At 55.9% G+C, this 135,899-nt stretch overlaps 5 protein-coding genes, 3 long non-coding RNA genes and 2 pseudogenes across 23 annotated transcripts; 5 read left to right on the top strand and 5 right to left on the bottom strand.

The window, feature by feature from the left end:
• Positions 1-694: 694 nt before the first annotated feature.
• Positions 695-9,914, top strand: FKBP8 (FKBP prolyl isomerase 8). Of its 2 annotated transcripts, none has more exons than XM_027038414.2 (9): positions 695-817; positions 2,191-2,516; positions 4,659-4,828; positions 5,016-5,104; positions 5,384-5,601; positions 6,262-6,434; positions 8,249-8,326; positions 8,834-8,965; positions 9,383-9,914. In XM_027038414.2, exons 2-9 carry the CDS (start codon positions 2,216-2,218, stop codon positions 9,467-9,469), a joined length of 1,248 nt encoding a protein of 415 aa, XP_026894215.1. In that variant the 5' UTR covers positions 695-817; positions 2,191-2,215; the 3' UTR covers positions 9,470-9,914. The 2 variants fall into 2 exon arrangements, with proteins under 2 accessions (XP_026894215.1, XP_026894214.1); XM_027038413.2 differs by having other exon boundaries at positions 696-817; positions 5,381-5,601.
• Positions 8,182-10,933, bottom strand: LOC128314915 (uncharacterized). Its single transcript, XR_008297197.1, has 3 exons — positions 9,909-10,933; positions 8,562-8,646; positions 8,182-8,431 (listed from the first exon to the last, which is right to left on the bottom strand). It is a non-coding gene; the product is annotated as an uncharacterized LOC128314915 (long non-coding RNA).
• An 8,741-nt stretch (positions 10,934-19,674) lies between these two features.
• Positions 19,675-96,675, top strand: ELL (elongation factor for RNA polymerase II). The gene is made up of 12 exons (XM_027038399.2): positions 19,675-19,838; positions 66,410-66,457; positions 73,362-73,483; positions 73,900-74,063; positions 76,168-76,442; positions 79,770-79,894; positions 87,130-87,226; positions 88,375-88,849; positions 91,862-91,928; positions 92,176-92,347; positions 93,650-93,694; positions 94,381-96,675. The coding sequence occupies exons 1-12, from the start codon at positions 19,704-19,706 to the stop codon at positions 94,495-94,497; spliced, it is 1,842 nt and encodes a 613-aa protein (XP_026894200.1). The 5' UTR covers positions 19,675-19,703; the 3' UTR covers positions 94,498-96,675.
• Positions 96,676-96,950: 275 nt separating this feature from the next.
• ISYNA1 (inositol-3-phosphate synthase 1) lies at positions 96,951-103,008 on the top strand. Of its 2 annotated transcripts, XM_027038396.2 has the most exons (11): positions 96,951-97,236; positions 100,004-100,132; positions 100,276-100,437; positions 100,716-100,848; positions 100,960-101,153; positions 101,347-101,496; positions 101,582-101,797; positions 101,908-102,072; positions 102,168-102,281; positions 102,363-102,580; positions 102,706-103,008. In XM_027038396.2, the coding sequence occupies exons 1-11, from the start codon at positions 97,060-97,062 to the stop codon at positions 102,905-102,907; spliced, it is 1,860 nt and encodes a 619-aa protein (XP_026894197.1). In that variant the 5' UTR covers positions 96,951-97,059; the 3' UTR covers positions 102,908-103,008. The 2 variants fall into 2 exon arrangements, with proteins under 2 accessions (XP_026894197.1, XP_026894198.1); XM_027038397.2 differs by lacking the exon at positions 100,276-100,437 and having other exon boundaries at positions 96,952-97,236.
• LOC113593528 (uncharacterized) lies at positions 97,088-98,759 on the bottom strand. Its single transcript, XR_003413720.2, has 2 exons — positions 98,431-98,759; positions 97,088-97,302 (listed from the first exon to the last, which is right to left on the bottom strand). It is a non-coding gene; the product is annotated as an uncharacterized LOC113593528 (long non-coding RNA).
• A 221-nt stretch (positions 103,009-103,229) lies between the features above and the next one.
• On the bottom strand, positions 103,230-118,282 carry SSBP4 (single stranded DNA binding protein 4). 12 transcript variants are annotated; one of them, XM_027038406.2, is made up of 18 exons: positions 117,911-118,265; positions 111,269-111,341; positions 110,849-110,910; positions 110,669-110,753; positions 107,035-107,124; positions 106,491-106,556; positions 106,204-106,263; positions 106,048-106,117; positions 105,814-105,881; positions 105,662-105,729; positions 105,307-105,352; positions 105,181-105,216; positions 105,000-105,054; positions 104,843-104,913; positions 104,669-104,747; positions 104,271-104,299; positions 104,002-104,109; positions 103,230-103,615 (listed from the first exon to the last, which is right to left on the bottom strand). In XM_027038406.2, exons 1-18 carry the CDS (start codon positions 117,967-117,969, stop codon positions 103,586-103,588), a joined length of 1,155 nt encoding a protein of 384 aa, XP_026894207.1. In that variant the 5' UTR covers positions 117,970-118,265; the 3' UTR covers positions 103,230-103,585. The 12 variants fall into 12 exon arrangements, with proteins under 12 accessions (XP_026894207.1, XP_053075589.1, XP_026894204.1 ...); XM_053219614.1 differs by having other exon boundaries at positions 105,662-105,881; positions 110,669-110,727; positions 117,911-118,282; XM_027038403.2 differs by having other exon boundaries at positions 105,662-105,881; positions 117,911-118,270.
• LOC113593527 (uncharacterized) lies at positions 108,970-116,323 on the top strand. 2 transcript variants are annotated; one of them, XR_008297198.1, is made up of 4 exons: positions 108,970-109,214; positions 113,044-113,171; positions 115,375-115,579; positions 115,911-116,323. It is a non-coding gene; the product is annotated as an uncharacterized LOC113593527 (long non-coding RNA). The 2 variants fall into 2 exon arrangements; XR_003413719.2 differs by lacking the exon at positions 108,970-109,214 and having other exon boundaries at positions 110,060-113,171; positions 115,911-116,322.
• Positions 113,057-115,405, bottom strand: LOC106969083 (U6 snRNA-associated Sm-like protein LSm2; annotated as a pseudogene).
• An 11,544-nt stretch (positions 118,283-129,826) lies between the features above and the next one.
• LRRC25 (leucine rich repeat containing 25) lies at positions 129,827-134,034 on the top strand. Of its 2 annotated transcripts, none has more exons than XM_015065581.3 (3): positions 129,827-129,997; positions 130,537-131,368; positions 133,596-134,034. In XM_015065581.3, exons 2-3 carry the CDS (start codon positions 130,584-130,586, stop codon positions 133,732-133,734), a joined length of 924 nt encoding a protein of 307 aa, XP_014921067.2. In that variant the 5' UTR covers positions 129,827-129,997; positions 130,537-130,583; the 3' UTR covers positions 133,735-134,034. The 2 variants fall into 2 exon arrangements, with proteins under 2 accessions (XP_014921067.2, XP_026894211.1); XM_027038410.2 differs by having other exon boundaries at positions 129,830-129,997; positions 130,575-131,368.
• A 1,441-nt stretch (positions 134,035-135,475) lies between these two features.
• Positions 135,476-135,899, bottom strand: part of LOC128314644 (pancreatic progenitor cell differentiation and proliferation factor-like) — a 1,234-nt pseudogene continuing 810 nt past the window's right edge.

Below are 135,899 nucleotides of genomic sequence, written 5' to 3' on the forward strand. Positions count from 1 at the left end.
TAAAAATCCATCTAATCGACACTGCCACCTTCTCCCAAAGCCATGGGTACCTTATCACCCTCTAGCAGAGGGTGCAGGGAGGAGAAACTCCTTCCAGCGGACCTGGTTGCTCAGTCGCTCACCTAGCCACTAATTGAATTCCTTCTGTATGCAAAAGGCAACCTTCAGGGGATTACACAGACCACGCGAGGGTGAGGCGGGGATTCGGTGTGCTCTTGGGTGATCGCTCCCCTTCAGGACCTTGGGACCACGTTCGTAACTAGGGCTACAGGGTGGGTTATCCAGCAGTCCCAGAGCTGCCCTGATGGTCAAGACTGAGCTTTTTAAGGCAATACCTTTTAAGGCTGTCCTCCCGAAATCCCCCAAGGTGAGACTGCGCGGATGGGGGTGTTTATCCCCATTTTGCAGATGAGCAAGATGAAGCTCAGACGGGAGCAGATTCCCGCTAGGCAGCCCGGCGCGTATTGGCGACCAGACTTGGGTCTGTAGACCCTCCGCCTGCTACCCCCGCCCCTGCCCCCGCCCCGGCCCTCTTCCCCATCCTGGTTCTCGCCCCCGCCCCCGCCCCCGTCCGGGGTGGCGCGGCAGTCTCTGCCCCTTTAAGAACGCCCCGCGGAAACAAGCAGGAAGAGGGTGGTGCTTGCTCCCAAGACGGATGTGCGCTGGAGCCAATGGGTGCTGCAGTCGCAGCAGCGGCGACCAATGGGCGTGGTGGGGGCGGGGCCGGGCGCCCGAGCCTGGTTCCCGAGGCGCGGCAGCCGCGGCTGGGGGCGGGGAGGGGGGCGCAGGACCCCAGGCGGGGGTCCCGGAGCCGGAGGCACGTGTCCCGGGGCGCCGGCAGGGTTGCCCGGGCTGGGGGCGCTACCCAGGCCTGGGCTGGTCTGGGTGCTGGGGCGGCGGGGGCTGGGGCCGATGGGCGGGGCCAAAGGCCGCGGGGGGAGGCGAACCGGTTGCGGGGGGAGCGGAGGGTCGGAGTGCTAGAGGGGGCGCGGCCGAGCGGGGGCAACCGGGGGTGGGGACCGAATGGGGCTGAAGGGAGTGGGTGGGGGCGCCTGCTGCCAGAGAAGTGCAGGGCCTGGGCCCCCGAGGGGTGCGAGGGGTCGGGGGCCCCAGACTGGTGGCGTCAAAGAGGCATGAAGCGTTGGGGCCCTGGGTGGGAGGTTGACGAAGAACCAGGCCTGGGCCGGGGGCGTCTAGAGGGCGTAGAGTGTTATGCGATCCGGAGAGGGGCGTCTGGGGACATCAGGGTGTTTACGGGTCGACTGAGTGGCTGTGGGGGTAGCTGGCCCGGGCTGGGGGCGGTGGTTGGGGGAGGGCGGAGGGCGAGTTATGCGGGCGCAGGGGATTGTGGGGGTAGGGGCTGGGAGGGTCTCAGAATATGGGGCCAAAGACCGGAAGGAGCAGGCAGGTGAGGGTTAGGGAGAGGATGCTGTGGGTTAGAATGATGGCTAGGCTCTACCAGCTCCGAGCTTGGGGCCTGGGGGAAGGGGACAGTTGATGGCCCAAGGAAGAGGCTGTAGAATGCCACCGGGGTCTTGATCACTCTTGTAAAGGAGGCTACTTTGAGAATGGTCTGGAGGCTTGAGAAGAGGAGAAAAGGCTCCCAGGGAAGTTTGGGCCAGGGTCTTTGGTGTTGGGGGAGTGGTATTAGGTTCAGGTTATGGAAAGAGAAGGCTTGGGATTTCTAGGTGGCTCCCCATAGGAGAAGGGGCAGCTGAAGGTAGGGAGCCCTGGTGAAGACTCAATTCCCTTTGGGCTCTAAAAATAGACTTCCTGAGACTTTAGTCGCCCTAAAAAAATCCCAGCACCCCCTTTGGGCATTTAATCAGATAAGTCCCAGGTTCAAATTCTGCCCCTGCAGTTGCCTTGCTCTGTGACCTTGGGTAAATGACTTTGCCCCTCTGGGCCTCAATTTCCTTTTCTGCAAAATATGGGGGAGGGGAATGTTTCCTACTTCTCTGGGTATTTATAAAGACTAAAAGATAATTAGCTGTAATAATAGCTAACATTGTTTGGGACTGATTGATGTCCAGGGCTTGGTGGTTCTTTCCCCACTAGTATAGATGAGGAAATTGAAGCCTGGAGCCCCTGAGTCACACAGCAAGTGTTTGGCAGCGTGGCGAATGGATGCAGAGGAGAATTTGAGGGGCTGGGTGGTGGGATTCTTACCCCATCCATTCCCCCCACCAGGGCCAATTCCCGTCCCCCCAGCAGCATGGCATCCTGTGCTGAGCCCTCTGCCGCGGGTCCTGAGCCCGCTGCCCCACCGCCTGCTGGGGTCCCACCACTTGAGGACTTCGAGGTGCTGGATGGGGTGGAAGACGCAGAGGGCGAGGAGGAGGAGGAGGAGGAGGAAGAGGAGGAAGATCTGAGTGAGCTGCCACCACTTGAAGACGTGGGGCAGCCTCCACTGGAGGAGGCTGAGCAGCCTGGGGCCCTGGCCCGAGAATTCCTGGCCGCCATGGAGCCTGAGCCCGAGCCCGCCCCAGCCCCTGATGAGTGGCTGGACATCCTGGGTAAGGAGCAGGGGTGGCTTGGGTTGACCCACAGGGCTTGGACAGCTCAGGTTCAGAAGTGACCTTGGCCTAGGCCCCCTTCTCCCCTGAGCCTCATTTTTCCTTCTCTGCTATGAAGTAGGTTTGAAATAAAACACGTAACCACGGTGATTGCCAGCCACAGGCAACTGGTTGAGATACTTCATGTTTAAGAATCCCTTTCGTTGTCACATGCACACACGCACATGCACCTGGTGTTATGTCCCTGTTTCCCAGAGCTGCTAACAGAGGCTCAGAGGGGCTGAGTCACCTGCCCGGAGCCACACAGCCAGCACACCAGGCGCTGGCAGCTCCCAACCCCCACTGCTTCTTTTTTTGGCATTTGTCTGGCAAGTGCCTGTCTCCTGAAAATGTGTCCATGGGTCAGATGGATCTGCGGAACGTCCCATTTTGTTCATGCTTCTGTCTGGCTCATAGCATGCATTAGCATTGTAGCTGCTCAGAGAAGTCCTGCAAGAAAGAAACTAGGGGAGCCCACCCATATGCCCCACCTCATGATAACAACTCTGGAAACTAGAAAACCTTTTGCTACTGGTACTGATATCTAGCGTTACTCAATAATGTCGGTGTCCGCTAATAAATACGTTAGTAAAACATCATTTTTACACTGTTGATACTAACGTTAAAATAAGAGTGTTAAGTAACACTGATACCGATAATACAGAATTGTCACTGATATTATCTTTATTGCTGATAAAAACATTGTTACTTCTAAAAATAACACCAGGTAATATTTACTGAGCACTGGTTCTGTGCCAGGCCTGTCCATCGTATTTTATCCTCACGACAACCCTGTGATGTAATTCCTACCATATCCCCATTTTGCAAATGGGGAAACTGAGGCTCAGAGAAGTGGCGGTGCTTGCCCAAGGTCACACAGCCCCCTTGGCCATATTAGAATTTGGGAAGCTCTTTACTGATAGTAAGAGCTGCCCTGCTGTCCTTCTGCACGCAAACCTGATTTTGTCCTTTTATATTTGAGCCAGCCACTTTCTGAGGTCAGTATTTGGGCTTCTATACAAGGAAACTGAGACCTTCAGAGGGTACTTGATTTCCCCAGAGTCTACCCCGATGAGAGGCAGTGCCTGCTTGTAACCCTTCCAGGACACCCACCATTAGTGCCCAGAAACTTCTAGACACAGGGATCCCTAGGGATCCCCTAGGTCATTGGTTCTGAGACTGGATGTAGGGTATGTACAAGTCAAGGAGCAGCACAGAAATTTGGAACATTCTAGAATATTGCAGAATATCAATCGATAACTTTCTTGTCCTTAACTTTTAGTCTAAGGTACATTTCGAGTTATGGTATATTCCAGACTGGTGGAATATTATGGGACGCAGATAAATGTCAGAATATGGGTGACTGTAGGGTAGTATCAGTATGACAAGGCCCCACAGGTGTAAGCCCTCGATTGCCTGTGGTTGTCTTGGGATGTCAGTGGGTGTCTTTATTGTGGTTTGTAAGGGTGCTCGGCCTCATGCCTGCTTAGTAGCTGTTGGCTGTGACCATTTGGCCATTCCTGTGATTGCTTGGGGCATGGAGAAAAACATGAGCTCTGGGGCCATCACAAGCACTTTTGTATATAGGCCCTCTGGCTCTGTTTAACTTTTAAATTTAGCGATGTGGCGCTTTGGTAGGAACACACGCCTGGTGTCACAGGCACTCTGCTAACCAAGCAAACTGCTCACTGGGTGTCTCCAGGGGTCCCCCTGACTACCTCATTTCATGGTGAGGTAAATTGAGGCCCAAATGTCAAGGGCTGGATTGGAACCAGGGGAGGAAGATGGGGGTGGCTCCAGAGTCTGGATATCCCTGCCAGCCTGACAATGCTGGGCAGGACAACTTTTCTCAGCCCTTTGCCCTGGATGAGTCTTAATTTTCTTAAGATGATGGTCACACAGGCCATTATCATCACCCCTCAAGTTAATCCTTTAATGCCCAGTGTCCAGCCAGGGACAGTTCCAGAGGCATGGGGTCACCTGCCCAGTAAGTGGCAGAGCAGCTGTTTGAGGCTCAGCTGAGTGCTGGGGGAGGGGTGCTCAGGGAGCAGGCACTCATCTAAGCCGCCTAGTGACAGGTTGTTTGTCCCTGGTCCCCGGCAGGCAATGGGCTGTTAAGGAAGAAGACGCTGGTCCCAGGCCCACCCGGCTCAAGTCGCCCAGCTAAAGGCCAGGTAGTCACTGTGCAGCTGCAGACTTCGCTGGAGAATGGCACTCGGGTGCAGGAAGAGCCAGAGCTGGTGTTCACACTGGGCGACTGCGATGTCATCCAGGTGGGAAGGGGCGAGGGGACTGGCAGCTGCCCTGGGGTTGAGTGGAGGAGGCAAGGTGGGATGGAGGGGAGGTGGTGGTGGCTGGCAGGGGCTGGGCTTGGGGGCCGGAAGATGGGGGGGCCAGAGCAAACATGGCATTGCTACTCTGCACCTGAGCCTGCCTGACCCCTTGCCCTTACACACCCAGGCCCTGGATCTCAGCGTTCCGCTCATGGATGTCGGGGAGACAGCTATGGTCACTGCTGATTCCAAGTACTGCTATGGCCCCCAGGGCAGGTGAGAACCTGTCACCAGCAGGGTCCCCGTGGGGGACCCCTTTGCCTGCCAATTTTATATAAAAGAAACAGACTTAGGGAAGGGAAGTTACTCTCCAAGTCAGGTAGCTCATGGGTGGTAAGTTACTTCCCTTTCGGTGTACTGAGGAGGGGGTGACAGTGGGGCCAGCTCCAAGACTTGAACCCTTTCCCCCCTGCTCCCTAGCTAAACCAGCATGTCTGAGGTTCATTCATAGTGGCCGCTGGGTCTGAGTGCTGCTCTTGCCCCATCCCCCAGCAGGAGCCCATACATCCCCCCCCACGCGGCCCTGTGCCTGGAAGTGACCCTGAAGACTGCCGTGGATGGACCCGACCTGGAAATGCTCACGGGGCAGGAGCGTGTGGCTCTGGCCAACCGGAAGCGGGAGTGTGGCAATGCCCACTACCAGCGGGCCGACTTCGTGTTGGCTGCCAATTCCTACGACCTCGCCATCAAGGCCATCACCTCTAGCGCCAAAGGTGACTGCCAGGTCAAATCTTGCCGTTCCCCTGCAGAGGCATCCACTAGTGTGCCAGAAACTTCCCTCTGCCACAGAGGGCCTCAGACTCTGAATGTTCTAGAATATTCCAGAGTATGGATAGATGTTCAGCTATTCCTAATCTTTAGGTTAGGGTCCACTCCGGAGTTGCAGCGTATCCCTGATCAGTGGAATGTTACAGACGCAGGTGTATGTAGGAATGTGGGTGGCTGTAGACCGTGTCAATCCATGTGCCCTGTGGTTAGGCCTTTGCGTTGCTTAGCCTCCATCTTACAGACTCCTTGATAGCGCCCTAAGGTTGGCGCTGGCCTTGGTGTATGTTAGAAATAGGGCAACTGAGACCAGAGGACTCATGGAACAGATGGCAGGGGCTGGGCTTGGGGGATCAGATGATGGAGGCCCCACCACTGGGAACTCAGAGCCCCCTTTCCCCGTCTCCTGTGACGGGGATACTCAGAGGCCCTCCCCACCCAGGCTCCTCTGCCATGAGGTACAGAAGGAGTGGGCCTTGGCCTGAGTCACACAGCATACGGGACGCATTTCCCCGAAGTAGAAGGCGGCCGTCGCTCCGCAGATGGGCAGTGGTGGGGGCCTGGCAGTGTGGTAACCACTGCCGTGGTTGAGCACCATCCTCCCACAGTGGACATGACATTCGAGGAGGAGGAGCAGCTCCTGCAGCTGAAGGTGAAATGTCTGAACAACCTGGCAGCCTCCCAGCTGAAGCTGGACCACTATCGTGCAGCGCTGCGCTCCTGCAGCCTCGTGCTTGAGCACCAGCCCGACAACATCAAGGCGCTCTTCCGCAAGGGCAAGGTGAGCTGTGGGCTGCAGATGGATGGACCGCCAGCCACGGGCAGATGGGCATAGGCTGCAGGTGGGCAGGCTGGTTCCCCCGCCCAGAACAGTGGGGCTGGTTCCAGACTCTGGATTTGAGACGGGCATAAGCATCAACCAGCCAAGCTCTCTGGGGTACAAGTGGGGAACCTGAGTCCTAGACAGGTGCTTTGGTATGGCCTGAATCCCAGTAATTCATTGACCGAGGCAAGACTTGAATCCTAGGTCCTATTATCCCTGACACTGCGGGGTAGCCTATTGGTGACTGCTCCTTGCATGTAATCCTCCATGGTTCCCATCTTTGTTGGAATAAAAGCCAAGTCCTCATTGCAGCCCTTGGGGCTCTGAGTCATCTGGTCCCCTGCCATCACCTTCTGCCTCTCCTCTTCATCCTGCTCAGCTTCCTCGCTGTTCCTGCCCAGGCCAGGTCTACTCCCACCCTAGTGACTTTGCACAGCCTATGCCCTCTGCCTGAGACATGCATACCCCAGATCCCCCCCTGCCCCCCCATGGGCCCCTCTCTGATTCCTTCAGGTCTTTGCTCTGATGTCATCTCCTCAGGAAGCTCTCCCGGCCACACACCCCTGCCCCCCTGCCCTGTCTTCATGTTTTCCATGTTGTCGTCAGCATTGACAGGTGTCATCATGGCTGTTACCTCCCTTACGAGAAGCTGGAGATTTTGTCTGGCTCACTTGGTGTGAGATCTCTAGCCCTGCAAACAGGGCCAGGTACACAGGGGGTACCCAGTAAGTGCTGTGGAATGTAGGGTTGAATTTGGCCTGTGAAGATTTGACCGTAATTGCTTTCGCCCCCATTTTTGTTGATCCTTGCCCTTGTGTGTGTGTGTATGTATGTATGTATGTATGTATGTATGTATGTGTGTGTGTCTGTGCGTGTGTGTCTGTGCGTATGTGTCTGTGCGTATGTGTGTGTTGACAGGGAGTTCAGCACCTTTTATCAGTGAATGGAGGAAATTGAGACACAAGCAAATGGTGGATCACCCAGCCTGTTTATGAGAGGCATGAACAGGGTCTTTCTCCACCCAGCATTTTTAAAGCACTTGTGTGTAGAGTTCTGTGTAGAAACTTGGGAAGGAAATGCTGCCCCTATTTTCCAAAGGTTTATAATCCTCTTGGGGGCAGTGGGATTGTCTGCTAATGTGGTCTCATGCATGTTTGTATCTGCTGGTTGTAGTGACAGAAACGTTCTCAAACTGATTCAAGCAAGAGGAGGAATTAATAGCTTGTGGAACTGCCAGGGTGCTTGGCTTCAGGCATGGCTGGATCCAGGCATTAGCAATGTTGTGAGGATGCTGTGCCTGTCTGCTACGGGTTTCCCTCTCAACGTGACCGAGATGCTGCTTCTTACCCCCTCAAAAGACCAAGGCTTCCATCCTCCCCACTTAGCATCTGGTCTCTGAGTGACACCAGCATTGTTCAGGCTGGATCTCATTGGCTGGCTCTGAATCATCCACTGTAGCCAAAGCTTTGGAAACATTCACCTGGCTTCTTGAACCAGCCAGGGTGGCGAGGGAGGAGGTGAGGCCACACCCAGGTCTCCTGCAGAGGCCGAGACTGACATGTAGGGGTGGGAGCAGATTGGGATGACACCGCCTAGTGGGGCACTCGTGTAGTCTGAGGGCTCGGGAGTGAAGGTGGCTGGAACCCTGGGGTGGTTGTTGGTGATAGATTTGGACTAGTCAGGGTGGCCAGGAGCCTGGCAGGGCTGGGTCTTTTGAAGAAGACCACGGTCCGTTGTGGTTCTGGAGTGATGTCATCCATTTCCTCCCACAGGTGCTGGCCCAGCAAGGGGAGTACAGTGAGGCCATCCCCATTCTGAGGGCAGCCCTGAAGCTGGAACCTTCCAACAAGGTGAGCAGACAGGAGATGCCCTTGGGACTTGTCCTGCCAGCCTGTCTGGGAAGTCATCCTGGAGTCTTCTTGTTCTTGCTGTGGTTTTCCCTATGGTGTTCCAGCCTGGGGAGTGACAGGGGATCGGTGGCTGAAGAGCCACAGCCAGCTGGCTGAGACCGTCCCGGCTCCTGCATAGGTGGTCTGGGCTCAGCCCTCCCCCATGGGGATCCCAGAGGCCAAGGGTGCCACTAACCGGGGCCGTGTCAATGTCTTCAGCTTTTCTCCTGGAATCTTCCTCTCTCCTGGCCACCTTGTGCTCTGCCTCCTCCCCTGGTTACCTAGGGGGATAGAGATGCCGGCCCCTACTTTGCTGAGGCCCAGAGAGGGGCAGGTGGAACTTCCATGTCCCAGTGGACCCAGTCCAAAGTGACCAGGGGCCACAGAAAGGCAGAGCATCAGAGACGATGGTCCAGTTAGATGGTCAGGTTGCATGTTCTTAGCCCAATTGACACCCACCTCTTGCAGACGATCCACGCAGAGCTCTCGAAACTGGTGAAGAAGCACGCAGCCCAGCGGAGCACAGAGACCGCCCTGTACCGGAAAATGCTGGGCAACCCCAGCCGGCTGCCTGCCAAGTGTCCTGGCAAGGGTGCCTGGGTGAGCTGGGGCTGGCAGGCACAGGGATGCTCCCAGAGGAGGGGTAGGGGCTAAGGGTGGGGCACACCACGCAGAAGGAGTTTCTTCATTTTGCAAGCATTGATGTCCTTGTCAACCGGGCTGGACCATGCTGGAGACACAGAGAAGCCCCAGCCCTGTGTGGCCAGGGCTGGAGCAGGAGATGGAACACAATTTCGAGGGCTCAGGGCAGGGAATGATAGCTCTTCCAGAGGGGAAGGGGTAGTGTTCTAGGACAGGGGAGTTTCGATGCTTGAGTAGGAGTTTGCCAGAAGGCAGGAAAGGCATTGTCCAGCAATGGTTTGCTGGGAGGCCTCTTTCGGCCACGTTGGTAGGTGAAGACCAGGGTATCTGTCTTGACCACCCTCCGGCCTTCTCTTCCCTCCCCTTTATCCACAGTCCATCCCATGGAAGTGGCTGTTTGGGGCGACTGCTGTTGCCCTGGGGGGCGTGGCTCTCTCTGTGGTCATCGCTGCCAGGAACTGACCACCCAGGTGGCCACCACCCCTTCGCACACCGTGGACCCCACCCCGCGCTCCCTGACTTCCCCAGGCTCCCTGTCAACTGCCCTGTCTGATCTAGCCCCCTCCTCTGGGGCGGGAGCAGTGAGGTTTGGGGGCCACGTGGCCCTAGTGAGCCAGGAGGGACTATGGCCCTATAGGAGGAAATTGAGGCAGGGCCCGGGCTCCATATCCAGCCCGGGGGGAGGGGGCCCTCATTCCTCCAGACCCAATTTCCACTCCCACCCCCACCCCCTTGGGTTTGGTCTCAGCAGAGGCCGGCTTCAGTTTCTCCTTCCCAACAGGCCTGGGGGCAGCCCTTTCCTGACCCAGTCCCTCTCCAAGCACCACCACCCACCCACCCCGCCTGCTGCCCTCTGTCCAGGTTCTCCCTCCTACCCCTTCTGTGAAATAAAGCCTCCTACCCCGCACTCTGCTGGCTCCAGTACCTTCTTCCGCTGTCACTTGGGGCGGGGCCAGAGACAGCCTTTGTCACATCCAGGGTCATGCAGGACTAGAGCGGGGGGTGTCTCCTCTCAGACCACAGCAGACCTGCTTTACACAGGGGGAAATGGAGGCCTGGAGAAGTGGGGCAATGTGTTCAGGGTACCCAGCTGGACTCCGCAGGAGTTCACACCCAGCTGTGCTGGTTACCCCACTGCTGTCCTCTCTGTTGCCCCATCTGAAGATGGGGATCCTGGCAGGATCTAACTGGGTGCTGGGCTGAGACTTCAGTGGCCACAGGGGTCTGGCTGTGCTGCACGCTGACAGCCCCGTGTCTGGGTAGCAGCGTGGCCAGTGCAGAGGCCCTGGAGCAGGGGTGAGCCTGATGTGTTCAAGGTTGAGCAGAGTGTGTGGTCAGCAGAACTGGACCCTGCAGGGCCTCAGGGACTATGGAGAGAGGTTGGGGTTGATTCCAGGAGCTCCTCTTGGTTTTGTTTAGTTTTTCTCCCAATCTGAGGCTGTAGGATCATCTCCTTTAAATGCTGTGTGCCATCACAGCCAGAACAGGTAGAGCCAGTGTTCAGGCCTCTGTCAGTGCAGCACCTGAGACCCTTCTCAAGGCTTCATCCTGCCTCCAGGAAAGGAGATCTCTGGGAATAGATCACCGTTAAGGATCTGTCCTGCACCTGTCCCCTTGCAGCCCAGGAGGGAAAGCCATTGGCCACAGCCACTCAGCAGAAGGTAGCAATCAGGCCTTGAACTTGCCTGCACCAGGCCCTTGCTCTATAAGCCTGTGGACACAGATCTGTGGACACCGATCTGTTGGTGGCTTGAACCCTCCTTTCCGCCATTCAGCCCCCTTAGGCTTCTACTTTGTACTCAGACAGGAGGGGGGCTCTGTGAGTGGTGCTGGGGTAAGGGCTGTGGGTTGGCCAGGCTCGGGGGACTGGAGTCCCAGGTAGGACACCCCCCCTTTTCTCAGACTTGCTGACCTCAGGCTGGGAAGCTGGCCTGAGGGGTGGCCAGTGGGATGGTGGGCTGGCTAGGGTGACTTCCTGGCCGAGGTTGTGAGAGTAACCACTGCCATCATTCCCAAGTGGCGATCATGTCTGTCATGGCACTTGTCCACCGGGTACCCACGGCGGCCTCATGCTGTGTCCATTTTTCGCACATTCTGGAGGCAAGTTCTTTGTCAGGTAGTATATTGTGCATATTTTCCCCATTCTGTGGCTCACTTTTCATTTTCTTAGAGCAGATATTTTTAATAAAGTCCAATTTATCAGCTTTTTCTACCTTTCTGTGTGCTTTTTGTCAATATTTGCTAAATCTAGTTTGTAGGGATTTTTTTAGGCTTTTTTTTTTTTTCTGTTTAACGTCTATTTATTTATTTTGAGAGAGAGAGAATCCCAAGCAGGCTCTGTCCTGTCAGCACAAAGCCCAGCGTGGGGCTTGATCTCACGAACTGTGAGATCATGACCTAAGCTGAAATTAAGAGTCGGATGTTTAACTGACCGAGCTACTCAGGCGCTCCTAGGCTTTTAAATGGTTTATGGCTTCAACTTTTCTATGGAGACTACAATTCACTTTCAGTGAACATTCGTATATAGTGTAAGGTTGGAGTTAAGGTTCATTTTTTCCCCTATAGCTATCCAGTTGTTCCAGAAACATCTGTGGGGAAGACCTTCTCTTCCCTAGTGAGTTACTGCGGCAGCTTTGTAAAAAATCATTTGACCACACACGCGAGTCTTCTGGCCCCTACTCCATGCTGAGGGTCTCTGTGTCCTCTTTGTGGGTCCCACACTGGGTCCCATGCTGTCTTGAAGACTAGTTTTTTAGTAACAGTGGAGTCCGGCTGAGTGTGTCTTCTCCCTTTGCTCCAAGGATTTTGTGGTTGTGCCCATTATTAGCTGAGCAGATTGAGGCTCAGAAAAGAGTCAGCTCCTGTCCAGGGTCCCATCACCCAAGAAACAATAGGCGGGATTAGGCCCAGGTCAGCCTGCCTCCAGAGCCCATGCTCTGACCCCCAGCCAATTCTACACCTCTCTGCAAGTTATGGCCAGAAATGAGAGAGGCTTTGAATGCCATCGCCAGAAGTGTGACGTTTAGAATATTCATTCCTTTGGTCATTTTAGCCTCAATTGTGTGAATGGGGTGGGCGGGGTAGGGTGTCCAGGACGAGGGGCATTGAAGTGTCCCTGAAGACACAGGAGTCCTTTAGCAGGCATAAAGAGTGCTCCCAGGACTGGCATGGCATGTGCAAAGGTGTGCCGGCTGGGCAGTACATGATACATTCAGAGGACAGCTAGGATGGATATTCTTTCATATGAAAACAGGTATCAGTGCCTCCTGTGTACTTGGTCCTAGGCAATGACTCAGCCTTGCCTTGGCCTTGAAGGGTACAGCTCACAGTGGGCTGTGAATTGGAAGTGAGCATGATAGAATGAGCTGTGTGTGTGTGTGTGTGTGTGTGTGTATGGGGGGCGGGGGGAGAGGGAGGCACTCACATCTCCTGAGCACTTTGAGGAAGCATCCTTTGCATGCCTCCATCTCATGTCGTCCTTAAAGGACGAGCTCCTGGGACGTGGGTGAGGGCTGGCTGGAGTCACCCAGCGTGGTACCATTAGGTCCCTGAATGCCTGTCCTCTGTTTTTCCTCCTGGTGGAACTCACCTTCACTCCTTTCCATGCAGATAGGGCTGGTTCCCCACCAGCCTTCAGGGATGGATCTGCAACCCAGGCCTGGCCAATCAGAGCGTTCTAGCACCCTGGCCACAGTGATTGGCTCCACGCTGTGACCCACAACGAGCCAATCAAAGCCTTCCCTGAAACTTCTGGACCCAGAGGAAGTAGATACTCTTCTACTCTAGAGGATGCTGAGTTGGGGCTGATGGCCTGGTACTGCTGTGGTTATCTTTGTCTCTATGAAGAGGGTCCTGAGAGTGAAGGCCATCCAGAGAGCAGAGCTGAGAGAGAGAGACTGAGTCACGGTGATCCTATTCAGCTCCTGGAGCTAGCTGTGCCCCGCCCCAGGTCTATCATTTCTTCACTCTTTTGAGCCAATAATTGTTTTTGCCTGAGTCAGCCTGGATTTTCTGTTGCATGTGGGCATTTAGAGGAGGGAAGTCTGCTGGGCTGTATCACTTTTGTTCTGTGGCCTGTTGTGTCCTCCTCAGGGAGCCTCCCTGACTGGGCAGAGGACAGAAAGGAGTAATCATAAATGCTTGTGGACAGATGGATGGGTGAAAGGAAGAAAATTAGCATGGAGGGGATCGGCTGTGGCGCCATCAGAGTCACCTAAGCATGAAAGTGTTTTAACTGACTTTGAACATTTTCCAGAAGGTATAGCCAGCACACAGGCCACCTTTGAGGAAGAGTCTGCATGGTCATCACTATAAACTCTTTCCAGATAATGTTAGGCCATACCTTCTTCATTGCTCACGGTGAGGATAATACAGCTGATCCATGAAGCAAAATGGTGGTTTGGGGACACTTGGAGCCCCACCTGATACAGATCAGTAAAGAAGTAACTCAGCAGACCTAGGCTGTCCAAACCCTGCACGTTCCCAAGAAAGGACTGGCCCTCGGTCTGCTCCTGGCAGGTCACATCTACGTCTAAGTTCTTGGGATGTCCTGACCGATAAAAGTGTCTGTTTATTTAAGACCTTGGGCCACACCAGAGAGTCTATGCTAATAATATACTTTAGGGTGGGGCTTTTAACCAAATGGTATCAACTTGACCTCTGGAGGGGCTGGAGACTGAGGTCAAGCACATGGGTGGTCAGCCTTCCTCCCCAGTAGAAACTCTGGATAATGAGGCTCGGGTGAGCTTCCCTGGTTGGCAGTACTGTGTGTGTGTGTTGTCACAAAGGTTGTGACAGGTCTGCACCTGGATGCTTGTGCCTGGTTTCTCCAGGGCTCTGCCTCACGCATTCTTCTCCTTGAGGACTTTAGACAGTCCTTTCACTGTGATCAACCATAGCCATGAACAGAACAGCTTTTCTGAGTTCTGTGGGTCCTTCTAGTCAATCATCAAACCTGAGCATAGTCTTGGGGATCCCCAACAACAGATGTCTTTACTGCCTGTCCCAAGAAGGACTGTTAGCCTCCCCGATGCACAGATGAGGCCTGAGGGCCTACAAGCTAGACTTGCTGGCTCTGAGATGCCCAGCTGAGGGGGCAGTGAAACAGGCTTTGGACCCTGAGGCTGCATGCTGGCTGCCCCACCACGTAGAGGGGCTCTCTCCAAAGTGAGTTCCCTAATGAGTCCGTGCATTATGTCTGCTGCAAAGTAGTATGTTTCAGAATCCCTGAGGCTCATTTGCTGACTGAACAACTGAGTTTGTAGGAGGCTGTGGGACAGGTGTGCAGAGATGTGGCTCCTAGGGCTATGGGCTGCAGAAGTTTTAAGGTGTTCCCGAGATTTCTTATTCTATATCATCCCAGGACTAGAAGTGGGACAGATCTCATTCCTGTGATTATGTTATTGGGCCAACTGACTTTAAGACATGGGGATAATTTGAGTGGGCCTGACTCACTGGCTGCAGACGAGGAAATCAGAGGGATTTGAACCATGAGAGGGGTTCAGCATTCAACACTCAGAATTCTCCCTCTCAATAGAGGGAGGCTTTCTCTTACTGAGATGGAGGAGGCCATGTGGCTAGCACCTGAGAGTGGCCCCCAGCTGACAGAAAGGAAATGGGGACTATAGTCCTACAACCACCAGGAAATGAGTTCTGCCAACAGACTCAAGAAGCTTGGATATGGATCCTTCTCCAGTTGAGCCTCGGGATGAGGATGCAGTCCAGCCAACACCTCCATTGCAGCTTCATGAGACCTTGAGCAGAGGACCAGTTAAAACATATCACTCCCAGGCACTGTGAGATAATTTCTGACTCCCAGGCACTGTGAGATAATAAATGTTTATTGTTTTAAGCCACTAAGTTTGAAGTATTTTGTTATATAGCAGTATATAACTAATACATATATTAGTAATAGCTATTAGCAATAGCTGACTAATAGTGGGTGTTCATCCCAGTGTGGTTTAAAAAAAATTTTTTTTAACGTTTATTTTATTTTTGAGACAGAGAGAGACAGAGCATGAACGGGGGAGGGTCAGAGAGAGAGGGAGACACAGAATCTGAAACAGGCTCCAGGCTCTGAGTGGTCAGCACAGAGTCCGACACACGGCTTGAACTCACGGACCGCGAGATCGTGACCTGAGCCGAAGTCGGCCGCTTAACCGACTGAGCCACCCAGGCGCCCCCCAGTGTGGTTTAAAAACACATAAACTGCAAACAACCTAAAGATGTGACAGAAAGGGATTATATAGGTAAACTGTTGTAAACTCATTAATAATGATTTCCAGGGGTGCCTGGGTGGCTCAGTCAGTTAAGCGTATGACTTTTGGCTCAGGTCTTAATCTCGCGGTTCGTGAGTTCAAGACCCTGCATTGGGCTCTGGGCTGACAGCTCAGAGCCTGGAGCCTGCTTCAGATTCTGTGTCTCCCTCTCTCTCTGCCCCTCCCTCCCTTTTTCTCTCTCAGAACTAAACATTAAAAAAAATACTAATAATTACTTCCATGATGATGCTATTTGCCATTGGTCCAGGGCCCGGCTTTTGTGTAAATGCCATTATTATCCCTGTTTTACGATGTGAGCACACTGAGAAGGGTAAGACATGTCCAAAGCCATATAGGGGATGAGGAGCAGACTAGAGTCACTGTTCCCATCATAGAGCTAGACCTTCTGCAATGAGCTGGCCAGGTGGAGTGCACACCCAGGGGCCATCCCATTGGACCAACCAGCTTCAAATTCCTGGGGTAAAGTAGTTTTTGTTTTTTTTTAATAAAAGATTTTTAATGTTTATTTATTTTTGAAAGAGAAAGATCGAGTGTGAGTGGGGAAGGGGCAGAGGGAGAGGGAGACACGGAATCTGAAGCAGGCTCCAGGCTCTGAGCTGTCAGCACAGAGCCTGATGCTGGGCTCAAACTCGTGAACTGTGCGATCATGACCCGAGCCAAAGTCAGACGCTTAACCAACTGAGCCTCCCAGGCACCCCTGGGTGACGTAGTTCTTAGAGATTTTGGAGAGCATGCCAATGGCTGATGGTTCCTCCATTATTGTTCCTGGGGTTCCATTGGGAGCCACTGGAGCATTAAGGGTAAAGCGGAGAAATGCTTGGTGCTAAGCAGCACAGCCCATGGTTGCTGTGTTCTTAACTCTCTTGACTTCTCCAAGTCTTGGTTTCCTCATCTGGCAGATGAGTCCAAACCACTGTATTCACTCCCAAAGGCAGTCGTGGATGCCAAGCACAGAACCTGGTGTATTTTAAGCACTCAATAGTCCTACTGTTGTCTATTTCTCAGATAAATCCACAGAGGCTCAGAAAGGGGTCATGCCTTTCCCACTGTCACACAGGGAGCTGGTCAGCCTTCAAAGCTGGCTCCTCCTGCGTTCTCCATTCAGCAGTCCACCTGTCTCTACCCTCCCCATCCTCTACTCTAACCACTCCTCACCTGCCTTATTCCTGCCCTTCCATGATCCCTCTAGGCAGTGAGCCCTGCCTACTCCAATATTTACCTGGCCCAGCTCCTGGATAAACAGCTGGGCACAGACAGTGGGCAGAGGGGTCAGTGTGTGTGAGCAAGTGCTGGCATCTTCCCTGTAGGATGGACTGACCCCAGGTGAAGGGTAGAGGATTCCAGAGTTTTAACCCTTAAGCCTTAGGCAGGCTGCAGTTGGAATCTCTGTGGCAGCATGTGAAAACTTTCTGAGCCTTATTCTCATCTACAAAACTGGCTGGTAGTTGTGTTGTGAGAATTAAATGAGATCATTTATTCATTCAACACTCATTTCCTGAGCAGCTACTCCATGCTAGGCCCTGGGCTGAGGGTGTTCAATGAAGAAATATAGAGAAAGGGACCCAGGTTTTAGAGGCAGGGTGAAGGGTAATCAAGGGGGCTCTGGGTCAGAAAGATCTTAAGTTCAAGTTCTAGCCAGCCCACTCATTGGCAGGGCCAATACCCTTGAGTGCTTGCCTCATGCCTCTGAGCCTTAGTTTCTCCATTTGTAAATGGAGATGTTAATGGCAGTTATGGGAAAAGGTTTCAAGGAGTCTAGCATGGCCTTGGGGTCAGCAGTTCATGATCAGATGATAGTGCCAACTTGGCAGCGGTGGGCAGATCTAAGGAGATCACCTGAGTAGAGATAGACAGAAGGCCCCTGAACTTCACCTTCCTCTCTCACCTTAGAATCTTCATCCTATGACTACTGTCTGTAATTAGATTGAAGGGAAAAAGAAAACAAATCAAGAACTTTCCATAGGTTAGGATACCCAGGAGCCCAGGAGAAGCTTGCCTGGACAAGCCAGACCTGGTCTCCAGCCTCAGTTTCCCCACCTGTAAAATGAGAGATTGATAAAATTGCAGTTCCTGTGAAAAAACAGTCTGGCAGGTCCTTGAAAGGTTAAACAATTACCATAGAACCTAATAACTTCACTCTTAGGTTTAGACCCAAGAGAGGGGGAAATATTTGTCCACACAAAAGCTTGTACATTGAGTGTTCACAGCAGCACTATTTATAATAGTCAAATGGTGGAAACAACCTAAATGTCCATCAGTGGATGAATGAGTAAACAAAATGTGGTCCATCCACACAATGGAATATTAGTCATAAAAGTGAATGAATTATTGATACATGCTACAACGGGACCAGCCTTGAATATATTAACCTTGAAAACGAAACAGCCAGTTATTTCACCAATGAAATGGGTTTATTCAGGAATAGCAGAGGAATTGCAACTCAGGACATGCAAGCTAGGGTATCGGTAAAACCAAACAAAAGAGATGAAAAATTACCTCCTAGAGAAAAGAGAGGAAGTTGGGAGGGGCTGCCTTGAAGGAAAGTCCATTGGAGGAAAGTCAAGGTAGTGAGTTTCTCATTGGGTGAGTTGTGGCAGTGTCTTATTGGCTGGGCTATTGCTGGGTGAGGAGAAAATCATCCTCTGTCCTGCTGGGGTATAGTAAAGTAGACGTCTTCCTGTTGGGGTCTGCAATTAACAATGAGTCAGTAGGGCACAGAGCTCCTTCTTCTGACCTCCTGACTCTATTTTAAATGAGGTTGCCTTCATTCACTTTCACAAAAACATCATGCTGAGTCTTTCACTGAGTGCCAGTCACAGAAGGTCACATATGGTATGATTCCATTGATATGAAATGTTCAGAATAAGTAAAACCATAGACACAGAAAGTAGGTTACTGGTTGCAGGGGCTGGGAAGGGGGGATGGGGAGTGACTAGTGGGTAGGGGTTTTCTTTTATAAAGATTTTAATTTGGGGGGCACCTGGGTGGCTCAGTTGGTTAAGCATCTGACTCAATTCTGGCTCAGGTCATGATCTCATTGTTCATGGGTTCCAGCCCTGTGTCCTGCTTCGCACTGGATGTGGAACCTGCTTAGGATTCCCCCTCTCCCCCTCTTTCTGCTCCTCCTCCCCTCAAAAAATTAATTGAAATATTTTATTTATTTTTAAATGTTTTTTTTATTTTTGAGAGAGAGATCACGAGCGGGGAAGGTCCAGAGAGAGAGGGGAACAGAGGACCGGAAGCAGTTTCCGTGATGAACCGCACACTTCATGGGCTGAGCCAGCCAGGTGCCTGGTGTACGGGTTTTCTTTAGAGATGATGAAAATTTCCCCAGATGAGATAATTGTGGCTGCACAGCATTGTGAATGTATTAAACGCCACTGAATAGCACACTTTAAATGGGTTAATCTTATGATATATAAAATGTTTTTTTATGTTAACCTTTTTTAATGTTTATTTTTGAGAGAGAGAGAGAGAGAGACGGTGTGAGCAGAAGAGGGGCAGAGAGAGAAGCAGGCTCCAGGCTCTGAGCTGTCAGCACAGAGACCGGTGCGGAGCTGGAACTTACGAACCTTGAGATCATGACGTGAGCCAAAGTCCAAGGCTTAACCTACTGAGCCATCCAGGTGCCCCCATAAAGTGTTTTCTTAAAATGGGAAAGCTGCACAACCACCATATTTCAGGAACCTTGGGGATGTAGAATTTTATTCTAATAAAAGTCTACTTTTATCATGAGCAAAATTTCCTGCTTCCCCATCACCCCCAATTCCCTAACAGCCCGGGCCAGGGAATCCCATCTACTTACCTTAAGGGAAGCCCCACTAGCCCAACCCAGCGTCCAACGCGCGCTCGGTTTGCATAGTCACGCCCATTCACCGGGCCAATAGCCAGCCCCGCCCCCCACGTGTTTTGCACCGGCCCCGCCCCCTTCACGCACAGGCTACCGCTCTCAACAGAAACCAAAGGCGGTAGGTTTGGTGCGACTTCATAAATAATGCATCACGTCAGCGGCCAGTGAGGCGTGGCTTCGGCCGGCCTGGCTGAGTCAGGGCCATGAATAATGTATATTGAGGCGGGGCCTGGAGGGGTGCGCGTGTCGGGGCGGAGTCCGGGCACGGAAGTGACCCTCTCCGGGGTCTTGAGAGGTGGGGCCATCCACACTTCATGAATATACAGCACCTGGGGCGGTGACTGTGAGCTTCGCCAGGCCCACAGGGGGCGCGACCAGCTGCGTTCATGAATAATGCAGCAGTCGGCCGGCCGTGCAGAGGCTACTGTGGGCTTCGCTAGATCCAGAGGGGGTGTGGCCAGCCGCGTCTCATGAATAATGCAGCGCGTCAGCGGGCGGCGGGGCGGGGCGTGGCCCGCGCTCCGGCGCTGGAACCGGGAAGGGGGGGCGGGGGAGCGATGGTCGCAAGATGGCGGCGCTGAAGGAGGATCGGAGCTACGGGCTGTCCTGCGGGCGGGTGAGCGACGGCAGCAAGGTGTCTGTGTTCCACGTGAAGCTTACCGACAGTGCCCTGAGGGCCTTCGAGAGCTACCGCTCCAGCCAGGTGAGCGGCGTGGAGCCCGGCGCGGCCGTCGGAGAAGTCGAAGCGCAGGCCGGCCTCACGCGCCCCTCGCGGAGGCGTCCTGGCCTCGGGGCGCGGGGTCCGGCGTCCCGGGTGCTGTTCTCGGGTCCCTGGGCCGACAGGTCGCGGGGTGGGCACCTGTCCAGCTTGGAGCGCGGGGAACTGCGTTCCTTTACGGCGCTGGGAGGTGACACTGGCGGGCGGCCCGAGGCGGCCGAGGGACCCGGAGCTCGCGCGTCTGGTCCGGGGGTGGGGGTGGGCGACTAAGTCGGCACCCGGAGGCTCCAGAGCCTTTCCCGGCTCACCCAGCACCTGGGCAGGAACTGAGCTGTTCACCTGGCCGGAGGACAGGGTGGAGGGGAAGCTTGGGGCTTCTCCGTCTGGGTGCCAGGCAGGGTGGATCAGTGGGGCACCGCTGTCGGGGCACCTGTGGAGATCCTGTTCCGTTTGTGTGGGGAAGCTGTGTTTTCATTGGGAGGGCCGGCTTTGACACCAATGGAGCCCTTGGAATTGGGCTCACTGTTGGTTCTTGGGAAGGGGCGTTTGGGCAGAAACTGACAGCTTGTTTCCAACTCCCCTGCTCCTCGCAGGGGACCCTGCCTTACTGGACATTTTTAGAGAGTGGGAATATTTTGGGGGGAAGAAGGTGTGTATGTGGGGGGTCGCTGGCATGGTGCCTTTCCCAGGCTGGGAGCCCTTTGTGGGCACCTAGCTGCTGACTCTCAAACTTCTCAGGGGCTGATTTGGGCCCATCTGGGGAAGTTAGAGGCGTTTCACTTCTGCCACCTGGCTCAGTGTGCGTGGGTTGGGGGGAGGCTGCAGTGCACCCTCTTTCAGGCCCGATTTGGGGGCACATCTGGGACCCTGATCAGAAACTTGCTTCTTCCCATTTCTGTTTGCGTCATGGCGCCTTCCGTCTGTGTTGGGACAGAACTTGCAGGTGCCCGGAGTGGTCAGGACCTGAGGAGAAGTGGCTTGGGAGCCCTTTTCCTTGTTGCCTGGAAAGTGGGGACTTTGCAGTCATAAAGTGGCTGGGGAGGGGTCTGGTGTCCGGCTCGTGGAGGCCTTGCTCCATGTGTGCGTGTGTGTGTGTGTGTGTGTGTGTGTGTGTGTGTGTGTGTGTTTGTGTATACTGGGAATGGGGGGGCCGAGGGCGGGTGAGGAGAGAGACTAACTAGGAAGGAATGTGGCTTTCTTCCTGCCCCAGACTTGTTCAGCACCATTAGCTAAGCCGGGAATTTCTTGCCCTGTTAACGTTCCCACCACTTTCCTGGTTCCCACCACTTTCCTGGTGCCCACCCTTCCCGTGCTTCTTCCCACTTTTTTTTTTTTTTTTTTTTTGGGCAGTTTCCTTCCTGTCCTGGTGTCACAGTTTCCCATTCACAGAAGAGGTCTCTTTTTTTTAGAAGAGCGAGTTCTCCCCTTGTCAAAAGGATTCCTCAAGATGAGGCTAAGGTGCCCTTGCAGGTGAGGAGGAGGAGGTGGTGGGGACACTGTGTCCAGCTTAAGTCTCCTTTCCTTGTGGCATTCCAGTCTGGAGTCTTTTTCCCTAGGCAGTTCTGACTTGTCCTGCAGGAAGGCGGGCTTTCCTCGAAACAGCTGGGGGAGAGCTCATGAGTCATGTAAATAAGGTGAACTTGGTACCTGGTCACTTAAGAGCCCCGCCTTCCCTGCCATGCTACCCTTGCTTGATCTAGTTGTCCGGAAGGTCTGCCTATGTGTCCACCTCATGCTGTCATACTGCTATTTTTAATTTAGGGTGTTGGTTACATCCCCTAACTAAGCTGGATCTTCCTCATGTGAGGGTGAAGGTAACTACAGACTCCAGCTCATCCCCCTCGAAGCACAGCTTCGAAGCACACTGTGTATGACAGTGTTGATCTGCCAGGAGGGGCTCCCTCAAAGAACTTCTCCAAGCCAGTTGGGGCATCTAGGCCAGCTGGACTAAACTTTGAGGGTGACCCAAATTTGAGTTTTTCTCGGAAGCTGACTGATAATTTAAGTTACTTGGCAATTTCATATTTAATATTACTTGTTGGGCATTGTAGAGGATTGAGCTAAAATCAGGGCGGCTTGGGTGCTTTTGGGTGGTGGGCATGGGGACGGTGACTTGAAGAACTGGTCTGTGCGACCGGAGAAGTGTAGGGGTTACTAACAAAACCTCTTATGTGCAGTTGTCAATAGTGTCTGGAGTTTTCTATTCTGTAGCACTGTGGTTATTATATGGTTTGTCAATAGCAACTTGTGGAGAGGGTTTTTATTTTTACTTTTAATTGCAAAGAGACTTTCACAGACTCAGATGTGGCAGGGGACTGGAGAGGAAGTTACTGCGAAATTTTCTCTGTGGCCGAAGAGAGCCTGTAATCCTAGCTGTTGGAGGAGCCTGAGTATAGAAGTCCCCCATGGTTTCTCTCTCCAGAGGGGTGTGGAGTGTGAGCTGCCTTTGTGTAGACCTAGTGGCCAGTCTGGAATGTAGCAGAAGGTAATATACACAGCTGCCACCGTCTAGACTTAGGCTTCGTGAAGCTTCTTCTTGAATATAAAAACTCGAGTGAGTCCCGAGGCAGCTATGCCTGTAGATCTTCCATTTCACTGTGGGCTACTTCTGGGAGAGAAGAGGGCGGAGGTATAGATCCATCCTTCCAAGATAGCAACATGCACCTGCTTAGAGAAGTGTTCCCTGGCCACTCTGAGGAAGTGACCCTCCTTGGGGCACCTGCCTCAACCACCTGGGTATTTCTGTTGCTGGGTGACCTTCTCTCCTGGTTTATAAGCTCCTCGGTGGAGAGGAGCATATTGTCGTTAAGGAAAAATTGAGGACCCAGGGAGGGGCTCAAGATGCCTGAAGATTGTAGTCTGAGTTTGAATCTTGGTTCTACCCGCTTGAGGCCTTGGGCTAGTGAGTGACCCCTCCCAGTCAAGATTCCTCCCCTTTGGGGCTATGAGGATTCCGGTGCCTGATCCTCTCCCAGCTCTGGATCCTTCTTGTCCTCAGGACTGTGCATATTCCAGTATCTGACCCTTCCCAGCTCTGACTCTTTCTTCTTGCAGGGTTGCAAGGTCCTACTGCCCGACCCTTTTTTGAGCTCTGGATTCTTCTTCTCTTAGCTGGGAGGTTCCTAGTGTCTGGCCATGTCTGAGCTCTAGATCTTTCTCCTCAAGACTGTGAGGGTCCCAGTACCCAACCCCTCCCAGTTCCAGATCCTTCTGTCAGGGCTGTGAGGGTCCCAGTGCGCTGCCCTCTCTCAGCTCTGGCTCCTTCTTCTCTTAAGGCTGTGAGGATTCTTTTGACATGTGTGTGGCCGTCAGTGCAGCCCTAACACCCCCAACCCCCCTCCTCCCTGTTCTCAGCACTTGGTACTTGTACCCAGAGCTCGTTCCCACCTGGAGGTTTGAATAGACTTTGTGGGAGGCAGGGAGCCTGGGTTCCTGCATCCACCCAAATCTGATCGAGCAGCTGGTTTGCACAGGGCTACTGCTCAGGTGCTGTATGTTCAGAAGTGACCGAGATGGGCCTCTCGTGTTATGAGCTGACATTCTGGAGGCAGGAGGCATATAATAATGAACAAGACAGCACAGAAATGGGCACAAAGAACTTGACAGCCGCCAGCAGCAGGAAGGAAATAAAATGGGATGATGTGATGCTGTGGGGTGGTGTAAAAGGGTGCTGATTGAGAGAGGTGCTTCGAGGTGATGCCAGGGCTGAGGTCTCTGGGTGAGGGATCCTGTGTAGGGAGGGCTGGGGGTTCCAGGCATGTTGCCTTCAAGCCTTGAGACACAAGAGACTGGGGAGGGTGTTGGGGCATGGAGGACAGCTGCCAGGGCTCTGTCCTGGGGAAGGGTGTGTGGGGAGAGGACATGCAGGAGGCCTGCCGCAAATACTCCATGACTGTTCTAGAGCTGTGCTGGGGGCTGCTCGCCTGCTGCTAAGGGGGCGGCTGTGTGGATGTCAGCTCGGGCACTGGTGGCAGGAGGAGCCTTAATTTAGCCTCTGTTCCCCTCCCACAGCGAGGCCCCGGGAAGTAAGCTTGTCTCCCCTTTCTGGGGGTGCCCACCTAGCCCTAAGCAGGACAGCTTCTTGCCAGCTCTGTCTGCTTTTCAGACCAGCCGTCTTCAGAAATAGCTGGTGCTGCCCCTCTTGGCTATGGGCCAGGCCCCTCTAAGTCCTTTGTCCAGGCTCCTGTCATCTTCTTGACAACCTTGGCTGGAAGGCTAGCTGATTGTTCCCACTATGCCTTTGAGGGCCGTTGGCACCCAGAGGGTCATCGGCCACCTGCCCAAGATCACTTGGATTGTCCTCTGGCCCAGGCTGCCTCTTGAGTTGGGAGGGAGTTTGAGCCACTGGGATGCAACTATGAAAGGGGATCCCACCACGGTCTCCAGTTCTAGTTAAATGCCAGCGCTCTAGACTCCAAGCACGGGTGACATGAATGGCCATGCAAATTCCTGAGGTTGTCACTGTGACTGTACTGTGCCCCCTGCCCTGAGAAAGCCTAAAGATGGTGACAACCAACACCTGTGGCTCACCGGCCACACGCCAGCGCTGGCCCGAGCTGCACACGTTACTTTATCTCACCCCCATCTGTCAGGCCTGTGGCGGGGAGTGGTTCCCACTTGTCAGGTGAGGAAATGGGAAGAGACTCTGGGAGGTCAAGTCACCGGAAGGAATTTCCCAACTGGGATGGGGCTGAGAACCAGCTTGGGATGGCTCCAAGCTCTGCCCCCTCTGAAGGGAGGTGGCCTGGCAGGCCGGGCCAGGTGGATCAGGCCGGCCTGTTGGTGTCCAGAGCACCGCTTCCTGTCTCCTGCCCTCTGGCTGTAGGGGTTCAGTTTACTTGTGTATTTCAAAGTACGCTCTTGATAGTTGTGGGTGGGGTGAATCCTTCCTAGAAGGCTCTTGTCTCATAGGTGCTGTGACAGGATGTGTGAATGACCCAGGGTGTGGGGGCAAGGGATAGAAGTTTCTGCGGGCGGCCAGTGAGATTGTGGGGAGGGGCCAGGCCCCGCCTCGGCCACTGTGACCCTTGACTAGGCTTCTGGCTTGCTCGCTGTTCCTGCCACCACCACCACGGTGACTGTGGTGATTGTGTGTAAACAGCAGGCTGCTTGGCAGAAACCCACCCTCTGTTGACTCATCGCAAGGCCAGAGTTCATCACCCTTGAAGTAGTTTTGACATCATAGCCAGATTGTGACATCTCTGGAGTGTCTTTGACAATAACACTGCTTCCCCTGTTCCGAGTAACTGGTTCTGGAGCAGACACTGGTTTCAGGAAGTCTCCTTCTCATGTGGCAGCAGCCCTGCCTAATGCAGCCTGGCCAGGCCCAGGCTGCCAATCCATGCCTGTGGGGTTTGGCCTCCTTTGAGTCCTTCATTTTTAGGGCCTTGCTCCCCTGCCCCTGTCTTTAGGAGTCTCTCTTGGGTCTGTGACGAGCACAACCTGGAGTTGTCTGAGATCTTACCTCCGGTGATATGTGGCCGCTCCACAGTCAACCAAGTGTCCAAAGGGATGCTTTTGAGAACAGTCCCCCCCAAGTGACCTCTGACCTGTAGGTGCAGTGATGACAGACAACTATAGTATGTAGTTGTTTTGTCACTTTACTTTTTAACAAAAAAGCTGGTGTCCAAATTAACCATCCAGCGAGAGACCTCCTGTCCCCACACCAAGTGGCTGCATTGGAGTCTGATGCTAATTATATTCTCTGGTCTAGGTCCCTCCCTGGCCGTTGTGATGCAGCTCTTTCTTGGCTGAGTCACCAGGTCAGGGCATGTTGGTGACTCCCTGCAGCCCTTCTGGAGGGGAGGGGGCCTCTCATGTTTGTCAAGTTCATGGGGTCATGGAACTCCTATTTACAAGTAACACGTGTTGAGGGACACCTGGATGGCTCAGTTGGTTGAGCGGCCGACTTCGACGCAGGTCATGATCTCGAGGTTTGTGAGTTCAAGCCCCATACTGAGCTCGCTGCTGTCAGTGCAGAGCCCGCTTTGGATCCTCTGACCCCTTCTCTCTTTCGGCCCCCCTTTCTCCCCTGCTCACACGTGTGCCCTCTCTTTGTCTCTCTTTCAAACATAAATACAACATAAAAAAAAAAAAGTAACACAAGTTGAAAAGTTCACTATAAAAGGAGTATAGCTCAGCATAGAAAACTTGCAAAATATCTGAACGGAGTGACTTCCTGTTCCCATGGGCCAAGGCCATCTCTGTTGTTGACACCTTGGTGCCTTCCTCTGTCTTGCGTCTGGGCACCTCATCATCATAGTGATGTCCTCTTAAGATATTAGATCTTGTTTCTTCCTGACACTGTATTAGCTGTGTTATTCAACGTGGCTGTAGGCTTTACTTTGTAGTGACTGCATCTCCCTTGCTGCATGCACCCTAACGGATCAGTATTCCTCGGGTACCGTGTTTGGGGCACCACACCGATCCTGGGGATTCCTGTGTGCTGGGAGCCCTGTCTGCTGTCCCCTGCTGAGGGCTGTGCAGAAGCGCTGAAGTGCAGTGAGGGGCACCCCGGGTGCGCCTGCACAGCAGAGTGGAGCCTGAGGCTGCGTGTGGCTGAGTGGTAACAACTTTTGCATGTTGAAATCGAGGCTTGGGAGAGATGTGGTCTGGGCTGTGGGAGTGGATGGTCAGGGACGGCAGGGCTAGAGGCGAGAGGCCGGGGATGGAATGGAGGTTCTAAGGGCCTGAGCCGGGGTGGCACAGGGGAATGGGCAACAGGACAGATGTGGGAAGTGTTTGGGCAGCCAGCCGTGGCTAGCTGGGGAGGTGGACGTTTCTAACGGTTCCCGATTTCTGCCGCGTGGCAGAAACATCGTCATGCGCTCAGCTTTATTGTCTTGCCTGCACTGGGTTTGTGAGAGTCAGGTTATGTGTGGCTTGAAAAGATGTTGCCGGTCGCCTCTGGAGTGATTCTGGGCCAGAGGAAGGATAAGGGTGGCTGATCCGAGGGCTGCTGCAGGTCTGTGGTGGGTGCATATCGTTGTCATTAACGTCGAGGGCTAAGGTGGCAGATGCATATCCGCTGCCCTGTTGGTGTTGGCTGCAGAGCCTACATCTTTCTGGGTTGCTTTTAAAGAGAGAACGAGGAGCTATTGTGCTTTGTTTGTTTTTTTAATGTTTATTTATTAGAGAGAGAGAGAGAGAGAGAGAGAGAGAGAATGAGCAGGGGAGGGTCAGAGAGAGGGAGACAGAGGATTCAAAGTGGAGTCTGCACTGACAGCAGAGAGCCCAATGCAGGGCTTGAACTCACCAACTGTGAGATGGTGACCTGAGCTGAAGTTGGATGCTTAACCCATTGAGCCACGCAGGTGCCCCTGGGTTGCCGCTTTTGTACCCAGATGTGGATGTCACGTGATTTTTTTAAAATGTCCTGAGTGTGATTGGAAGGTGTGGAAGGTGTTTTGAACTGATGTGGCAGCTCTGGAAGCCAGCAGCCTTTTTTTTGTTTTTGTTTTTGTTTTTTTTTTTTGGTCCCAGTTCTTGGATTATGTTCTTTGCTCAGGGGTAGCTGCATGCCAGGTTTCCCTTATTGTGCTGGTGTTGACCAGTTTCTGGAGAGTGGGTGCTCTGGATACTGGGGGAGCCAAGGCTGGATGGAGGACAGGTGATGCTGTCTAAAGCATAGAGAAAGTTGGCTCAAGGGCCTTGTGCCCACTTATCACTTCCCAGCATTCTCAAATGTGCTGTGGAACAGGTAGCCTTGGATTACCCCGTCTTTGAGGAGTTAATGAACTGCCCTGACTGGGGGCTGTGGTTAATCTACTGTGCCTTTGGGTTGTTTTGAGTGTTCTCACTGTTCCTCAGACGGGGAAAATGAGGCTCAACTCGGGGACACCTTCCTTGAATGTGTGCCCTTCCAGCTAACTCTGCTCCTACCTCGGGCTGTCAGTGGGTGTCAGCGCCTCACTGTTTGCCTTGCTGTCCCTGTGTCCATCTTAGACATGTAGGGAAGGTGTCTTAATAAGAAGGTGCCTCCCTCCAAGGATGCTGAGGAGCAGGAGTTGGGGTCAGGTGGACTGGCTCTAGCTAGCTCCTGTTAACAGCCTGGGAATCCAGGCTTCCTCTTGAGCCTCAGTTTCCCTGGGTTGAAGCGTCACCTGAGATAGTAGTGAGCAGCTGGGTCAGATGGTCCTGTCATTCCATTGTGTCCAGTCCATTCCGCCCCCCTGTGTATATGCATGTGTCAGTGTACCACAAATGACCTGAGAATGTGAGGCCTTTAAGAATTTAAAATATCCACTCGTTTGTCTCTATCGTTAAGGGTTTCTTTTTTAAATGAGGAAATGACTTTCCCCAGATTTTTTAGCAGTTTTCCTGCCACGGAGCCGACCCCACTGTGTTGAGGGAGCTGGGCCCCTCTGCGTGTCCCTCTTCTCCATCCCGCCTTGGGCAACCTCAGCAGGTGGTGATGGTGGAGCGGGCAGTGGGCAGGGGCCGCACAGCAGAGGAGAGGCATGAGGTGCTGGCTGAGCTTCTGGAGAGACTTCCGACCAGGCCCAAGGGTGCCTGCTGAGCCCACCAGGCTGGCGGCCTCTGCCAACGGAGTATGAGGAGTCGGGCCCAGAGCCCTGGGTGCGGTGGTCCCATCTTTGCCTTCAGGTTGCATGCGGGCTCATGGCTGTTGGGGAGTGACATGAGGGCAGTCTCAAGGGGCCAAGCCCCCTCTCCCCAGGAGAATGCTGTTCCCCAGTGACGGGAGGTGCGAGCCCTGTTTCCTCCATCATCCAGTCTGGGCAAGTGGAGCCCCAATGTGTAAAGGCCGAATAACAAGGGGCTTCCCCTTACTTTTCCCTGTGCCCCTAGACCTCTTTCTGATGGGGGGACCGGCCCACCACAACCCTCACTTGGACAGGTGCATGTGGCTTTGATGTTCTTTTTATCAGACTGACTTGGGATCTGCTGGTGGGCTGAGGCAGGCCAGGTGCCATTCTGGGCTCGGGGGCTTCGTGGTGGGCAGGCTAGCCAGGCATGCCCCGAGGCCCTCACATCTCTATGGGGGAGGCCCACTGAGAGCATGGTAGTGGTGCCCATGGGCGATGACTACTGGGAGGGAGAAACACAGCGGGCTGTGGGCAGGAGGTGCCGTGGGAAGTGGAGCAGTTGGAACCATACGGGAAGAGGCTGAGATTGCTGAAGTCTGCGTGAGATCTAAGAGGTTGGCCACAGGAGGGAGGCTGGGGTGATGGGGCAGCTGGAGGGTGTGGAGGTAAGGGATGCCCCGGCAGGAAGTTGGGGTTAACTTCATCATCTAGCCGACTAAGCAGTTGTGACTACAGTGGCCTGTGTGGGTGTAGACGAGCTCCAGCCCCTGTCTAGGGTCAGTGTGGGGGGGCTGACTCCACGCTGATTTCACTCCACTCTGTGGACAAGCGTTTTCTCTGGGGGATTCCATCCTGTGACAGGCCATGGTCAAGGGAGGCCTTGGGAGTGCTCCAACCAATCAGCGAGAGTCTTTATCTGGGACCTCTTGGAGCCTTTTAAAAAGAAATTGTGGTGAGGGGTACCTGGGTGGTTCAGTCAGTTGAGCATCTGATCTTGGCTCAGGTCATCATCTCGTGATTCGTGAGTTCAAGCCCCACATCGGGCTCACTGCTGTCAGTGCAGAGCCAGCTTGGGATCTTCTGTCCCCTTCTCTCTGTCCCTCCCCTGCTTGTGCTCTCTCAAAAATAAGTAAATGTTTTTTAAAAGTTGTGGTGAGATGCACATAACATAAAATTACCATCTTAACCATTTTTTCCCTTTTTAACCATTTTTGAGTGTACAGATTAGTGATATCAAGTGTGTGTGCAGCCATCATCACCATCCAGCTCCAGAACTTTCCCATCTTCCCAAATTGAAACTCTGTCCCCATTAAAAACTAATTTCCCTCCCTTAGCCCCTGGCACCCACCATTCTAGTTTCTGTCTCTATGAATTTGATAACTTTTGTGATCTCATGTAAGTGAGATCATATGGCATTTGTCCTTTTAGATTTTTTTTAAAGTTTGTTTGTTTATGTAAGTAAGTAATCTTTGCACCCAACATGGGGCTTGAACTCATGACCCCAAGATCAAGAGTTGCATGCTCTTGCAACTGAGCCAGCTGGACGCCCTGGTATTTGTCCTTTTATGACTCATTTCTTTCATGGTGTTCAAGGTTCATTCATGTTGTAGCCTGTGCCAGTTTCCTTTCCTTTTAAGGCTGAATAATATTCCATCGTATGGATATACCACATTGTGTTTATCCAGTTGTCTGTTGATGGATACTGGGTTGTTTATACCTCTTGGCTGCTGTAAATAGTGCTGCTGTGAACATTGGTGTACAAACATCTGTTTGAGACTCTGCTTTCCCCCCCCTTTTTCCTCCCAGTTTTATTGAGATATAATTGACATCTGGCGCTGTATACGATTAAGGTGTACAGAATAGTAACATGACTGACCCATATCGTGAGATGATGACCACAGCAAGTTGAGTTCACATTTCTCATCTCATATGGATGCAAAAAAAAAAAAAAGAGTTTCTTATGATAAGAAATCTTAAGATCTACTCTCCTAGCAACTTCTCTGTATATCATAACAGCACTGTTAGCTGTAGTCCCCATGTCATAGATTACATCTCTAGTGCTCATTTATTTTATAACTGGAAATTTGCACCTTTTGACCCCCCCTTCCTCCAGTTTTTCTCCCCCCACTCCCTGCCTCTGGTGACCACAAGTCTGATCTCTTTTTGTGGGTTTGTCTTTTTTCTTTTCTTTTTTAGGATCCCACATATAAATGAGATCTTACAGTATTTGTCTTTCTCTGATTTATTTCACTTTGAGTTCCTGTTTTTAGTTCTTTTGAGTATATATCCAGAAGTTGAGTTGCTGGATCATATGGTAATTCTATGTTTAACTTTTTGAAAAACTGCCAAGCTGTTTTCCACAGCGACTGCACTATTTCACATTCCCACCAGCAGTGTATAAGAGTTCCAATTTCTTCAGCCAACCATCCTCACCAACACTTGGTATTTTCTGGATTGTGTGTGTGTGTGTGTGTTTGTTTGTTTTGATAGTAGCTATACTGATGGGTCTCCAACGAGAGTTTGGGTCTATGGGGCTTCTGACGCCTGCTGGACCACTGATGGGCTCAGGAGTCCCCTGATCGCAGGTGACAGAGAACCTGACCCCAGGGAATTGGGTCATGTTGGCTCTCACACTTGAGGTGGGCTTGGGCTAGCTTCGGGTCCTGCCTGAGGATCTTGATCAGGGTCACCTGGGTGTAGATGGCAGTGAGGCCAAGGAAACTGTCACCACCTCCCAGCCCTCCCAGTGGCACGACTTCTGTGTTCCGGTCCCCAAACCAAACAGAGGCCCTGAGGGACATTGGCAAGGTTGGGCTCCACCCTGTGGCACCTGAGGCTGCCGGGCCCTTCCCTGGCCGTGAGCTCAGATGGGGCAGAATCTCTCCTTTGGTGAATTTAGTTCTTTCAGTTCCACATTGACTCAAAAAGTGACTTGTGGAAAATGGGCTTTCTTCCAGGTAGGAAATGGCCTGGAGGCCCCTCGGGTTGGGTGTTCCCTGGCCTCTGGGGGGTGGTGGACAGGTAGGGGACTATGCTGCTGCCTTTGCTCCTGCCTTTGGCTTGGCCTCAGGGCTGGGGCCTGTGCCAGTAGTGCTTAAGGAGGAGCGGTGTTTTCTCTGACCCTGTGGGCAGATGCAGTCCACTTGCCTCAGGGCTTCCAACTGTGGAGGCGGGACTCCCTGCCCCTGTCCTGCTGGCGCCTCCCCTTCTGCTTACGGGATGTGCACATGGGCCTAGGGCCCCACACTTGCTTTCAGGCCCTACAGTTAAGCATAGGCTGATCAGAGGGGGGGCGAGGGGCCGGGCTGAGACAGCCACCCTTCATGCTGCTCTTCCTTGTGGGGAGTGGTACCGCTGGGACCCAGAGAGCTTAGACTAGCCCCGCCTCCTGCCATTGGCCTGAGGATAAGTGAGTTGGAAGGTTCCTCCCCCCCCCCCCCCCCCCCCGCCTTTTTTCCTGGACAGTGACTTTTTGGAGGAAAATCAGCTTCCTGATATGGACCTTGTGGTTCTCCCCGCATCTGGAGGGGATGATTTAAGGGACCTAGAGCAACACTTCCAGCAAGGAGAATGCCCACTGAATGAAGTCAGGACAGCTCAGTGTGCAGTAGCTGGGGGTGGGGCATTAGCTTAGCATGGCCTTCCCCTTGACAGTGGGCACCTCCTGCCTATAACCTCCCCGCTACATTGTTCTCCAGGTCCTGACAGGGATCCCATGCCTTGTCCCCACCCTGGCTGCTCTGTTTTCTGTACCATTAGTGGTAGAGCTTTCCCTCTACCCTTAGTGATAGTGGGCCTCTTGTCCTCAAGGAAGCTGAGGTCTGCTGTGCCCAGTGTTGCTGTTGTAGCTGCTAGCTTCCAAAACCAAGGCCTCTGGCATATTTGCTGCCATATGAGGTGAACAGAATTGGATAAGGATGCCAACGAAGTAGACTGTTACGGCATTTTTTTTAAAGTTTATTTGAGAGAGAAAAAGAGAGAGGGCACATGTGCGCAAGTGGGGAGGGGCAAAGAGAGAGGGACAGAGAGAGAATTCAAAGCAGGCGCCACGCTGTCAGCACAGAGCCCGACACAGGGCTCGCTCTCACGAACTGTGAGATCATGACTTGAGCCGCAATCAAGAGTTGGACGCTTAACCAACTGAGCCTCCTAGGGGCCCCTGTGGCATGTTCTTCTTTCAGTGCTATCCTTAGAGTCTGAAAGAAGTTAGTAAGCCATGACCCAAGGGGCAAATGCAACCTGCCAGCTGTGTTTCTAAAGTTTTTTTGGAACAGAGCATCATTTAAGGCTGCTTTTGCCGTATGATAGCAGTTGAGTCTTTGTGATGGAGATTGTCTAGTTCTCAAAACCTAAGAGATTGATTCTCTGGCCCTTTACAGACAAAGCTTGAGAGCTGCTGGTCTGAAGTGTTGGCACGGGCGTGTGACATGAGGACTACGTGTGCTAGTAGAATGTGCTGACTGGGCTCACACCTTGGACCCCTGTGCTGTGGCATGCCGCCCCTGTGGGCTGTGGCTTCCTGTCACGTCTCAGGGCTGGACTGAGATCTTGGAGTGTCCTTTTGGTCTGGCCCCTTCATTTCACTGAAGGGACACCTGGACGATGGTGACTGACCTGAGGATACACGGTCAGCATAGATTAAATTGAACCTCAAACCTGAAGGTGTCTGCCCTAGGACTGTCTGCACCCTCCCTCCCACCCCAGTTTCATGCAGACTTGGAATGCTTCCCATTCCACGTGCAAATCCCTGGGTTGCCCAGGAGCTTTTCTCGGGCACAGCTCCAGACTGGCACAGCCTCTGGTGGGCCTGTCCTTTTTACTTGTGACCTGCTGGTGAACTCTGGAAACACAATTCATGCACACCCTGGGCAGGAAGGGCCAAGCACGGGTGTTCCCGGCAGAGGTGGGAGGGCGGGCATCTGCCTGCCGTTGGAGTCCGGCTGTGGCTGCAGCATTCCTCTCCCCTCCCTCTGTCTCCTCAGCCTTAGGTCCCTGGGGATACAGTGGGACTAGTGTCATCTTCCAGGGGAGGATTGTACTCAGGGGTTGGTTGTTCATTGGGGTGTCTTTCGAACGTGTGCTTCATGGCATGAGGAGCAACTAGATGACAGGAGACAGTGAGCAGCAGGCATCTCCTGTCCTCTAGGAGTGAGCTTTCCACAGGCGGGGGGGGGGGGGGGGGCTCAGTGAATCTTCCAGAACTTTCTCAGCTCAGAATGAGTATCATCTATAGATGGATTCTGAATTAGGTACCAGCAGCCCTAAAGACCTGGAGAAGGGGGGTGCCCGGGTGGCTCAGTCAGTTGAGCATCCGGCTCAGGTCAGGATCGCATGGTTTGTGAGTTCAAGCCCCATGCCAGGCTCTGTGCTGACAGCTCGGAGCCTGGAGCCTGCTTCGGATTCTGTGTCTCCCTCTCTCTCTGCCCCTCCCCCACTCATGCTCTGTCTCTCTCTCTCTCTCTCTCTCTCAAAAATAAACATTAAAAAAAAACGACTTGGAGGAGGGCAGTCAGGCCTCTCTGCCAAGGGCCTGCGGTATCTGGGTTCTTGGCTTCTATCAGTAGAAATGGCATGATCTTGCTCTTCTCTTTCAGTGTCGTCTCTCCTTTTTCAGAGTCGGTGGCACTGTTGAACTGCTGCAGGGCTGGGCAGAGGTGCTGTGCGGTGGGGAGACCCGAGGGCAGCATCGTGTGGGGAACATCCCCGTGTGGAGAGACTGCGGGGAGATATGTGAGGCAGAGGCAGGTCACAGCTAGAAGAGTGTGTTCCTTCCTCCCCTGGTCACACTATTTTTGGTGTTGGACGCTCACAGATGCCTGCTTGTTCCAGCGAGATGTGCTCAGCTCTCAGTGCATCTGGCAAGTGGGATGAGGACAGCCAGCACTGGTCGCCTGTGTTCAGCGTGTCTCCAGCTTGCTCTGGCGTCGGGACGAGGCCTGGCTGGCTCCCTTACCTGTGCACAGGGTCCTGCTGGTGGGGAGCCTTGTGCACAGAGCCACATGACCCGGTGATCTGTGCCAGTTCCTCCTGACAGGAAGTGGAGCTGTGTTAAGGATTCTTAGACGGGTTTTGGCTTAGAGTGTAGGATTGATGCTATGTGGCCCCGGTCCTTCCTGCCTTTGGCTCTGCTGGCTAGTGTCTCTGTGGGGAAGGTCCTGTCTCTGAGCAGATGAGGTTAATACCCTCCCCTTCCCCCCACCGCCCCCGCCCCCCCACCACCATGAACCTGGGCTGTGAGAATGTGGCCAGTGAATGGGTTTCACTGGTGCCCAAGTGTGCAGGGCAAGGCTCCCAGGCTGTCAGCAGAAGTTGCGCTGATGCTGGACCGCTTTCTCCTCAGGGATGGAGGGCAACTCACCAGGGTCTGTGCCCCACCCAGAACAGTGGCTCTAATCGCGCTTTGTTCTGGGATCTTCACGTGGCTCCTGTGACCCGCCTCTCCTCTTTCTTGTCTTGGTCTCTTGTGTAAATTCATTGAGTCCAGATGCTTTCGGGTGACAGGAATTGATTGCCAAGTGTGGGATCTGCTAGGCACAGCTCAGCTTCGGTGAGTGGCTGGTCTGAATAGATGTGGTACCACCTCTGTGTTCTCTTCTTGGGGCTCTTGGTGCTATTCCTGGGGCTCAGCTATTTAAGAGCAAGCACACCATGTGTTGCAGGTGTGGGCGTCCCTCTGCTGTTGTGAAGCTCAGGGCGGATGAGCTTGGGGGTGTTGCAGGGAGGTCACTGGAGGATGCGGGATGCAAGGCCCAGGCCTGGGGTGGTGGAACAGGATACCTCATATTGGCCGAATCGGGGCTGAATCAGGCTGCAGACCCAGGATGTTGCCCCTGCCTGGCATTCATGTGCGTGCCCCATGGGCCTGGATACAGGTTCTGGCTATCTGAGCTGCTGTCCCTTGAACAGCCGATGGCCAGGGTGGGGGACAGCTTGTATTGCTTCCAAACCTTCACTGATATTGATATGGTTGGGTGGCTGCCAAGTTCAGAGCAGGACACGGGGCTGGGAGGAGCAGGGGAGAAGGGGCTGGCTGTCCATGCCATAGCCCCAGTCATCCAGGAGAATAATTAAGGCCTGAGGTGTCTTGGAAAGTCAGGAGTTTGCCACTCCATTGGAACTCTGGGTGGAGGGTCTCCTGGGTTACAGGCATCATAGACTCCTGGCCAACCGACTCCTTGGCTGCTCAAGGCTACAGGGTCTGTGTGAGTCCCCAGGACCTGTTGACAAGTTGGTGGCAGGACTCAGTGGTGACTGTGGAAGGCTTCCCACAGTGGATGGTTTCTGGAGTCAGTAGCATTTCTCAGAAGAACCCCGCAGGGTGTGTTAGAGAGGAGAGTGGGGACACAGCTCACACGCACTCAAGGCTGGGCCTTAGCCAGGATGCAGCCTGGAAAGCTTTGTTTGTTTAAAGTTGGGGCTAGTGTTTCTCGTTACTTTTTAACCTATCGATTCACCCTGTGGGTGGTGCTGAGCTCACCTTAAGCTTGACAGGTGGCACAGGGGGCCCAGAATCCGAGCTCTGCAAGTTGGCCAGTTCTGGGGAGATGAGCATTGCTGTTCTGAAAGCCAGGTTCCAGGCTTGAGGGTTCTGGAGCCTCTAGCTGCTTCCCCTTTCCCTGCCCCAGCCACAGATGAGCACAGCAGAAATCAGATGTGCATAGCAGTTTTACATCGGAGTCCAGGAGGAATCCTGAAGTCTATGGAAAATTTAGGGGAAATTTAGAAAAGTGAGCCTCATGTCATCATTTCCACTCAGGATGTGTGTGGAGATTTTGGTAACCCGAAGAGTCAGAAGATTGTGTTTAAAAAAACAGAACAGGAGTGGCAGCAGTCAGCCCATACAGGCAGGTTGTTTAACAGAGCAGCCAGCCTCCTGTCCTGTGCCCACTTATGGGGCCAGCCTTCCTCAGCCCCTGTGCCAGCCTGCCCTGTCTGCACAGCGGATGAGCACCCATCATGCAGGGCCTGAAATAAAGCAGTCTGTGCATACCTTCCACGAGCTGTGGCCACCTGGCAAGTCCTCCCCAGACTCTGCAGGCCAGGTGAAGCCTGGGCAGTGGGGAGTGAGTGAGTGGGATGTCTACATGTGGGGTCCCAGTCAGACCTAGGCATCTGATGGCCCAGAGTGTGTGTCCTTAACTTTGGCCAGACTCCAGCCAGGTCCCAGGTATAACAGCAAGGTAAGCAAATAGTCCTCCAGTGCTTGACCCTGTGCTGGGCATTGATGGTTCCAAGTGAAGAGGGATAGTCCCATGGGCTTTAATCCTACCTACCAGCCAGGAGAGGTCCCTGGAGAAGGGATATTTGGCAGGACCTGAAGGAAAAGTGGCATTCCTGGGCCCCAGGCAGGTGGTGGGGAAGAGCCTGTACCCTGGGGAGTCATGGGAGGATGTGCTGAGGGAGCGGCCTGGACCTCTTCCTTGAGCATCACGGTCAGGGTGACAGGTCAGAGAGGACGGGGAGGGTGGCCGGGGCATGCTGCACCACAGGGCACCACACGCTTCTGGGCTTCAGGACACAGTGCCCTGTGCCCACACCTGGAATGCTTTACCTCCATGTCTTCCCGACCCTACACCCTGCCCCTTCCTTTGTCATCTCGGGTCAGAGGGTCCCCGCTCCGTGTGTCCTCCAGCACTCAGCATGTCCCTAGAGGTCTGCCTGCTTCTGTCCCAGCCGTAGCTGGGCTGCTGTAGCACACAGGAGCATAGTGAACCATTATCAGATGAACGTGTGGTGGAACCATGTCAAGAGGGACGCAGGTCCTGTGCGGTCTCCTGGTCTAACTCTAGCCTTGTGCAGTCTGCTCTGTCGCTCCAAGGGCGGGTGTCTTGCACCGGGTCTGGATACTGGCAGCTCAGCTCCCGTGGTAGCTCCCTAGCCTGGTGGCTGTAACTCCTTGGGGGGTGGGGGGGCTCTCCATGCTTATATATCTGATTTACTCGCTGTTCTCTGACTCTGCCAGACTCCTTTTCCATAAAGAAAGCCCTTCCATGTCCTTCTCGCTTGCGTTGCCCCGGATCTTAGCCCAGGATGGTGGTGTTCCCTCACAGAGCGCACCATAAAGGCACCTCTGAAGCTGCCTGGAGCACCAGCGTGGGCCCACAGGTGGACAGTCTGGTTGGACCCAGTCTGGAATGGCTGGCTCGTAGCACCTTCCCTGGGGTAGGCCTAGGCCTGTCGTGCTACCTTTTCCCTTTTTTATCAAATAAAACCAGGTATAAAGTGGCACTTTATTAAGTAGGTGATAGGAGTAGGGGCCAGGGAGTCCTACAGTGTGGCCTGACTCTGCCCAGGAGCTGGTGCCCAGTGGCAAGTTCTTGGCCTCGTGTGGTCACGGGGCAGTGCCTTCCCCTGCAGGGTGCTCCCCGCCCCTGCAGCCTGCTTGTGATGGGGGTGCCGTGGACAGCAGCATCAGGGCCATTTGCTTGGGGCCCTGGCCTATCTGTTACCAGTGACCGGGCTCATGCCTGGGCATTGGCAAACCTTGCCAGGCTGCCGAGTGCTTTCCCCAGGCAGGGGCTTTGGATTCTGCATTTGTGGGCCTAAAACTTCTTCCCTAAGTTGGTTCAGAAGCAGAAAGATGAAGGTCATCCGTTTTCCTCACAGAACACTGACCGTGCTGCATGCCCCATGTCCTGGCACTCTGATTTAACAAGTGGCAAATGTCATCACTAAGGTTTGTCTTCCTTCAAAGATGGGGTTTTTGGGAGCTCCTATGTTTAGGGTACCGGAAGGTCCTCGGTGGGGACATTTAACCTTTCAGCTCTAAACATTTGCTCCTAATTTGGCTGGTCACAGATTTTCTGTGGTGGCGGGGGTGGTGGTCCTTGCTTGCAGGATTGACTAAAGCCAGCTCAGTCTGGCTTCTGGCTGCCCTGTCTATGGCACTGTCATTGCAGCACACGTCGAGGTGGGTGCCTGCTGCTTGCTGGTCATTCTGCCTGGGTCAAAGGCTGTAGTCAGAGCACCTCTCCTTCCTCAGGGGCCCGTGCCCCTCGCCCCACTCACCTGCGATCCCTCCATCTCCTCCTGGCTCACTCCTGTCATGCCTGTGGCTCATATAGAAAGTGCTCTGTCAGCATAGATAGCTCTGTGGTCATGGCTCCCGGAAGCCTCTCTCTACCCACAGCCATGGGGCCTGTGCTCTGTTCTTGTGGCCCGTCACCCCAGGGTGGCTGTGCCTGTTCCCAGGGTCCCCTGCTGTCCCAGAGCCCTCATTCAGCTCCGGCTGGACTGAGAGTGTGTGCTCTTAATGGAGAATATTGAGCCACAGTGATAGGGGCCACTCCTGGGGCCTTCTTATCCCACAGAGCTCTGGGACATTTGGTGACCTAACACAGGGCTCCTTCTGCCAGTTATGAACCCCTTGTCTCGGCCAGCTGGGCAGCAGTGCGACTCGGTGCCACTGGGGGATGCTTATAGTGGCGGTGAGTGATTGCGATCATGTGTCTCCCATGCCCAAACCACCCACACAGGGCACCTGGAACTCTGTTGTCCAGACCCCGGTGTGCTCTCCTCCTTGACTGCCGAGGGCCTTTCTTTGGAAATCTTCTCTCCAGTATCAGGGCCCTCACTGCCTCCCCACTCTCTTACCCATCGAGAGGTACATTCCCAGAGCCCAGGACTCTCCCCAGGACGGAGTGTGTGTGGGAGGGCCGCACGCACCAGGCCTTTGCTGTGAGCCCTTGGATTCGATTGGACCTTCCTTTTCTGGATCAGTGGCTTCCGACTTTATTTTGCTTTTACATGCTGTGACCGCTCTTGGGCACCAGCCAGACCTGCAGGATTGTGCTCGTCATGCACATCCTGTTGAGGCTCGTGGGTCCCACCCCGTGACTCCTGTCCATCCTCGTCTGAACAAGTGGCCCCTGGCATGAGCCACTAGCCCAGCCTGACCATACAAACCCAGGGGAGGGCCCAGCTCTGAGCCGCTGCCCCGCGGGTTGTGCTTATTCCATCCCCCACCCCCAGCCCCACCATGCCTTTCCCACTTCCTCTTACACACCAGATTATCTGATTCTTCCTAATTTTGTGGTGGTGCTGGGCAAAAATGATTATCTCACTCTCATTTTTGTCTTCCTGATGGTGTCTCGTGTTTTAGCTACTTGCAACTATCTTTTCGGTCTATGCTGTGTTCATTGCCGTTTCCCATTGGCTGGTCTTTTAACTGGGATTTCTCCAGTGTGGCTTGATCCTGGTTTTGTCTCTGGGTGCCAGCTGAGTGCTGTCTGCCAGTCCAGAGGGTGAGGATGGCATCATCACGTTTGTTCCTTCTCCCAGATGGGACCCACCGTGTTCCTCGTGGAACAAGATCACCTCTCCTGCTGTGACTTTTGGCCTCCGTTGGCGGCTGGAAGTTGTCCTGGTGGGTCCCCCTAAGTGATGCTTATTCCAAGGTTCTGCTCTGGTGAATTAAATGTGTGAAGTTGGCACCCAGCCAGCCATTTGTCATTTTCTTGAGCATGACCATGGACCCAGCTGGCTGGTGACTTTGAAGCACTCAGACTGTGTTCTCAGGCTATCTTCCAGGGTCTTGTGTTTACTTCAGCTTGTCTCAGTGACACATTAGTGAAAAAGCTAAAGCAACATTTGTGAATTGGAAAATACTAACAGATTCTGGATGGCCCCGATGATTCCCAAAGTCCATTCATACACATGTCACATTCAGACTCACAGCTGGTGACTCTTAGAAGCAGGGATAGCCAGTGAGGGCCACTGTGTGCAGGGCCACTGTGTGCAGGGCCACATGAAGTGCTTCCTGTCCCTGGGGCAGAGCAAAGGGCTCGTCAAGAGGTAAGGGCACCTGTGCCATGCTGACCTCTGCAGGGACAAGGGTACACTGTCAGCACTGACACACAACTGCTTCCTTGAAGGAAGCCCATGGTTCCTCCTCTGTCCCTCTGTCCCTTCCTCCTGCAAGGACACTTCCCATTTCTGCCTTTGTCAGGGGAGGCAGTTAAAGGAGGAAGGTACCAACAGGTCCTGCTTGGAGAAAACCAGATTCGGTGTGCAGGATTTCAAAGTCATGACTGGAGGGTTGGTGGGGCAGCTGTCAAAGTAATACACGACAGACATCCACATGGTGAGTTCTCAGCATCATCTCAGGGGTTCACTCAAATGTTTAACATGCACCAGAGTCATTGTGGTATACCTACCACATACATGACAGATGTGGGAACGTGAGCATGGCCAGTAGTCCTGTTTTACTTAAATGACCACTTATTAATTGCTTGTTATTAGTTTGGTGAATATTGTTTGAAGTTGTCGATGCAGTTTTGGGAAAGGTTCTGTGTTTTTTTAAATTTGTTTTTATTTATTTATTTAAAAAAATTTTAATGTTTATTTTTGAGAGACAGGGGCAGAGCACGAGGTGGGGGACAGAGAGAGAGGGAGACACAGAATCTAAAGCAGGCTCCAGGCTCTGAGTTGTTAGTACAGAGCCCGACGCGGAGCTAGAACCCATGAATCACGAGATCATGACCTGAGCCGAAGTTGGATGCTTAACCAACTGAGCCACCCAGGCGCCCCATGGTTGGTTTGTCTGTTTGTTTATATTATTTATTTATATTATTTATTTTATTTATTTATTTATTTAAAAGAAGGAGTGGTTTTTTTTTAATTTTTTAAATTTATTTTTTTAACGTTTATTTATTTTTGAGGCAGAGAGACACAGAGCATGAACGGGGGAGGGGCAGAGAGAGGGAGACACAGAATCCGAAACAGGCTCCAGGCTCTGAGCTGTCAGCACAGAGCCCGACGCGGGGCTCGAACCCACGAACCATGAGATCATAACCTGAGCCGAAGTCGGCCGCTTAACCGACTGAGCCACCCAGGTGCCCCTATTTATTTATTTATTTTTAACGTTTATATTTTTGAGTCAGCAAGTGGAGACGGGGCAGAGAGGGAGACACAGAATCCAAAGCAGGCTCCAGGCTCTGGACTGTCAGCATAGAGCCCGACATGGGGCTCCAACCCACAAGCAGTGAGATCGTGACCTGGGCCAAAGTCCGACACTTAACCCACTGAGCCCCCAGGTGCCGCTGTTTTTGTTTGTTTTTGTTTTTGTTTTCTTATTTTTGAGAGAGAGAGAGAGAGACAGACAGAGCATGAGTGGAAGAGGAGCAGAGAGAGAGGAGACACCGAATCTGCAGCAGGCTCCAAGCTGTCAGCGTAGAGCCTGATGGTGGGGACTTGAACCCACGAGACACGAGATCATGACTGGAGCTGCAGTCAGGTGCTCAACTGACTGAGCCACCCAGACGCCCCAGGTTCCGTGGTTCTGATGGCTGTCTTTGTTTGGGGGGAAGGGGCCCTCCCCCTGTCAGGGTCGGCCCCATTGGCCGTCCGTGGTAGCGCCTCCTGGTGCACCCAGAGCGTCTGGGTGTCCTTTTGCTCAGCCCTTGTCCCCTTTGACCTGGCAGGAGAACCGGTGCAGTGAGGTCACATGGCCGTTGTTGTGTCTGCAGTGCCTCTCAAGGTTGAGGGTGTAAACTTGCCAGGTTCCGACCGCAGCCCGTGAAAGTCAAGAATGGGGTCATTCTCATTTCACAGATGAAACCTGATTAGCGCAGGCATGATGTCCATCACCACCTGAGGTTACACGGCCAGGGAAGGGTGGTCTCCCTGACCCTCGTGGCCTTGCCCCCTTACTTTTGTCAGGGTGGCTTTTTGTTTCTTGGCCTTTTTTTTTTTTTTTCCCTTCCCCAAAGAACGTTGCACTGCTTTATTTTATAGCATTCAGAAACTTGGAAGTGGGAGCTGGAGGCCATGTGTGTGGCAGAGCTGGTTTGTGCTGTTTGATACCTTGTCTCAGCAGCCTCGTGAGTCAGATCACCAGCCCTGTGAGACCAAGCCAGAGAGGTTAAGTACCTTACTCAGGTCACACAGCTTTTAAATGGCAGATCCTGAAGCAGAAGTGAATCTTCTGATCTCAGCTTCTGGGCACTGAGACAGTTTCGCTTTCAATTCCCAGTAGCTGCCGGTGGCCTAGTGATCATTCCTGCGCATGAGCCCTTGGTTCCCTGTCCCTGCTAGGACTGGTTGATTGATGTGGACGCTGGGCAGGTGCGCTGCTCAGATCTAGATCTCCTGTAAGGAAAGGATATGACGCCTTCAGGCACTGCCTCCGCTTTCAAGGGAGGTCAGGCCCTCTCCCTCCAGCCCTGGGTTGGGTTTGAGCGGCCAGGGGTGGTGTGGAAGAGGGAGCTCAGGACCCAGTGTGGGTGGGGGGAGTGTGTTTTACTTTGTCAGTTCCTGCCTCATCCGTGAGTTCCATCTTGAGTTCTTTGTCACCCAGGCCCCTGGCTGTGTGACATTTGCTCACCAGTACGGTGGGCAGCATGGTGCTGGCCTCAGGCCCTGAGGGGGCTGTTCAAGGGCCTCCGGAGTTAACCAGACCTCTTGTCCGGGTCACTTGCGGGTCCCTAGCCTAGAAGTCCGGAAAGGGTTTGGGCCGCGCAGTCTCACCGCTGATACACGCGACTGTCCAGTGCCAGCAAGACGGTTCCGTTTTCCTTTCCTAAGTAGACCTTCTGGCCCTTCTCCAGTGGAGGCGGCGGCCCTGGAGTCCTGCCAGGTTCTGCCTTCGTGATGGCGCACATCATGAGCTGCTCCCAAAATTTAATTTCAGGCCTGAAATGAAACGATTACAATGACCTTATTTTGACGAGTAGGAAGGCTTGATCTTTCCTTCTAGCTGTTTCTTGTCCCGGATGTGATGTTTGCTCCCTCGGAACACTTGATATTACACCGCAGTGAGAGGCCACTCTGCTCCTCCAGCCACTGGGGCTCGCCTTGCTGTTCCTCCTACCCAAACTACCTTTCTAGTAAGTTGTTTCTTGCGTCTGACTTGCTCTTGTTTCTTTTTGAGTCCAGGAAATGCTCTGGCGTGGCTTGTAGCCAGGTCTGGGCTGGCCTGACCCTGTGAACAACTGAGTGGTCACAGTGGCACTTTCCTGGGGCACCCCTTGGGGTGTGTGCTGCTGGTTCCTGAGCTTGGTGGTTGCTCTACCTCCGTTGTGCACGGAGATCGCAAAATGCTCTGGGAGGCTCCCGCCTCATTCGGAGTCCACGCGTGAGCCCCTCCTGCAGGCTGAGAAGGTTTCTGGATAAGGCAGAGACCCACTGTGCCCCCAGGGGCTTACACATAGCTCCCCTTGCCTCAGACACGCCACATGTCACACGCTCACGATGATGAGCTGTCTTGGCTCGTTGATGTCACACGCTTGGCTTGGGTGGTACCTGTAAGTGTCAGCGTGGGAACCCAGTGGGTCTGAGTTGAGTCCCTCTTCCCTTGTTCTGGGGCACCTCTGTGGCTGTCCTGCCTGCCCTCCCCATCGGGTCACCCAGGCAGGTTAGGGATGGAAAAATAGAATAGCCACGTTGATGTCATTCCATCCTCCTGAGTGGGGCATCTTGCTCCCATTTAATGATCTCTGTTTTCCACCCAAGATGAAGGCCCCATGCTGTGTGTTTAGGGGTGCCCAGCCCTCTCTGGCCAGCAGTCTCTGTCTTGGGAGGGACAAAGTGTCATTATGCTGCCTGGAGCCCGGGGCAGGCTCTGTGGAGCCGTGGTACAGAGAGGGTCTTCTCTGGAAGGTGCATGGCAGAGCTTCCCAGCACGACCTGGTAGGCAGCTCTGGTGACAGTGGCCCCTTCTTGTCATTCCGGTCTCTCAGCCACCTCTCCCTGTCTCCTGCCTTTTCCCTTTTTAATTTCTCAGAGAAATCCCTGGGCTTGTAGAAATGCTTTGCCTTGATTGGTGTAAGCCCTCACTTTCCTTCTCGGTTATCCTAGTGGTCTGGTCTTGATGCAGTATATGAAGGCAGCCGTGCTTGCCTCTGCTTGTCCCTGTTGGTGTTAGAAACCACACTGGATCAGGGGCAGCAGCATGGTGAGGTCACCGCATGGCCCGGCCTGCTCTGGGAGGTGCTCAGAGCCACACTTTTCATTTTGGGGGCCAGAAGGGGGTCTTAGCAAGAGGAATCATGAGGTTGGGGGTGGGGCACATACTTGTCCCAGCCTTTCCTGGGGTCCTCTCAGCCTAGCCAGTTGGTCTTCATGGTCCTGTTTTCCAGAAGAGGAAACCAAGGCTCAAGGAAGCTTGCTCATTTGTCCAAGGCCACGAGGATAGGAGAGCAGGGGACTAGGTGTGTGGCCTGACCGCTCCACTCAGAGCCCTGCTCTCTGCTCCAAGCTGCCTTCCCCAGCTTCGGCTTCTGCCTGTTGTCACCTCCCTCCTTTGGTCATTGAAGGGTCTGGGGACACCTTGGGCAGAGAGGGCACGGAGGCACCTGTGTGCTTTAGGCCCAAGTGGCCATGCAAAGTAGCACCTCATTTGGTCAAAATGCTAGGGGTTGGCAATCAGAAGCTGTCATTCAGCTCGTTGCTGAATGATTGCTGAGTTTATAAGTAGGTCACTGAGTTTACAAGATACCTGGGCTCCCTCTGGTCAGGACTTGGTGGGACCCAGGGGTGAAGAGAATGATGTGCTTTCACACTGCAGAGTACCTGAGTTTGGGCAGGGCCTCTCACGGCCTGGTGTGCTAATGGAGGTTGAGCTGAGGGCAGTGCATAGGTGCTCCCTGCCAGGGGCTGCAGGCAGGACAGGAGGGACAGCCACTCCAGGGAGCAGAGTTTGTGCCAACCTAGAAACCTGTGGGAGGTGGCCACATGCTGGGGAAAGGTGCCAGGAGTAAGAAGGGGAGGTTCAAGAAAGGCCAGGTAGGGGGTAGGCAGGGGCTTCCAACAGGGCCTGGGGTTGGGGGGGCATTCACGTCTAGGTGTCCTCTTACTCATGTGACGTCTTGTGCCCAGGTGCACCTGTGTTCATGATACAATTAATGGCATTTTTAGTAACTTGAACCAAATGCTCTTGAACTTGTCCATGTGTTCCCTGCTGCATGGAGCCCCCCAGCCCCCAGCCCTGTGGCACCAGGAAACACTGGGGGTGTCATTCCCCCATTAGCACTGGTGTAGAGGTTGGGGCACTGATGTTCCTTGCCTGAGCTGACACTTTACATGGCTTATCTGGTGAGTGTTCACTGACTTTCTGTGGTGAGGAGTATGGTTTAGAAACAGCAGATTAGTGAAGCTGATTTTATATATATATATAATTTTTTTTTTTTTTCCTAAACTCCAGTTGACTTCATAAGTACCTTCCCAGTGAAGCCATCCATGGCTGAACCTCAGTTGGGGCAGGTCCTGTTAAGTCAGCGAATCACGGACAGGGGCCTTAGTCTTTTCTGAACATGGATCCCTTTCAGACAACCAAAATACGTAGAATTATCAAGGCAGCGTTCTACATGGAGAGTGAGTAAAGCGTTCAAAAGAAATGTGTGACCTAGTAACAAATTTATTGTTAACGTGTTAATGATGAGATACAGCAGATTCAGTTGCTATTACGTATCTTGAATTTAGAAATCAGAGTTGATACTGTGCGTGTTGCTGCACAGTTGACCCTTGACCAATGTGGGGGTTGGGGCGCTGACACGGTTGAAAACCCGTGTATAACTTTTGACTCCCCCAAAACTTAAATAATGCTTTACCGATAACATAGTCAATTAACATATAGCTTGTATGCTGTACATATTATGGACTGTATTCTCACAATAAAGCAAGCTAGAGAGCTAGAGAAAAAAGTATTAGGAAGAAAATCATGAGGAGAAAATATATTTAAAGTACTGTATCAAACAAACCTGTGTATAAGGGGACTCCTATAGTTTAAGTCAATGTTGTTCAAGATCAGCTGCATAGTTTGGTGCTTGTGTTTGTAACTGAAAGAAACGCCAAGGTCCAGTTGGTGGAAATAGATGTGTTTTTGTCTTCCCACTCAAATTCAAGAACACCCGTGTCCTGTCGACTTCCTCTGTTGCACTTCTCTCTCTTATGAGCTATCCCGGTGGGGGCCTCTGTATGAGGAAGCTTCCAGGATTCAGTCTTGGAACCAGGGCTCCTCACAGAGATAGGTGATGCCTCTGCTGTGCCTGGAGCAAGCCAAGTGGAGCCCCGAGCTTCTCGCGGTGCCAGGACTTTAGAGAGGACTCCGAGGAGGGCAGAGATGGGTCAGGAGCCACCACCAAGGGCTCCAGGGCTAGCCTGGGACAATCTGAGCATCAAGATGATTAATGACTGCGATGCGTTTGAGACCACTGCAAATGGCACTCCGTGAATCTGTATTAGGGTTCTCCAGAGAAACAGAATCACTAGAGAGTGAGACGGACAGAGACTTTTTTTTTTTTTAACACTTATTTATTTTTGAGAGACAGAGACAGAGTGCGAGTGGGAAGGGGCAGAGAGAGATTGAGACACAAAATCTGAAGCAGGTTCCAGGCTCTGAGCTGTCAGCACAGAGCCCGATGTGGGGCTCAAACTCATGGACCGCGAGATCATGACTTGAGCTGAAGTTGGATGCTTAACCGACTGAGCCACCCAGATGCCCCAAGAGAGACTTATTTTTAAGGAACCAGCTCATGAGATCATGGGGCCTGGTGGGTCTAAAATTTGCAGGGCAGACCTGGGAGGCTGGAGACCCAGGGAAGCTAATGATGTATCTTGAGTCCAAAGGCAGAATTCCTTCTTTCTCCGAGGGGCCTCGGTTTTTTGGGCTCTTAAGGCCTTCAACTGATTAGACGAGGCCCACCCACACCATAGAGGGTAATTTATTCAAAGTCTACTGATTTAAATGTTTTTCTCATCTAAAAAAAGCCTTTGCTGCAATATCTAGACTGATATTTGACCAAACAACTGGCCTTGTCAAGTTGACACATAAATTTAACCATTACACTGCTGATGGTAAGCATGTAAATAAATGAATAAGGAGAAGAGAGGGCTCCTGCTTACCATAGGCTGCTGGGGCCAGTGAGACAGGAACTTGGTTTTATGGCCACAACTGTGAAGCTGTATGTGGCAGGGTTGGACCTGGACTGTTTGTGGGGGGAAGGTAGACTGAGCAGGGCTGCCCTGCCTGGGTGATCAGTGTTCACAGCCATGAGGGCAGACAGACTTCATATGCTGAAGGTGGGGTGCCTTGGAGGGCCACTGTCACCTCGAGGCCTGGGGATGGAGCACACAATGAGTTTTATTCTGGGTTGCATCAGGCCGACTTGAAGTGTGGCACACTCTAGTAAGGAAAAGGGGTTGTGTCCTGTATTACCCCAAAATGCCAGTGCCTAAACGTCAAAGAACTGCTGAGAAACTTCCAGATTAAAGCTGGCTTTCGAGGGGTGCCTGGGTGGCTCAGTCGGTTAAGCGTCTGACTCTTGGTTTCGGCTCAGGTCATGATCTCACAGTTCATGGGTGTGAGCCCCCTCTCGGGCCCTGTGCTGGCAGTGCAGAGCCTGCTTGGGATGCTCTCTCTCTCCCTCTCTCTCTGCCCCTCCCCCACTTGGACGGTCTCTGTCGCTCTCAAAATAAATAAATAAACTTAAAAAAAAAAAAAAAAAGCTGACTTTCGAGATGGGGTGGCTCAGCATGGTATGCCAGTCTCCTTGCCAGAGGGAGAGTAAGTGAGGGCACCACTGAGCCAGGTGGCAACGCGGAAGGTGGACCGTGGTGGGAGATGTCCTGTTAATAACGAGCATGACGAGGCTGGCAGCTGCCATGTGGTTATGGGCTACTTTTAAGAAGCGTGCCAAGTGTTTAGGGGTGAAACGTGGTGATGTGTGAAGCTTGCTCTCAGGTGATTCAAGAAAGCCAGTGCGTGTACCTAAATTGGTATGTGACGGTGTGCCGGGCGGGGTGGGCAGGGAGAAAACCCACGTACTTGTGTGGGCAGGTTGGGAAGCAACAGCAGGTCAGTGCGGGGTTTAAATGTACTTGGGTGTTCTTTGCACTGTTGCAGCTTTTCTGTGAGTTTGGGATTACTTCCAGATCGTGTCTAGGAGAGAGAGCTGAGCGGTGGCGCTTATTCCCTGCTTTTGGAAGCGGCGTGTCTCTCCTGCCCCGCAGTCTAGCTGGGGCTGCCCCGAGCCTCTGTCAGCCAGGTGCCAGGCTGTTGGCCCTGGAGATCAGCCATGATGGGACGTACTCTCCTCCTAGGACTCACCGTCTGGCCGGGAGAAACCACTCTAGCACGTTGGTCAGAGAGGTGCCCTCAGCTGGTGGCAGGGGTCAGAGTGAGTGTGCCTGGCGGGAAGTCCGAGGAGCTCTCCATTGAGAGGTCAGTGGGGTGGATCCCAGGAGCAATGCCCTAGACAGTGGCATGGGGTTCGCAGCATCATAAGTGCTGGGTTTGAGAACCATAAAGGGGGCAGTGTGGTCCTTTGGGGCTGCAGGGCAAGAATCGATGGATGCTTGTGTAAGATCGGAGGCGCCCTCCCGAGCTGGAGGAGCTGGCTGGGAAGGGGCACAAGGCCTGGGTGTCAGCAGGTGAGAAGGTCTACTTAGGAGGGAGCATGGCAGGGGTGAGCATTCATCGATGCAGCAGGGAGGTGGCCAGCCTGGAGTCCACCCGGGCTTGCCCTGCTCTCCCCAGACCTCGCCACGGCAATGAGATTGTCTGATTTTACATACTTTAAGAAATACTCTTGGGGCATCTAAGTGGCTCAGTCGGTTAAGTGTCTGACTTCACCTCAGGTCATGATTTCATGGTTCATGGGTTTGAGCCCCGCATCGGGCTCTGTGCTGATAGCTCAGAGCCTGGAGCCTGCTTCAGATTCTGTGTCTCCCTCTTTCTCTCTGTCCCTCCCCCGCTCATGCTCTGTTTGTCTCTGTCTCTCAAAAATGAATAAACGTTAAAAAAATTTTTTTTAAATACTTTTGGGGTGCTTGGGGTGGCTCAAGTCAGTTAAGCGTCCGACTTCGGCTTGGGTCATGATCTCACGGTCCGTGGGTTCGAGCCCCACGTTGGGCTCTGTGCTGACAGCTCAGAGCCTGGAGCCTGCTTTGGATTCTGTGTCTCCCTCTCTTTCTGCACCCCCCCCCCAAAAAAAAAAAAACCAAATAAATAAACATTTAAAAATTTTTTTAAAATGAGAGAGAACCAAGAAAGGTTCTTGTGAGTTTAAAAAAAATAAAAAAGGGAAGGAAGGGAGGGAGGGAGGGAGGGAGGGAGGGAGGGAGGGAGGGAGGGAGGAAGGAAGGAAGGAAGGAAGGAAGGAAGGAAGGAAGGAAGGAAGGAGAAAAGAAAGAAAAGCAAAACAAGCTTCAGCTTCTTCTAAGCTCCTAGGATTGTGCTGCAGCTCCTGGAAGGGACTCCTCGTGCACACCTACGCTGCTCTTACCTGGGTCTGCAGTTCACTCAGCAGAACTTGAGCTGCCTCCTGGTTTCTGGGACGCATCAGCTCTTGGCAAATACATGATGCTCATCTTGTCACTTTGAGCTGAGATCAGTCGCTTTTGTTTTTAGGCAGGTGACAAAACGTTCTGTAAAAAGGCCTATGACAGTTTCAGACTTTTGGCTGAACACGAATGTGTTTTCAGAGCAAGACTCTTCCCCAGCAGGCGGGTTAAGGAAAGCAGACCTGCAGAAATGGGGAGCACTCCGCATAGCTCCAGCTGAGGATGCTGGTCAGCCGGTTTGGGAGGGAAGCAGGCACGTCCAGAGTAGCATGACCCTGCTGATGTGGAAGAAAGGCGACCAGGAGAAAAGACACATCCCACATAGTAGAGGGCCTGCTCCCTCCTTATTTGAGGGAGTCCTGGGCTCGAGTGCTGCGTGCTTTGCTGCTTACCGAGCAGGTGACCTCGAGCAAGTTGGTTGGCTTCCCTGAGCCTCAGTTTCCTCATCTGCCTGAAGTTGGCCCCGGAAAGGCGTGACCGTGTACACAGGGGGTCCCCGCGGTCAGGCTTCAGAGGGTAGGTGGGCACTAGATACCTGGCAGAGCACATGCTGCCCTCTGCCTTCACCACACGAGAGATGGACGGGCACCGCTGCCCCGTCTGCTTTGCAGGATGAGCCCGGTTTGGCACCATTTTTCATGGGCAGTGTGCTCTAAGGGATGGTCATCTCTCTAGGGAGTACTCAGTTGGTGGATCTCGGGGGATGCTTATGCATGACTTAACCCAGCAACAGGGCTGATCCTTTTGTGTCATGGGAGCCAGGTGGCAGCTGACGTGCAGAGAGAAGCAGGGTGGGACAGACTTCACTCACTGCTCATCTGCCAGGTGCCCTCAGATGGAGGGTAGCTGAGGATGCCTGCTCCTTAAGCCAGACTGTCAGTGCTTAGAGAGGGCCATACTTAGCATCAGGTGGGAGTAGCAGGCAGAGGGCCTTTCTTGCAATAGGTCTGAAGCCAGTGGCTGAGAGTATAGCCGGATGGGTGGATGGGCTCTGTCCCCCTGGGCTCCACAGCCCCTGGGCATCCAGAGTCTGAAAGTCCAGATTATTCCAGGAAGGTCCATTCTGTTTATCTAGGTGATAGAGGATCTTGTTGTCCCAAAGACTAACAATTGGGCCCGTTGGAAGCCAAGCCAGGATCTGAAGGGACTGATCTGTTCTTGGCTCTAATAGTGATGAAACCTGAGTGCCTGGCAACCACAGGGGACCTCATTGAGGAGACTTGGTGACGCTCTGTGGGTGCAGGACACAGGGTGTCGTTTGGTCCTGGAGCCTCCCTGTGGGACCTAGCCTGGCACGACCTTGGCCAGGTCAGATTCTGCTTCTCCAAAGTTAGAAATACATGGATTTCATGCAGCATGCCTTGCGTCAGACCTAGTGAGGGTGAGAGCTTTCCTGAGATGTGCAGCTAGTAACTAAGGGCCTATATCTGAGCTAGTTGGCTGCTGTGAGCCTGACTCCGGAACCCCAAGCCTGGTTCCCTGCATGGTGCCTGCACACTCCTCCAGAAGAAGGAAGACATGGGCTCAAGGCAGCCGGGTCGGCCTTCTGCAGCTTCACTGCCCAGTGTAACCACCTCACATGCGTTGATCACATCCACTCTGCTCTCCTCCTGTCTGCACATTAGAGAGTAGCCCTGGCCGAGCCCTGGGCCTGGTGCCCTCCCTCTGATGTCAGCAAGAGCGTGTTGCCAGTGACTGAGGGACTCAGAACTGCCGTGTGGGTGGGCCCTGAGCCCCAGACAATTTTGACACCTCTTTGAGATGTTGGAATGTTCTGGCTCAAAATATTAGAGCTTCTAGAATGAGAGAGGGTGACTGAGCTCTCTGGAGAGGTTGGCTTGTCCACACGTTTCCCCTAAAGCCTTCAGGCTGTCTCTTGAGCTCTTGGAAGGGGTTTCCCAGGTGAACTTCTCCCTGTGGTCCCAGGTCAAGTGTCTGAACCAGCCTTATGGCAGAGGCAGCCTCCTTGGCCCAGTTGCATACAGGCTGGCTCTGCTCAGAGGCAGCCCCTGTTCCCAGCGCCCCAGGTGGCAGATGGCAGGGTCGGCCTTCTCTGTGTTCCTGAGCAGTTAGGATTTACTCTAGTATACTGATAAAGGGGGCAGAGGGTGCTGAGCATGGCCTGGAGCTGATACTCAGGGTGGTTGGAGGCTGGCGTCACCCAGAGGCTTACTGGGGATGGAGGGGGTGGAGGGGCTGTGGATTCAGAACGCGTGCCCAGGTGACGAGGCTGGATCCACACTGAGCGCTGAGGCTGGGTAAGGTCCCTGACCTGGTAGCTCCCAGCTGCAGGTCATGTGTGTGTGACAGGGATGTAGGAGGGTGATGTTTCAGTGGGCACTGGCCAGAGGCCGTGGGGTACCATTGCACCCCAAAGGGAAGAGAGATCTGAGTTTGCAGCCAGGGCTTTAATCTGTCTGTGATTTGGGCCTGCGTCTCCAGAGGCAAGTTGGTGGCACTTCGCAGGGGGCAGTGATGAGATGGGAGACAAGCAAGCCGAGCCCACCGTGAGATGTGGAGCATTGGGCAGCCCGAATCCCAAATGTGCCCCAGAGGACCCCGTGACCTAGGTCAGGCCCTCAGCTTCCTCCACTGTCACTTGATCCTCTCTCAGCTGTGTGGGGAGTGGAGCTGTCATGCTCCCCACTGCTGCCCACCGGCTCTGGGCGGAGTGAAGTTCGACACGGAGTTCAGTGCCTGGTATGATGAGTGTTAGTCGAGTTAGAAAAACAGAAGAAGCCCACTCGGCACTCAGGCTCCTCGTGAGGCTGTGGCAGAAGAGCCTTGGTGCAAAGTGCTCTGTGTGCTTTCTTGCTCGTTTATCTGCGTTTCCTGTGTTCCTGGACTGAGGCGAGAGAGAGAGGCCAAGGACGTACCTCCCCGAGGTTGGCTCGTGCCCAGACAGAGGAGTCTCAGGTCCCAGGAGCGATGAGATTGGAGGTTCGGCCGTTGGGCACCGTGGGGACAGAGGGGTCGGGTCCGGTGTGTGGGCCTGGCCCCTGCACGAGCTGTGCTCAGCACTGTGGGCTGTGTGTCCTGGGGGCGTGCAGCAAGGATCGAGGCAGGGCGGCTTCTTACTTTTTCTCGTTGAGGAAAGGCAGATGGGAAAGATGAAATAATGAGACAGAGGTGTTGAAAAGAGGGCCAGGCCCAGGCCCAGGTGCGGGTTGCACAGCTCAGAGAACCCCAGCCCCACCTGTGACCTCCAGCAGCCATGTCTTCTCTCTCTGCCTCCTTTTCCTCAGTTGTAACAGTGGGAACCTTGATGTCTGGATAGTTGAAGAAGGAGCTTCATGATGGCTGCCAGCCGAGATACCACAAGTTGTTGTGTTTGATTTGGCTGCAGTTTCTGTGCAGAGCCTGTGCCCAGCGAGCCCATGCAGTCCCCGCTCTGGTCAGGGTTCAGATGCTGCCCACCCTCATCTGAGCGGAGCGCGCGCCCGACCATGCCCCATGGGTCCTTCTGCACTTCCTGTGTCCTGATGCACCCTATGTGCTGATTCGCTCAGTGTCCCGTCTGTAGGGCCACCGCTTTGGGCACCTAAGGGTGGTTGTGTTGGCCGATACACGAGGGGACACAGGGAACCCCGCGGGGGAATGATCTTGGCCCCGTGTGGCCCAGGCCCAACTTGGCTGTACCAGTATGGAGGCCTTGAAGTAGTGAGAGCTGTACTTCAGGGCAGAGGGCGGGTGTGGTGGGAGGATGGTACCTGGCCCAACCCGCCAGGGTCATAAGGCCGAAACCAGACGGTGTCCCAAGTGGTCAGCATCCAGGGAGCATCCAGGGTCGTGATCCAGGGAGTGTGCAGACACGAGCATCTGAGAGAAACACTTCAGCGGGGACTGGGCCGAGGGGGCTGGACCTGGCAGTTCCCCAGAGCTTCTTTTTTGGGAAAGGAAGGGAACGTTGGTAAGAATGACGATTTAGATTTTCATAAAACAGGACTATTTCAGAAAAGCCAAGGGGTAGCTATAACCCCAAAGAACAAGTCCCATAAAAGAAAAAATTGGTAAGTGCCCCTTCATCAGAATTAAGAACTTCTCTTTGAAGGACACGGGGAAGAGAATAAAAAGGCCATGGACTGGGAGAGATTTTGCAAAACTCGCGTGATAAAACTCTTGTATCCAGACATATAAAGAGCTCTCAAAATGCAATACTAAGAAAACGACCCAGTTTTTAAAAATGCATTGCAGCTTTGTACCGCTTCACCACGAAGATGAAAGAATGGCAAATTAGCCCATGAAACATGCTCCCCGTCATTAGTCAATAAGGAAATGCAAACGGAAACCACAATGAGCTGCCACTTCCTACCTATGAGAGTGGCTAAAGTAGAACAGCTGATGCCAAATGCTGGTGTGGATAGGGAGCCCCTGGACTCCCCTCATTGCTGGTGGGAATGTGGCCACTCTGGGAGACAATTTGGCCATTTCTCATAAGGTTAAACAGACACTTGCCATAGGACCCCCAGTTGTGCTCCTGGGTGAAACAAAAACTCATGTCCTTACAAAATCCCATATGTGAATGTTTATAGCAGCTTTATGCATTAGTCCTTCAGATAGGAGATGAGCCTTGTGTCCTTTAGTCAGCAAACGGATGAACACCCTGGCATAATACAGTAGGTTAACAACGGTAAAAAGGAATGGACTTTGGAGACAGCAGCATGGGTGAATCTCAGAGGCATTCTGCGAAGTGTGTGCGGTCAGCTGGATAAGGGTCTGATCAGTGTCCAAGACTCAACCCCTAGAGCTTGTGAATGTGATTTTAGATGGAAAAAAGGATTTTGCAGATGGGATTAAGGTAGGGATCTTTAGGTGGGGAGATCATCCTGAATTATCTGTGTGGGCTCTAAACGTAATCACGAGTAACCCTGTAAGAAAGAGGCAGAAAGAGATTTGACACAGAGGAAAAGGCCGTGTGACCACAGAGGCAGAGATTGGGGTGATGTGGCCACAAGCCGAGAAATGCCTCGAGACCCAAGAAGCTGGAAGAAGCAAGAAAGGCTCACTGCCTAGAGCCTCTGGACAGAGTGTGGCCCTGCACACCCCTGGATTTCAGCCTGTGGAATACTGATTTCAGACTTCTGGGCTCCAGGACACAGAGGGAATACATTTTTCTTGTTTTCAGCCACCAAGTTTGTGGTGATTTGTTATAGTGGTCACAGGAAACTCATACAGCATGATTCCATATACATAACCTGGAAAAGGAGAAAACAGATTGGTGATCGCCAGGGACCGGGCGTGGTGGGGAGTTGGAGTATGGATGGGCACATGGGAATCTCTGCGGAAAGAAGGTGGTCCTTCTGGTCTGCCTTTATTTGCTGACCCAAGAAGATCGAGCAAAACACACGGGGGTGGGGGGTGGGGGGGTGGGGGGGGTGGTGTCCAGGTCACAGTTTCAGGTGATTTGCATCTTTTTTTCTAATCCTCGAACTTTCTGTGCACGTCCATGAATTTAGGTAGAAATATTTGCTGTGCTGGCTACTGTGTGGGTCCTGATTTACACCTGGCTCTTAGCTGCTTGGAATCTCTTCTTGCTTTTACGTGTCCCTCCACGCAGTGATGAATGTGCCGCCATTCTCCCTGTTTGTACTTCATGGAAATGGCCCCTCACGGCCACAGACACTGTCTAAACTTTCCACAGCCTCGGCATCCTGCTCAGAATCTGCCGGGAAGTTGCAGGGAGGATTCCTTGAAAAGAGTTTCCCAACTGTTTGTGCTTTACTGGAAAGAGGCAGGGGAGGGGGGGGGCAGGTGGGAACGGTTGCCAGGAGGTCTGCAGCCAGGCCTTTTCTCAGGACTTAACTGCCCCCTTTCTTGGCCACATACTGCTCAGGAGAGGATTGATTGATCACAGCCCCAAAGAAATGCTGGTGCACTTCACTTGTGTTTGCAGAGTCCTACAGACAGAGGCTTTAGGGAAGAACAGATGCCTTCTTTTTGGTCATTTTCCACAGGTGGCTCTGCGTCACGAGGGTCAGGCCATGTAGATTACAGGGAGCGTGTTTCCCCAGGAAGAGTTGGCACTCCGGAACTGGGAGGGGCGGCGTTGGGTGCTGCTGCTTATGCAAGGCCAGTGGCAGACGTCCTGGGGCTGTGTCCAGGTCAGACCAGTCCTCACTTGTCTTACCTCTGCTGGCCCTGCCCCTCTTCCCCAGATGACGTGCAGACTTGGTGCTTGTCCGTTTTGCTGGCCTTGCCCCGTGTCCATTCTGTGTGGTGTGGGAGGGCTTGTACGTGTGCACTTTTTGTTTTAAATCTTTCACATGGGGGTGCCGGGTGGCTCAGTCAGATACGCGTCCAACTCTTGATTTCAGTTCGGGTCATGATCTCACAGTTCGCGGTATCGAGACCCGCGTGGGGCCCTGCGCTGACAGCATGGAGCCTGCTTGGGATTCTCCCCCTCCCCTCTGCCCCTCTCCCACTTGCACTCCCTCTCTCTCTCGAAATAAATCAACTTAAAATTAAAAATAATAGACCTTTCACATGGGAATGTTAACGTGAAGAAATGACAGAGATGAGAACAACGATTGGCCCCATGCCATCTCCCAACCTTGCCCTCTGTGAGTGCCTGACCCTTCTCATTTCAACTCTTCCCCAAGACACCCCTCCCCGACTTTGTTTAGTTTTGCTGGAGTTTTTGTAAAATAATCCCGGTCATATTTTCATCGCACCCTTGGCTTTTTCAGTGACTGAGTTGAATGTTTACAGAAAGGAACTGGTTTTTTCAGACAGTCTTTATGCAGCTCAGTGAGAGCACCTGAGGCGCAGCCCCAGGCACCCTTGCAGGCTGCCTTCACGTGGCTGGGTCCACGCAGACCCACACGTGATGTGTGTGTCAAGTCTGGTAATTTATAGCACTCCATCCTTCTTCCTTTTGTGCCATCCATCTGTTGAAGAAACCAGGTCATTTGTCCCGTGGGATAGCCCACGTTATGGCCCACGTTCTGCTCTGACAATTGCTTTCCCCTTTGCTTTCCTCACGACAGCAGTTAGCTCAGGGCTTCTCTGCCTCGGCACCGCTGACGTCTGGGGCCAGATCACTCTGGAGTTAGCCCGTTGTGGGCCTTGTGGGGTGTTGAACAGCATCCCTGGCCTCCATGCTCCGGAGACCAGGAGGGCCCTCCTCCCCAGCCAAGTATGCCTCTGGACATTGCCCATGTCCCCCGGGGCAGAATCACTTGGTTAAGAACCCTGAATGTAACTCAGTGCCTACCTAGTGTGCTTCCTGGACCTGGAGGTGGATTTCGTAAACACTTTCTGTTGCTTTACCCAAGAAGTGCTCTTCTCCGTGGGGAGAAAAAGGGGGATTCTGGCCATGGTGAAGTTCTGACTCTCCCTGTCCTGGTCCTGGCGTGAAGGGGCCTGCCGTGGGCAGCATCCATGCCTCCTCCTGTGGGGCTGCCTGTTGCCCTGCCCTGCATGCTGCCTGTTTCTTCCTACCTGCATCACCATCTTTATCACACCTGCAGGAGCTGCCTGGGGCCAGAAGACTGCAGCGTGCTCTGTAGTGAGGCCCCCTCGCTGCCCACCCCTGCCAGGCCTCCTGATTCACCCTGGGCTCTTGGCCGAAGCACAGCGACACTTGTCCCAAGGAACTCCTGGTTTCAAACCCCGCACATGCCTAATAGGAGATGGTGTTCTGCTACGCTCGGTCCTGATAGGGCCACAGCTGGGGTGGGGCTCTCAAGGGCCCAGACCCCCCTCCATGCCTGCTGCAGTCACTGGGCTGCTCAGCCTTGGGGAAGGGTATGACCTCTGAGCCTGTGGTGGGAATGACGTGACCCCTCAGAGGGTCTGCAGAGACTGGAGGTGTTGTGTGTAGCATTGCTGGCCTGAAGTGCAGCCCATACGCTTACTGAGCGCGATGCATGCAGACAGGTGTGTCCTAGAGACTGTTATAGGAAGTCGTGTTACCTGATAACTTGCTAATCACAGTCTGAGGAATGACCCAAAAGCTGCCAAGGCAACAGGGAAACGGGCAGCACCCGGGCTAGTCTGTTGGACCTTCCCTGGCATGTCCGCCTTCTGTCCTGCTGAGTAGGCGAGGTAATAGGGTGACAGGGCTCCCCTCACAAATGGTGTGTCCCTGGCCCCATGTTGTCCCCTGCAGGGAGCAGCCAGCCAGAAGGCAGTGACGGGCCATGGTAGCATGGTGAGCCCATGCACTGCCAGGGTGTTCCAGGTGCTGGCGGCCGGGCCAGGTGGGTCCAGAGGGTGACCGCTGGTCCTGCTGTGAAGGCATCTCTGACGGGACTCTGGCCGCTTGCTCCACACTGTCGGTGCCACACCTTGTCGGGGGTCCACAAGCCCAGGGGGAAGCCCTGTGCCCATCACACCGCCGCGGACTTCCATTTGCGCCACGTCTTCTTACCCAGGGCCACTCTTGTGCTGCTCAGCATCTCCGCGCCAGCCTCTGCCACCCTGGTTCAGGTCTGCCCTCTTGCCGTGTGCACTGGTTCCCTCACTGGATCCTTCTGTGTGTAATCGTGGCCCCATGGTGGGTGGCCTGTGTCCAGTTGTCCTGCCCTGCATGCCATGCTCTGTGAGGCATGGCCTGGGACTCGAGGGACTCGGGAAATGCCCCTTGAGTGCATAGAGGGGTAAGTGGTCAGCCGGACTGGAGGTGCACGGCCAGCGTGTCCAGCAGGCAAAGGTGCAGAGTCTGGCTACTCCATTCCCCCAAGGCCTGGGCTCAAAGGAGGTCAGGGTTAGCTTGGCACTGAGAGCGCAGCCCTCCAGTTAACCTTGTGCCTCAGGTTTGCTTCCATCTTCCCCACCCCAGTCCTTGTGCCTCATGGCCACCTTTTTTTTTTTTTAATTTTTTTAATGTTTATTTAGTTGAGAGAGAGAGAGAGAGAGCGGGAGAGCGCACGCACAATCAGGAGAAGGGCAGAGAGGGGGGCACAGAATCCAAAGCAGGCTCCAGGCTCTGAGCTGTCAGCACAGAGCCCAATGTGGGGCTCGAACTCACAGACGACGAGATCATGACCTGAGCTGAAGTCAGAAGCTTAACCGACTGAGCCATCCAGGTGCCCCTCATTGCCACCCTTTTAAGGCTACACTTCCAAATTCTGTGCATTATCATTATTTGTGCCTTGAGCCGTCAATTGTCTTCTTTTTTTTTTAAGCCAGTTTTAAAAAAATGTTTATTTTGAGAGAGAGAGAGAGAGAGTGCATGTGCGCACACGTGCTCTGTCGCGTGGGGAGATGGTCAGAGAGAGAGAGAGAGAGAGAGAGAGAATCCCAAGGAGGCTCTGCACTGAGAGTGCACGGCTCCATCTCACGAACCATGAGATCATGACCTGAGCTGAAACCAAGAGTCTGATGCTCAACTGACTGAGCCAGCCAGGTGCCCCCCCGCCCCCAGTTGTCTTCTCTGGAAATATCACAATGAGAAGTCTTTCATGTTCATACACACATTCCCTGTAACCCAGTGCTTTTTATCCTCTGTGCAGAGCCACGGGCCCATCTGGTGTCATTCTCCTGCATCCTGAAGGACTTTCAGAATCTTCCTTGCAGTACAGATCTACTGCAACAATTCTCTCAGCCTTTGTCTGCACAAGTTTTCGTTTCCCCTTCTCTTTTCACTGGATAAGGAATTCTGGGTTGGCATTATTCTTCCTCAGTATTGTACAGATGTCCTTCCCCGGTCTCCAGGCTTGTTTTTGTTTTTGTTTTTTTTTTGATACTGGGCCTTGTGAGTCTTATCTTTGCTTCTTGGTTCATAGCATGTCAGTCAGCAGTCATGCTCATTTGCTTATGGAATGCTGTAACATGGTTCTTTGTTTTCCGTCTGGAGCTTCTTGGATCTATTGAATTATTGTGCTCCTCACATCTGGGCCATTATGTCTTCAGATACCATGCTCTTGGGATACCAGTTATGCATATGTTGGAACTCTTGGTACCATTGTCCCGAAGTTCACCAAGGCTGTATTCACATTTCCATAGACTTTTTTTCCTGTGTGTGATTCATTTTGGATAGTGTTTGTTAGTTTGTCATCAGGTTCATAACTTTTTTCTTCCACATTGCCTAATAGTAATCCTTCCTAGTGAGTTTTTCTTTCCAGATATTGCATTTCTCAGCCCTAGAAGTTCCGTGTGGCTCTCTTCTTACGCCTCATATTTCTCTTCTCACCAGTTCAAGTTTCTTTTAAGTCCTTAAACATTTTTTTAATTAAAAAAATGTTTTTAATGTTTATTCATTTTTGAGAGACAGAGCGTGAGTGGTGGAGGGGCAGAGAGAGAGAGGGAGACACGAAATACGAAGCAGGCTCCAGGCTCTGAGCTGTCAGCACAGAGCCCCATGCAGGGCTCAAACCCACAAACTGTGAGATCATGGCCTGAGCCGAAGTCAGACGCTCAACCAACTGGGCCACCCAGGAACCCCAGCCCTTGAACACTTTTAATATATAATGGTTGCTCTAAAGTAAAGCCTTTATCAGTTCCATCGTCTCTGGCCTTTCTGGGTCTGTTCCCATTGGCTGCATTTTCTCCTGTGTTAGGGGGTCACATTCTCCTATAGCCTCAACATGTCTGGAGGCTTTGGTTTTGGATACTGAGTGTTGTGAATTCCATGGGGTTGTGTGCTGGGTTTCGTTGTCTTTCTTGAAGCATGTTGGTTCTGCTGTGGCCTCTGACAGGCACTTTGGTTAGTGGTGGATCAGCTGATCCCACGGAAGCTTGTTTCTGAGATTTTTTTTAGTAAGGGGAATTGAGAGAAGAGGATTAGTTGAGCTCCACTGCCTAGCGGGGTGCAGCGAGGACTCCGCTGGACTGGCCACATGTGGCATGTCCCAGGCCACATCCTGGGGGCCCTGCCTTGGGAAGTGCCCCTGAGCCTTTGTGGGCAGCAGCTCAGGGCCCTGTGCAGGCTCCAGGAGAATCCTTCTGCGCTGCCCCCTCCTCCATGGGCCTCTGTCTACACATCCAGCCCCTTCAGCCTCCCCCGCCTGTGATCTGGAAAGTTTCTTGAGGCAGTGAGCTGGACAGTCAGAGACTCCCTTAGCTGTTTCCCTTCTCTTGCACATCTCTGGCTAGTGCTGCCCGTGCCCCTATCCGAAAATTGTTGTTGGATGTTTTTTGTCCACCACCCTTGTTGTTGCCAGTAGGTGGCATGTCTGGACCCAGATAGTCTATCTGCCTCTTATGTAAGTGTCTGCTTGTGAAGGGCTGAGAGGGTTTGATGAGATTGCCGTCTGTTCATTTGCCCTTCTGTTCATCCAGCAAATGTTCCCTGGACTCGGGTGGCCCACCGTGGCCTCCCAAAGAGGAAAGGCCAACCTCCTGTCAGTGGAGTGGAGGGCATGAATCACTGGCCTGAACCCCAGAATCCCTAGACAGAAGGCCAGAGGTGACTGCAGCGGACCTGGCTGGGTCCTTTCGTGGTCAGCCTGCGTGCCCCTAAAGGGCTCGGAAAAAAGGAGATTGCAGCTGTGTATCACCCACCGCGGAGAACGTAGGCCTTAGTGGTGGCAGGCAGGGTTGAATCCTGCCCTTGTGGGTGTGGGCAAGACATTTGACCCTCTCTGTGACTTGAGTTTTTTCATGGAGTTTAGTGATGACAAGCCCAAAGTGCAGCTAGCTCTCTGCCTGTGACCTGTAGGACATGTTTTGGTGTGCGTGTGCCCTCGTCCCCTGCTGCTCCACCTCCAGATGGCACTGAGTTCTGTGCCTTCACCAGCCATGGAGGCTGCTAAGTGAGGGGAAGTGCAGGCATGCTGTTCTCAGGTGTTGGATCTTCGGCTTTGGGTGTGTGTTGTTGCCTGTAGGAATTTGGAAGTTGCTAGCCTAGGGCCTTGAGGCTGCCCGGCCCATGTTTCCCTGGGAGCCCTTGGGAACAGCCAGCTTCAGACCAGCAGGCCTTTCTGTTGCACGCGGCATGCGGCACTGCTGGTGTGAACACAGCTGTGGCTGCTTCTGCTACCGCTGGCCGTTGGCCACCCACGGGGGTCAGGCGCAGCAGGCCTTTGCTGGGTCTTGTGTCCCCAGTGTACCCAGCAGACACCCAGTGACCTGCAAGTGGGGGTCCACGTTGGTGTCTGCTGCAGCTTGCTGGTTGGAGTGGGAAGAAGCCCAGATGGTTGCACCTCTTTGTTAGACGGCAGAGGGAGGAAGCTGGGGCGATGCCCCACATGCTGAAAGCCACTTCTGTCAATGTGACTTGACCCAGTGGTTGGGGTTTCCACAGGGGTGCACAGCATTTGGGGTTCCCCTCAGCCTACCTGCCCCACCCTGAACCTGACTCAGAGGGAGGGTTAAGAACTGCTGAATGATGCAGCCAGCTTCATTCTAGTAGGTTCTTGGAGGTGACAGGCTAGATGTGCTTTGAGTCATTCAAATTAAGTGTATTTGCTTTACAGTAAGTAGTTGAGAACTTCCTTTTAGAAGAATAAAACCCATACTTTGATCTAAAAACAGATTTCCATTGCAAGTATCACCCCCCCTCCCCGGGCAAAATAATGTGTGCCAAAGGCCACACTCGTGTGTGGAGACACACACGAGGTTTCAGTACAGTTTAGAACCCTTTACAAAATTCCGTAAAATTAAAACCGTCTTGCAACAATTTTCCTTTGGTTGTGCTTCGTTAAAATGTTGCTGGGTCTCTGAGCTGGGAGTTTGTGGCAGGTGGGATGGTCACATGCCAGTATAGAGGACACTCCAAAACCGAATTCCTGCAGCCCGTGGAGAGGTGGCCCGGCTGGCACCTAGGTTTCTTCCTGGAAATCTTAAGGCGGAGGGGTGGGGTGCACGGTGCCCCGTGTGGAAAGTCTGCACAAAAGGTCGAGGTAGGAACACCTGGGTGGCTCAGTCGGTTAAATGTCCAACTCTTGATTTCAGCTCCGGTCATGATCTCATGGTTCATGAGATCGAGCCCCCCCCACGTCAGACTCTGCGCTGACAGCGTGGACCCTGCTTGGGATTCTCTCTTTCCCTTTCTCTGTCCCTCCCCTGCATGCATGCGGGCTCTCTCCCCCTCTCAAAATAAATAAAAACCAAAAACAGTCACGGTGGTTTGCCCTGGGGTGGAGGAGCTGATGGGTAAGAGCCGCAGTGGCTCAGGGAGCCTTATTAACCCAGATTACCAAGGGTGGGCCCTACCAGGCCCTAAGTGTGGCTGTGGCTGTGACTGGCTGTCCAGTGTTGGATGGCGTGGCCTGAGTGCCGTTAGAATACACTTTGTCATCTAGTGAATGTGAGGGCACTGAGGTGCTGCTTCTCCCTTTGTTCTAATGTCTTACCAGGTGGGGCCCCTTTCCCCTGCCTGCACGGGGCGGGCGGAACTCTGATGGGTCTTGTCCTGGAGCCTCTTTTTGTTAGTGGCTCTAGACAGGGCCTGCGGGGAGTCACCCAAGTGTGTATGCGATAGCGTGAGTGCATTGCTTTGCTATTGACAAGAAGGGTCTGGTGCTCTTGCTGGAGGGAGGAGACACCATGAGAGCCCGTATAGCCAGGAGTCTGGTTCTGTGGTGACAGCCTCGTCGCATGGGGGCATGCACTTGGCATTGTCAAGAAAGCCTGGGTTTTTAGGACTCTCTGCCAACGTCTCCAATGGGTGAAGCCACTGCCCTTGGGAAAGGAGTGACTGCAAGAAAGGAGTCTTCCGGATAACTTGCTTGACGTAACCAAGCCAGTTAAATGCTTCACTAAATGGCCCACGGGGAGCATGTGGTCCAGGGGGAGGGTGGCCCACCACACCAGCTGGCGTGGGTGCTGGTTGTCAGCCAGGAACTTCTGGGGCCGCCCTGGTGGAATTCTTTCCAGGGAGGTGCACTCTTTCTAGTTCCTCCCCAGTGTTACTCTATATCCAGACTCCTAGCATCACCGTTGTCATGTCCCCTGTGCCCCAAGCCCCTGGAGGACACAGACCTTGCCCTGTGTTGATAAAGACACACACGGTACTAGAGTTCGTCCCTGGCTGACTCCTGTGGGGGGGTCTGGACTAACAGACCGGGGGGTGCACCGCGGCGTCCCACACCTCTGCTCTGGGCTTTGCATCTGCTGTTCCCTCTGCCAGGAACAGCCTGCTTTCCTGTCTTTGATGACCCGGTGATGGTGGTAGAGAGCTCTGTAGGACTGCTCGGTCTTAACATCGCCTTTGCTGTGCTGCTCTTGTGTTTTCTGCCATTTACTCCCATCTCCTTTATATCACTCCTGCCCTGCAAACGATTACCAGACCAGAGTATCTCCCCTGGGTGTTCAGGAATCTTCTGTGTTCGGGTGATGCTGCTCAAAGCCCAGGAGTCTTCAGAGAGAGACCCTCCGTGAGCCTGAGGACAGGTCACAGCTATCATGGAGGTGTGTCGACAGCACACAGAACGTACCCGTTTTAGGTGTGGAGTCCGTGAGAGTGACTACACCACCTGAGAAGTTGCCTCCGACATCTGCAGCCACTGCCGCTCGCGCCCCTAGCCCAGGCACTCACTGATCGACTTTCTGTCTCTTTAGTTTTGCCTTTTCTGGAGATTTATATGAGCAGATTCATACCTGCAGGATGTCACATGTTGAGGTACTCTCACTTAGCCAGTGGCTTTGGGGTTTGTCCATGTTGTGTCCATCGGGAATTTGTCCACCAGTTGATGGATGTTTGGATTGTTGCTGCCTTTTGGATATTAAGAGTAATTCTGTGCACATTTATAGATAAGATTTTGTGTAGATCTATGTTTTCATTTCTCTTGGGTCTGCGCCTTGGAGTGGAAATTCGGGGTCATGTGGTAACTGTGTTTAACCTTTTGAGAAACTACCAGACCGTTTTCCACAGTGGCTGTGCTTTGTATGCTCCCACCAGCAAGAGATGAATGTCTGGGGTATCATCCTTTTTGTTTTAGCCATTCTGATAGGTGCACGGTATCTCCCTACAAAGCCTGCGCCTCACCGATGAGTCTTAGCTTCTCACATGCTCATTGGCCGCCTGCAGGTTTTCTTTTTGGTCTCTTTCTTTAACCCAATTCCAAGCAAAGGCTGCCTAAGTGTCGTGTCTTCAAGAGCCCAGCCAGGCCGGGGACCCCACAGGGGCTGTGTTTCTCATTCTCTGAACGTCAGCCCAGGCGGGGGTCAGGTTGTGGTTTGTAGGATGGGGCAGCTGGTCCTGAGCCTGCTTTGGGGGAAGCCTGGCTCCTTTCTCCAAAGCACAGTGGGCCTTGTGCCTGCAGGGGCTAGTTTCTAGTCCTGGAGCAGAACAAGGGGCTGGTGGACGTCCCATATCTGATGGCCTGGCAGTGAGAGGTGATGTGCTTTGGAAGTATAGGGTAGCTTCTAGGGTGTCCGATCCCATGGAGGTAAGTGCTGGTGCTTGGTGTGATCTCTCAGGACGTTTGGAAATTCTGCTGCACCACACTCAGTGACAAATTGCTCCCGATGACAGAATCCTTGAGATTTTTGGGTAAAGAAGGGGCTCCTGGTAAACAAAAAGGGCAGGGGTACATGCGTGGCTTGCGTGGTCCATGCTGGCTGAGCCATGTCTGCGACACAACCGCAGCCCTCACCCCAGCGGCTAATGGGTCCATGGGCACCGAGAGGCCAGCATGCCCGTTGGTTGTTTGTTGTTGTTTTTTTTTTTAATTTTGTGTTATTAGTGGGGTTTTTTAAATGTTTATTTTTTGAGAGTGAGAGAGAAAGAGAGCGAGGGAGAGCATAGACGGGGAGAAGTAAAGAGAGAAGGAGAGAATCCCAAGCAGGCTCCATGCTGTCAGTCCAGAGCCCAGTGTGGAGCTCAGTCTCAGGAACCATGATCATGACCTTGAGCCAAAATCAAGATTTGGACGCTTAACCTACTGAGCCACATAGGTGCCCCGTTGGCTGGTTCTTTCCACAAATCTGGAGAGCTCCTTCACCCCAGGGCCTACGGTGGCCTGACATGCTGGATGGGGAGCAGACAGGTAGCCACTCCAGACCCCTGGTGTCTGGGAGTGTGGGGGCCAGGTGGGAGGGCCTCGCCTCACTGCAGGTGGGGCTTGACTGGAGGTGGGAGAGCCCAGACCCTGCCTGCCGTCTGAAGAAGGCTGGGGAGGACAGTGGGCACAGAGGCCAGGTGGGTTTGGGGGCTGAGGGAGAGGGTTGTGGTGACAAACTAGGACCACGCGGTGTGGCGGTATCTGCTGTGCAGAAGGTGGGTGCTTGGGGCCCAAGATGGGTGAGAAAGAGAGGTGCGACCCTCCATCTGGACCCATGTTCTTTCTGAAATTCTGACAGAAGGCTGATCTCTGAATAGCTGAAGCTTCAAGTATTTTGAGTTTTTAAGTATATTTTTTCTTGTGACATTTGGAAATTCCGCCGTCCCAAGCTCGGTGACAAATTGCTCTGAAGCTGTGACGTGGGAACTGAGCAGGCATTGGGCCCTGTCTTGGCAGGGTGTTTGGTGGGGGGTGGGGGGTGGGGGGCGAGGGCATCACCTCATCAGCCTCCCTTCTGGGCAGTGGTGCTTGTCCATGGTGGTTCCCTTCTGAGAGGGTGTCTCCGGGGCAGGACAGCCTGGGCTGACGTTGGTTTGGGGAGGACAGTGAGGGACTGCCCACTGCCTGTGTCTCCACTCTTACTTCTTATATACCTGGCCCCCACAGCATCCGAGAACTCCTGCCGATCCTTTAAAATTCTGTTTCAGTGACCTTTCCTGGCATGTCCTCACACTACTCTTTCTGAAAGCACTGTCCTCACACTACTCTTTCTACAACTGGGAAGTAAATCCCTGGATTTACAGATATCTTAATGACACTTTCCTGTTTTTCTTTTTTGCAGGATTCTGTTTCACTGAGACCGTCAATCCGATTTCAGGGAAGTCAGGGGGTGAGTCTTTTTTGTCTTAATCGTATTTGGAATTGTGACCAGTGTGCTGTCTTGCCTGTCATGGCTTGCTGGGCACAGAGGCAGGCTGGGGGCAGCATTTTGGCCCCATCCGGCTCTGTGTCAGGCCAGGGCCTGTGCCAAGCTGAGGCCTGCCCGGTTGGTCCCACAGCCAGGGCCACACCAAGATGCTGTCTGGGGCGAATGCAGCTTCTCTGTCCAGTGGCCCCTCAGAGTCTTCCCTTCCTTCCTGTAGCCAATGACTCCTGGGCCCCCCGTACTGATCTGATCTCTGTGCTGATTCAAAACAGAGGTGTCCTAGGGGCGCCTGGGTGGCTCAGTCGGTTGGGCGTCCGACTTCAGCTCAGGTCACGATCTCGCGGTCCGTGAGTTCGAGCCCCGCGTTGGGCTCTTGTGCTGACACCTCGGAGCCTGGAGCCTGCCTCGGATTCTGTGTCTCATTCTCTCTCTGCCCCTCCCCCACTTGTGCTCTGTCTCTCAAAAATAAATAAATGTAAAAAAATTTAAAAACAAAAAACAAAAAACCTGAGGTGTCCCAGAGGCCAAGTGGGACTGGAGCTGTAGCCTCCCTGGAAGCTGGTCTCTGTTGTTGGACCTGGGACCGTGGGTGTCTGATTTTGGTACTGGGCTGCTGGCCCAGGCGGTAGGTATAGAAATTCAGCAGTCCCATTTTTTTGTGAAATGTGTTTATTTCATTCTAAATGACCACCTTACAGAAAAAAATTGGAGAATAAAAGAAAGGATTAGTTGTCCACAATCCTTGCCTCCCAAGGCTTAGGACTTACCCCTGCCCCCCCCCCCCGCCCCCCCGCAAATCCCTCACCCACCAAACATACCTTGATACACTGGTTTTTCTTGTGGTCTTTATTGCAAGTCTGTCTGTCTGTCTGTCTCTCTCTTTTTCTCTTTTTAATCTGAAGGGTTGCCACAAGTGTCTAAATCAGTTAGTTTCCACCTGACAGCTGGCCGGCTGCCTCCTTAAGAAGATCTGCGCACCTGCCAGGGTGCTCCAGAGAGACAGAGCCTCTAGAACATCCACGTGTCTGTGTGTACAGATACAAAGATACAAGGAGATGTATTGCAAGGCATTGGCTCACATAGTTGTGGGGCTGGTGAGGCTGAAAGTCATCCATGGGGAAGGCAGGAATGGGCACTGTGGTCCATAGGCGACCTTCTTCCTCCTCAGGGAAACCTCAGTTTCCTTAAGGCCTTCAGCCGTTTGGGTGAGGCCCACTCAGACCATTGAGGGTCACTTTCTTAAAGTCAGCTGGTTGTGGATGCCACCACATCTACAGAATACCCCCATCCAGATTAGCATTCATGATGTCCCCGGGGGCTGTGGCCTGGCCAGGTGCACACGTGAACTGAACTGAACTGACATTATTGCGAAGACCAGTTAAAGTCAGCAAGACCTCTTGAAAGGCCCCAGACTCCTCGCTCCCCCAGTTCTTCCTCTGGAACTTCTGCATCTCTCTTTGGTCCCATCAGTCTTGTGGCAGCCTTCCCTTTATTGTCCCTGGGACATTTCCCCAGGGGCAGAGGTCAGTGTTGGGGGGCAGGGCTCCCTCGGCTTGCTGCCAGACCAGCCCCATGGTGCCCTCTGGTGGCCAGTAGTCATGCTGTACCCTCTGTAGTCGGGAAGATGAGGAAGCAGATGCATGGAAAGGGCCACTAAAAGCCATGGCTTATCCTGTGAGCAGCATTTTCTGGTCAGCAGGACACCACACGGCCACTCACGGAAGCACCATGAGGTTCTCCTGGGCCATGCTTTGTGTCACCCAAATTTCTGTGCAAAGCCTGAGAGCCACATCCATTCGAGTCAGGGGTCCTGCCACCTTAGAGTCAGAATCATGCTTTGCCCACTTTCCTTCCTTCTGGATTTTCTCATGTGTAACAGAGTTTCTAGAAGGTTCTGAGGGTACAGAGGCCCTGTGCCGCAGCTTTGGGCAAGTCAGGCCACAGTTCTCCACTCTTCCCTTTGTGAGCCTGGGGAGGGCTGTGTCAGGTAGAGAGGAGGGGTGCTGTTCTTTCCCTGCTTGCTGTGAAGGGTCAGGCACTAGGTCTACCCTCCGTGTCTGGACGTCATCCTTCTCTTCCTGGGCAGTGATGGGATGCATCCCCTACTCCCTGCCAGGTGTGAGGGGCCTGGCCTGGTGCTGGACACACAGCAGACGCTTTCCTGGCCAGGCCGCATCTGCATAGTCACCATGCTGCCAGAGGAGGCAGGGTGCCTGGGCTCTCCCCTCCCACCTCTCCTGGTCGCTGAGCTGCTTGTGTATAGCTGAGGGTGGGGATGGGGCCAGTGAGGTAGGCTGGGTAGAGAGAGGAATGGGAGGCCAGAGGGGTGGGAGGAACGGGAGGCCAGAGGGGCGGGGCTGGGCAGGCCCATTCAGTGTTCGTGGTCCATGGGCTGAGTCCATGTTCCAGGCTCTGCATAGCGTGACAAGGACCGTCTTTTCCAGAGGCCCATGAAGCTGACAGACTGAAGGTCTGTAGGCTCTTGGCTCAGGGGCCTTTGCCAGTTCTTTTCACTGTCCCTCAGCCTCCTTGCCCAGGTGATGGGCTCTCTGCCTTGGGGGTTGTGTGTGGGGGGGGGTAATAAGGACTTAAGAAAACCAGTGTCCTTGTAGCCCACAGCAAGCTCACTCAGCCCCTAGTTCATGTCCCCCTTGGTGTGCACAGCCAGCATAGGACCTCAGTGTTGAGCGCTGCCTGGGGGCGAGGTGGTGGGAGTCCGATCTGGCCTGGTCGCCTCCCTGCCTATGCTTGTAAGCACCATGAGAGCCAGGCCTGCCCGAGGAGGTTGTGGTGTGTGGCTGGGCCCTGGCGTTGGCTAGTTCCTTGGGGTGACTAATGGCATTTGCCAGGTCTCTCACTTGTAGCCTGTTGGCCTCTAGGGTGTCATGCACCAGAGCAAAGTGTTCATCTCTGTTTCATTGCCACGTACATGTTTGTGTTTGCATTCCCTGCCCTCTCCCAGACACTGAGCTGGCTGACCTGGGCCCCTCTGCTGTCTGGGGCTCACTTTTTTTTTTTTTCTTTTAAGTTTATTTTATTTATTTTGAGGGAGAGAGAGAGAATCCCAAGTAGGCTCCGCCAGCACGGAGCCCGATGTAGGGCTTGAACTCACAAACTGTGAGATCATGACCTGAGCCAAAATCAGGAGTCGGACGCTTGACCGACTTAGCCACCCAGGTGCCCCTGGGGTTCACTTCTGAGTTGTGAACGTCTGACAGCTGGTGAAAAGTCAGCCTCCAGAGGGGAAAAGAAACCTCCACCTGGCCAGCCCCACCCCAAAACTCTTCAGTTGACGAAAAAAGAGAAGTAGGGGTGGTATCCAGGGCAGTTTAGCGTTGCGGCATTTGCCTGAGCTGCAGTTTCTAGAATGAAGTTTGGCAGGGCTGGTCGAAAGCCTTTGACCAATTTCTGTCTGTGTGTCCAGGAGCCAACTCTGAAGGAGCAGTCCGGGATGTGTACATGATTGAGGCACGAGGGTGCTTGTTGCCGTGTTGTCACAGGGACAATTTGAAAGCAGTCTAAAAAATTTCTAAAATGGGGTGTTGCAGAGTCGGGAACCATCTGTGTGCCAAGGTTGAGCAGAGGGCAGGGGCGTGCACTCCCTCTTCTGAGCATCCTCGGTGAGTGAGGGCATGAGAGCGGGTCTTGGAATGCAGGGAGGTGCTTAGAATGCACCCTGGTGTTGGGGTTGAGGGAGTGCCCCTGGGCCGAAGTGGCTGCTTTGCTCTTGGAAGTCAAGTTCAGCTGGACAACCGTGGTTCTCTTTACCCAGAACATGTTTTATTCTGAGGCTTCTTTAGGAAGCGAAAATAACTAAGAAAGCAAGTATTGCCTGGAACCTCCTCTGGCCAGAGAGAACCTGGTCAGTTGGAGTTTGGGTTCCTGTGCGTACCTGTTTGTCTTGTTCTTACCGGAACGGAATATCGAGCCCTTCCCCCGCCAGTTTTTGCCACCAGGACTTGATGTGCCTTTTCACAGCTGCCGCCTGCACCTGCAGATCTGGGGGGGGGAGGCAGGTCCCACTTAGCATGGATTTCAAAAGGAGGAGGAGGTGAGGGGCACCTGAGTGGCTCAGTCAGTTAAGTGTCCGACTCTTGATTTCAGGTCAGGTCATGATCTCACCGTTCGTGAGATTGAGCCCTGCCTCGGGGTCCACACTGACGGTGCGGAGCCTGGTTGGGATTCTCTCCCTCTCTCTCTCCCCCTCCCCTGGTTACATGTGCACATTCTCAATCTCTCTCTCTCTCTCTCTCTCTCTCTCTCTCAAAATAAATAAATAAATAAAAAGGAGGAGGTGAAAGGGCTCTGGCAGGGACCTGTGCCCCTCACAGGTCTCAGAGGCACTCAGGGACGCCCAGGAAGGACAAGCCTGTTTGCTGCTCTGGGTCTGTGTACACAGACACTCGATTAGGTTTAAAGTGACTCCCCCTGCCCCCGTAACCTGGAGTCAGGGCTGACCTTAGAGGCGCCCAGGCCAGCTGAGGGCCACATGGTGGCCCCTGTGAGGCAGCCGAGACTCGGTCCAGGAGGCACATGCTGCAGCTGAGCAGGGCTGACTGTCGGGCCACATCCTGGTACATGTGCCAAGCTCTTCGCTGGCACAGAGAAAGCCGTGCATTCCTGGTCTATTCATGCCCAGATGGGGAATTTCCTTGCTCGGTGCCCACCGACTGGTAACCGATAACCAGCGTCACTGAGGAGCAGCAAAGCCGCCCGTTAACCAAAGGAGTCCTCAGGCCGTGGTAGTGCTGGGCGGCGATGGGGCCGAGAGACCTGGCCACACCAGGCTCCCAGCAAACCTCCCCTCTGCCTTCCTCCTTCCCCCGCTCGGGTGTCCCCGCCTTTGTCCTGAAGGATACTGGAGACCTCTGTGTGTGTCTCCCCTGTCCCCAGCAGCATCACGTTCTCCCATGCATCAGTTTCAAGCCCCGGGTTTCCCACCATCCTGTGGCCCCAGTGGCTACACAAACCCACCTCCGGGCTCTGTGCTGGGACCCCCACGTCCAGGACAAATTTTGGAGGTGGGCGCACACACCTGTGTGGAAAAGGTTTAGATGGCATAAAAGGGTCACGGCGAAGAGTCCCCACGGCTCCCACCCAGAGAGAAGCACAATCACTTTGGGACTGAGACCTGACCTCCTGCCCTCCTCTCAGGGGTGACAGCCCAGTGAGGACCATTGCCCTTGAGTCAGCCACTGTCCTCTGAGCAGACTGAGATGGAAAGTGGTGCCTGGGGAGGCTATGTCTCCATCAGAGCCAGGATGAGATGAGGAGGAGGTTCAAGGATCGGGTGGAGGAAGAGCCACCCGATGGCAGGGGTGTCAGCTTCCACCGGAAGCTACTGTTGACTTGCTGACTTTGGGGTGCATGAGCTTCCGGCTGCATTCTGGGCAATGGCATCAGTGTGTATCTGGCTCTGGGTGCGTCTCCTGCAGTGACCCTCAGCAGCCTGAGCCTCAACATCTGGGCGGCGTGTTCCAGCTGCTTCTGTGATGGAGAACAAACGTCACATCCAAGAAGGGATGGGCCGGCAGCACAAGATGGGCACAAGTGTGAGACAAGGAGATGTCACATACAGGCAGGACAGGGCTGAACTGCCTTATCTGGGAGCCAGTCTGTGCCACGTTGGCTCTCACTGTGCACGTCTGGGGCAGGGACGGACTGCAGGCTGGTCAGGTCACTCAGTATTTTGGGGCTAACTCTAGGCCAGGTGCACGTGCAGGTTCCCTTATGGGTCCACACACCACCCTACGGAGCGGTGAAGGGAGGGAGGCTGTGAAGAGGGCAGCGGCCCTCCTTGTGATCTGAGCCACCGTGTCCTCAGTCTCAGGCTGAACTGCCCTTATTTACTATATGACAGCTGGGCAAGGCTGGAATTCAGTTGGGGCCATGTTTGGTCCAGTGCTGATGAGGGAGGCATGGTGGTCTCACATCAGTGGAGAAGAAATAGGGCCTGGGCATACTGAGGTGGTTTAGCAGCCCAAGGATAAGGCCTGAATGGGGCCTGCCCACCCCCTCAACCTCCGTTTACCACTTCTGCCCCCCCTTGTTTGTGTGCCTAGCTGTGTTGAGCTCCTGCACTCAAAACCCAGGGATTACTTTATGAGGAGTCCCCACTGGTAACAGAGGGTTCTGGAGGCCCATCTTGTGCCCCAAATATGGGCCAGCAACCGGAGCATGGATCTTCCCACCAGCTTCCTCCACAGCCCCCAGGACTTCAACCCAGTGAGGGTTGGCCTGGAATGCAGCCCTGGCCTGTGGGTGCAATGCTATCCCACCTGCACCGAGCCCTGCACCTTGGCCGGGACCTTTGCTGTCTATCTGCCAGTCAGGCTGTCCCACCCTTCTGCAGAGGCACTGTCCAAAGTCAGGGTTCTATTAACCAAGACATTCATCCTTTGTCACATGTAACCGTGTCACGGTTTGTTGGGGGAGGGTGCAGCCGGTCTGTGAGCCCCTCGGGGCCTGCACCCGCCTTGGTCTTGGCTGCAGGACAGTGAATGGACATCCAGGTGGAGTGTGTATCCCACAGGGGAGCAAGGGTTGGAGCATATAGGCTGCTCAGTGTGCACTGGTCGCTACTGCTGCCCGTCTTGTCTCACGTCACCTTCACACATGTCCCAGGCCAGATCTGCCCCATTTGCTGGGTGGGAAATTGGCTCATGGCCCAGATCAGGGTGGGCTCCCTGGCTCCGGGCGTGTGCTAAGTGCTCTGTGCTCCTCAGACCAACGTGCCATGCTTAGAAAGCACTGGCACTTCCTCCTTGTGTCAAGCTGAGGGGGACGGTCTGGGGTCCAGTGGAGGGCCCATCCCACGGTCCCCTCCGTGATGTGGACCTCCCAGTGATGTTTCTCCCTCTCCATGCAGCACATCTCCATCCCCCAGCCTGACTGCCCCACGGAGGCGCGGACCTTCTCCTTCTACCTCTCCAACATTGGCCGTGACAGCCCCCAGGGCAGCTTTGACTGCATCCAGCAATATGTATCCAGGTAAGGCCCCATCTGGGCGCAGTGCCCCCTTCTTCTTCTTCTCTTTTTTTGAGGGGGGGTATTCATTTAAGTCATCTCTATACCCAATGTTGGACTTGAACTCACGACCTCAAGATCAAGACCCGCATGCTCTACTGACTGAGCCAGCCAGGCCATTCCAGATCCCCCTTCTCATACCCGAGCCTTGCTGCTGCATTCAGTGTGTCCAGGGCACAGGTGCAGGCCTGCTACCTCTGCCCAGGAGCCTAGGTTCCCTTGTCTTTTCCAGGTTAAGATACGCTGTGTGGAAACGATGCTGCTCAAGTTAGCGCTGGCCCCATTTCCAGCTGGGGGGTAACGGGGGAGCACGGGCGCCCAGACCGTGTCTCCCTGTCATCCCAGGAGTTCACCTTAGCTTCTGGCCCCGTGTTTTGCAGCCACGGGGATGTTCACCTGGACTGCCTGGGCAGCATCCAGGACAAAATCACGGTGTGTGCCACTGATGACTCCTACCAGAAAGCACGACAGAGCATGGCACAAGCTGAGGAGGAGACACGGAGCCGTGGTGCCATCGTCATCAAGCCTGGAGGCCGCTACCTGGGTGAGGATGAGGCCTGCGACTCCGCCTGTGGGGGGGCTCATGCCTGCTGGGCAGCTGTGGTGGGCAGCAGGAGGGACTGAGGGCTTGTCCTGGCCAGGAGTGGGAATGATGGGTTGACAGAGGTGCAGCCCCAAGCAAGGGGAGCCATCTCTCATTGTCAGGTCAGAAAAGGTCCTGTTGTACTGCCCGAAGTCTGTTGGGGGCTGTGGCATCTGCTGATTCCCCAGTTTGAATATGAGCCCCAAGAACTCCAGGAATTCCGAATCCACGAGCCCTTCTCTCAGGTTCTGACCTCAGGAATCCCTACCCATCAGGGAGATAGACACGCTCCTCGATGGCAGGGCTGGGGTCTGTCCTCCTTCAGCTGCCACCCCTGCCCTCACCCGCCTGGCTGGCTCTTCCCCAAGCCTGACACGGCCAGCGGCAAGGTGCCGATTGTGAGATGTGCCCTATGGCAAATAGTCTGCTGCTGGGTTGGGGCCAGCAAGGGCCTGTCAGGTCACAACTGGGAAGGAAATGTGTTGATTTCCTGCTGGACGAGAAGGCTCTGGCAGCTCATCATCTGCTTGGAAACGGTTTTGGTGAAGTTGAGACACCAGCAGCATGAAAAGTGTTTACTTTTAGGAAGCTCCATTTTTGCTTTAGTCTTCCCAGCACCTAGACCCAGACAAGTTCAAGAGTCCTCAGGATTCAAGGCCAAGGGGAAGGGCGTTAGGCCCGAGAAAGGCACAAAATGGCTTACAGCAAACAGGACCTTAATGGCTTTTGGGGGTTTTTGTTTTTTAAGAAAAGGTGGGAGGATTTCAAAGGCCCCCAAGGGAGTATGTGATTTCACTGGCGTGGCAGTGGGGTTGGCTCTGAGCGAAACCCTAGGCAGGAGGAGTCCATGCTACCAGTGAACGCTGCATCCTGCTGGATGTGGCCGTGCATGCTGAGGGAGCCCATGCCCAGGGCTGTGAGCTGCTGCTGGGGACAAAGCTGCCCGAGAGCAGCAGCCAGAATCCAGAAAAGCTTCCCCTGCCTGCTCTCGCCTCAGCGTGCAAATGTGGACATTCATATACATCTTAGTAAGTTTCTGGGTCCTTCAGCCAAAAACTTGGTCAAAAGTGTGGCTTGTTGTACCACTTTGGGGACGGTGAGAGTTCTTGGCTTCGGTTCTGGTGGCAGCGCTTGTCTCCTGGCCTCTGAAAGCATAGTCATGTATGTCCCACTGCATCAGGCCTCTCCTCTACCCTGCGTCAGCCCATCAGCTGGGTCCTCTGGAAACAAAGTCTGGCCCTAAGGATTTTGACAGCACTCCTTCCCATATTAATTTGACAAATGAGATTTAAGGGATGAGAGCAAAACAAAAAGTTCTTGTGGAGAGCTTTCTGGCCCAAGGACGTGAGGCACGCGCTGACCTCACTTGGCCGTGCACGTTCCCTCAGTGGCCGTGCTGCCGTCCAGGGTGGAGTTAAGAAATTCTGAGCAGAGGCCCCTCCCTCAAGAGCAGTGCCGGAGTCTGTTTGCACTAGGGGGGTGGGGGATCGGGCCGCTGCCCCCCTCCCCCGGGACTCTGGGTCTGTCCAAGAAGCACTTGACGGGGCTGCAGCCTGGGGAGCTGCTCCTACCCCGGGGTCTCCAGAGAAGCTGCCCAAGCGGCCCCATACCTTTATCCACTCCTCCTTTATCATAAAAGAGAATGGCGGATCCTGTGGCTGGAGAGTGCTGTGATGTGCAGGCTTTGGGGGCGCCTGCCTCTGGCGGTTCAGGAACCCCACCCTTTTCATCAGCCGCCCTCTCCGTATAGCGGTCGGGCTGCCCTTGATGAAATCCATTAAAGCTCTGAACACACCTCTGTTTCCTGCAGCTCCCGCTTCTGACACTTGGGGCCCTGCAAGGGCCTGGTAGCTGTGTGTGGTCAGTAGATGGTGTACTCAGCTCTCCAGGTCCCCACGGAGCAGGCCAGGCTGGATGGGGCTCCAGCTGCCTTCCCCTTGGGCTGTCGGCCGTCAGCAGGCGTCCACGTACTCGCTCAGAGTTCGGCATCAGCCCCAGGCAGAGGGACACAGAGGCCATACCCCCTCACCCCCTTAAATCCCTAATGCCTTGGCTCTCGTTGCAGGCAAGAAGGTTCAGTTTCGGAAACCAGCTCCGGGGGCCACGGACGCCGTGCCCTCCCGGAAGCGGGCGACGCCAATCAACCTGGCGAGTGCCATCAAGAAGAGCAGTGTTGGTGGCATTAGTGGGGGCAGTGGGGTGTCTCAGAGGCCCTTCCGTGACCGAGTGCTGCACCTCCTGGCGCTGAGGCCCTATCGGAAGGCCGAGCTGTTGCTACGGCTGCAGAAGGACGGCCTGGCCCAGGCGGACAAGGATGCGCTGGACGGCCTCCTCCAGCAGGTTCGTGCTTGCCCGGGGCCAGGTGGAGGGTTCAGTCAACCTTGAGTGGCCTCGGCAGAGGGTCTGGACACAGGGGTGCTGGGAAGAGCCCTTCCTGGGATCTCTTCCAAGATTCGCAGCCTGCCTCAGAGCCTCGGCCTCCCGGGTTAGGACCGGCTTAAGGGTGTCACGGACACGTTTCTGGCCATGGTGCTTCTTGTCCAGTGGCTCCGAGGTTGGCTTGGAGGGAGGTCAGCATGCTCCTCCTTCGCTGTCTGCTACCACACAGGCAGCGGGCACAGCACAGAGGATCCAACAAAGACTTCGCCGCCTGAGGCTTTTAGAATTTAAAGAAGCCTGGGTGACCGCATATGTGAGTTAACAAGAGCACAGGCTCCACGGTCAGTGGGCGTCCCTACCACACCAGCCGTGGCTCTGGGCAAGGGGCTTCACGTGGAGACCCTCAGGCTTCCGTGTGTGGCTGCAGCTTGCCCGCAGCGCCTCTTGAGGGGTTGAACGTGATGTCAGCAGATGAAGCCTGCTATTAGGGCACAGCTCAGGCTTTGGAGCAGGGGTGGGGGGGCCTGCCTCCCAAAGCCCCTGGAGGGAGTCTGAGGACCCCTGGGAAGGTGAACGGCTCGCTCTGGCTTCGCCACATCAGCCAGACCACGCAGATGCCTCCTTGCTGTGAAGTAGGGATGGGCCACCGTGGAGCCCTGCTGTGAGGTCCACGTGGCTGGCATGACAGTCGCATCCTGCGGAGGAGGCGTGGCCGAGCCTCCAGGGATTCTGTCCGCCAGCTCACCTGCATCCCACCTCAGACGCTCCTGGCAGCAGTGCAGAACTCACATGCTGTGACGGTTGGTAGCTGTGTCTGAGGATGAGCCACGGGGTTCGCGGCCCCTCACGTCACCAGGACCCTGGCCTCAGGGGCTCTACTTGGCAGGAACCCCTGTGTGGATGTGGCCTCTTGAGCCACTGTCCCCCACTCAGAGGCTATGCAGGCGAGGACCAAGCTTTAAGGTTTCTCCCTCTGAGCTCACGAGTTGGCTCCTGGCCTATTAGAAGGTAGATATGTAGCTTGATGGCTCAGAAGTTTTCTTTGGCAGAGGGGCTTGCCAAAGCATCCAGAAAGCTCCAGAACAGGAATGATGTTCTTAGGGGGCTTGTTTCCTTGGGAAGTCACAGGTGTCAGCCTTATCCTTGGGAACTCAAGGGAAGCACAGTGGAGGCCCTTCCCCTGGGCTGGAGCTCAGAAGGAGGCAGGGCTGGCAGATTGCCAGGTCTTCAGACGTGAGCCAGGACTGAAGACGCAGGTGGGACCTGTGCCCACCCTGGACATGCCTGTAGTCCACACCGCTGCCCGGTCAGGCCGCCATTGGCCCCTACTGTGGTGTTCTTGGGAACACCCATGCTCCCACCTTCCTCTCTTGCCCTGTTTGTGCCCAGAGTAAAGAAGAAGCACTTGAACCCCTCAAACGAGGACATGAAACTTAACTGACCGTGCACACAGTTACACCTGAGATTTACCCTCTGAGCAGTCCTCCGATGCAGCAAGAATGCCAGCGGGCTCAGTTTTCCAAAGAGAAAGGGGATCTGTCGGTGCTGATGTCGTTGTGCCAGGGGTTCCTGCTGCTTTTTTAACCTCTGAGATGCTCTCATTGCTCCCAGGACCAGAGAGGTACCCTGCTGGGCTCTGGCTTCTTAGGTTGATTTGGAGTCAGCAGCCTCCCGTGGTGTTGGTGGCAGAGGGTGCTCCCCATGTCTACTGTGATTTCTTCTAAATGGCCCCATCTGCCTTGTGCTTCTGTATTTACTACCCAGCTTGTTCTCCCTGGTGGTCATGGGCAGTAGCAGGACCCTGTCAGCTTGAGGAAGGGGAAGGTCTCTGGGAACACTGTGGGCCGGGCCTTGCCCCGGCTGGTCATTTCCAGCCACCCCCAAGTGATCAGGGATTCCGATGAGCAACACACACGAACCCACACTCCTCAGAGGCACCTTCCCTCTTCCTTCTGTGAAAACATCCAAAGCAAAGATTTAAAGCATCTGTCTCCGGTGCTGGCGGGGCCTCAGAGAAACCCACAGGCTCGTCCTCCATGGGTGGGAGTGTTGACGGGTGGGCGGCTCTTCTGGAGAGCATTTTAGCAAAACGCATCAAGAGCCATAAAAATGTTCAGAGCCTTTGACCCATTAATCCCACTTCTGGGAAGCTGGCCGAAGGAAAACGTCGCCAGCATGGAAAAACCTGCACACAGCGGTGTCTGTTTCTATGCTACAGAGAAACTGGAAATGGCGTCAGCATCCAACAAAGGAGAAACCTTTGAGTAAATCACAGTGCAGATGTTTGGTGGAATATTACTCAACCATTAAAAAATGTTCCCTGTGGAAACCGCGGTGACACAGAGTCCTCTCAGAAGCCCGTGAGCGTGAAAAACAGCCGCCGCGCCAGCTCCCTGCGGCCGTGCGCTAAAGGCCAGCGAGATAGTCCCGGAAGTACCCGCTTTGGGGTGGGGCCCGAACTCCTATAAGCATCCTCAGGGTCAACGTTTTGAGTCTGCCTTCACAGTCTTGGAGACCAGCTCAGCCTTTGCTACCCCGCCCGAGCAGGGCTGGCTGGTTGCGGGGAAGGTGGACTTAGCCTGGCCCCTGGAGGCCCCGGCTGCCCCAGCCTCCGCCACGTGTGTCCCGGGAGTGTGTATTCGAGAGCGGGCGTCGGTCTGTTCAGACTGCTGTTGAGAGAATAACATAAACTGGCGGCGTATAAACAACAGACGTTTACTTCCCGCAGTTCTGGAGTCTGGGAGGTCTAAGATCGAGGCGCCAGCAGATTGGGGGTTTGGTGAGGGCCCCCTTCCGAGTTCACAGAGTGGGTCTTCTCACTGTGTCATCACGTGGCAGGAGTGGCGAGGGCCCTCCGGAGTCTCTTATAGGGGGCGCTGCTCCCGTTCATGAGGCCTCTAAACCCTCATGACCTCATCACCTCCCAAAGGCCCCACCTCCTAACACCATCATTTTGGGTGTTAAGATTTAACCTGAATTTGGTGAAGATGAAACGTTCAGTCGGGAGGCTGGTGATGGGGCCCTGCGAGTATAGATGGCAGCACCGCCCCTTTAGGAGCCAACCTGTCTTCCGGCAGCTGTAAGACGCGCGTGTCAGGACCTGGTGTTCTGACCCCTTTGCGTCCCAAGGCTTGCTGCTCCGGTAGGCAGGGGATTTGGCGGGGGGGGGCAGGGGGGGTTCTGTCCTCTTTCCCCTCCTGTGTGTCTGCCCCCACCTTCCATCAAATGCTTTCAGTAGCTCCTGCTTCCCCTGGGCTTCCCGCAAGGTGATTCTGGTTCTTCTTACAGGTGGCCAACGTGAATGCCAAGGATGGCACATGCACGCTGAAGGACTGTGTGTATAAGGATGTGCAGAAGGACTGGCCTGGCTATTCGGAAGGGGACCAGCAGCTGCTGAAGCGGATGCTGGTCCGGTAATGCCGCCTCCCATCTCTGGGCCTGTCCCCACACCTTGGTTCTGGGGCAGATCTCCTCCTGAGGATGCTGGGGTGGCCTTGTGTGGTTCTGAAGGCCACAGGGCCCTTGAGCAAGATAGAAGGATCCATGGAGACTCTCTGGCAGTCTTTCCCCGCTGCCTGGGATGCCACGGTGCCCGGGCAGCCCACCGTGGCCCCTTGTCGGGGGAAAGGCCAGCCCCTGCTGGGTGGAGTGGAGGGCACAAGTCACTGTCCTGAACACCAGAATGCCCAGACAGAAGGATTCAGTCCACCCAGCTTATCCCAGTGCCTCCTTTCCTTTCCCATCAGGCTCCCTTCCCAAACCTGCACACCCCCACAGGCTTCTGCTGTAGGCCACTTCCTTCTTAAGAAGAACCTCTCAAGATCTTGAAGCAGAGAGAAACAAAGCAAAACAAAACTCCCCACAGACATGATTAAGTAGCATTAATTAAACACATTCCCTCTCAGATTAATTGGGACCTGAGGTCAGGAGTGGCCTTGGTGGCCCAGGGGAGGAGTGGTTAAGTAGGCCCCTGCCTGGCTCAGGCAAGCAATTAATGATTTCCTTCTCAATTGATGCCTGACTTGGGAGCCAGGCTGTGAAGCGGTTTTCAGAGCAGGCTGATACACTAATTAGTCCTTAAGTGATTTCTCAGAGACTTGGAGTTATTTATGAGGTGTGTGTGTGTGTGTTTTGAAGTTCAGCTATTTAAAGCACTAATTGCGTGTAGAAAGCAGAGCCGATTTGGGGCCGCTCTAGGTGAACCCGGAGTTTCTCGTCAGCCCTGCAGGGCACTCCTCCCCAAGCCAGTACCTGTTTCTAGGCCAGCCTAGGGTCACGGCTCCGGCTGTCCAGAGGTCTTGGGGAGACTGAGAGGAGGGGTTTTCAGCAGAAAACCACCCCCCCGCCCCCATCCCCTCTCTGGGGTCTGCTGTTGCCCCAGCTAAGTATGTCTTGAGTTGACCACTGTTGAAATGGTCAAGTTTACCTACCCAAGTGCTTGGAGGTGGCAAGGGGCACACGAGGGACACTCACTGCAAGACTGTTCCTGTCCTTCCGTCCTTCAGAGCCTCTCACTAACTGGCTGCTGTTCTCAGACCCTGAGGGCATTGGCCACACTGAGCTCCCCAGAAGGGGAATGGCCAGGAGTGTGTGTGTGTGTGTGTGTGTGTGTGTGTAGGTGGGGTCAGTAGGAATCTCGGCTCTGGAGCTTTGTGCAGTTCCGGGCTCGTATTCCCTGTTCTGCTGTGTGAGCTGCCAGGACTCATGTAAACCCAAGGCACTTGGTTTTCGCCTGGGCCAGCATGGTGCTCTTCTCTCTGCATGGGCCAGCTTAGGGATCAGCCTCGCCAGGAAACACTCGACTTACCAGCAGCACCTACTGTCCTTGGAAGCTTGAACTGGTTGGTGTGCAGAAGTCAGGGTCAGCATCTTCGATGCCCGTGACCACGCTGAAGGTGACCCCAGCCACCTGTCTGCTCAGTTCTTTTTTAGGTTGTTCACGCCCTGAAGAAAACCCCATGCATAGCAGTTCTTGAAGCCATGGCCCCATGGCAGGAAGGAAAACTGGGCCTTGGGGTATTTCTGCTGGTGGGGAGTAGGGACGAGTGTCACCCCAGAAGCTGGGCCATCTCCTTTTCCTACAGCTTGTTCAAAATCCATACCTGAGTTAAGCACGCTTCTGCTTGCAGAGTCTACCTGGGCCCCTGAGGCTTTGCTCTACACGGACACCCACTTCCTGCATCCTTTCGATTCTTTCTCTGTGCCTCTATTCCCCATGTGTGTAGCTGCTGGGACCCGTCCTGCCCCAGGTGTTCCCAGTGCAGGATGAGACTTTGGCAACGTTGCCTGGCCTTACACTCACTCCCCTCAACCCTGCCACCACCTGCACTTGTCCTGGCCTCGCTTCCCCGAGGGCAGGCATCTGGACCACACGCCAAACCACAGTCACCATCCCATCACATACGCTCTTTGTGGACTTGGTAACCTGCTTGGCTGCCCTGTCACTTACTCTGCTCATTCGCGTTGTCCTTCACAACCCAAGCTTCCCCTGGTTGTCCCATGGCCTTTTGTCACTTTCAGCCGATCAGAGGTCCTGCCGGTTCCCCCAGGAGACCGCTCCACTCCTGTTCCCTCTCACTCTCCCCTCGCCCTCCTCACTCCTCTCCCTCTCCCTGTGCAAGCTCTCCCATTCCTGGGTCTGCGATTCTGCCCTGGTGCTGAAGGGATACAGCTCCTGAGGAAAGCGCTTTGATTGGCCCCTCTGCCATAGCTCAGTCAGATTGGATTGGCAGTTGCCCAAGTCTGGGCCTTCAGATCCCGAGGACTTTTGCCTCCATGTTGAAGGCCTGGCCCACAAGGGTTGGAGGTTCCCCACCCAGCCATTTACACGTCTGCGTGATCACGGCGTGGCCTGGCAGGTGCTCTGGGGCGAGTGTCTCTGCTCTCACAGCCTGAAAACTCCCTTCATCCTTCTTCCCACCCTGTGTGTGCTCCTGGAAAGGCTTCCTATGCCCCTCCGGCAACCTCCCTTTATGTGAGGCAGGGGGCAGAGAGGGGGAGGGGAGTGGGGGGTGTCAGAGGTACGGGGGGACGGTTGTGCTCCATAAACTGTCCACTTTCGCATCTTCCCCATTGCAAGTCGCTCTCTCTTTTCAGCTTCTCCCATCCCATCCCTTTTGCCAATTGTTTCTAGTTCCCACTGGCCTTTGGTCTGGTTTTCTGTAGCATCACATTCTCATTCCGTGGGAGTGATGTTTTTATTTTAAAATTTTTCATTGTTGAAGTATGGTTGACATACGGTGTTACATTAGATTCAAGTCTACAGCATAGTGATATGACAGTTCTGTACATTTTTCAGTGCTCACCAGTAAGTGCAGTGTGATCACCATCTGTAACCCTGTGAGACTGTTACAGTGTTACTGACTGTATTCCCCATGCCGTACTTTTTGTGCCTGTTCCGGGGACTTAATTATTTTATAACTGGAAGTTTGTATCTCTTAATTCCCTTTGCCTCTTTCTCCCCCCCTCCAAGCCCCTCCCCTCTGGCAGCCACCAGTTTGTTCTCTGCATTTATGAGTCTGTTTCTCTTTTTATTTGTGTGTGCATTTTATTTATTTATTTATTTCATCTTATGTTTTAGATTCCACATATAAGTGAAATAATATGGTATTTGTCTAACTTATTTCACTTAGCATAATACCTTCTCGGTCCATCCACATTGTTGCAGACAGTGAGGCCCCATCCTTTTTTATGGCTGAGTAATATTCCGTTGTTTTTATATTCCACATCTTTTTTATCTGTTCATCTATTCGCGGCCACTTAGGTTGCTTTCATATCTTGGCTATTGTAAATAATGCTTCAGTCAACTTAGGGGAGCTTGTATATTTTTGATTCGTTTGTTTGTTTCCTTTGTATAAGTACCCAGTAGTGCTATTGCTAATTGCCTGGTAGTTCTGTTTTTAAATTTGGGGGGCGGGGGACCTCCATACTGTTTTCCACAGTGGCTGTACCAGTTGGCATTACTCCCAACAGTGCAGGAGGGTTCCCTTTTCTCCCCATCCTCACCAGCACTCGTTTCTTTTCTTTTCGATACTAGCCGTTCCGACAGGTGTGAAGTGATATCTCATGGTTTTGATTTGCATTTCCCTGATGACTAGTGATGTTGAATATCTTTTCCTGTAGCTGTTGGCCATCTGTAGGTCTGTGGGAAAATATCTGTTCAGATTTTCTGCCCTTTTTAAAGTCAGATTATTTGTGGGGTGTTTTTTTTTTAGGGGGGGGTGTTGAGTTGTGTGAGTTCTTTATATGTTTTGGGTATTACTCCCCTAGCAGATGTATAATTTGCAAGTATCTTTTCCTGTTCAGCAAGTTGTCGTTTTGTTTTGTCGATGTTCCTTTGCCATGCAAAAGCTTTTTATTTTGATGAAGTCCCAATTGCTTGTGCTTTTCTTCCCCCTGCCTGAGGAGATGCATCCAACAGATATGTTGCTAAACTCAGTGTACAAGAGATTACTGTCTGTGTTTTTTTTTTAGGAGTTTTATGGTTTCAGGTCTCACATTTAGGTCTTTAATCCATTTTGAGTTTATTTTTGTGTATGGTGTAAGCAGGTGGTCTGGTTTCATCCTTTGGCATATAGGTGTCCAGTTTTCCCAACAGCATTTATTGAAGAGGCTGTTTTTTCCCTGTTGGATATTCTTGCCTCCTTTGTCCTGGATTAATTGACCATATAAGCGTGAGTTTACTTATGGGCTCTCTATTCTGTTCCATTGAGCTATGTGTCTATTTTTTTTTGTGCTAGTATTATGCTGTTTTGATTATTACAGCTTTATATTGTGTCTTTTTTTTTAAATTTTTTAAATGTTTATTTTTTTTTGAGAGACCTACAAGGTGTGAGTCGGGGAGAGGCAGAGAGAGAGACACAGAATCTGAAGCAGACTCCAGGCTCTGAGCTGTCAGCACAGAGCCCGACGCGGGGCTCAAACCCGCGAGCTGTGGGATCATGACCTGAGCCGAAGTCGGACGTTCAACCGACTGAGCCACCCAGGCACCCCTATACTATATCTTGAAACACGGGATTGATGCCTCCAGCTTTGTTCTTTCTCACAATTCAGTGGCATTAATTATATTCACAACATTGTACACCTACTATCTCTAGCTGGTTCCAGAACACGTCCCCAAAGATGGAACCCCACATTAGCAGATACTCCCATCGCCCTCCCCCAGCCCCTGGTAACCACTGATCTGCTTTCTGTGTCTTTGGATTTGCCTGTTCTCTCTGGACGTTTCATATAAACGGGATCATACACCGCGTGGCCTTGTCTGACTGGCTTCTTTTACTCTGTAACGTTTTTTAAGGTTCCTGTAGATTGTAACACGTGGCAGAGCCTTGTTCCTTTTTGTGGCTCAGTAATATTCTCTCGTGTGTGGTTATACACCACAGTTGTCTATTCATTCATCTGCTGCTGGACCCTCGGGTCATTTCTTTCTCTTGGTGATCGTGGGTAGCGCTCCTGTGAACATTTGTGTCAGAGGATGTGTATGGACATAGAGTCTCAGTCCTCTCAGGTGAGGAAGGAGGAGTGGAGTTGAGGTTTTCAAAAAACTGCCAGACTTTTCTACACAACAGCTGCACCATTTTACATTACCACCAACAATGCACAGAAAGGTTCCAGTTTCTTCACATCCTCACCAGTACTTGCTTTTTCCCCCCCATTTTCTGGTTTTTGTTCTGTTTGGTTTTTTGTTTTTAATTCTAGCCCTCTTATGGATGTGAGGTAATATCTCATTGTGGTTTTGATTTGCATTTTCGTGACGACTAATGGTGTTGAGCGCTTTTTCATGTGCTTCTTGGCCATTTGTGTATCTTCTTCGGAGAAATGTCTATTCTCGTTTGGAGAATGACCAATGTCTATTCTCATGTGGAGAAATGTCTATGTGGAGTCCTTTGTCTTTCTGAGGATACTAAGGCTGGTGTTTCTGTTGTGGATTTAAAATTTTCATCTGCTTATAGAGTCTCTCTTCCCTTTCAAATGCATTTTCTTGTCTCTCTCACATTTGTTACCTGGACGCCCGGGTGCAGGCCTTCAAGACTTTCCTCTGAGCGGCTTCACCTCCTCAGGAGGGCTGCTGAGGTTTCTCTGAAGCCCCACGGGCCCCTCCCTTTCCTCCTCTCCTGAGGCCACGCGTCTGTCCATCTTGTTGTCCGGGTGTGGCTTGAGCAGCCTCCTGGCCTCCCAGAGAAGGCCTGGGCTCCTTCACTCCTCAGCATACTGTGGGATCTTTCCCCGCAGTGGACCAGGATCCAGAGCAGAGAGCGCACAGCCCTGCAGGAGCCCCTTCTCTGCGGTCTCTGAGGCTCTGACCCCCAGGCCCGTGGGGTCCTGTGGCCTGGGACCCCGTTTTCTTGGCTCCTATAAGACAGTCAACACTTCTGCTTTCTGCGTTAGACCATGCTGCTGTCTTTCCCCTCTTTCGTGCCTTTTTAACGGAGGCTGGAAAGAGTGCATGTGAATGCCTCCGGTTGCTTCCTTGTGGCCCGGACAGCAGACTGGCAGTACCCCTTGTGGCCACATGGACTGTTTTACCCTGGTGCGTGCTTGCGTGTTGCAGGCCCTTTTCCTGTGGCTCTCCTTGCATTTGGGGCCACCGTGGAGGGGACAGCAGCAGTGGTCTGTAATGTGGCCATCGGTCAAGGAGTTGTGCTCTGCTTGTCAGTGCTCAAGAGCAGTGCAGACGACATGGTCCCCGTGGCAGACATTTGCAGGGCACTTGGAGGGCCCGCGGCACCACGCACAGCACCGGGCTGGCGGCTGGGCTCCTGTGAGACTCGTAACCTCCGGGAATATGAGAGGCGGATTAGAGAGGGGCCTCAGGCCAGGGTCACTAGTAGGCCTTCTGTTTGCCCATTGAGTGTCAGAGTGTCTCTTGTTTGGTCCCTGGCTGCACTGTTATGCTCAGGTACCCCTCCTGTGGATCGCTGGCTGCCCCTGTCGCCCTTGAGGAGGTATTGTAATGTGGCTCCCAGGAAGGTGAGTCCTGAATCCGGGAGGACTTCCTGTCATGCCAGGTCATCTCAGTCCCCTTCTGCATTTTCTAAAGTTTCTGCAGTAAGCAGCATTATTAGGACGAATGATTTTTTTTTTTTAATGTTTATTTTTGAGAAAGAGAGAGAGACACAGAATTTGAAGTAGGTTCCAGGCTCTGAGCTGTCAGCATAGAGCCCAACGCAGGGCTCGAACTCACAGACGGTGAGATCATGACCAGAGCCGAAGTCAGACACTCAACTGACTGAGCCACCCAGGCGCCCTGAATGATTGTTTTTAAAAGGAGGGGGCCGGTGCTCCAGTTTACCCAGCTTCCACAGGGACGTGACACAGACCTTGAATATCCAGTCAATTTTACTGGGGTCCCTGGTCTCCACAGTAACGGGTGTCTAGATGAGGGGGTGTCCACTGACCCTTCTGGGTGCAGCAGGACACTGAGCGGGGTGGTCCTCTGGGCTATGGATGAACCCAGGGTGGACATGCTCAGGCTGCTCTCTGCCTACCATGCCCTGATGTTCCCGGGTACTCAACCCCGTTCTGGTTTGCCAGGGCAGCTGGCCCCTCCCCAAATCACTGGGTGAGGGTGGGACAGCATGGTGTCCGTGGAAAGGCAGGTGGGCCTGGGTGTGCGGGGCCTTTCAGCTACCCCACTTCTCCTTCATAGGAAGCTGTGCCAGCCACAGAGCGCAGGTGGCCTCCCCGGAGACCCTGCTGCCTCCAGTCCTCCCAGGGAACATGGAAGCTCCGCCTCGCCCCCTCAGGTAGGAGTGGCAGGCATGGGTGTGACCGCAGGTGGTGGTGGCAGTGGTGAGGGGGGAGGGCGGGGTAGGAGCCAGGGGGCCAGGCCAGACCTCAGTGTTCGGGTAGCCTGTTGGGCCCTTGGCTCAGGGCCGGGTATGTTCTGCAGTGAGTGAGCAGCTGCCTGGCTTCCCCCAGTCTGGGGCCCCGGGCCCAGGCCCTTGGCGCAGTTGCCTCGAGTACTTGTGGGTGGATGGAGAGCAGGCACCGCGTTGCCCTGAGCCAGCAGGCATGGCAGGTGCACTTGCTTCTCAAAGCTGTCTCGAACATTCTGTAAAATGGAGTGTGCTGGCTGCGGGCACAGGGCCCTGTGAGTGGTGGCCGCTGCTGATGTAATCAGTAGTCAGCAAGGGCACTCACATGTCCCTACCCGCATGCTCTGGCCCATGAGTCCCTTGTCCCAGGTCCCTTATTTATCTCCCTTCTCTCCTTTGCCTTGGAGGCTCCCAGCCCGTGTCCAAGGCTCTGAAGCCTGCTTGTGGCGAGGTCAGGTCTCTGCGTGCCCTGGCTTTGGGGCCAAAATAGAGGGCTGAGGGCCCCATTGCACTGCTTCCCCGATCGCGGGCCTGCTGTCCACCATCTTTCTGTCTAGCTGCTTCCCTGGGTCTGGGCTGTCTGTGGTCCGTCCCTGCCTCACGCGCCTCAGCCTTCTCACTTGTGAAATGGGGATGAGGCCTGCACACGTAACAGGGTTGCCATGGGGATCCAAGGAGTCCTGGGTCTAGAGGGGTGGATATCCCAGCCAGTGGGGCTGCCCTGTATCCTTCAGACTTGATTCTGTCACCATCCCCCTCATCTAGGGAAGATGCTGGAAGCAGCGACATTTCAGACCAGTCCCTAGAGGTGGCCTTTTTGAGTGCTTCAGCTGGCCAGTTCTGCTGATGCTGCTTCTCTGCTCCTACTCAGGGTGGGCTGAGCCTGCCTCAGCAAGGGCCTGGCTGTTTCTGTGTGCCCCCTTGTGGCCAGAGTGGGCCTTGCAGGTGGGCACCGGGTTTCTTAGGGCCTCGCTGCTGAGCTCAGGGCCAGCCTGTTGCTCCCCAGCCACTTCTCAAGGGACACCAGTGGTTCCAGACACAGTCTCCCTTTTAAAATTGTTTCCCTTCCTTTGTAGAAACGACCACAGCCTCCTGATTTCATCGGTCCCCTGGCCAACAAGAAACTCAGGATATCACATTTCACCCAGAGAGCTCAGCCTGCCATCAATGGGAAGCTGAGTGCACCCCATGGCCGCGAGGCCCTGTTGCCTACCCCAGGCCCGCTGGCTGGCACGGATGCCCACCTGCCCCCGCGGTTGGAGCCCCCGAGGGCCCATGACCCCTTGGCTGACGTCAGCAATGACCTGGGCCACAGCGGCCGGGACTGTGATCACGGAGAAGTGGCCACCCCGGCCCCGACGACACGCCTCGGTTTGCCCCTGCTGACGGACTGTGCCCAGCCCAGCAGGCCCCATGGCGGCTCATCGCGCAGCAAATCCAAGAAGAAGTCCAAGAAGCACAAAGACAAGGAGAGGGCAGCTGAGGACAGGCACCAGGCCCGGTTGCCAGACCACTTACCCAGCCCCCTTGGAGCCCCACCAGATGCCCCAGGTAGGTACCAGGAGACAGGCCTGTGGTGGGAGACTGCAGGAGGACGTTGCCAGGAGCCTGAGCTCCCCACACCCGCCATTGCTCAGAGGGGGCTGTACCACCCCATGGGCCCCCATATTGGCACGCCCTGCACACTCAACCCCTTTGCACCCTGTGTTCTTGTACGAGGTCATGAGTGCCCCAGTGGTCTTGGCCTTGGAGGCTTCTGCAGTCCTGCTGTGTGCCAGGCTGGTGCTGGGTGCACAGAACCCGACCGAGCTGAGGCCCATGGAGGCAAACAACGCACCCGGAGAGGAGCTAGTTCCAGGCGACAGCCCTGGCTGCAGGGCGGTCCCAGACACTGAAAGGGGAGCAGGGTGGGGCTGGGGTTCAGGGAAGGCAGTGGGGCGGCACGTGGGCCGCCGCAGGCCTTGTGTAGCCTGCTGACTAGTGAATATTTCAGCCTGTGGAGACTGGGTTTGGGAAGCTGCCCATAGAACAGCAGGCAGTAGGAGTCAGAATGAGGTCGTGTAGCAGGTGCGGAAGCCGAAGTCGAGAAAGCTGGGATCACAGCAGCAGGTACAAGGCTGGCTGGAGAGAGAGCAGGAGAGCCTTTGTGGGGCCCAGAGATACCGGGAAGGTGTATGGACAGGCCAGGCTTGGGGTGGGAGTGGGGGTCTTCACCCCCGGAGCTTGGGTCACCTTGAGTTCACGGCCCTAGGCGCCCGAGCTGAGCACCCCACGTGGCTGTTAACAGAATCAGCATGATGTGGCCACAGAGATGCAGCTGCACCTGCCTCCTGCCCGCAGTCTCACGCTGTGTGACTTTCTGCCGCTCTCAGATTATGTGTCCAGAAAGGATCCGAGCAGGAGGCATTCCTGGGACAAGGGTGGAGCTGCATTCTCCTTATTTTTAATGAGTTGTTCAACTGCTCTCTAGAAAGGCCTTTGCCGGCCCCTCCCTTGAGGTGAGGCCTAGGTCCCTTGAGCCTGTCCTGCCTGGGGAGATAAACCCTGAGCGGGCGCAGCCGGTCAGCACGACCTGTCCCAAACGGTGAACGCAAGACCCCATGTGCCCCTGGAAGGGCCCTGGGAAGGAGGAATACCATGGGGTGGGCCCCACACGTGAGGCTCGGGTGGCTTCAGGTCCTGCCCAGGACACAGCGGCCTAGGTAGCTTGTCCCCGGATTAAAGTGAGAAAGTGAGGTTTGGAATCGGGCAAACCAGGGAGTAAGATGGCCCGAGGGAAGGGATGAGGACAACTGAGGCACTGGGAGCTGTGCCTTAGGCTGGGTGACTGTCTTCATCTGCGTCTCGCAGGTGCCTCGAACGGTAACAAAATGGTTGGGCACAGAGGCCCCCCGTCCCGCTCCGAGGCTCCTTCTGGGATAGAGTATGTGCTCTGCCTGTGCAGGCAGCCGTACAAGCAGGAGACACCCACCTTGGTTCTTTGTGCACCCTGCCTCTGCTTCAGACTCACTGGAGAAGGTTCCAGGTCAGCATGTGAGGACGTTTTCTTGGTCTCGTGTTCCACACGGGAGGCACAGGCATTGATTTAACCCACTCCTCTGTGCGGTACTGTCCCAGCCCTGTGCCATGATTGCCTCTGACCCCGACAGATGCAGCATCTGCCGGGCAGATGGCTCTTCTTAGCCACCCCTGTCCTGACGCCACCTTGGGCCTATAGCCCCAGCTCGTGCCTGTGCTGCAGGTGCACTCCTGGGTCCTACGCCCATCCTTGTGTCTGCCCCCCACTCTTGCTCGGTCCCTGGACCCCTCCTGTTGCTTCAGGGTACCTTCCTGGGCAGGCTGGTGTACTGGGTGTGGGGGTTGGGCACAGCCAGGGCGAGCTCAGGAGGCTCACGGACCTCTGAGGGGTCGGATGGGGAGTCCCTCTCACAGTGGGACCCAGGCATGGGGGAGGCATAGGAGAAGCTGGTAGAAGGGACAATGGAGGGGGCAGCTGTGGGGGGGTTCCCTGTAGGCCCGGGCCACATGGTGGGAATCAGCTCGGCTAGTGAAGGGGCGGGGTGGCTGAGTGAGGACGATGCACAGAGAATGCTCCAGTAGGAGTAGGGCCTCTAAGTTTTGCTCAGGCCGGCCCCCAGAGGTGTCTCAGGTGATAGGTGAATCTGACCCTGAGCCTTGGTTTCTCCATTTGTTCTCTCACCTGAAGATCTCAGGAAGGCTAAATGAGGCAATGCTGACTGGGCCCACGCATGGCAGAACACTCTGGAAGGCGTACCTTATGCAAAGCGTGGGTCGCGGAAGCACGGACTAAACTTACATGTGTGTTCATCGGGCCACGGCCCCGAGGGAGGGGAGAGGTGTGCTCCATGGTGGGAATCATTCCCTGCAGCCCAGGGATTCCCAGGTGGGCTGCTTTCCAGTCAGAGGGACACACAGTGGGTACCGAGGATATACTGCACGGTGACAGATGTCTTCCATGCTGAGAAAAAAGGCCATCTGAAAGAAGCCCCCCCCCCGGAAATCTGCTAGATGGTAGTTTTGGTCTACTCTGCCCCCAAGCGCCGCGGACAGTCCCGTGTCCTCCAGCTCCTCCAGCTCCTCCTAGTGGACGGCCTGGGATGCGGGCAGGAACCAGGTGGCCATCTTTCTTCGTCCGGCAGGGCCAGAGACCTTGGACAAGGGCGTTGCTTGTTTTCAGAGTAGCGGTCTTTTACATGCAGTCAGCAGAGGTAGCAAGGTCTCTGGATCGGTCAAGCTCTGAACAAGTGGCCCATGCGTCGGCCCCGTCGTTAACGTGTCCTTTCTGCTGCTTGCCGGAAACGTGCACGCGGCACACCAGGGCTCCCTGCGCTTTACACGACTGTGGTGCAGGGACGCACACTTGGCTCGGCTGCGGCGCTTCTGGGTCCAGTGAGGCCCCCGAGGTGTCGCTTGCTCAGCCCTCACACTCCCTCTGCCCTTTCTGACCCCCCTTCTGCTCTCCTTCCACGTCCTCCGGACAACAGAGCTTGGTGCGGGTCTCGGTGTGGACTCAGAAGGTACGCATTTGCTCTTCCTTCGTAGGTTTAAATGGGGCCTGCAACAGCTCGAGCGTCCCCACGTCAACCTCAGAGACCCCCGACTACTTGCTGTGAGTACTTCCCTGGTTGGCCCCCCTCTCCCCGCCCCACACTCTCCCCCGCACCGCGAGTTAGCAGAGGTAGGATCCGACTGCGTGTTGCTGTGTGGGAATTCTAGGACCAGGCTCCCGCTCAAGCCAGGAAATCACCCACGAGGTGGGGGCTGGTGGGGGGCGGGGCGCCGGCGACCACGGGCACCCCAGCCTCTCTCCGCAGCAGCCCCCTGGGCCCTGCTGGCCCCTCTCTCCCTCTCCCCAGGAAATATGCCACCATTTCCTCCTCGGAGCAGCGCCAGAGCTACAAGAACGACTTTAACGCGGAGTACAGCGAGTACCGCGACCTGCACGCGCGCATTGAGCAGATCACACGGCGCTTCACGCAGCTGGACGCCCAGCTCCGGCAGTTGTCCCAGGGCTCCGAGGAATACGAGGTGGACACCCCCCTCCCCCGCCACTGTCCGCCGCACTCACAGACATACTCTGGGCTGGGGGCCCGGCCCACCCCGGGCGCTGCACACTTGCCCCCCGTGCTGTGCACCCGACCTGGTGAGACGGGCCTGTTTCTCATGGGTGCAGCCAAACCCGAGGCCTCCAGCCCTAGCCATGGCCCCCGAGCCTGGCCTCTACCCCTCCCAGGTGAGGAGGGCCGCCGCGTCTGCCGGTGTTTCTCACTGTCACGCCTGGCAGTCAGCTGTCCCTTGCTGCTGATGTGATTCAGGCCCATCCCCAGGGCTCAGCCGTGGAAGTCAGCGGGCTGTCAGGCCAACTTTGGCCTCCTCTGCAATGGGGACGGTGGAGGCTGACTCCGCAGGTGGGAGATGACCTGTTAGGGCAGGGGTGGCGTCTGGAGCAACTGAAACAGCCAGGCCCCGCACAGAGCGGTGGGTTGGATTACTGGGTCCCCCCTGCAAGAGCACCTGGGGTCCTCTCTGCGGCTCACAGCCCATCCGTGCTCTCAGAGGCACAGGGGGAGGGGCCGGAGGGTTCCTGTGGCCCCCTGCCCGTTTTAGGACTCCCTCGCCCTCTGATCAAAGGCGTGCGGGCTCCCTGAGCTGACCGTGTTGGAGCTCACCGGTGGGGGGTCGGGGGGGGCGGGCTCTACCCTTGGTCAGCAGCCCTGGGACTCCAGCCTCCCCTCATGCCACCTTTCGGAGCTAGTTATCTGATTGATCGGGTGTTGAGGTCCGTCTCCCCTCGTGGGGGCCACCTTGGTTTCCAGACGAAACCAGCTCGTAATTGGAGGCACGATCGGGGTTCTGAGGGTCTGGGATACATGAGTCCCTGGGGTCTCTCTCTCTCTCTTCCCTCCTGCAGCCCCCACGTGGACATCCCCCAGTAGCTCCCTGCACCCTCGGATGGTTGGCCTTGAACAGAGGACAGGCCAACTGGGTGTGAGGGAAGGAGGCCACCCAGCCTGCTCTTTGCCTCCTCCCTCCCACGGTTCTGACCGGCCCCTCCCACTGTGCTGCCCATCGTGCTGGTCCCTGAGGCTGGGCCCCTGCCTCTCTCTCCCCTGGCCCAACATCCTCCCCCCACCTCCTGCCTTGTTCATCTCCCCTCCCCACCCCTCCGCCTGCCTCTCTTTACTTTGGTCAGCTTCCCTCACGCCATGCTGAGGCTATTGTCTCAAGGCAGGTGGTGACTGTGCAGGTCACAGGTTATCAGGGAGAAGGGGTCACTCAGTTGGGGTTTCCTGCAGCCAGGGTCATTGTTCGCTTTCTTTTGTTTTCCAGACTACTCGCGGGCAGATTTTGCAGGAATATCGAAAAATCAAAAAGGTAAGTATCTACCCTTTGGGGGCTTGGGGAGGGGGTCAGACGAAGCTGGCTTCAGGTGAGCAGCACTAGAGTCCGGGAGAGGACAGAAGGGGGATGGGCCTTGGCTAGGCTGGAGTCTTGGGTCCTCAGGGCAGTCCCTGCCCCCATTGACAGCTAAGAAGCTCAGCCCGTCCCTCCCTGGGCACGCCAGCACCCTCCAGCTCTCCCACTGCTTCGTGGGTGCAGCCCCCAGGCTCTTTCCGGCTCCCTCCAAGGTCAAGGGAGGAGCCGAAGCTTCCCGCCCCCAGCTGCTAGTCTGGCAGGAATGCCTCGTCAGGGCTCTGTCAGTTCTTGCTCCTCAAGGCCACGAGCTGTGGGTTCACCACGTGTGTGCCCCCGTGTGCCGGGGTGTTTCTCTGCCAGCCAGGTCCCAGCCCAGGAAGGAGACTTTGTGACAGTCTTGCCTCCGACCCTCATCCTGGCAGTGGCCGTGTTTCCCAGGATGGGGCTCGGGGGCGGGGGGACACCAGCCCAGGGCTCTGGCCCAAGGTAGAGCAAGGGTCCCTGTCACTGCTTGGTGGGCGCTGGCCTGCAAGTAGGGGCAGTGGGAGCCCGAGGCGACCAGCAGGCTGGCCTGCTTCACACAGGGCACGCTCTGGGGTGGCGGCTGCAGGATGTGGCTCAGCCCTGCTGCTGCTCTCTTGCAGACCAACACCAACTACAGCCAGGAGAAGCACCGCTGCGAGTACCTGCACAGCAAGCTGGCCCACATCAAGAGGCTCATCGCCGAGTACGACCAGCGACAGCTGCAGGCCTGGCCCTAGCCTGAGGCCACGGGGCTGGTGGTCCCGGCCGGCTCCCCACGCCGGGCCAACCCTCCTGGATGGTGGGGGAGCTGGGGGCGGGGGGGGGGGGGGGGGAGTTCCAGAGCGGAAAAAAAGAGATTTATTTAAACAAATAAACACGAGGAAGACACGTTCATCTGAGCCAGCAACGCCGGCTTTCGGGGGAGCCCCTGCAGACCTGGTGCCCACAGGTCGCAGATCCAGGTGCAGGGGCCGGCGTCTCATCCCACTCCCCCGGCCCCCCCCCCACCTCCTGAGGAGCCCCCACCTCTTCTCCAGCCCACAGCCCAAGGGGCTTGAGCTTCCCCCTCCCCGAAAGACTCCAAGGCCAGCCTGCCTGCCTTTTCTAGTTTTATACAAAGACAGCCACTTTTAGCTACTGCTTATGAGACTTCAGTCTATTTTTGTATGAGAGAGAAAGCATCTTTTCTAAACCTGTGCCTCCCCTCCTTGGACACCAGGGTCTAGATGCCGCCCTGTGTCCTTTCTGCAGTATTACAGATGCCATCTGAAAGTCTTGCTCCTGAGGGCTGAGGAGAGAACCAAGGAGGGGGCGGTGGGCAGGGGCGGGGGTGCAGCTGATGCCCACGTTTGGCTGTGCTCCCGCCCCGGGCCCTCCCCACAGCCCCGGGCCTCTCCCGGCCCAGGCCGGGACGGGGTCTCTGCTCTAAGGGGGGTAGAGGCCCGCCCAGGTCTATTTCGAGAACTCCAGCTGGCCCCAGAGCAGCTGCTGAGAGCCGGAGGGGCAGAGCGGCTCTCGGCCCACCAGGCCTGCCCTGCTATTTCAGGCCCTCAGCTGTAGGGGGTCACTGGGGGTTTTCTGTGCTACGAGCTCACACTGCAACAACAGTGTCGGATTTTCTTTTATTACGTTCTCCATTTCCCCCTTTGCTGCTGCTTTTCTTTTCGCGCTGAGACCGTGTGGTCTCCATGCTGTTGACCTCACTCCATCCCTCAGTCCACTTGTGGGTCTTGGGGTCATCTTAGCAGAGTCACCGCAGGGTTTACACTCAGGGAGGGGCTGGGGGAGGGGGGTTGATGGGGTCAGGGGACCCCCTGAGAGTGAGCTCAGAAAACGTGCCCCGTCCGCCCACTCTGGGCGGGGGGCGTGGGATCCATGGACACCATCATTGCTGCTTAGTAGCTGTGCCTAGTCTAGTGTCCCCCAGTGTTGGGGGACCACATGTATGTGTGTGTACGTGTGTGTGAGGGCCCCGCCGGGGTGCAGTGGGGACGGAGGCATGTGTTCACATTCAGGGCTGCATTCAGCGAAGCCACAACCAGGGAAGGCAGACGGAGAGGCTGCAACCTGGAGCCTGGGGTCATGCGCTGGGTGGGTGGGGGGTGCTGTCGCCAACAGTAGTGAGGCAGGGAGAGCAGAAATGCTCACGCAGAAAAACGTCTATTTTTCCAAGCCATGGGGACGTCTCCTAACGGTTTCCCAAAGAGTAGGCGCCCTCACGGAGGCACCGGCAGTGTGCCTGCCCCACCCAAGGCTCCTTTCTTGGGACCCCTGGGATGCCCCGAGCACCGAGGGAACTGACCCCTCATGTTTCAGTGGTTGTTTTGTTTTTTTTTCATTTGGGATGGAGTGGGATAAGGGTTGAGCAGACTCCAGGGACCCCCCCCGAGTTCTGCAGACAGCCGCGTTGTACGCGTAGACTGTCCTCAGCTGGACGCGCGGACCCGGGTGAAAAGGGATTATTTAAGGAGGCTGCAGCCCTCGGGGCTGACCCGGCCCTCTGCCCTGGGAACCGGTTCAAGGGACTCTCAGTTGAATTTCCTTTTTGTTGTTGGCTTTTTGTTGTTTTTTGTTGTTGTTGTTTTTCTCCTTTTAAGGAATTATGAAGCTAAGAAAAAGTTTTGTGCTTTGGGGGTTGATGGACAAAAGTTCTGGCTGATTAAATATGGTCTAACTTATTGATACTGTGTTTTGCACCCCCTTTTTAATATTGTACTGTGGAGAAAAACTATTTTGAGCCATGGAGTTGGTGTTTACAAGAACTTTTCACTTTTGCCAAAATGTTACGATTGAAAGGCATCCGCGTCTTCAGTTTCCTAATATTTTCTTAAAAGATCTAGTGTCCTTTTTGTACACTAAACAGGTGAATGCTGATTTTTTTTCAACCTACAATAAATTTCACTGAACCGAACCTAGCAGCCCGGAGTGCCTGGGTGCGTTTGTGTCTGTCACAGCCAGGGGCCTCCTGGGCCCCTGTGGGGGAGGGCTGGGGTCAGGACTAGACTTGGCCGGCCCCGGAGTAGCCATGGTGATGAGCACACGTGGGGGTGAGGCCGGCAGGTGGAGGCTGACCCGGCGAGGTGATGGGCCCTGCAGGTGCCAAGGCATGAGGCCAGACCACTTGGTCACAGGCAGGAGAGGAATGGACACTAGGGATGTGGGGGCAGCGGGGAGCCAGGGTGGGTGTATGAGCAGGGCCGTGTCCCCGGGTGTGGACAGGGTAGGCCAGGCCCAGCAGAGGCCTCCCGAAGTGCCAGAGTCCCCAGGAGCAGGGAACGTGTGGGGCCAGGGGAGCACCCATGTTTGGGGAAATGATGAAAACGGCGGTGACGGCACTATTTTATTGTTTCTCCCAACTAGGCCGGCTCGCTGGGGCCGCCCCTGTGCCCATGATGGGGATGGGGACGCTGAGGCCCAGTGGAATCCCACAGGCCCAGGATGCCAGCAGGGATGGCTGTCCTTGTCCCATGTTCCAGGTGAGGAGCTGAAGGCAAGGCAGGGTCAGGGTCCTGTTGAAGGACGTGGTGCGGGTGGGTGTTTATCTTAGGAAGGAAAAATAGATAAAGAGTAAGACTGGGATTAAAGGGGTCCAGGGGTCAGGGGCTGTGGGCCTTAGCCTCTGGGACAGCCCTGCTGGCCAGCAGCCTTGGTCCGAGTTCTAAGGTGGCCTGGGAATCCAAGGGGCGCAGGAGACAAGGTCAAGCAGGCCCTGTGGGGCAGAGTGTACCCTGCTCCCCGGGCGGCCTGCCTGTACCGTTCTTCTCGGGGATAACATCTCTCTCCCCCACGGTCCGGAGTCCAGGGCCAGCGTCTGCCTCCTTCAACCCCGTCACGCCTCAGCTTCGCCTTGCCCACCCGACTCCCTAGGCCCTCCACCAGACTCCCCTGCAGCCCCCGTGCCTCCCAGGGTGGCCGTCACCCCCGGCACCTCAGCGGCAGGCAGTCCCGTGACCATCCTTCCCGCGCCAAGGACGTCACAAGTCCAGCCCCCCAGCCCCAGAAGGGTCTTCCCAAGCTCACAATCTGTACCATGGCCGAGGGGCTAGGGGCCGCCCACCATTCCGGCCACTTGTTGGACATCCCCAGGTGTCATCTTGCCGGCACTCCGATCCCACAGTCCCTCCTGTGCGCCAGGCTCCACCTGGGCACTGGCACTCGGTGGCTGAGACAGCCCTGCCCCTGCCCTCGAGAGCCCCACCGGGGTCCCCAGGTGGTCCCTGCGATCACTGTACGGTGCCCACTTGTCTGCCAGGATTAGAAGCAGCCCGAGGCCACGTCCCTCCCAGCCCCCCACCCAGCCACCCCACTGCCCTTCCGGGGAGCCTGTCTGGGTCAGCTCTGCCCCCACCATCTTCCTGGCCCCTCCTGCAGGCCGCCCAGTGAATGCTAGGGCTCCCCAGGCCTGGGGCTGGGGACCACTCTGGTCTCTGCACACATTCCCAGGTCACTTGTCACGTGGAGGCACAAGCTCCCTCCAGTCTTCTGGCACCTACTGGATTTCAATTCTTGGAGCTGGCATCAGACCCCACAGGTGAAGGGCTCAGTCCCACACAAGACCGCCCCGACTTAAGACACCTGCCACAAGTCTCGGGCCACCCAAACTTCTGACCCACTGGCTATACATCAGGGGTTCCCTCGGCTCCCCCCCTTGGTTTGCCAGAATGGCTCACAGTGCTCAGGAAAACACTCCCAACAGCCGGAGGAGGTAGATGGTGAAGGCAGGGAGCGAAGAACGGCACTGGGCTTCCATGCCTTCTCCAGATGTGCCACCGCCCATCATGTGGGCAGCACCGTCATGTGCTTCCCGAGCCCTCCTTGTTGGGTTTTTGCAGAGGCTCCGTTACGTACATATGATGAAATCACCGGCCGTTGGTGACTGGACTCAATCTGCAGCCAGGAAGTGGGGACGAAACCCAAATATTATACAATACTCCCTCCCTCCAGCCTCGAGGGTCTGCCCTTGTCCCCAGACTGCTTCTCTTCCCTCCCACCTGGCCACCTTTCCATCTGCCCCCGAACCCACTCCCCCAGGTTTTTGCCTGGGCAGTCCTTCATATCTCCCCATAAGAGATGTCCTCTTGTCTCAAGAACCTTGCAGCAACCACCTCCTCCAGGCAGCCTGCCCTTGCCAGACCCTATCTGTGAGTTGCCTCTGGCTAGGTAGGGGTGCCCCAGTGTACTTCGGACGCCCCTACACTGGAGCCCCTTGAGGGTAAAGCCTGGAGCCAGAGTCTGGAAGCCCACAACCCCCAAGGCCAGGCCCTGACCATGTTTCCTGCGAACGTTCCCAACTATCCACCTTTTGGGTCAGCTCCAGTGGTGGAAACTTTCCAGCCGGAGGAGGCCGCTTGTTTTGGAAAGTTCCTGGGGGAGCCGCCCCCGCCCGCCCGCCGGGTTCCCACGCTCTCTTATCACTGGGTGCTAGGGGGGCGCCGTGCTGTGCCTGCCTAGCTCCTCCCCAGCTGACCTCGTTGGTCCTGCCCACCCCCTCCCTTCCGCTGCCCTCTCACCAAACACCGGCCCCCTCCAGCCTGGCCCTGCCAAGCCCTCCTGCCACAGGTAGGGAAATCGAGGCCTCGCAGCGCCCCCTACACGCACCATGTGAGCCCTGTCGGGAGTGTCTTCTGCTCAGGAAGGGGGGAGGCCGAGGCGGCCTAGGCTGAAGCAGTGTTTGGCTCGGGAGTCAAAAGTTCTGGCCTTAGTTTCCACTGCAGTATCTCGGACCCAGGTGCCCAGCCCCCCTGCCCTGCTCCAGCTCCACCTTTTGCTTTGTGGCTGGGCCTGGCGCGCTCTCGCAACCATTATTGTCCTCTTTTGCAAAATGAGGCAAAGTGGCCGAGCGCCTTAAGCGACTGTGGTGCGAAGTGAATCCACGCGCTCCGTGCTCGGGCCGGGGTCTGGAGCCCACGTGGATGTCCTGCCGCGCCAGGCAGGGCGGGATCCCAAGGGCGGTGATGGCTAAGGTCTCCGGGGCCTTGAACCCGAATCTTAGGCAGACGCGCCCCTCCTCCCTGCGCGCCCCTCCTCCCTGGCGCGGGTGGGGTGAGGGGCGGGGCGTGGGCGGGGCCGCGGCTCTTTTCTCTGGAGTTCGCGCGCCCCGAGCCCTCGCCGTCCGCCACTGTCCGAGTTGACTCCACGCCGGTGAGTGCGTCCCCGGGTTTGGTGCGGGCTCTCCGGGGACCGCAGTCGCCTCGGTCCGCCGGCTCCCGTGTCCCCGCTGACCTGCCCACCCTCCGCCCCTAGCTCTCCGCGATGGAGGCCACAGCCGAGTTCGTGGTCGAAAGCCCCGACGTGGTCTACGGCCCTGACGCCATCGAGGCTCAGTACGAGTACCGGACAACGTGCGTCAGCCGCGAGGGCGGTGTCCTCAAGGTAGGCAGGGGACCAGGAGTTGTGGGGTGGGAATGGGGGCACTAGGGAGCCAGGAGGGGACGGGAATGACCCGACGTCTGTGGGCCTGTCCCTGCAGTAAGAGGGGTGTGTGGCCCCAGACTCACTGCACCGCCCGTCCCCAGGTATACCCCACGTCCACGCGCTTCACCTTCCGGACCGTCCGGCAGGTGCCCCGGCTCGGGGTCATGCTCGTCGGCTGGGGTGGGAACAACGGCTCCACGCTCACCGCTGCCGTGCTGGCCAACCGGCTGCGCCTGTCCTGGCCCACGCGCACCGGCCGCAAGGTGGGGGGTCGGGTGGGGCTTGGCCTTGGCCGGAGTCGGTGCGGGAGGGAGAAGGGCCTCTAGGGGGCGGAGCTCTACGAAGGAGGGGGGGCCCTCAGGGGGAGGAGCCTAAGGTGCCGGCCGGCTCCCGTGGTGGGGGGAACCTCCAAACGGGGAGCCGCTTCTGCGGCTGAGGCGTCCAAAAGTAAGGCGGAGCTTGAGGATGCCGGGCGGGGCCCTGGCCGGCCAGCGGCCCACGCCACGCCCCACCTCACTCCGCCCCGCCTGCCGCCCCCCAGGAGGCCAACTACTACGGCTCGCTGACGCAGGCCGGCACCGTTAGCCTGGGCTTGGACGCCGAGGGCCAGGAGGTGTTCGTGCCCTTCAGCGCACTGCTGCCCATGGTGGCACCCGACGACCTCGTGTTCGACGGTGGGCGGGGCCCTAGGCAGGGGCGGGTGGGAGGCGGGGCCTGGAGGGGCCTAGGTTCCGGGCTGGGCTGAGCTTGGGGGTGTTAGCCTCCCACCCCGCACCCCGCCGCAGGCTGGGACATATCATCCGTGAACCTGGCTGAGGCCATGCGGCGCGCGCAAGTATTGGATTGGGGACTGCAGGAGCAACTGTGGCCACACATGGAGTCCCTCCGCCCCCGGCCCTCTGTCTACATCCCCGAGTTCATCGCCGCTAACCAGAGTGCGCGTGCGGACAACCTCATACTTGGCACTCGCGCCCAGCAGGTGCAGCCCCGCCCCAAGTCCTTTATCCCTTGCCACTTGTTGCTCCCGCCGTTTGCCCCCACGTTCTCTATCCGTCTTTTGTCTTCACGCTCCCATCCTGAGGGTCCACACCTCACTCTGCACTTGGGCAACTGAGTCGCCCAGACCTCTCCAGATCGAGGGGCCTGTACGACCTCCTTCCCTCCCCGCCCAGTTGGAGCAGATCCGCAGGGACATCCGTGACTTCCGGTCCAGCGCTGGGCTAGACAAAGTCATCGTCCTGTGGACAGCGAACACGGAGCGCTTCTGCGAAGTGGTCCCAGGCCTCAATGACACTGCTGAGAACTTGCTGCGTACCATCCAGGTGGGGGTGCACACGGGGTTGGAGAGGGGTCAGGGCCAGAGCCCCAAAGAACCCCTCCGTGCTGACTGCCCGCCTACGTCCGCAGCTGGGCCTGGAGGTGTCGCCCTCCACTCTCTTCGCTGTGGCCAGCATCTTGGAGGGCTGTGCCTTCCTCAACGGGTCCCCGCAGAACACGCTGGTACCCGGGGCCCTCGAGCTTGCACGTCAGCGACGCGTCTTCGTGGGTGGAGACGACTTCAAGTCAGGACAGACCAAGGTCAAGTCCGTACTGGTGGACTTCCTTATTGGCTCCGGCCTCAAGGTGCGTGGGCCCCGGGGGTGCACGGCGCAGGAGGGGGTGCTTGGACCCTAAGCGCCGGGGTTGTGCGCTGTGGGGCCTGCAGCTGCCGCGGGGCCCCTTTTTCCCCGCAGACCATGTCCATCGTGAGCTACAACCACCTGGGCAACAACGACGGGCAGAACCTGTCGGCGCCGCCACAGTTCCGCTCCAAGGAGGTGTCCAAGAGCAGCGTGGTGGATGACATGGTGCAGAGCAACCCGGTGCTCTACGCACCCGGCGAGGAGCCCGACCACTGCGTGCGTGGGCCGTGGGCCGCTATGGGGGTGGGGTGGGGGTGGGGGCTCCCGGCCGAGGAGGGCGGGAACCCCTGTGACCTCGTGCTGCCCTCCAGGTGGTCATCAAGTACGTGCCGTACGTGGGCGACAGCAAGCGTGCGTTGGATGAGTACACGTCGGAGCTGATGCTGGGCGGCACCAACACGCTGGTGCTGCACAACACGTGCGAGGTGCGGGGCCCGCCGGGGCGGGAGGGGGGCTGCCCACCGGCCCCCCGTACCTTCTGACCCCCCCCCCCCCCGGCCCCACAGGACTCGCTTCTGGCCGCGCCCATCATGCTAGACCTGGTGCTGCTGACTGAACTGTGCCAGCGAGTGAGCTTCTGCACCGACGCCGACCCCGAGCCGCAGACCTTCCACTCGGTGCTGTCGCTGCTCAGCTTCCTCTTCAAGGCGCCGCTAGTGCCCCCGGGCAGCCCGGTGGTCAATGCGCTCTTCCGCCAGCGCAGCTGCATCGAGAATATCCTCAGGTGCGCCCTGGCCTTGGGGCTCCCCGTCCCAGGCCCAAGTGGCCACAGGGATTCTAGGGATCGGAGGCCGCGGGGTCCACCGGCTGCGGAGTCCGGCCCCCGCTAACCCCCAGCCTTTTCCCCAGGGCCTGTGTGGGGCTCCCGCCACAGAACCACATGCTTCTGGAGCACAAGATGGAGCGCCCGGGCCTCACGCGAGGGGGGCCCGTGGTCGCTGCCTGCCCTGTGCCTTGCAAGAAGGGACCAGCGCCAACTGCCCCCAACGGCTGTACGGGTGATGCCAACGGGCACTCGCAGGTTGACGCACCCCAGATGCCCACCACTTAAGGCCATGGTCATTCTTCTGCCCCCAAACCCCGGCCTCCATTGCCCCTCAGGACCCAACCTTTCCAAGACCCCTAAAGACAATAAAGCCAGTGCCACTACGGCCACAGCATCACCTGTGGGTTCTTGGCGCCTGCGACCTAATCCTAATCACCCCACCCCCCCCACTCTAGACCCCATTTCCCGTTTCTCACGTGGTAGACTCCAACCTACCCTTCAAAAACTGATGTCCCAAATCTTGAGACTTCCAGAACCCTGAAGCCTCTGCCTAACCCCATGATGGAGGATGTGGCTGCAAGCCAAAGTGAAGAAATCTGAGACCAGATACCAAAAACCAAAACCAAGTTACATTTATTGATGGGGCCCACCCCCTGCTGTCCAGGGGAAAAAGAGGTCCCCAGGGAGCCCCCTTGGACAAAATAGAAATGGCAGGAAGGTCCTATACATGAAAGAACGTCTCTGAGGTCCTTGCGTTTTTTGTTTTTTGTTTTGTTTTTTTATAAAATGAGAGTCCTTCGTGCGGGGCCTCCCAGCTGTCCAATCCTTGAACTGGAGTACAGTCGCCCGAGGTGTGACCTCAGACCCTCACCCAGCAGACTGCCCGAGCCCCTGGACCTTGGTCCCAGGCAGGGGCACTGGGCAGAAGCCGAGGCCGGCAGTGGGCAAGGGGCTACTGCCCCATCACACGCTCATGGTCATCCCCGGCGAGTACTGCGGAGAGACGAGGGGGTGGCGCGCGGAGGCGGGCTCAGCTCCGGCCTAGGCTGGGACCCGCCCCCCGCCCCCCCCCCGGGGAGAAGAGGGGACGGGGCGGGGCGGACGGGGGGGGGGGGGGGGGAGACAGGTGGCGAAGCGTGGGGAAGCCGCCCTGGGGTGCGGGTCCCAGGGTAGGGTTGGGACGGGGGCGGGCCGGTGAGATAAGGGCGGGAGTGAGGGAAGGGGGGAGAGGGGAGGGAAAGGATGACGCGGCCGCCCCCCCACCTGGCCCGCCGCGGTCACGGTCTTGCTCTGGCCCCCCGGCCGCCCCGCCGGGGCCTGCCCGCCAGGCCCCTCCGGCCCGACGCCGCCGCGGGGGGGGAGTCGACGCAGTCGCTTACGCTTTCGCTCGGGAACGGGTGCAGGAAGGTCCCGGCGGCCGCCATCTCGCCGTCGTCCCGCGGGGTGCCCGGGGCGTTGCTCAGGCCGGCCACGGCGCCGGGGGAGCTCTGGAGGCGGCCGCGGTCAGCGCGGTACTCCCCGCCCCGCGGGCCAGGCCCTGCCCACCGCTCGTCCCGACCTGGACTAGGCCTCACCGCCCTGGTCAAGCCCGCATCCCCGCGCCCCGGGAGCCCCAGGCCCCACCCCACGCAGGAGCGCGGCCCCTCACCTTCGGCAACCCGTCCATATCGCCCGAGCCTGTGGACCGACAGACGGCGGACCGCGGCTCAGACGCGCCTGCGCCAGGCCCGACTTCCCCGCCCCCGGGAGCCCAGGGTCAATCGACCCCCTCCTCGAACTTCCCCCGCCCCCAGGCGAGGCCTGCTGGGGATCTCGGACGGAGGGTCCGGGCAGGGGTCAGTGATGGCACTCATGGTTTAGTTACAGGAATCCTCCCCCCAACGCAACCCCTGCCACTGGGCCGCCTGCGGAAGCTCGGGGCACAACTGGGTCGCCAGAGGAGAAACGGGGTTGGAGGGGCGGGAGCATCCGCCAGGGGGCGCAAAAGGCTTGTGAAGCAGCCTGGTTGGGGAGTGGGGCGGGGGTGGTCTCCGGACGCCCACTCACCCAGGGATCCGTTCACGTGATGAGGCTCCATCGCACTCATGGCCGCCATGGGGCCCTCCGGACCAGGGCCAAGTGGGAACTGCGGGCAGCGGGGCAGCGTGGGACTAGGGCCACAAGACCCCCAGTGGGGCCACTACTTTCTGCAGCCCCCACCCTGGAGCCCCCTCCACTCACATTAGCCCTGCCGGCGCCCGGCCCAATGGGGTTCATGATAGTGTACATGTTCTCGCTGGAGTTGGTGGAGTCTGGGGGAGATATTGGTGCATGAGGGGAAGAAGTGTGACGACTTCTCCAGGAACACCCTCCCTGTACCCCACCCGGGCTGTACCACCTCCAGGGCTGGGCATGATGGGTGTTCCAGGGGGCCCGCCTCCTCCTGGGGGTCCCTGCACAAGGAGGGAGACAGAGAAGGTGAGAAAGACCCCCCCCCCCCCCACACACACATCTGCCACCCACAGCCCCTCCCCCCAGGCTTGAGCGGCACAGCCACGGCCCCGCTGGGCCCCACTCACCGTGTAGCTGCCGGGGGAGGAGGAGGAATAGGGGATCTGGGGAGAAGGGCAGCTATGAGCGGTCGGCCCGCTCTACCCCTCACAGACCACTAGCATCTTCCCCCGGCCCTCCGGGCCACCACTCACCGAGTTCCCGCTGGGGCTGGCCCATGGGCCTCGCACTCCAGGGCCCCTAGAAGAGACAGTGGTGGACCCTGGGGTGAGGCCGGGTGGTACACGGCCCCCCACTACGCACTGTCACCCCCCACCCTGCTGCCCCGTGTGCTCCCAAACAGGCCCTCAGCGCAGCAGACATTGGCTGGGTCAGCCTTCATCCCTCACTGGCCTTTGGGCCTCGGTTTCCCCATCTGACAGCAGAGTAAACGATATCCAGAGCATTAACAATGGCCAGTGCAGATTGAGCCTGCCCCGGCCCACCCAGCCCGTGAAGCTGGGTGATGGCCCACGTGGGCACACTCCAGGGGTTCTCCCAGGGCCTTACATGTTCATGGCGGGCAGGCCCGGGCCGGTGAGAGAGTTGGGTGGGGGCCGCATGCCACCTCCATAGCTCTGGGGAAGCAAAAGGGCTGTGAGTGGCCAAGGTGTGGGGGGAAGGCCCTGAGGCGTACCCCCTCTCCCGGACCCTGCCCTCACCTGGGGTCCAACGCCGGCCATGCCCCGTGGAGGTGTCACCCTCTGCATCGGGCCCATGCTCGGATGCCCTGAGGTGGGGACAGAAGGAGGGGGGCTCAGGCCGGTAACACTCCCCCGGGTGGACATGGGCTGGATGGGGGTGGTTCTGCACCGTGAGACAGCAGGGACGAGGCATTCCGAGCCGAGGTCCCGATGAGTGGAGGGGGAGGCAGCAGCTGGAGCTTCCCTACTCACCCTGAGCACGCGGGGAGGGTTCCATGGCGCCAGGGAGGAGGGGCTGGGAGCCGGGGAGGCCCACCGGAGGCTGCGGAGGGGGCGTGGCAGCAGTGAGCGAGGGCACCACCACCCTGGCCCAACTCCTGCCCCCCCTCCCCTCATCCCCTGTCTCACCTGACTCGGCATCCGCAGGGCGGGCCGGGGGCCCCCTGGGAACCGCGGTGACATGAAGGGCTGGAAGAGGTGGGCCGGGGATCAGCACCTCCCACCGCCCGTTCGCCCCCCCCCCAAGCTACCCCGTTCCTGCGGCGCCCCGGCCCCCAGCCTGGACAGCCCCCTCTTCCAGGACCAGTCAGCAGACCGCAGCCAGCCAGTGCCCCGCTCGGGAGTGCGGTGGGGCCGGGGGCTCGAGTTGCTGGGACGTGCGTGTGGTGAAGGGGCGGGGCGTCACAGGTCCTTACCTGAACGTGAGGCCCCATCATGGGGGCGTTGGGGTTGTGGGGGGGCTGCTGGGAGTCGGGGGGGCCCTAGGAGGACAGAACCAGGTGGGTTGGGAAGAGCGAGGTCCACCGAAGCTTCACTGCTTTCTGTGGCCTTGCTGGGCGTGGCCAGGGAGGGGGGAGGGGATGCCATGGAGGCGGGAGGGTGGGCCAGTCCTGCACTCCCCCTAAGGCAAGACGGGGTTTGGGGTGAGGGGCTCTACGGAAACAGTCAGGGGCAAGACCCACGGCTCAGAGAGCCATGCTCTAAGGCTCTTAGCAACCTGGCACGCACAGACCAACTGCACGGAGACCCCGCCTGGGACCCAGCTCAAGCGGCCCCTCCCCCGCTGGCTACACCAAAACCCAGATGCAAAAACCCACGCACTGACCACCCTCCCACCCAATTCCAGCCTGCCAGGGCCTCTCCCCACATGAGACCCCCAACCCCATCAGTGCCCGCACCTGTCACCCTGACATAACCACTCAAGAGTTGCAGAACAGGGGGCACCAGCCCTGGCTGTACCTGGAAGAAGCCGGGTGCCATGGGGCCCGCTGCCATTGCGTCGTTGGGGGCCATGCTCCCCATCACTGGACTAGGGGCCGCTACAGAGCTCTGCAGGGGTGGGGAATACCATGAAAACCAGGTCAGGTCACTTCCTGCTTGAGTGTCCTCTCCTTTCCAAAAGCAGCCCACTCCACTGCACAAGGAACCTGGACCATCTGACCTTCTACCCATGCAGGTGAGGATGCCCGGAGGGTCCTCTAGGTGACGAGCAGCTGCCCCTGTCCCCACCCATGATTAGCAACCCTGACTTGGCCTCCTCCTCAGATGCGCTATGTGGCCCTCAGGATGGGCTTTGCCTCTTTGCTGCACCCAAGACGCTGGAGGTGATCAGGGCCCTGCCAGGCTGAACCCACAGCCCAGGATTCCCAGTTCCTAAGGAGTCAGTCCCAAGCCCGAGGATCTGGGGGTCTGAAAATGCCAACAACCCAGGGCTCCAGTGGGCATGTGCCTCATCCATTGGCACAGGCTTGTTCCTTCCATCTGAATCTAACCTCAGACTAGTAGGGGCACAGTCCCTAACTCTAGGCCCATCCCAGTAGGCTGGTGAGGCAGATAAGCTAGACCCCCAGCTCTATCCAAGACACCTAAAAACCAACTGGCAGCTTCAAGATGAACCTCCCTTCCAGAAGGCTCCTCCCTGAAGCTGCTACACACACCAATCCCCCTCCTCCTCCAATAGGGAGGGAAATGAAGAGGAGGACTACTGGGGTGGGGTCTTCAGGCTCCTGACTTCAGATGGAGGAGAGGAGATGACAGGGTGCCAGAGAGGGGAGTTCCCATGTCAGCCAAGGGCGGAGAGGCTGGTGGCAGGCCAGAGCTGGCAGGGGGCAGGCTGACAGGCCACTTCCTCTGGTTGGTTCCAAGTCCCAGGCCTGTCTGCCTTTGGGGCCCACAGAGCAGGGAGGAGAAGGGGAAATGGAGGCCTAGTTTACAGGGCAGAGGGGACACATCAAAGGATAGGGAAGGAGGAGGACTCTGCAGGGACTGAGTAGAGAAGAGAGGAGTAGTTCTCTGGGGGCCCCTCGACTCTGGTCTGTCTGGATCATCTGCCCCCACTCCAGGCCTGACAGGACCCAAGAGGAAGGGTCTGGTCTTTGCGGGTCACTGCTGTCCCTGGGGCTAGCACAAGCCATCACACAAGGGATGCTCAGGAATTTGTAGAACTGCAGCCACTTGGGTTCAGAGGAGTTAAGCATTTTGCCCACGGTCACACAGCATTTCCTGCCCTACAGAAGTGGGGAGAGGGCCCCTTGGCTGGGTCAGGGCAGGGCCCCTGGAGACATACCCTTCCGCCTGGGGAATGCAAGCTGCCCCCCTTCCTGTCCCTTCTCAAAGGTCAGCCTCTGAAGGACTCCAGGCCCCAAACTGGGGAGGTATGGGTGGGAGCCTCCCCAGGCCTATGGTGACTGAAAGCACTCCCAGGGCCCATTGCAAACCTTTTGAAAGCCCAAGAGACCCTAGGAGTGAGGGGGGATAAAGCTTTCAGCCCCCCCTCCAAACTGCCACCCCCCCCCTTCCTCCACCTCATGCCCTCCCACAGATACAGCCTTACAGCTGAACAGCTATTCTCGAAGGCGCCTGCCTCAGTGGCTGAACAGGGGCACCTCTGAACCTTAGGTCTGTCCACCCCCGCCCCCCCCCCCACCTACCCCACAGGGAGGGTGGGAGAGCAGTCCCCCTCCTTTTGAGCCACAACAGGCGCCAGATCATTTCCTGGTCGGGAGGGCGGAGGTGGGGGCAGCTGCTTTCTGGGCTGCGGACCACGAGATGTGGGGGCAGGGAAAAGATGGGGCACCCCTCACCCCCTTGTAGCTTCCCAATTCTAGGCCCAGAAGGGTTAATATGGGGCGGTCCACTCTCCCTGGCGGGTGGCCCAGCTAGACACCCCCCCCCCCACGTCCATCATCCGCCCGGAGACGCCCTGGCCCAACCTGCGTTGCTATGACGACGGGTTGGGCGCGCTAGCGTTTCCTGGAGATGCCGAGGTCGGCAGCAGAGCCGGGAGGGGCGAACTGAGTCCCCACTCGGAGGCCCCCCCACACACACCGACCACGTAGAGGAGGCAAGCAGGGCGCTAGAGCAGCGGCCGGGCAGGATGTGCGCCCGCAGCAACAGAGAACCCGCCACCCCGGGGCCAGGTCGCTACCCACCGCGGGCGGGGTCCCCATCCCCCCACCCACGTCCGCTGTACCCGTGCCATCTCCCCCCACCCCCCACGCCACGCGCGCTCCGCTGCCATGGTAACCGGCGCGCTCCCGGGAAGCGCGTACCCCTCCGTGTGAAGAACCAAGCACTCCGCCCTCCTTGCCCTCCCTGGAGGCGCCCTGAGAGGCCGCTGGAGTCGCGAGCAGAGGCAAAGCCGGGGCGGAGAGGGAAGGGGCGCCCTCAAGGAGTCAGGCACGCACACAACTCCAGACACCCCTGGAGCCCCAGTGCTGGCAGGAGAGGGACAGGGGGGCAGCACACGAGCAGTGGGACCCAATAGGGACCAACAGTATGACCCCAGCTCCCAAGCACAGCGTAAGGCGCGTGAGGAGCGTCTTCAGGGACAAGACGAAGCCTTACCCCTCTGGGGCTGCACTCCCGCCCTACGAACGCCTGCACTGGGCAGGGGAGGGGATGCGTTATGCGGGGAGGCGGTGCACAACCTTGACCAATTGCAGAGCGAGATGGGGACCGCCACGCCCTGGGAGGCCCGAGGGGGCACAGCGGGGAGGATTGCTCAGGATGCGAGGACGGCTGTCGGAGTGTCGGCGTGTGGGCGCACAACGGGGAGGGGCTGGGAGGGGGGAACTCGCCTAGAGCTGCCCGCCCCTGGACACCAGTTGCGCTGCTGCTTCCCCCTTGAGTGGGCCCGGAGCCCCCAAGCCTTTCCTGGCCAGCCAGAGACCTCTCGGAGAAGCCGGGTGGCCAAGGCCCACACCCAAGGCCAAGAAGATAAAGGCAGGGGCTGCCATCTGCCCATGACAAAATGCCACCCTTTTCTCTTCAGACAGGCCTCTGACCCTCACTCAACCCAGAAGGAAACTGAGGCCAAAGAGGTGGAGTCAACAGCCTCAGCCACCAAGCAAAGTTAGGAAGTGTGCCCACTGCTGGGCCTGCTGCTGCTCAAGGGTGCACCTGCCAGTTAGCCAACCCCCACCCCCACTCCCGCCTGCACTCAGAAAGGCTGGGGCGGGAGGGGACATGCAGTAGTGGCCCCAACCCTGTCCCCCGCCACACATGTAGACACACACACACAAACTACACATACACAGCTAGGCAGATGGGGAGGCAGGAGCTCCTGGCTCCACGGGGGATTCAGATGATGGAGAAGAGAGGCGGGGCCCGCCTCAGGAAGGTATGGGGGGGCTGTGGGGGCCCTCAGGAGCTGAGCGCAGTGGAAGGACCTCCCCCATCTTGTGAGTATCCCTATACTGAGTAGAGGGAATAGGGACTCCCCAGAAGTGGCCAGATCCCAGATCAATCCCCACAGCCAGACCCACTTGGCCACCCAAGCCAGCCTCAGGCCACACAGGACCCCAAGGCCACAGGCCCAGAAACCTGCCCATGCCCACGAGCCCTGGTCCCAGTCCCCGGGGCAGGGACTCACGTAGTCCTGGAAGGCCTTGGCCTCATTTGAGTGCTCACACGCCTCTCTGCGGTCAGGTGCTGCACAGTACAAGTCCCAGAACACGCTGTGGGCGGCAGGGGGGGGGGGGGGACGATGGTTTCCCCACACGTCCCCACCCAGCCCCCCTCCGTGGCCCACCCTGGCCAGCCCCACACGCACCACCACCAGGAATGCAGGAACCCTGGGGGCTCCCCCAGCGTAATGTTCTTCTCCCATCGGATCTGCAGGGGGAAGGCAAGACAGTGAGAGGGCCCTGCCTGACCCCTTCCAACCTGGGGCAGCCCTAGCCCAGCCTGGTGCCTGGGGAATGCTGGGGCAGGGGACCAGCAGCCCAGAGCAAGGGAGCTGGGAGGGGGGCAACTACGTGAGGGGCAGATAAGTGGGCACAGATCGTCAGATGGCCAGGCAGATGCCTGGACACCAGTCCACAGGCCCTGATCCACCCCAGCCCTCAGTTCCCAGGGCCAGCAGAAGGGCACCCCAACCCATTTGTAAAGGAGATGGAGAGGACCCCAGGGTATGGGTGGTAAGGAAGGGCCCAGCTTAGGGGGGGATCTCTGCCTGGCCAGGCTGGCTTACCTCGGACAGAAAGGTCTGGGCTGACTTCTGGGCACCAACGTGCAACAGGTACTCGTATACATAGAGTGCCAACCTGCAGGCAGGCAGAGGGGAGGCTGGCTCAGGCCTGGGGCGAGCCCCACAGTCCCAAGGATCCCTGAAAGAGGCCCTCAGTGAGCCCCTCATGACGCCACTCCCGGCCTCACTCGCTGTCCCCTACTGGTTCCCCAATCACCCACATCTCCCCCACCCTGACAGGTGATGACTTCAGTTGCTCAGACCAGCCAACTCCTACATATCCATCAACACCCAGCCTGCAGGCCCTTCTTCTAGGCAACGCTCTCAGCAGTCCATAACCCCCCACTTGCAAACCAAACTCTGCTCTGTTAAACACCAAGTCCTGGCCCCATCCTGCCAACGCTGAGACCCCAGAACAGCCTTGGTCCCAGAGAGGTTTTCTGCCCAGGAGAAAGGGCTCCCGGATGTCACTCCAGACTATGCCCTGGGTAGGGTCTCCCAGCCAGTACCCTAGGCCATGTGGCCAGGGCCCAGCACCTAATTCCCTCCCAGCTTTGCCTGCTAGGGGCCCTCTTCCAGGTGTCCCTGGACCCCCGTTCTCTTTCTCAGGATCAGCGCCCATCCACCAGTGGTGGCCATGACCCATCTATACCAGCCCTCCAGGGAGTCTGGAGAAGTGAGGGTAGCGAGGGGCAGTGGGGCCAGCAGTGCCACTTGGCCGCCACAGCACCTTGTCAAAACACAGTGCCGGGTAACCTTAGACACACCAATCTGGCCACTGCCCACCCCAAGAACAGGCCACCTTCCATCTGGCAGTGTCCTCCACGGACCACATAGGAAGTCCGGACCTTCCACGCCACCTTCCAAGCCTCTCCATCCTCAGCCTCCACACCCCCTCATCAGTCCTCCACACCAGCAAGCAGAGAAACAACTTCCTGGCCCCTGGGGTCACCCATTTCCCAACCATCCACTCCAGGGTTACTGGCCCCTCCCAGTGCTCCCAGGGACCTTACTGCCCGTCCAGGTCCCATGTGGGCTGGGGGGTATAGGGTCCAGATCCAAGACTGGGGACTCCTCAAGGGCTGGCCTGAGCTGGAAGGCCTTCTAGTACGCCTCCCCACTCAGCTGGCCGCCCTTCCCTGGCTGAGGGCCCCATCCTAAAATAACCCTGCTTTGTCTCATGTTCCTGCTCTCTCCCCACCTTCCCAGCCAGGCTTCTTGATCCTCACATACCCGCCCCCCATCAGATCACTCCCCCTTCCTCAGACCTCACAGAGGCCGTTCTGGCCATTCTGTCCTGGCCCCCAGTCCCTGCCCCACCCCATGGGTTCTGTCCTTGGCCTGGATCCTCTTCCTTCATCCAGCGCCTCCCTGTGCAATGAACGCAACAGACACCTGTACCTCTGCAAGCTACCTGCTCGAGGGCAGACAGGGACGCAACAATACAAAGGAGAAGCTAAGTTATATGGTGGGCCGGAAGGTTGTGTGCGCTAGGGAAGGGCAAAAGGGGGACGTTAAGGGGTTGGGGTGGGCAGCTGTCCCAGGGTGAGGTGGGCCCCTGGCTCACACCACACCAAATGAGCTGTGACAGCCACCTACAGGGACAGGGCATAGAGGGGTAGAGTTCACGGTGCTCATGCAACTCCAAGCGTGGGTTTTCCTCAAGACTGGCTGCGGATTCCCCCACATCATCGCACTCCTCTCAGCCTTCCTGGCCCCATGGCCCCATGGCCAGGTTTACCTGTCCAATTCACTCCTGTGACTCTTCCTTTCTGGAGGCTTCCTGAGCCTTCAAGGGCCCTGCATCTGCCAGCCCTGTGTCCATTAGTGAAGGAACGAATGTGAAAAGCCAATGGCCTGAAGCAGAGCCAACCAGCGCAGGCCTACCAGCTACCCCACCTTCCAGGTAAGGAGAGGCTGAGAGAGGTCTGGTCAGTCCCTCACCCATTTCGGGGGTTGCTGCAAGGAGCAGGAAAGTCTGGGGTGAGACGTCCAGAGACAAGGAAGCAAAATGAGGTGGGGGAATCCAGGTAGATGGGGTAAGGGTAGGGGTAGTGGGGGGCTGCGGTCTTGCCCTGGGGGAATTCTAGCTCAGTAAGCCCCCTGAAGAAATACCCTTGGCTCCCACCACATCCACCAAGGGGTCTACACTGCCAGCCATTGGGTCCTCCTATACCTCCCTTTGCCCTTGACCGTTCAGCAGTGACATGTGACCCAGAATGCAGGTTCAGGAGCCCGCCTCTGCCTGCCCCCCACGCCCCTGTGATCTGGCTTGGGTGGTCTGGCCTTGACTCACAAAGGTACAAGGGCGCACACACGTGCACGAATAACATCCACCCAACCATAGCCCTGAGATCGCTGCACTTACTGAATTTAGGGGGAAAAGACTTAAGGAAAAAGCTCTCTCTCCTGATTCGGAGCCTTCTTCCTGCCTCCTCTAGCACACGCTTGGCCCAGGCCACTAGCATCTCTTACCTGGATTTCGACAGCCCCCCCCCCCCCGCCCCCTTCCAGGGGCTGCGCTCTCCCCAGCCCCTCGTGTCTACACACACACATCCCGTAACACTCCCCCTTCACTGCCCCAACACACATACACTGGCCATCCTCCACCTCAGGGCCTTTACCCAGAGTGTTCACCCACCTCCAACGCTTCCACCTAGAGACCGGTGTAGCTCAAATGTCACCCGTCACAGTCTTTCCTATCACACCTAACACCACCTGCCCCATCCGCCGCCCCCCCCCCCCCATCACCTTATTTATCCCCTTCTGACACATAGGTCTCTGCTCTCTGCCTGCAGCTCCTTCTGGAATGTAGCTTTGGAGGGGGCCGGGGGTGGAGGCAGGGACTTGCTCTCTTTCACTCACTACTGAACTTAAAACAGAGCCCAGCGCATCTTGGGCCCCCAGCTACCCCAAAGGAATGAATAAACCAACACCAGGACTCCCTGTGACTTCGGGGGGGGGGGGGGATTAACACAAGTATTTTGGTAAGCACCCATACAAGTTGGCTGAGTATTTCGATGTTAAGGATTTGGGTGGGGTTTTATCCCCAAAGCAGAGAAACCAGGCAGAGTTTTCAGTTTTGCAGATTTCTCTTACATGTTGGTACTTTAATTTTTACTACGATGGAGTCTGAGGGAAGAATTGTGAGCTGTTTTGTTTTGGGTGAGAAGTGTTTTTGTTGTTGTTGCTTGTGTGTGCATCGTAAGTTTATTGCCAATACAGAGATTCCTTCCATCCCCAAAACGAAACACATGGGCGCCCTGGAGAAATCTAGGAGATTCTTCCCACTCCAGGGAAGGAGTGAAAAGGACAGATGCTGGGGACAAGGCAGGCTTTGCAGTTCCTCAGCCTACTTATCCTCCCCTCAACAGAAGAGAGCTGCTCCCCACTATTATTTCCTCTCATCCACTCATCCCTTAAGTAATAATTAAAAAAAAAAAAAAAGGCTCCACTATTCAAAAAAAAAAAGACAAAAAACCCTCAAGTATGGGTGCCAGGGGTCCCGGCTGGGACTTGAGGTTAAAGGTCACCAGTAGAAGAGGGACAGCTAGGGGAGGAGGAACCAACCACTGTTTCTGCTGCAGGGCCTCCTTCCTTGCTGCGTCCTGTGGCCGCTGCGGCGGCCTCATCTGCCGGCAACCACACAGAGCGGACCACTGAGCCCCGGATGAAGCAGTCCTTCACTGATAACGTGTGAGGCTATTTCTCAGGGTCTGTGACACTGACGTCAGTTAGTCTGATGTTGAGGTACCGATCCACACGCTGGAGGGTTCCACAGATGCTCAGGTCATTCTTGAGTTCCACGACCACATCCTTGCCCACGAGGGACTTGAAAAAGTAGTGGAAGAGCAAGGTGGTCCAGCCACTGCCGGAGGGAAAGTGAGGGCCGGAACCTCCAGCCTGGGGCCTGACGGCGCGCATGTTGGCGGCGGGGGACGGGGGGTGTGAAAATTTTTGAAGCCTGGACATGGGCTATGTTGTTCAGGGCTCTTCAGAGACCCCAAGCAGGGCTTCTAGTTTGACAGTCACTGATCAAGCCCTGGGCTTGGTCATGGGGAAGGGCCTGGGCTCTGGATCCAAATCCTGGCATCCCCACCCCTAACCAGGTTGGCAAATGACCTGCAGAATGACTGCACTCAGGGGGGCGCTTCTGCGGTAAGAGGGCAGGTGGATGGAAGGGGCGAGTGACCTAGAGGATCTGGCGTGCCCAGACCCCAAGTATTCATAGGAAGAAATGCACACGGTGACCTAATAGGATGTTAGAGCCCCGCAGGCTACAATGCGGCACCACCACCGTAATCAAGAATTATGGTAGGTAAACGGATGCTCCCCGCATGGTGTCCTCCTCCCCCTTAAAGCCCCTGGACTTGCTGCTGGGGGCTGGGAGATGCCCTCTACCCAGGGGCTTGTATCACTTAACAAAGGGACTCTCCAAGCCACACACTTCCTCCCTCCCCACGGCTGCCTTCAAGGCCAGGCCTTCAGGCATCTCTTGCCAGGGTGGTGACCACCCTCCTCACCATCCACCTGGCACAGCCTCCACACTTGCCCCTCACAGCCCTTCTCCCACACGGTGGCCAGAGTGACGACCCCCACTCACAAATTCCACCTCTGTCTTCCTCCTCCTCCTGTTCCCTCCCAGACACTACCTCTTCTCAAGTCCTTCTTTGGAGGCTCCCCTGTGTCCAGCGGCTCTGCTTAGCCTCCAAGACTCAGTTCAGGGGCTCCTTTCTTAAGGACCTCTTACTCATCTGCTCTCCAAACAAGGATGCCCACAGCCATACTTGGAAGCCCAGCAAGAAACAGAGCAAACGCAAGGTGATTCCCGCACCTGCTGAGCTAAGGAACAAACTTCACCTGTGGTCATGTGCCCTGTCTCAAAACCCACCCCAGGAGAAAAAAAACACAAGGAACCCAGTGACACCAACCATGGGTGTCGTTTATGGAATGATTTAAACCAACCTAGCAGGGCTTCACAATGGCAGAGCCTCTGGAGCCACAGGAGGAGGGATACAAAGGGGACAAAGGGGCCTGCAGCTACCCCTGCTACCTCCGCACTCTTATTTAAAAAGCCCTAAATCCAATAACCAAATGCAAGTGCTAGTTAGTTCTGGATGGTAGGTGCCCTCCAGGCTGCCCTGTAGGTTGGGAGTGTTTATTATTGGACGCACCCAGCAGGTATTCAGTCCTTTCTGGGGCAGGCTGTCCCAGACCCAGTGTTGAGATGGGGAGCCAGAGGCGGGCCCAGGACAGGGACCTGAGAGGGAAGAAGGGCAGGAGGAGGCAGGAGGGTGAGCAGGGAGAAAAACATAGTGCCAGGGGCTGAGGACCTGAGCAGTGTAACCCCCCCCCCCCCCGACACACACACCCCATTTCACAGAGGAGGAAACCGAGGCCCAGACACAGGAAGTGGCTGGGCTGGTGGCTGCCTGCGTGGGGTGCTCCACCTGCAGCCTTTCACCAGTCCTTGTAGTCCTTGTGAGAATCCTACAAGGCCGGTCGTCCTTATTTCAGAAAGGAAGGCTCAGCAGCAACCAGCCGGCTTCCCGGGTGCGGTGCCGCCCTCCCCCCTTCTGAGAGCTCTCGCTCTCTCGTGCCCCAGACGCTGAGACCTCAGCAGATCGCTTCCTCCCCAGGGCCCCCGCAGCCCTACGGATGAAAGAGGGGGTGCGACCATCTGGTGTTTTCCAAACTTTCTTTAGCAGCAGAACCCGATCTCCAAACCAACGCTTACATGGGAGCCCCTACAAGAAACGGACGAACGCAGGGCAGCTCTGGGCACCAAGGGGCCTGGAGAATAGGCACGATGGCACCTTTAGCCTCCGCATGAGGGGTTTTAGCAGATCCCAGTGTCCCTCCCCCCCCCCCCACTGGGAGCCGTGTGGCCTCCCCAGGGGATCCACCCAGCTGCCCACGCGGGGCTGGGGCCAGCACCCCTCAGGCCCTCTCCTCTCTCAAGCTCTTCCTGAGGTGCAGGGGTTCCCCCCTCCCCGACTGAGGTCAGTCTCGTCGGCGGCCGCGGAAACTTCCCTGCAGAATGTGGGAGAAGAGCTCGGCTCGCGACCTCGCGCGCACGCAGGTCTCGACTGTTGGAGGTCTCGCGACCTTCGAGTCCGGCTCGGATCTGTCGCGCCCCTTCGAATCCTGCGCCCTCAAGTCTGGGGCCACGTCGCGACCCCTCGCGCCACTCGGGTCGCTCAAGCCCTCGGGTTTCACGCGCCCCCTCAAATCTCGCGAACCTCGGGTCTCCAGCACCCCTTCAGCCCTCCCGACCTCTGGGATCTCGCGCACCCCCTCCAGCCACACGACCCCTTGCGTCCCTCGCGCCGCCCGAGTCCCACGCGCCCGTCAAATCTCGCGAACCCCGCAGCTCCCCACGCCCCTTAGATCTAACGCACTCCCACGAATCTCGCAGCCCCGCGCGCCCCTCGGGTCTCGCGCGCCCCCCTCAAATCTCGCGCCCCTCGGGTCTCGCGCGCCCCCGCAAATCTCGCGACCCCTTCGAGCCGCGCTGGGGCCCCGCACGCCCTGCCCCCGCGCCCACGTGCCCCGCGCGGTGCCCGCCGGCATTGGGGCCCACGGAAGCCTGCGCGGCGGCCGAGTCCCGCCCCCGGCGCCCACGGCCCCGGCCCACCGACTCACTTCTCGCGGGCCTGGCTGTCGGAGGGCACGGCCGAGCCCTTGCCCCCCTTGGCGTACATGCTGCTCCGAGCCGCCGCCGCCGCCGCCGCCTCCGGGGCCCACACCTGTCAGGCGGCACCGCGGGCCGCGCTAGCGGTCGCCATAGCTACCCCGCGCCCTGGGCCTCACAGCCCCGAGCCCCGCGCGGGCACCGCGGGCATCGTCCGCGCGGGGGAGCTCCAGACGGCCAAGGCGGCGGTGGCGGCGGCGGCGGCAGCTCCAGCTTCAGCTCCAGCCACGGGTTTTATTTTCTTCCTCTCTTCCCTCAGCGCGGGCTGTTCCGGGAAGCGCGCGCCCCCTCCTCCCGCCGCGCGCGCCCCCGCCCGCCGCCTCCCTGCCGCCCGCGGGCGCCGCTCTTAAAGGGGCGATGGCGGGCGCGCGGATGGGTCCCGCTGTGGGGACCGTGGGCCGGACGCGCACGCGCAGTGCCCAACGCAGTGGGGTGGGGGGGGGGAGCGCGGGGACACACACGCAGGCACGGGTGGGGGCGGCCACCTGGGGACACACAGCAGGATACAGTTGATCACGGCTCCACACACGGTCTACAAACAGGACCAGCCACCCAAATTGTACACCCAGGAGCACAGCCACACACAGGACCCTACACACACAAATCCACAGAGCTACTGGAACGACGAGTGAGAGTTCCCTAAAGCGACAGGCCGTCACGCTGGGTGTCCTCCCCACAGATATGTCCCCCCACATCCTGAGAGGAACCCGCCACACGTACAGTTCACCCAGGGACACCCCATCCCACACACGGTGGTATACACAGTGGCCACCAGGACAGCAAAGCACACAGGCCACTGCTCACAGGGACGCACAGGCACACGTCGGCTCCGTTGTGCTACAGCTCCCAACGGGCCGTGGAAAAAACGCGGCTGCTTGTCGGAACTCCTACCCAGGGCTCCACACGTAGCCCTGGGGTCTCACAGTGCCACAGACGACAGCGTCACACGGCCCCGGGGCCTGTGGCCACTCACAGACACACGACGCAGACACATGCAACCCGAAGACCACCACACAGCGCCGCCCCGTAGCCACACCCCGTGTCAATAGCAGTTGCTGGGTGATTGTCGCCTGGGTCATTCCTGCGGCTGCTGCTCAGCCTGGGTATCGGCCGGCTGTAAACGGGGCGCATCCCACTTTTCATTGTCTGCTCTGCAGGAGTCAGGACTGCAGGCGGGGGGTGGGGGGGACCCCATTCCCCCTCCAGGGGCCCTTCTCCTCCCTCCAGAGGGTGTGAGAGGGGGGCAGACACCGAAGTAAGGACAAGGGTGCCTGCGAGGGGTGGAGGCCTGTGCGCGGGACCTGCTTGCGCCCCGGGGAGGGAGGCAGTCCGGTTGTGTCTCCAGGTCTGAATGTTTCTGTGAATGTCCGCCATAGGGGCTCCCTCCCGCCCCCCCCCCCCCCATGCACGACTGCGAGCGTGTGTGTCTGTGTCTGGGTGTGAACCCGCAGTTCCTGTGTGAGTGCACATGTGCACCATGCCTGGAGTTTGGTAGGTATCCAGGGAAAGGCTGCTGTCTGGTCAACTGGCCCTGGCTCTGCAGCAGCGGTTGTGTGTCCTTGGCGGTTGTGTGAGGCCGAGTGACGCCCTTAGGCTGTGTGCACAAGTGTGTGTGTTTGCGTGTGCCTCCGCGCGGAGGTTGATTACTGGCTCCCCGGGACCTGTGTTGTGTGGTTGTGTGCTCAGGCTTCCTGCGTCGTGTGTGTGTGTGTGTGTGTGTGTGTGTGTGTGTGTCTTGATGGGAGCAACCGCCCCCGCCCCTGCCAGCTGACCCCCTGTTATACCTCCCTCTTAGAGGCCGCGCTCCCCAGTAGGGATCCCCACCCCTCAAGCCTGGCGGTCGGGAAGTCGGGAGCCGCTGGGGTTCCAGACAGGCGGAGAGGAAGGGAAGGGCCAGGCAGGCCCCAGCCCCGCCTCCATCCCGAGGGGCCCCGGCCGGGGTTGGAGGGGGACGCCAGCCCTTCCCACTTCCTGTCCAGCCGGTCGTCCCCTCCCCCAGCTTCCTCGCCCGCGGGGCCCCCGAGGCCCGGGCAGGCGTAGAGGAGGGGCCTGCGTTGCGAGCTAATGGGGGCGCGGCCGGCAAGCTTCTATAGGGGCCTCGAGCTGGCGGCTGCCCAGCGCCCCGGAGGCCACCGGCGGACGTGGGAGCCGAGGGCAGCCTCGTCGTAATACCCGCTCCCACCACCGGTCTCCGGCGCCTACTTCCAACGAGGCAGAGAGAAAGTGGCTCCCCCACGTCGCACAGCGTAAATGTGACCACTGTGACACTCCGGCCCCGAGGACGCTCCTCCTGCCATCCCAGGCACCCCCTATTTATCTCCCAGCGCTCGGTGGCTCCCCAGGATTGTGTGTGTCCTGCGCGGGTCCCTCGGCCTTTCTGAGCCACGGTTCCTTGAGTCGTGATCTCCAGCCTCCCCACAAACATTTATTGAGCATCTGCTGTGCGCAGGGCTCTTGTGGGGGCTCTGGGGACCCAGCCAGCACGCTTTGCTACTGCTTGTGGAACTGAGATTTTGATGGGGAGGGCTGACCGTCAAACGCTGGCGTGTCCGTAGGATAATTTCAAGGAGTACCACATGCTGGGCAGAGGGAGGGGTTCCCAGTGGAGAGGAGCCAGCGATGGCCAAAAGGGCCGGGCTCCCAGGCAGGGTGGAGGCGGGCGGGGGGTGGGGTGGCTGGTGGGAGGATGGAGAGAAGGAGGGAAACGCAGCGCGAGCTGCGAAGGGGGAGGTGCGGCGGGCTGAAGCGACAAGCGCGGTTCTCATGGCAACCGGGACGGATCTCCAAACACAGCCTCGGTGCCCGCGGAAAAGTCCGAGAAAAGGGAGATCGGCCCCACGCGGCGTCAGGGAAGCGGGGCCGCTCGCACATCCAAGCAGGGCGCACTCCTTACAAGAGCAGAACCCACAGAAGGGCCTTACCCCCACCGCACCCAGAAGAGGGAGGGGTTTGGGGGGGGGGGAAGGAAAGTTTTCGTGTTTTTTTTGTTTGTTATTTTATTAAGGGGAGGGGTGGATCTGAAAGATCTGAAAGCAAAATGTTCAGACTGCAGCACAGAAGTGCAAAGGCCCTGAGGTGGGTCCACGGTTAAGGTGCTGGAGGCAGAACGAGGAGGGCAGTGTGGCTGGAACAGGAAGAGGAACCGGATCACTCCCGAGGGGACGGGTTGGGATTCGTTCTAAGCAATAAGGAGCCACGGGAAAGTGTGTAGCCTTGAACGGCAATCTGCAACAGGATTTTAAGAAGCTCCATGGGGCTGCTGGGTACATTGAGATAGCATGGAGGATGCATAAGGTTGCCCGAGTAAGAAGCCCAGGTAGACAGGGGCCCTGGGCCAATGGCAGACCCGGGACTTGATTGGGGTCCCGGTGGGGACCCGAAGCAGAGAAGACTTATTAAAGTCTGGTCGGAATCCTAGACCCGCCATTCCTTCATCGGCTCCCGGCTGCCCCTGTCTGGCTGTGCGGGGACTGCAGCCTTGAGCCAGTTCTCTGCCTGGGGATCACCACCGGGTTGGAGGCGGTGCCTGGGCAAGCCCGTAGCGGACTGTGCTGGTAGGGCTGGGGCGGGGTGGGAGTGGGGTGTTGAATGGAGGAAAGTCTGTCAAACCCCACTCCCTGCCAGCCCTTCCATTCTTCATACCCGCCCTTCACAGGCCCACCTCCCGGCCTTTGCACGGGCTGTTCCTGCTGCTGCCTGGAGGGCTCTTTGGCTCCTGGCCCTGCCTATTCTAGTTCCTTCTTCCCACCACCCCCCTCCTCTCCTTCCTTCCCCTCTTTCTCCTCCCCTCCCTCTTCCTTGCCTTCCCTGGCCATCTCCCCCAGATTACTGGTTCAGCACTGGTCTTGGTTGGATTTGTCACTGTTACGATAAAATGATGCATCAAGTAATCTGTTGACAGCCTCTGCCTCCCCCCGGATCTGTCCTCCCTGCGGACACAGCCCTGGCAGCCAGTGAATATGTTGCAGAAGTCGCTGGGAAGCCTGGTTTGGGTTTTCCTGATGATGGTTTTTCCTCTCCAATGGAGATGGAAGGAGCACCCCCCCCCCACTTCTCATTAAAGTGGCAGGCCTTGGGAGGGGCCCGGATTCGGGATGGGGGCTCCTCCCCAGCCGTTCGTGGGAGGCGGGCCACAGCTGGGAGCAGGGTCTGGGCCCTGAGATGTTTCCTTTCAGAAGCTGTAATTATGGGTAATTTTCTAACTGCAACACAAAAATTAAAACCCAAACAACATCGGGAGGGGAGAAGCCACAGCAGCTGACCCGAGTGCTAGAGGAGGGTTGGGAGTTCTAGCCTAGACCTGGTGGGAGGAGCAAGGCCCCCAACCTGAGCGCTGGGGGGGGGGGGGGGGGGTGGGGGGGAGGGGGGGAGGCAAAGGCTCCCGGAAGAGGCAGAAACCCCTTGGAGTCTCAGGTTTCCTGTACTCCAAGACTGATCACCTGGAGGTAGAAGTCCCCGGATGGATGGAGATTGGGCCTGGGTTTGAATCCTGGCTGCACAGGTCCACTGAGAGTCTTGGAACCGGAGGCGACTGAACCCCCCAGCTTGCAGAGCTGCTGCTGAACTCTAGGCAACCGAGGGGACCCAGGATGGCTAGGAGGAGGAGCCTCAAGCAATTCTATAGCTCCACCCATCAGCACCATCCTCAACAAAGCTCTGCCTGAGCCAGTACGCTGAGCTACCTCCAGTGCCTTCCGTGGGCTCCAGTGCCCATAAATTAAGTGCCTGTTCCTTCTCGTTGCATTTGAACTCCAGGGCCAAACCAATCATAAGGAATTGGTGGGCTCAGCCCGGATCAGATCATCCCTGGAAAATTCACCCAGCAGCCTCATTCCCATGTTATAGACTAGAATAGGTTTCTCTGAGCCCAGAGAGGTACTAAAAAAGTCACACGGGTGATGCAGAGGCAGCACCTCACCCACTGGCATGCCTGCCCTGTCTGGGTCTGGGATACTCACTCTGAGAAACTGGAGGCATTCTGTGGAAACTTCAGGCCTGGGGGGAGGAGCAGGGAAGAGAGGAATGAAGGAGGGAAGAGCCTGTAGCAGGTACAGAGAAAGTTCCACAGATAAAATTGAGGCTCAGTACGGGGAAGCAACTTACCTGAAGACACACAGCAGAGAGTGGAGAACCAGGTATCTCTTTGGGCAGTAAAGGGGAGGGGTCTTCCCCCCCCCCCCCATTTGGGAGTCCATCACTGAATAATAACACTGGGGAATGGATGCTTGCTAAGCACCAGAAGCTGGGTACTTTGTGTCCACGGTCCTATTGTATGCATCCAGCTCATCCCCACCCCAGGGCCTTTGCATGGCAGTGCTCTCTGCCTGGGATACCTTGCCCCCAGCCCTTCCCCATGGCCTGCTACTCTTCATCCTTAAGGCCTCAGCTCCCACATGTCTTCTCAGAGAGGCCCTCCAACCCGGGTCACATTGCCCCGTTGGATTTTCCTGAAAACCTTGTTTTTGCACGTTGATTTCCCACATTTTCAGTAGTCCATGAGTTCCACGAGGGCAGGGTGTTTGAATGTTTTGCTCAGTGCTTAGAACAAGTCTTGGCACACAGCAGGAGCTCAATAAATACCTGCTGCCACACACATGAATTAAAAATGATCATTGTCCCCTCTGCGCTGGGATCTGAGGCCTCCAGTGTCCTCAGTGGTCTTAGCCTGATTGTGACACAGACCATCATTACCATCCTCCCTGGCCAGGGTGGAGTCCAGGGTTCATTCAAAAGGGCCAGGGACCAATTTTCTGCCTCTGCCCAGGCCACCGAGGACTTACAATCCCAAGTATAGCCACACGAGGGCAGCAGAGACTCGCAGCACCAGCTCCTAAGGGTCTTCCTCCCCCACCCCCCTCCCCCCCTCAAGCCTCACCTTGGTGCACCTTTGGAACAGCACTTGAGATCTCAAGCTTCAGGCTTGGAACGTAGTCAGCTTCTCTTGACCTTGCCCATGCCCCCAAGTCGGCTTCCAGATATATATTTACATATTTATGTGTTGAATTATTTCATAGCAAAAAAAAGAAGAAGAAAAATACAGAAAAAAATCACCCGGTTCCTCCACTCCCCCCCCCCCCCGCCCCCGCAAACCTTCCCATTTTGAACTCTGCCCTACATATCTTTTTTTCCCCCCTCACTTTATTTTCTCCAGAGGTCTTTCACCAACTTTTCCAAGCCATGAACCAAACCCCTCTACACTCTGTTTAACTTTTTCTCCACTGCACTCCTACTTCCTAATCATTGTACCTTCCCCACGGAATATCAGCTCCTCAAGGAAGGGCAGGAGTTTTGCTGCATTCAGGAGGCACTCAGTCAATATTTGAGGGATGAATATAATCTTCGTAAAAAATTAAAAAATTAGGGGCGTCTGGCTGGTTCAGTCGGTACAGCATTCCACTCGTGATCTCAGAGTGTGGGTTCGAGCCTCACGTTGGGGGTAGCGATTACTTAAAAATAAAATCTTTAAAAAGAAAAAGAAAAGAAAACCTAACAAATAAAACGAAATACCCTCCTTAGCCCACAGCCCCAGGCAATCGCTATCATGAACTCAAGTTCAAATCCATGCATCCAGGAGTGACCTGGAGACCTGCAGACCCCGCCAGGTAGACATACGCGAATGCATCTTGTGTTTGAGCACCGTGCAGCCTCATGGTCAACAACACGGATTCTCGGCTGACCCTCAGTTGCTCTTGAGCCTTGGGCAAGCTACTCAAACACACCATGCCTCAGTTTCCCTGTCTGTAAAATGGAGCAGGGGTCTTTTCAGTTCCTATGAAGTGTAATGACAGTTCCTATCTCGAGGGGCTATCGTGAAGATTGCATCCTTTTTTTTTAAGCTTATTTTTATTTATTTTAAGTAATCTCTACACCCAATGTGGGGCTTGAACTCATGACCCCAAGGTCAAGAGTCAACATGCTCTACTGAGTCAGCCAGGTGTCCCAATCACTCCACCTATCTTAATTTGGGGTCCCTAAGAAGCAGGTTCTAAGAACAGAATTCAAGAGCATGGACTGTTTAGGTGGTCATTCCGAGAAGCCCTGGTCGAGGAAGAGACAGAGGTCAAGGTGAGGAGAGAGAAGGAGCCCTTCATGGGGGGTACCAACCAGGGGGTTCCCAGGGGCTGGTTTCCCAGGGGGCCCTCAGGGACACAGCCCAGAGCGTGCCTCAGAGATGTCCTAAGTGAGGTAGGAGGAATCTGAGGCATTTATAATCAACGCTCCTCCCTCTGTGGTGGAGGGCTATTCCCAGGGGAGCCCTGTGGCCCAGCAGCTTGGCCTCCCGCAGCCTCCCACAGCCAGACCAAACTTGGCTCTCGCAGGTGGAACGTGCTTGCTGACCGCAGCTGCCTCAGCGATATATTTTTGTTTGCCCCCCCACCACCACCCACCTCACCCCCCCCCTTACAACAGCATTCACTGACTTCTAAAATTTCACCGTAACCAACATGGCCACATGATTTCAGACTCGGTCTTTCTACTCATTCAAAATCAAGCTATACCTTCTGATTCAATCTTTGTCCATTCGATGGACCATCATTGACCCCCTCCCCCTCCCCTGTGGGACACTCAGCCAAGTGTCCCCGGTGCCGTAGGCAGGCTCGTGTTCACACCTGCTTCTCAGCCCTTCACAGTCACCCTCTAGGGTGGTTTTCGCTGTCCTTGTTTTACCCGAGAGGAAGCCGAGGCATAGACAGATTAAGGTACTGGCCTTGGGTCACACAGCGGTGAAGTGGCCAAGGAGACCTCAGTCATCGCTTGCTGGATTAACGCCTGGTCCGCGGCCACCCACATCTACCCACAGTCCGGGCTTGCCCCTAAGTCAGCTTTGCTGCCCCAGTGCAGCCTCTGCTTGTCACACCTGCCTCTCTGGTCCTGACCTGCTGGCTCCAGAGCCCCTCAGACACCTCAAGATCCAGGCCTCTAGATGGCCTCTGCTGCTGGGTTGGGCTGCCTGGCACCCTGCCCTCCACCCTCCCCCAGATGAGACTGGATCTTCAGAGCAGCCAGACCTGGAAGGAAAGGGGGGGGAAGTCTGGTGTTCAAAGGCTGCACTTTGAATACATGGAGATTGGAAATGGTAGGACAGGGGTTAGGGCAAGAGATCTGGGGGCCTGGACCCCAGGGGTGGAGAGAGGGGCAGATTCTGGATAAGTGTGAGAACCCAGGAGCAGAATGGGAGGTGGATAATGGGAGAGAGCAAACCCTTGATCCCACTTCAGCTCCCAGTCTCGGAAATATTGGGGGCAGGGCCCAGGCCAAAGCCTTACCCAGCATAGGTGGGTACATGGGGGTCAGAGGATGTTGGGCAAATATGGCTAAGTTGTGGGGGCCACACATTGGTGGCCCTGGGTCTGGGTTTACCCCCAGGGAACTCTGTATATCTATCTTTGTCTAGTGGAGGGTCCTTTGAATTTTTCTGACTATTGTTGGGGGTGTCTGAAGGTCTGTAAAGGTCTCTGGGCATCCCTGGGGTCTTGGGGATGTCTGAGTTTCTCTGGGTATCTCTGGAAGTTTCTGTGGGTCTCTAGGTGTCCTTGAGTGTCTCTGGAATCTCTCTGTCTTGGGCTATCTGTGAGGGCCTATAGGTATTTCTGGGGTCTTGGGGATTCTGAGTTGTTTTAGGTATCTCTGGGGGTTTCTGAAGGTCTCTAGGTGTCTCTAAGGATCTCTGGAAGTCTCTGTGCTGAGAGACTGGCCCCGCGTGGGACTCAGACCTGTTTCAGACTCAGTCTTGGGACATGTCATCCTGCAAGGAGAGGGAGTGTGGAGATGTACCCTCTGGAAGCTTCTGGTCCCCCTCAGGCCGTGGAGCCAGAGCTGCCCTGCTCCCCATAGCCTGGCCGTGACCTTCTGGGGCTGCAGCAAGCAGGTCCAGACCCCAAGTCCCCCAGGCCCCAGACCTGTCAGACCCCTGCCACGCTCCAGAACCCAGGACCTCCCCAAATGCCGGGAACCTCCAGACTCCTAAGCCCCAGGACCTAGGCCTCCCAAACTCCAGACCCCTCTAAATGTTCCAGACTCCAGGACCCCCAGGTCCCCCTGACCCACCTCCAGAACCCACTATCCCAGGCCCCACGCCTGACCCTCCCCCCCCAACACCCCCAGCCCTTGTGTCTGGTACTTCCTCATTTTCTCATTTCCTCCTATTCTAAGAGGACTTAGCCCTTAACTCTGCGGATTCCTCCCAGGGTGTGGGGCATAGGGGACATCCACCCCCACCCAGGCCCGAAGCTGGCTGGTGCCCCTCTGTCCCTCTTATCCCCAAAGCCAGCGTGTCTTACATGTGTTTGCTGGCTGATTTCTGTGTTTTGCATGAAAAACCTACGTGGTGAATTTCTCCCTCCCATCTGCCCGCTGCTTCGAGGTAACCACGGGTATTTGTTTTCCGTGTTTCATCCACAGTTTCTCTGGAAGAACGAAACGAAATCTAGAAGTTTACTTTTTTGGCTTTTTTCAGTTAATGTTTTCTCTTGGAGACATCTGCTCCCACCCCCTCCACCCCTCCCCAGACCTTTGCCACAGTCTGTTCCATCCCCTGGATGCCCTTCTCCCATCTCCTTACTCAATAAGTCCCCCTCATCCTTCTCCCTAAGGCCTCGGCACACAGTAGGAGCTTAACAAAGGTTTGTGGGAAAAATAAATGAGTCTTTGCTTCTCAGTTCATAGAGACCCGTCATTTTGTTTCTATGACTCTGTGGCACCCCCCCCTCCAGGATGGATAAATCATTATTCATCTACCCAATCCCTTAGATTGCTTCCTTTTTTTCTCCCCGCCCCCCCATATAACAACATTGAGATGAATCATCCTTAACCGTGTCATCTCTTGGCCCTCCCTCTTTGTTAAAATTGTTCAAAACACACTTAACATAAAATTGACCATTTTCACCATCTTAGAGTGAACGATTGCGTGAGTTTTTTGTACATTTACAAAGTGTTTTGTGAGCACCACCTACGTCTGGCTCCAGAACATTTCCATTACCCCAAATGGAAACCCCATCCCCCCCCCCCCCCGACTTCGCCGCCCCACCCTCACCCCAGCCCCCTGGCGACCACCAACCTGCTTTCTGTCCCTAGGGATTTGCCTGGTCCGGACGTCTCGTATCAATGGAGTCATAGGCTCTGTGGGCTTTTGTGACTGGCTTCTTTCACTCACCCTGATGTTTTCAAGGTTCATCCATGACCAAGGGAGCGTCCGTGCTTCACCACTTTTTGTGACTGAGTAACATTCCGCTGTCTGGAGGCACCACGTTTCGTTTATCCACTCCTCAGGTAGTTCATGCCACTGCCGCCCTTGTCACTTTGTCCACATGAAATATTCAGGACAGTCCCAGCAGCGGATGCTGGGGCAGCAGGCACGAGTGTTTGGAACCCCCGTGGCCTCTGCCGGTCAGTGTGCCTTCCACTGGGACAGCGCCACATGTGATCCTGAAGTGTGGCACGGGCTTCCCTGTTTTCCCATAGCCCGGCCAGCGCAGAACATCGGCACACTTCTGAATCTTTGCCAGCCTCATAGGGGAAAACAAATGACGCCTCAGCGTTGTGATGTGCAATTTTTCTGTTAGGAAAAAGTACCTTTGGGTGCGTTGGAACGACAATTTCCAGCTCTTTCTAAAAGTCTCGGCTCAAAACCTTTGGCCATCCCTCTGAGTCTGAAGAGGGGAAGGGGCAGAGTTTGAGGAGAGGGGGAAGCATGGGGGGGGTGGGGTTCAGCTTCTCACCGTCAAGAAGGCTCTCAGAATTTATCCCACTTTACAGAGGTGGAAACTGAGGCACGGGGGGGTTAAGATTGCACAGTGAGTCAGGGTCTGGAAGGGAGTTGAACTGGGTCTGCCTGACGCAAGGACCCCAGGGAGGTGGAAACCCTCTCCTAGCCCACCCTCCTTCATCTACTCTTGTCAGTACGCTTTGGGTCTGACTCAGGTACCTGTCTCCTTCTGGAACGCTGGTCTCCTGCCCAGGTTCCCCACCTCCAGACAGCAGGCTAGCTCACTCTGGAGGAATCTTTGGACACAGCACTCCTCCACTGCTCACACATCTTCCTTGGCTCCCCACGGCCCTGGGAATAACGCCCCACTCCTCAGCCTGGCTTCTGAGGCCGGCACTGCCCACCGCCTGCCCACACCACCACTTCCTCCTCTTAGCCTGTCCATCTAGCCACTCCACTCCTAAATGCACAGTCCCAGCCCACCATGCTTTCTCCAGCTGCAGGGCCTCCACGCCTGTTGTGACTTCTGCCTGGAATCTGCTGCCAGCTACTGTGACTCACCCCCAAGTCCTGAAATCAACGTCTCTTCTCCCAGGGAGTCCTCTTGGCAGCCCCCTCCACGGTGGAGGCATCACTGTACAGGAGCAGGAGCTCTGAGTCTGTCGGGGAGGCTAGCAGCTGGGAGAGTCAAAGGCAGGTTTTAGGAATTCTTGGCAAAACTCTACTCACGTGTTGAAGCCCCAATTCTAATGCTCCCTCCTCTAGGAACCCTTACCGGACTCTGTCCCTCCCTCTGACCCTGACCCGACTCCACTGGACTGGGTGTGTCTGTGGCTAGCTCTGTTCTCTCCAAAGACTGGGTTGCTCCACCAGAACCTGGACATAGCCGAGGCCTTTTGGAAGTCCAGCATGGGTGATTGTTGAATGAATATGTGAATGCGTGGCTTGGGCGGCAACCGAGTTGAGACCAGGAAGCGAGTTGATGAGATAGCAGTCATTCGGGGTGTTAATGGGGGACATGTAGTCACTGGGTTCCAGCAAGAGAGAAGCAGGTCGCCCCTCCCCCTCCCGTGAGAATCCTGGGCCTGAGGTCTTGCAGGGGGGGGGCGTGTCTCTGTGTCTTCATTCTTCCCCTCAGCCTTGCACCCGGACACCAGTTCCTCTTCCCCTGAGTCTCTGGGTGCGGATCCTGAGGAGCGCCCGGGACCAGAGTGAATCCGCAGAGGGTGCTGACCGCTTGGGCCCTCTCGTGCAGGTCAGCCACCACGCAGCCGTCCCGCGCCAGAGCCTTCCAGCACCGCCGAGGCAAAAGCGTGGCGGTGGGACCACAAAGGTAGGACGGAGGCGCTAGAACTGGGGTCCGAGACGGGACCTCAAACCAAATTGTAGGGGGTTCCCTTCAGCAGCCCCACCCCAGATCAGCCCAAGACTCCCAACACTTCGCAGTTCCGGAAGAAACAATTAGTTGGGCCAGGGGCGGGCCGTTTCCGGGGCAACCGCTTATTTTGCATATGGTCCCGTCTTGGCCAATGAGGGCGCCCGAAATATTCGGGGAGGGGAGGGGAAGGGAAACTTAACCCGAAGGGGCTCCACGGGGAGAAGGGGAGGGGATGACTGGGTCGGGTCTCCTCCTCGCCTTCCAAGACCTTTGGGCCCTGGAATTACGTACGCCCCGTTTCCCAGAGGGGGCGACTGGGGCCAGACAGAGGCTAGAGCCGACCAGAGGGGAGGCACACTAGAGGCTGCGTTTAATCATTTCCGAAGGAGCCTGAGTCACTCTGAAATAAGAATAATATTAATATTAACATTGACATTAATATTAACATTGACATTAATATTAATACACAGGCAGTGAGGGTGAAGTGTCCACAGGCTAAGGTCGGGGCTTGGATTCTGGTGTCTCTGTCTAGGTTGCTTGGATGGGGGGCGCCCTGGTGTGGATGCTGTTGTTGCCGCTGCTGCTGCAGGATCCCGGCAGCCAAGGATTGTCATGCAACGTGTCCTCGTGGGACGTGGGCTGGACCACAGAGTTCACAGCCACATGCCTGAATTTCAGCGGCCAAGGCCTGAGCCTGCCCCGGAACCAGTCTCTGCAGGCCAGGAACGTGGTCCTTCTTGACCTGTCTGGGAATGGTCTTCAAGAGCTACCACTGCCCTTCTTTGCCCTCCTGGGAAAGCTGGAGGTCCTAGATGTGACAAACAACCCACTGGACCGAGTGGACAGGGCACTGGCCATGCGCTGTAAACTTGACCTGAAGGCTGACTGCAGCTGTGTCCTAGAATCCTGGCACCAGGTCAGACGGGACAACTGCTCTGGCCAGCTGCCTCTGCTGTGCCTGGACACAGCTACTGGTGCCTGGCACAATATCTCTACCTTCCTGGAGGTTGGCTGCCCCCCTGGCCTGTCTGTGATGACCATCGGGGCACTGGTGGCTGGTTGTAGCCTGCTCCTTGGGCTCACCATTGCTGGCCTAGTGCTGGCCTGGAGACTTCGGGGACGCTGGATGGTCAGCAGCCACGACCTGGACAAAACATGGGCTGCTCAGGATGGTTCCAGGTCTGGCTTGGGCAAGCAGCCGAGGTATAGTAGCCGAGGCCTCAGCCCTAAGCCCCCAGAGGCTGTCCTGCCCAGACCCTCCACACCCGACTATGAGAATGTGTTCGTGGGCCAGCCAGCTACCAGGCACCAGTGGGCCGAACAGGGGTGAGTGACACATCTGCCTGCAACACTCTGGAGGCAGACGGCCGGGATTCAAATGCCCGCACCGCCTCTTGTAGGCTGTGTGATCTTGGGCAAGTAGTTTCACCTCAGGGCCTCAGTTTTCTCATCTGTAAAATGGGGATAATAACAGCCCCCACCTCATGGAGTTGGGATAAGAATTGAGTTCCTGTATCTGGACACGTTTCCCCCTTCATGACCTGCAAACCCAGTTTCTGGCTATCAAGGATGGGGAGAGGGGAAGCGCGTGCTGAGGCAGAGTAGGGGCTTTGCAGTAGCAGTCAGTGGCCTGGGCTCAGTTCCTGTGTGACCCAAGGGCTGTCTCTGAACCTCTGTTTCAGTCTCTGTAAAATGGGGACAGCTCCCCTCTCCCCATCTGCCTTTGGCACATGAGATGCTAAGAAAGCTGTGTCCCTCTCCCCCCCACAAAGCCCTGTCACCTTCAGATTTGGCTGGACTTAGATGGGTTCAACTTTTCCAGGTTGGCTGAGGGAATGAGGGAATTTCGGGCGGCAGCACCAGCAGGGGCAAAGAGTGGAGGTGGATGAGAATAGAGAATCTTCCGTGAATCGGTTTTGCGAAAAGCAAGACATCAGAGCGGAGGCTGGAGGGGGCTGGGAGAACCCCAGCAGGAGTGGAACAGGATCATGGATGGGTTTGGGCAAGGGAATCCACAAAGTGGGGAGGCTGCTGGGAAGCTGCTGGTGAGAAATGAGAGAACATGCAAAGCAGATGCAAATTTGGCTCAAAAGCAGAAGTGGTCTGTGGTGGGGAGCTGAAAGGCACTAGACTCCATAAGGCAGCTCATGTTTTGATGCTCGCCTCTGCCTCACTGTCAGCAAAATCTCAGGGCCAGTCTCCGCCAAAAACATTGTGATGCGATCCAAATGATATTGGATGTGTCATTCCCACCCTACCTTTTAGTTGTACAGGCGGAGGCTCTGGGAGACAGGGGGATGACTTGCCCAAGGTCACACAGTGAGTCCAAAGCAGGGGCAGGAAACAAATCCTGGCTCTGAGTCCTGTCTCTCCCACATAAGCATTTATGTATTTTGAGGGATTCATTCTTTTTTTTTTTTTAACCTTATTTATTTGTTTTGAAAGAGAGAGAGCAAGCAGGGTAGAGGCAGAGAGAGAGAGAGAGAGGAGAGAGAGAATGCCAAGCAGGCTCAACCCTGACAGCCCAGAGTCCAGTGCAGGGCTTGAACCCACAAACCATGAGATCATGATCTGAGCCGAAACTGAGAGTTGGATGCTTAACTGACTGAGCCACCCCAGCGCCCCTGGAGTGATTCATTGTAAAGCATGAATGACTGATAGACCCAACTTGCCCCAAATAGCCTTTGTTACAAGAGGTAACAAGGAAGTATCCCCCAGGGGCATCTGGGTGGCTCAGTTGGTTGAGCTTCAGACTTCGCCTCAGGTCATGATCTCATGGTTTATGAGTTGAGTCCCGCATGGAGCTCTGTGCTGACAGCTGGGAGCCTGGAGCCTGCTTCGGATTCTATGTCTCCCTCTCTCTCTCTGCCCCTCCCCCGCCTGTGTGCATGCACACACACCCTCTCTCCCTCTCTCAAAAATAAATAAACGTTAAAAAAAAAAGAGGTGCCCCCCCCCCCCAACCTGGGGTAGGGTTCCAGAAGCATGTTCCAGAGGCAGGAAAGTTCTTCTCTGCGGGTCTTGCCTACCATAGCTAGACATTGCCAAGAAACTGCCTCCTCCTCTATGGATCTGGGACTCCGAGATTTATTTCTGTACTGAGGCCACAAAGTCAGTTGCTTCAGGAAACCTAGTGAAAACATTTCCCATTTGAAGGGGCACTGGTTTGGCTTTAGCCACTTGTGTCCATGTGGCTGGTGCAGCTGGAACTTCTGACTTTTCAAGAGGAAACCGAAGTCTAGATTTAATGTAAAAAATGAGCAATGATCTCAACTTTAAGGGGGAAGACGATTTGACCATGGGCTCGAGGTCCTTGTGCCACAGCATTACAATGCTAAATCCACGGAATCTTCCCTGAATCTCTGGCCCCCCCACCTCCTTTACTCAGAGAAACTTGAGAGGCTGGGAGAACACTGCCCTGTGCCTCAGTTTCTTCACATGTAAATACTGGGGGGGGGGGGGGACTCAGCTGCCCAGAACTTTCTTCGCCTCTCAAAGCTGACGTGCCTGCACCCTGAGTCCTCCCTCGCCTCACATCTGTTTGTCTCCACAGGGCCCACCCATCAGAGGATAGCGACTTCTACATGAATTATGAGGGCCTCGATCGTGCCTCCCAGCCTGTCTACTGCAATCTGCGGTCGCTGGACCGAGCCCCACTGGATGAAGAGGAGTATGTGATCCCCGGGCACTGAGTCTTTGGTGCCCTGAACTCACACCTGCTGCCTTCCAGCTGACTGGGAGCATTCTGGCTCTTCCCTGGCCTCCGTTTTCCCACCTGAGGAATGGGGACAGAGAAGGACCGTCCCTAAAGCCCCAGGGAGGCTCTGTAGCTCCCTCTCCAGCCCCCGCTCTGCTTCTCACCTCCCACAGCTGCTGGAAGGGGAAGAGGAGAGGCCCTGGTATGGGGACAGGAGGGTCAATTTGTGAATGCCATTGTCACCCTCCTGGGAGAGTACTAGACGTGCTCAATAAATACTGCAGAGCTGACAAGGCTGCTGGCTCAGGGTGAGTGGGTTCCTTGAGGTGGGGATTTCCTTAAGCTACCCAAACCAGATCTCTGAGACTCCTGAATTGTTCCCCACCCTTGGTCTCTCCTCTCTGTCCCTCTTAGGCTGCCTTCCCGGGTACCTGATACCCAGGCTTAGCCCCCAGGGCAGCCCATACCAGCCCCAGAGGGATCTTTATAACTTATGAATGGTACTGTGTTCCTCCCCTGCTCACACACCCTCCATGGATTCCCCAGGGCTCCCAGGACCTCAGCCTGGGGGTTGAGGCCTGCGTGATCCTGCCCTGCCCAGCTCACTGTCCTCTCCCATCCCTCTGTCCTTCTGGTATAGGCCTCCTCACCACCAACTCCACCTTGCTCCTGAAGTTGTCATTTGCCCATGCCATTCCTTTCGCCCAGGATGCCATCCCCTTTCACTTTGTCGCACTGTTAAATATCTTAATACAGATGCAGAACTCTGGTCTCTGGGTGTCAGGGGGCACGGGTCCAAGTCCTGGCTCTGCCATTAACAGGACCTCAGTTCCCCCATCTGTACAAGGCAATTAGAGTTAGTGTCTCTGCAGCTGTTTTAGCTTGAATATGCTGAGATGTCTTAACTCACCCTTCAAGGTCAGGCTCAATGCCACTTCCTCTAAGAAGGCTTCCTTGGTTTCTTGTCAGGAACTGAGTCTCAGTGTCTTTTAAGAGTTTGTTCAAATTCTCATGCCTCAGTTGGGTGTCCTGTCAGCTGCTTCCAGCCTGGCTCCTGCCAACCCTCCAATCTAGGGGAGACAGCTGGACACAGGCACCCTCAGTCCTGAGAGGTCAAGCCTGGCCTGGAGGGAGGGATGGGGTCAAGGGCTCCAGAGGGAGATGAACGAAGGAGCTGAGAAAAGGCTGCATATAAGAAGGGGATCCGGAGTGGGTTTTGAAGAATGCGTTAAGTGTTTGAGAAATGGAGAGGACACGCATACTGGGTAGGGGGACCAGCCTGACAAGCAGCAGCCTAGAGGGATAAAAAGGCCCATGGGCAACACAATGTTCAGCAAAGGCAACAGCTGTTATTTGGCGAGAGGCTCAATACGGCATCTGCTAGCTTTGGGTGACCTTGGTATTAATTTTGAGGTTCCCTTGGGTTCCCCAACACTTGGGAATGATCTGGGGCAGGAGAGGGAAACTATGAGGGTCTTTACTACCTTAATTCCCTGCATGCCCACCCTAGACACTGTTCAAGTGGCCACTCCTGTCCCCAGTCATCTTTCTTGCCTCTGGCATGAACCAGATCCCAGCCCTCCCCAGCTCCTATGTCTAATTCATGGCTCTTCAACTAGACCCACACCCTCACCATCACCCATGAGATTTGGTGGCTTCTGCCCCCTGCCCCCACCTCTCTGGCCCCATCTTCAACAGTTTTGCTGTTGAACACTGAGCTTGTTTCCACCCCAGGGCCTTTGCACCTGCTCTTATGCCACAAATGCTTATCCTCCGACTCTCCCGGGTCCTGTTCTTCCAGGTCTCAGTTCATATATCATTTCCTCAGGGAGGCCCCCCCCTCCACCGACCATCTAAATCACCTCTGACTCCATTCATTAATAGATGGCCTGGATTGACTTCTCAGCACAATTCTTACCACCATCCACTACTTTCTCATTATTTTTCTTTGCACTCACCTATCTTCCTCCCTTGACTGAGCTCAAATGGGATGCTTTTTTGCCTGTCTTGGTATTTCTGTGTCCTCAGTGCCCAATCAAGGCCTGACACAAAGTGGGCATTCACTGAATACATTCAGGGGCACCTACAGTCACTCAGGTCTGCCTCTGGGTGGCAGCATTCACAGGGGACACACCTCACTCACTGCTGGAAGTAGGCACT

The sequence above is a fragment of the Acinonyx jubatus genome, chromosome A2 (genome assembly GCF_027475565.1).
Source record: "Acinonyx jubatus isolate Ajub_Pintada_27869175 chromosome A2, VMU_Ajub_asm_v1.0, whole genome shotgun sequence".
In the NCBI taxonomy this organism is placed as follows: Eukaryota; Metazoa; Chordata; class Mammalia; order Carnivora; family Felidae; genus Acinonyx; species Acinonyx jubatus.

Coding starts and splice junctions, on each gene's coding strand:
- SSBP4 (XM_027038401.2), bottom strand. CDS start 117,969: ATGTACGCCAAGGGGGGCAAGGGCTCGGCCGTGCCCTCCGACAGCCAG. Junction 107,125..110,668: donor CCAAGGCCTTCCAGGACTAC/GTGAGTCCCTGC, acceptor CCACCCCTGCAG/AGCTCTGTAGCGGCCCCTAG. Junction 104,748..104,842: donor CGGGCGCCGGCAGGGCTAAT/GTGAGTGGAGGG, acceptor CGCTGCCCGCAG/TTCCCACTTGGCCCTGGTCC.
- ELL (XM_027038399.2), top strand. CDS start 19,704: ATGGCGGCGCTGAAGGAGGATCGGAGCTACGGGCTGTCCTGCGGGCGG. Junction 73,484..73,899: donor ATCCAGCAATATGTATCCAG/GTAAGGCCCCAT, acceptor CGTGTTTTGCAG/CCACGGGGATGTTCACCTGG. Junction 76,443..79,769: donor TGGACGGCCTCCTCCAGCAG/GTTCGTGCTTGC, acceptor TTCTTCTTACAG/GTGGCCAACGTGAATGCCAA.
- ISYNA1 (XM_027038396.2), top strand. CDS start 97,060: ATGTTTGGGGAAATGATGAAAACGGCGGTGACGGCACTATTTTATTGT. Junction 97,237..100,003: donor GTCCTTGTCCCATGTTCCAG/GTGAGGAGCTGA, acceptor CTCCGCCCCTAG/CTCTCCGCGATGGAGGCCAC. Junction 101,798..101,907: donor TTATTGGCTCCGGCCTCAAG/GTGCGTGGGCCC, acceptor TTTTCCCCGCAG/ACCATGTCCATCGTGAGCTA.
- LRRC25 (XM_015065581.3), top strand. CDS start 130,584: ATGGGGGGCGCCCTGGTGTGGATGCTGTTGTTGCCGCTGCTGCTGCAG. Junction 131,369..133,595: donor CACCAGTGGGCCGAACAGGG/GTGAGTGACACA, acceptor TTGTCTCCACAG/GGCCCACCCATCAGAGGATA.
- FKBP8 (XM_027038413.2), top strand. CDS start 2,216: ATGGCATCCTGTGCTGAGCCCTCTGCCGCGGGTCCTGAGCCCGCTGCC. Junction 5,602..6,261: donor CATCACCTCTAGCGCCAAAG/GTGACTGCCAGG, acceptor ATCCTCCCACAG/TGGACATGACATTCGAGGAG. Junction 8,327..8,833: donor AGCTGGAACCTTCCAACAAG/GTGAGCAGACAG, acceptor CACCTCTTGCAG/ACGATCCACGCAGAGCTCTC.